The 129,526-nt window shown below is 42.4% G+C and overlaps 3 protein-coding genes across 5 annotated transcripts; 1 reads left to right on the top strand and 2 right to left on the bottom strand.

The window, feature by feature from the left end:
* The first annotated feature begins 20,112 nt into the window (after positions 1–20,112).
* On the top strand, positions 20,113–94,504 carry Ppp4r4 (protein phosphatase 4 regulatory subunit 4). 3 transcript variants are annotated; one of them, XM_048362548.1, is made up of 25 exons: positions 20,113–20,235; positions 21,413–21,486; positions 47,682–47,784; positions 59,511–59,658; positions 60,122–60,195; positions 62,008–62,114; positions 63,118–63,225; positions 66,458–66,579; positions 68,320–68,442; positions 69,812–69,981; positions 70,313–70,432; positions 73,008–73,085; positions 73,865–73,948; positions 74,932–75,114; positions 76,319–76,424; positions 78,503–78,650; positions 82,433–82,577; positions 85,035–85,076; positions 85,171–85,245; positions 86,490–86,559; positions 86,949–87,035; positions 87,775–87,868; positions 89,861–89,949; positions 91,998–92,142; positions 93,547–94,504. In XM_048362548.1, the coding sequence occupies exons 1-25, from the start codon at positions 20,113–20,115 to the stop codon at positions 93,569–93,571; spliced, it is 2,643 nt and encodes an 880-aa protein (XP_048218505.1). In that variant the 3' UTR covers positions 93,572–94,504. The 3 variants fall into 3 exon arrangements, 2 of the variants coding, with proteins under 2 accessions (XP_048218505.1, XP_048218506.1); XM_048362549.1 differs by having other exon boundaries at positions 89,879–89,949; XR_007213221.1 differs by lacking the exons at positions 59,511–59,658; positions 60,122–60,195; positions 62,008–62,114; ... (17 more) ...; positions 91,998–92,142; positions 93,547–94,504 and adding exons at positions 56,017–56,120; positions 56,206–56,326; positions 56,558–56,656.
* Positions 94,505–96,221: 1,717 nt separating this feature from the next.
* Positions 96,222–103,960, bottom strand: Serpina10 (serpin family A member 10). The gene is made up of 5 exons (XM_048362494.1): positions 103,930–103,960; positions 101,761–102,508; positions 99,857–100,130; positions 97,787–97,937; positions 96,222–96,697 (listed from the first exon to the last, which is right to left on the bottom strand). The coding sequence occupies exons 2-5, from the start codon at positions 102,455–102,457 to the stop codon at positions 96,506–96,508; spliced, it is 1,314 nt and encodes a 437-aa protein (XP_048218451.1). The 5' UTR covers positions 102,458–102,508; positions 103,930–103,960; the 3' UTR covers positions 96,222–96,505.
* Positions 103,961–107,893: 3,933 nt separating this feature from the next.
* On the bottom strand, positions 107,894–118,833 carry Serpina6 (serpin family A member 6). The gene is made up of 6 exons (XM_048362471.1): positions 118,753–118,833; positions 114,752–114,814; positions 113,842–114,453; positions 111,566–111,836; positions 110,103–110,250; positions 107,894–108,079 (listed from the first exon to the last, which is right to left on the bottom strand). Exons 3-6 carry the CDS (start codon positions 114,434–114,436, stop codon positions 107,894–107,896), a joined length of 1,200 nt encoding a protein of 399 aa, XP_048218428.1. The 5' UTR covers positions 114,437–114,453; positions 114,752–114,814; positions 118,753–118,833.
* Between the last annotated feature and the right edge of the window lie 10,693 nt (positions 118,834–129,526).

Genomic DNA, 129,526 nt, shown 5'->3' on the forward strand with positions numbered 1-129,526 from the left:
CTCTCCCATGAGGCAGAAATGTAAGATGACACTGGCCCAGTCTGTTCTTGAAGGAGAGGCCTCAAGAGGGATCTGTGATGTGGTGAGGGTAGAGAGGTCTGCAGCTGGCTTCGGCCTAGGCCTCAGGTAGAGACACTGCCGGACCGGGACACTGCCCAGGTGTTCGCCTAGTGAGCAACACTATAAATCCTCTGGGCTTGTCTCACTTTTGATAGAGACATGGGTATTGAGAAATGGCGTTTGACTCCATGATATAACGGCTGCAGAGCCTGGGAAGGGCTCGTGCATGCCCAGAGTGCTGTCTTGTGTTAAGGAAGGGGCACACAGAGGCATCTTGACGAGGTCTCTGACCAGTTCTCCCCTAAGGCGCCACCCACAAGCACAGCTTCCTCACTGGGGCCCCGCGCAGGGTTGGGTAGAAGCAGCCTGCACGCTGGCCGCAGGACCAGCTTGTTTCCAGAGCCTCCCTCCTGTTCCCCTTATCCCGTAGAACTGGGAGCACTCTAAGGGACAGTCTCTCACCACCCCACAAGGGGAATTATCAGACCTGTATCAGAGAGGAGTTCATTTATCCACTCCGCAAGGATTTTATCCAGACTTCCCTGCACACCAGCCAGGTTACAAGCAAGCAGCAGAGCAAGGGAAGAGAGCGTCAGGAGCCCCGCCCTGGGGAGTGTGGGATGTACGGGTACCAGCCGGATACCAGGTGACCTAGTGTCCCATTTGCCCATTAAAAAAATCTCCACGATGGAAAATGAGTTCCAGACCACGAGTGCTCACTTGCGTGGCATTAGGTCAGTTCCCCTTCCGTGTGCGTATGCACCTGCTGTGCTTTCCAGAGTCTGGCTAGCGGGGGTCCAGCCTGGGAGGGAGGGTGGGCCAAGCCCAGGTAGTTTGGAAATATCAGTGCATCCAGAACCCAAAGCAGGGCGCTGTGGAAGGAGTTGCCTGTTTTTCCTGTCCTAGATTCCCCCAACCCCCTCTGCTTCATATCCACCCTCCCCTTTTTGTGAGTCGTGGCACTCCAACTCAAGGCCTGGCTGCTGTCCCTGAGCTCTTTTGCTCAAAGCTAGCACTCTACTACTTGAGCTTACAACACCACTTCCGGTTTTCTAGTGGCTTATTGGAGATAGGAATCTCACACACTTTCTTGCCTCGGCTGGCTTTGAACCATGATCCTCAGATCTCAGCCTCCTGAGCAGCTAGGATGACAGGTGTGAAGCACCAGCACCCAGCTCCCGTTTCCTTTTGACGCATGGACCACATCATTGTGGTCAGGCAGGACAGGCTGCACAATAAGCGACGTCCAAACGCAATGGTATCGCTCAGTCTTTAAAAGTCTTTTGTGAGTCTGTTGGTCCGGGGTGGCAGTCAGCGCTGGAGAGCTTTGAGGTCATGGATGTGTGGGGGTCAGCTGAGGTGGCTCTATCACTGCCACCCTGGCAGACTCCTTCTGATGAGGAAGGCAGAGCCATATGAGGCCCTTAAGGCTCCCCTTGGCCCTGGTCACGTTCCATTACACACCATCGAGTCCCAAAGCCAAGGTGTGCAACTACACCATGAGGCAGCCGCTGCAAGGGTGCGTGCGTGCGTGCGTGTGTGTGTGCGGGGTGAGGTCTTAAGCCAAGTGGTTCCATCCACCATGCACCCAGACCATGCTCAGATCATCTGCTGGCTCCCTCTCCGTGCATCTTGCTTTGAAAGTGCTCCCGATCGGAGAGAGCGGCTTTCACTTGATTTCCCCAGGGGATGGGGTTCAACTATGGAAAGCACAGAGGGGTCAAGCTGCTGTTGGTACTTGTAAAGAACAGAAGAGCTTTTTGTTGCTGTTGTTGTTTTGTTTTGATTCTGTAAAGAAGATGCCAACCAAATGAGACAGGCACATAGGATCAGGACTGAAAGATGCATTAGCAAAGCCATTAGACAGTCGTTTCCAGAGAGAGAGAGAGAGAGAGAGGGAGAGAGAGAGAGAGAGAGAGAGAGAGAGAGAGAGAGAGAGAGAGAGAGAGAGAGAGAGAGAGAGAGAGAGAGGCTGGGGAAGTGGCCTCTGGGCCAGGGCAAAGCTTTTCAATCTTTCTGGAAGACAGCGGGGGAGGAAGAGACTAACCCCAAGTGGTGCCAGGAGGGGTCTGCACACCATCTCACTAACGCTCACCACAGACCCATAAAGTTGGTATTTTCAAGCCCATGAAATGGAGCACTTAAATCCCAGTGATTGGGACAATCTGGACAGTGCCTCGCGTCCCTGCGTGGAGCCATTTGTAGGCAGTGCTGGGGAATTTGGAGACACAGGTTAAAGCCCCTTGGCTTCCGGTCCCAACCAGGAGCTTGATGTGTGGAAAAGCCCACGCAGCGAACCCCTCACTTACCACAGGAGCAGGTCACATGTCTGGGAGACAGCCTACCAGGCCTGTTCTGTGCCCGGAAGTGGGGCTGCTCTGTAGTGTACCCCCGTTTGCGCACTGATCCCAGTCCTGGTCTCCAGGTACCACTCAGGGGACACTCCGCAGCCTCCCCTCTCTTGGTGCCATCTTGGAGATCTGAGAGCTGAGCGTTTGCTGTGCCTTTGGCCCACAGCTAGCTTCAGAGTCACTGCCAAGGGGCTTTGGTGACAGAAGGGGTTGGGTGGAGGCGAACGGGGCTGGTAGAAGGAAGCACCAACCTCCTCTCCCTCCTGCCCCCTCCCCTCATCTTATCTCCTTCTGTTTCCTACCTGGCCACAGTCCACTCTGGGCCCCTACTTTCCCTTCACCTCACTGGGAAAAGGCTCCCTGCCACTTACCTGTGTCCCCCGCCCCCCCCCCCCCCCAGTCCCACCCTGCCACTTGCTATCTCCTTTCCATTCCATATTCTCAGACCACAGCAGCCCCATCCACACTATTTCCTGATGGAGAAATCAGAAGCGCCAGCATCCTCCACCCCAGATCATGAGCGCCTTCTGTGGTGGAGCTGGATTCCGTCTAAGAACTCAAGGCTCAAACCACTCATTCTTGCCGCATACCCACTCCCATGCGAATACTACAGTGCTTCTTACATTACCTTGCTGGAGGTAGGGGTGGGGTCTGGTTAAAAAGCAGGTTCTGTGATGATGCAAGGTGGCACCGGAGGCCTGCTGAGGAGGATTGTAGTCTGAGCGCTGCAAAACAAACTGTAAGCAGGGTTGGGGTTGTGGCTCAAGGGCTAAGGCACTTGGCCTAGCAAGTACAGGGCCCTGAGTTCAGTCCCCAGTCTAGTCAAAGGGGAGAGAGCTCCACACTTGCCTTTAAATCAGGAGATCTGGGAACCTCCCGTGATTCTTCACCTCTAGCACGTTCCTCTACAATGCCAGTGCAATGACATGTACAGCAATCTCTGTAGCAAAAAAAAATTATGCTCTGTGTGTGTGTGTGTGTGTGTGTGTGTGTGTGTTCGTCTTGTCACAGTAAGGCTACCAGTGCAGAAGCAAATGCCTTTGTGCTATTTTTTTTTTTTTTGGCCAGTCCTGGGCCTTGGACTCAGGGCCTGAGCACTGTCCCTGGCTTCTTTTTGCTCAAGGCTAGCACTCTGCCACTTCAGCCACAGCGCCACTTCTGGCCATTTTCTGTATATGTGGTGCTGGGGAATTGAACCCTGGGCTTCATGTATTGGAGGCAAGCACTCTTGCCACTAGGCCATATTCCCAGCCCCATTTGTGCTTTTTGGGTGAACTGGCTGAAGTGCAGGGAATTACGGTGGTATTTATGAAGCCCCTGGGTAGAAGACAACATTCAGGAAACGGAGCCCAGGCTTCTAGTTAGGTGCCCTAAGTTTGGCCCTTCATGCTGCTCGCCTGCAAAGATGGAACTGTTGGAAGTGTGGGTCCCAGCCTACAGGGACAGCTCAGAAGCTACTGGAAACCATCTTGGGTGTCTAATAGCATTTGTACCCCTGCTTCTGAGAACAGCCTTGAAATTGTGGTGATGTCCTATTATTCTGAGGTTGCATTGTTCCTGGCTTAGTAAAGTAGAGAACTTTGGAAAAGTTGCCTGTGGCTGGCGGTGGAGAGCACACATCCCAGAAGGCCATGCGGCCGTCTCCTTGCACAGGATCAAGTGTGCTTTGTGGGCTGTCCTTGGCAATGAAAATGGGCCGTATAAATTATCCATTGAAATAATAGAAGCTGCTGCCATCTGCCAAGAGGTCTCTGATGGTACAGATGACGGACTTCTATACAGGAAAGCTGCGGGCTGTGCCAAGGGCACCAAGAGAACTGAAAAAAGGAGGGGACCTTGAGGCCATGTGCTCTACTTCTAGATTTCCAATCAGCCAGGACACATGCTTTTATCTGAGGTCAAAGCTGGCTGGCCTTTGGAAAAGCAACGTGTTCTGGGTGTCAGATCTTGGGCAGGAAAAGAAGAATAAAATTTGGCCCAACTCACAAGGGACTGTTTCCAGGTATCTGAGGAAAATGTAGGGGTGGAGGTGAACTGGTGAATTTCTCACCCAGCTCTCCTGCCCAACACCTGGGGAAGTGGAGGGCCCTTCCCTCAGGCTACTCAGTGTCACTGGACTTCTCTGTATACATACATGCATATATATGTATGTGTGTACCCACACATACATATATATGCCTTCTGCATGTAAATATGTGTATATATGTATATACATACATACATATGTACATACATACATACATACATACATACATACAGCTATATCTACCTTCTCATGGACCAAATCATTTTTCTACCCCTCCCCAATTACTCCCTCTCACCTCTACTCTCTCACTGGTCTCTGAGAACCAGACTGTGTCTAGCTTTTCTAAAAGAGCACAAGTTGGGATCTGAGTTTGAGATGGGAGGGCAGCATAGGGAAGCAAGCCATGGGAAGGAGGGCTCATTCAGTGGGTGTTACAGTCTTGTTCCTGAGTGTCCCTCCACAAAGACCATGAGTTACATGGTTGGTCTCCAGTCTGTGGCAATCCTGGGACGAGTTGGAGCCTAGTGGAAGGTAGTTAGGTCACGAGGGGAGGTGTGCCTGTGAAGGAGAGGTTGGGCTCTTGCTGCCTCTCTTTTGCACTGCCACCATGAGGTGAACCAGCTCCTCTGATGCACCCCTCTACCATGTATCACCACACGTCCAAAGCATGAAACCAAGGACCAAGTAAGCCTTTCCTCCCTTTAATACCATTGTCCTGGATATATTGTCAAAGTAAGAAAGTTGACTGATGCAAGGCTGTACACATGGCAAAAGACCAAATCTCTGACATCAGAGAAAGGCACATAACAGGTGGCCACCCACCCATTTTCATCTTTGTATGGGGCAGAATCTTTCCTGGACCACTGTTTTCTTGTTGTTGTTGTTGTTGGTCCTGGGGCTTGAACTCAGAGCCTGGGTGCTATCCCTAAGCTCTTTTTGCTCAAGGCTAGTGCTCTACCACTTTAAGCCACAGCACCACTTCTGATTTTCTGGTGGTTGGAGATAAGATTCTCATGGACTTTCCAGCCCAGGTTGGCTTTGAACTATGATCCTCCGATATCAGACTCCTGAGTAGTTAGGGTTACAGGTATGAGTCACCAGTGCCCATCTGGTCCTCTCTTCAGCTGCCATTTCTCCCTGCCTTGTGTTAGAGCTCCTTGCTTATTTTGTGGCTGTCAGTAAATGTTTGTTAATCAAATGAGGATCTGAAAGTGTCATTTTCCTTCCAGGTTCGTTTTCTTTTCCAACAAACTTGACTTAATATCTCTTCTCTGTCAGATGAGACCTGGGCTTAGCATTGATGATTTTTAATAATGGGGATAATTCCTTACTCTACACTTACTTATTGGTTTGGGGAATTGATCATTTTTTTTTAATTTGGAGATTTTCCTGTGGTTATACACCTCACATGTAACATTAGCCTCATGGCCATCTCTCCTGGGACCTCAAACAACAGTAACTGAAATGACATATGTTGTTGATTGTTCTCAGTTCTGCTCTGCGCAGCTTCAGGAGCCCGCATGGCCCTGTCCCCAGGATACCGCCTCCCTCTACATGATCTGAATTCTGCTTACTCTGAACTCCACTGGGGACAGAAGGCAAACACAGGTCCTCGAAATGCCACTGGCCTCCCACTGTCCAAGATGCTGGGAATCCAGTCTTCCCTTTCTGATAGCTGTTGTCTCCAGCCTTCCTTGGGAGACTGGAGGGGCAGTGGTGCGCAGCCATGGAGTTCCAGAACTGTGGGTTTTATTTTAAGTTCTTTTATTGTCAAAGTAATGTACAGAGGGGTTACAGTTACATACGTAAGGCAGTGAGTAGTTTCTTATCAAACTTGTTACATCCTCTTTTGTTTTTCTCCCACCTTCCCCCTTCCCCAGTTCCCTTCCTTATTTTATTTTTAAAAGTCAAATAAAATCTGGCCCGCAGCTGCTATTGGCCAAGGTCTGGGCTAAGCGGACTCGGTCATTCAGTGAGACGTCCTCCCAAACATCTATCCTCCTCTGCTATGCAGGACAAGGTGGGCTTGGGGATCACCCCAAATGCCACTCACTGCTTGGAAGAGGGCAGATTCTTCATTTTCTGAGAAGTGTTGAGGCTTTGCGGAAGGGACAGGAGAATTCCCCTCTCCTGGGGCCTGGCCACATAGATGTCTGCCCCCGGCCCTGGCCCAAGGCCACAGCCCCTGCAGTCTCCCCTTAGCCACCCCTCCCCCAGGGCCCTTGTCACCAGGGCAATTCATGGTCATAGGACTAACTTTTCCCTCTAGGTTTCAGGGCTCCCTAACTGATTTTCAGGGAGTCTTTAGGATGGATATTTACATTTGAACAGATATTGAACTTCATACTAAGAAAAACCTTGAAGAATTGATCTGTCTGGGTGCTGGTAGCTCATTATAATCCTAGCGACTCAGGAGGTTAAGATTTGAGGATCCAGGTTTGAAGCCAGCCATGGCAAGAAAGTCCATGAGACTCTTAATCTTCAATTAACCACAAAAAAGCTGGAAGTGGAGCTGTGGCTCATGTGGTAGAGTGTTTACCTTGAGTAAAGCTCAGGGATAGTGCCCAGGCCCTGAGTGCAAGAAAAAGAAAAAGCTACCAGTCCTAAGATAATCTTTAAAACAAAATTATATCCAAAAGAATCTCAGGAAACTGGGCTCAACTATGATTTTTGTTTTGTTTTGTTTTGTTTTGCCAGTCCTGCGTCTTGAACTCAGGGCCTGAGCACTGTTCCTGGCTTGAATTTTTTGCTCAAGGCTAGCACTCTACTACTTGAGTCACAGCACCACTTCTGGCTTTTTCTATATATGTGGTGCTGAGGAATCAAACCAGGGCTTCATGTATACAAGGCGAGTATTTTACCACTAGGCCATATTACCAGCCCTCACTTACGATTTTTTTTAACTAAACAAAACAGGTGTCTTGATCAAGATCCTGGCAAGAAAAGTTGACCCTGTCATCTTGAGAAATTACAGGACAATTAGAAGAATTGCGAGGTGAAGATGGATGGGGTGGGAGGAGCAGAAGGGAAGTGGAGGGGGCTAGGAGAGGATTTATTGCCAGGTTGTGGAAAGGGAGGGAACAGGTTGGGGGTGGGGGGAGTCCGAGGAAAATGTGGCTTCAGTGCTTAGCAGCTCACAGAGAAACCTGCCAGGAAAATGTATCCTCTTCCTTCTGTCCCTTGTCCTGTGGGTGATCCTCTTTCTTCATTGGCTGAGCCCAACAGGAACCCAGGGGGAAGCAGGCCTCCTAATTCAGGCCCCTGAAACCCACCCCCAAGGGGCAGGGCCCGGGGAAAGGTGTGTGGCATGGAAGATGGATGAGAAAGGAGGATGACAGAAAGAATTTCCAGTGTGCCTGCTCCACAGGAATTGCCCTGTGAGCCTCTCAGGTGTCACATAACTTCACTCCTATAAATCTGAGAGCACAGGTCCCACAGAGGGAGGCGCGTGTGCAGAGGAGTCCAGACAACTGACAGAATGGATGAAGGACAGAGAGCTCCCAGGGGGTGGAGGCTTGGAGCTGGACTGTGGGTGGAGTGGCTCTTACCTGAAATGCCCACAGAGGAGGGGGGTAGACAGCCTTCCAATATCTCAGGACACCTTGACCTCAAGAGTCAGCTTTAGTGAGCTGAATGGTATGTGCTTCCCCAGAAAGAGGAAGAAGGCAGGGGACAGGGGAGGGGAAGAAGGGAGGGAGGAAGGCAGGGCGCGGAGGCTGGAGGGCTTTGCATGTTCAGACAGAATTGGTTGCAGGAGGAAGCCTCTCTCTCTCCTCTGTCCTGGCCTTGACAAGCTAGCTGTGTTTACTCAGCTTCCTAGGACAAGGGCAGGAGGAGGAGGCCTTTCGGGTCCTGAGCACCCCAGGGGCTATGATCATCGAGCTCCTTATGCGCATGCACACATGCAGGGTTGGGGTGTGGGGGGGTACACAGTGTACATGCCCTGTAGGAACCGCCACACGCTTGCAAGGTATGGATTTTCTCTCTCTTTTCTGTCAGTGCTGGGGCTTGAACTCAGGGCCTTGCATTCTTGCTTAGCCTTTTTTTTTTTGATCATGGTACTCTGTCACTTGAGCCATACTTCCTCCATTTCCAGCTTTTTTAGCAGAAGAATGGTTACTTGGAGATGAATGTCTTGACCTCGTCTGCCTGGGCTAGCTAGCTTCAGTGATCCTCAGATCTCAGCTTTCCGAGTAGCTAGGATTACAGGTGTGAGCTCCCAACATTTGGCTTGTCTGTTTTCTTTTTAATTTTTTTCTTTTATGCTATTCCTACGACTTGAACTCAGGGCCTGGGCTCTACTACCACTTGAGCCACTTCCATTTCCAGCTTTTTTTTTTTTTTTTCGGTGTTGGTTAATTAGAGAAAAGAGTCTCACAGACTTTCCTACCCAGACTGGCTTGGAACTGTGATCCTTAGATCTCAACCTCCTGAGTAACTAGGATTAGCGTGAGTCACTGGTGCCCAGCTGCTGCTGCCGCTCCTTCTCTTCCTCCTCCTATTCTCTTCCTCCTCTTTCTCTTCCTCTTCCTTCTATTCTCCTCCTCCTCCTCTTCCTCCTTTTCCTCCCCCTCCCCCTCCTCCCCCTCCTCCTCCTCCTCCTATTCTCCTTCTCCTCTTCTTCTTCCTCCTCTTCCTCTTTCTCCTCTTCTCCTTCTCCTCCTCCTCTTCTCCCTTCTTCCTCCTTCTCTCTCCTCCTCCTCTTCCTCCTCCTCCTTTTTTAATATATGAAGAAACTGAGGCTCAGAGTGATTAAATAACTTGCCCAGGAACAGATAGCTAGGAAAACTGTCAAAAGGGGAGACTTAATTCCCATTCAACGATCTTCATATTCATCTGAAACAGAGACAGAAAATACAGGAAAGTATCTAAGTCCAGAGCAGACCATGTGCATGAATGGCGGAGGGGCCAGAGAGAGGAGGGTAGGGGAGATGGTTCCAGAAGGAAAGCAGATCCAGGTTGGTGGCAGCTGGTGGAGAGAAGGGGAAGGGCATTTTGGGAGGGAGAAGATCACAGCTGAAGACAGGGACAGGAATGAGCACTGTGGAGGAGATGATCCTGATTAGGTGGGGCAGCTACGCCAGGGTGGGATTTCACAATCTAAAGTACAGGGAAGAGGTTGGACTAGCTTCTTTAGGACTTACTTACCAGCTCAAGTTCTTGAACAAGTGACAGGATAGACATGGTGACCAAGGAAGATTAAAATCCAAGGTACACAGTTTGCCTCGCCAGAGAGGGCTCTGAGAATGCACGCGAAACCGTTGTCCAAGCTGCTCGTGGCAGTTGCGCTCCCACCGGAGCCATGCCTGCCAGTGCTTTTCTGATTTGGTTATTTTTGAGACAAGGAAGGGCTCACTTTTGTGCCTGGAGTGGCCGGGACTGCAATCCTCCTAGTTCTACTTCTGGCATGGCTGGGACGACAAGCATATGCCACCACGTCCAGCTTTTGATTTATTTGGATGGATTCGTGTACTTTTGCCCAGGCTGGCTTTGAACCACAGTTCCTCTGATGTCCTTCATAAGGAGGATTACAGGTGTGAGCTACTGCTCTTCAACAGTCATAGTCTGTTTTCCCTCAGTGCCAGGTATATATTGAAGCAAAGGGCTGTCCCTCAAAGTGCAGCTAACACAGAAGGAGATGGTTGTCTCTCCTCTTCTGGCTTCATGAGCTTATGGACACTTGTACGGCTCATCTGAAGAACTAGTGCCCACAACTGCAGCCTGTGAGTGTGTGTGTGTACCCCTGTGAGAAGAGCCCGGTCAGCTGGGCGGGGCCACTGAAGAGCAGTCCTGCCACTGGCTCTCTGCCTTGCCTCCCCTCCATAGGTGCTGAGAAGGAGGGCTTGGCCTGCTGAGCTGAATATGCGCTGTGTTATAGAATCAGCCAGGTAAACTGGTAATGATCTCCTCTACCAAGATGTAGGAAAAGCCAGAAAGATGGCTTTGATCTAGTTTCATAAAATTGTCAAATCAAGCTGGTGCTCCTGCCTGTAATCCTAGCTACTCAGGAGGCTGAGACATGAGAATTGAGGTTCAAAGCCAGCCTGAACAAGAAAGTCTCCATGAGACTCTTATCTCCAATTAACCACCAGAAAATCAGAAGTGAAGCTATGGGTCAAAGTGATTGAGCACTAGCTCTGAGCAAAAGCAATCAAGGACAGCACCCAGGCCCTGAGTTCAAGCCCCATGACTGACAAAACAAAAAGGCATTGATCCTTAGGACAGGGGATGTAGATCAGTAGTAGAGTGCTTAGTTAGCAATGCACAAGGCTCTGGGATCTATCCCAGTACCAGAAAACAAAAACAAAAAAAGAACATTCAATGAAACAGGTTCAGAGACTGCAAAACCAGCTGAGTGAATGAAAAGTTTGAGGTGGAATTGAAATAGATGAGAGGGTAGTTAATGGGGATTGGGGCAAAGGAAAGGGGGAGATATTAATCTGAGAGTACACACTTGGCATTCTCAGATAATCAGGCCTGGGAGACTGCAATACAGAGAATGTAATACAGAGGCTGTAGTGAAATAACAATATCCTTTGTACTTGACATCTTTCTAAGGGAATAGATTTGAAGTAAAACACACACACACACGTAACGAGGTGAGGTGATAAGTGATAATTAGCTTGATGGTGGTGATCCCTTCATCATGTATTTGAAGATGAAAACATAATGTGGCATCCTTTACAGATAAACAATTTTTATTTGTCAGTCACACCTCAAGAAAGCTGAGAAAAATAACTGAGTTATCTCAGGATCATTTGCTTCCCTCACAGAAGTGATTTTCAAAACACCTGCCAACAGCTTGAATAGAAATCATCTCCAGTCGGACTTTCTGGGTTTCAGGGACACTGTAGGATCTGAAGAGGCTGTGGTGGCCAACAGGCTTATGGACTCTAGATTCTAGGACAAAGCACACGGGGTGACAGAGCTACTAGGAGGAAAACTTTAGACCCTCTTGTTCTTGTGGGAGGAAGCTACCACCGTGTTAACAGGTTCTCTATGCCCCAAAGAGAGCAAGTGAAGAGTGGCTTTGTGTGACAATAACTATGGTTCGATTGCAAATCCCACTGCTCACTCTTCTGGTCTGTGTACAAGGCAGCATCAAGTCCTCGGTGTCGACGCTTGAGCAGAGGACTGCACAGCATCCGAAGGACAGACAGGACATCAGATGGGGGGCTATTTCAAGTGAAGCCACTGGAAGACCTGTGAATTATCATAGAAGAATCCTGTCTTCCTCTTCTATCCTGTCGGATGTCAGTTCTTCCTGGACTTCTCATGGACCCCACATCTGACTACCGTGTCTTGTCTGTGGGATTTCTAGGTTTCTGGTTTTAGACTTGATCTCTCCTCTGCGACCCCTCAAAGATGGTAGCCAGGGTGATTTTGGATAGCTGTTATGTGTTTTACCACCCAGCCCTACATGGCTATTTCTCTGGCAGGCCTCTCCTGTAGAACATAGGTTCTACTGTCTACATTATCGGTCCTGTCACTATCAGTACGTACTGGATGAATGAATGAGTGAATGAATAAATGATTCTAATTTCACTCAGAGCCACGTCTTCTGTTGCCCATGAAAACCAAAGCAGAACATAATGGTTTCTGTTACCCGATACTTAGGAGATTATTTTTCTGTAAATGACACTACTTTTGCCTGTTGCTAGAGAATTATAAGTTCTCATTGTTCAAATCATTGTTCCCGGTAATTATTGTGGTGACACAGGGAGAGGAACACGGCTGCCCCCTCTTATGAAACAGTGAGCTGGTGTGAGTCAGGAATGAGCCTTGGCGGTGTTGTGGTGAAGCACGTGGCAACGGACTGCCTCTGGCTCTGTTTGCCAAGACCAACACCATGACAGCTGAGCTCGCAGGATCTTTGCGGGGCCGGCTGAGAAACCGGAGAGGAGTTCAGACCCCAGCTCAGTCCGCTGCTTGCGGCATGGAAGCCAATCTGACATAATACTTGCTTCTGGGGTGCTTTGGAGGCTTTAGGGTGGCAGCAGCATCTATTTATAAGTTGTCTCCAAATATAAACGAACAAAAGCCTGGCTTCATTTCCCAGTTCTGCGCCCTCTGGATGCGTCCTTATGGCACATAGCCTGTCTCTCCGAGCAGTTCCCGGATGTGCTGGTGGGAGCACACCTCAGGCTAGGATCATAAGTCACTCTCTTTTTTTCTTCTATTTTTCCTTCCCTTTGTACTAAAGAGTCACATACATCTCACTAAGTGCCACCCCCCCCCCATGTAATGTATGTATACATAATCTATGCATCAGCTATATGAAAGAGCTCGCAGGACACAGCACCTTGGCCTCAGGGGTCACTGTTATTAAAGATTTACGGGCAAAGGAGGGGCCTTTCCTCTCAGCGATGCAAACAGCTCCATATTGATTATGACACATCATCACTGTACGTTAAAAAAAAAATCTTGCTTCCACTCCCTCGTGTCTGGGACCTCTCCCTTCCTCCTTTACCTCGGAATGGGAGAACTTCCTTGCGGCAACCTTGGGATGACCAGAGAGCCAGGGAATCAGTGACACTTCCTTCCCTTTTCCTCCAGGACAGCCTAATGGAAGAGTCACATGCTACAAAGATTTCATTTTCCCACGGATATAGCATCATATCCTCTCTCTCCTCCCTCCTCCCTTCCAGCCCCTGTCCTAGCCCCTCGGGAATAATTTCTCCGTGACTATAATAAATTCGGGGTTTATTGTAGGAAACTGTACTTTTTGGATTTTGGATGTTTTTTCTTTCTTCCTGCATGTGGAATATTTGCATATATATATATGTAAGGCATCTCAGGAATATGATGACAGTCTAACAAAAATTAATATTCCTATAAACATACACTGAGGGCAATATTTGTGCAGTATTTTAAATTATTTTGTTTGTGTGGTAAGGTTTCATGGTGTGGAATTTTTTTTTTTTTTTTTTTTTTTTTTTTTTTGGCCAGTCCTGGGCCTTGGACTCAGGGCCTGAGCACTGTCCCTGGCTTCTTCCCGCTCAAGGCTAGCACTCTGCCACTTGAGCCACAGTGCCGCTTCTGGCCGTTTTCTGCATATGTGGTGCTGGGGAATCGAACCTAGGGCCTCGTGTATCCGAGGCAGGCACTCTTGCCACTAGGCTATATCCCCAGCCCTCATGGTGTGGAATTTTTGACTTGGTTATGTGAGTGCCGAAGTCTCCGAGTTTGGAGCATCTCAAATTTTGTGGGATTAGGGATGCTCAGCTTGTAATTAGTAATAACGTGTAATGAATAATATTATGCAAGTAGCAACAACAATATTATTAACCTTCAGAATAGTTCTGCTAGAGGATCTTTATTTATTTATTTTTGGACGGCCGCATTCAATTTCCTGTGACTCTATGAATTAGACCTCCAGTCCTTCTCAGTTCCTTTAAAATGGTTGATTTGCCATCTGAGAACCATAGTTTGAAGCCATCCTGGGCTGGGAAGTCTGACTTTTCTCTCCATTTAACTACCAGAAAACTGAAGGTGGAGCTGTGACTGAAACTGGTAGCACCCTAGCCCTTGAGTAGAAAAGCTGGAAGCTTTTCTACTCAAGCACCCAGGAGTTACTGAGAGAGTGAAGAAGGATCGAAGACAAGATACATCCTTCTAGGACACATTCCCAGTGACCTATCCCCTCTAACTAGGCTCTTCCTCCCAGTTGCCACTACTTCCCAATAATGTCATCCAGTTATAGGCCCATTGGAAGTAAAGCTGTGGCTCAAGTGGTAGAGGGCCAGCCTTGAGCAAAAAAATGAACAGAGAGTCCCCGAGTCCAAGCCCCGTTACTAGTACAATTATAAATGGATTGATTCATTGGTTCATTCAGCACCCCATGATCTAATCACTATCCCTAAACTTTACCTGTACATATTGCACTAGGGACTAAGCTTATTGGGGGTGGGGATGGGGACTCTGTAGCCAAACCACATCAGAGTCTTACTTCTATTTTACCTTTTCCTAAATCCACATCATTGCCTAATAAAAGATTCAGGAGCAGAAGCTCTCTGCGAATCTATTCATGTGATCACTGTGCATCAAGTGCTTAGGGTTTGCCAGGTGCCATGTTAAAGCCTAGAACTTTGCAGGGGGACTCAGCTAAGTTTTTACACACAGGAGCTCACAGACTCTTCTGACATGAGACCTCAACTGGTGGGGAGTGGAGTGGGGTGGGGTGGGCGGGGAGCCCACTATCCCCTGGTACACTGTCGAATGACCATTTACATCCAGAGCCCTCTGATGCTGGAGGAGGTCTTTTACCCCACAGAGGTTGTTGTAGCTATGATCACCATGGTAACCGACTAAATGGAGCTGCAGCTCGGGTGTGCGGGCCCAGCTGTGAAGACGACCGCCTCTTCTATTTGCAAAGTGCAAAGCATTTCTGTGGATGTGAGATTTGGCTGGAGGAGAGCAAGCAGATGGGAAGATGAGCAGGACAGTTGAACCGCGCTGGGTTCAAAAGGAACGATAAACTAAAAACCTTGCGTTTATTGGACCTGCCCGGTATGCCAGGCACTGGGTTATGTTTGTGGCTTCATCTTGTCTGATCCTCATAATTATGGCTGTTCTTGCTCCTCTATTAGACAAGTGAGACTGGGGTTCATGTCAGCTGCATAAAATGTCTCCTCTTTGATTTCAAAGTCGGTGCCCTTGCTGCTTGATGACAATGGTTCTGAAGTGCAGGTACAGTGTATTCGAGTGAAAGCAGGTGGAATGGCTACAATGCAGATTCCAAGGCCTGGCGGAATCACAAATGTGTGTAGCTGGGGCTCTGGGAACCGTGCATGAAAGGTGCCAGTGAAGGGTACCTGAGCCCAGAGCGACCTACAGAGGGCAGTTGCCCTACCCCAAAACTACTAGTTACGACTGCTATGCCGGTTTAGTGCACTAGAGGGGCATGGCATTTTCATAGGGAACCAGGACAGGATATGGTGGGTCCAACTACGTAATGTCATCCTGCAGGGATAACAACCTTCCTCCACCTGGTGCTCCAACTGAGAGGAAAGAAAAATCTCTAACGAGTGCTTATTATGTGTGAGTGTGTGTGTATGTGTGTGTGTGTGTACACACACATATATATGTATATATATATATAATTTTTCCCCTAGCATTTCTGTCTGCAAGGCCAACCCACTTACTAGCCCAGTCACCAGGGCAACCGTCACCCCCACCTTGACAACTCCTTGCACCCACATCCAGGGCCCAGAGACCCAGCCCTATAATCAGCCTCCTGCTGCCTCTGCAGGCAGCCAGCAGAGACAGTCAGGGGCCCATCTCCCCTCCCTATTGTGCAGACACCCCCCCTCTCCACATTCACGCTCACACTCACAAACTGCAGTCTGCTTCCCAGGAGACAAATGCTCAATTTGCGCTCCAAGCTTCACATCATTTCTGGAGGAAACGATTTACCTTGAGGGGAGGTATAACCTGACCCAGGGCCCACACAGAAGAAAACACCCTCTCCCAGAGGTTGGTGGCAGGCAATGCCGCCCTCTCCCTTTACAGAGCCAGCTGAGGGAGTGGCTCCAGTTGGAGAAGAGTTTACAAAGTGACGAGCAGAGGGGAGGCTGGGCGGCCCCCAGAGAGGGGAAGGGGTATGTGAGGCTGGATGCCTACTGCCAGTGGCTAACGAAGCTGCTCCTTTTGCCAGCTGGGTCCTCAGGCTCCTTGCAGAGGAGAGCAGAGCCCCTACCATGGCCAAACCCACATGGAGTACAGACCTGGTGGGTAAATGGGTGAGCTCCCCCTTGAAGGTCCCTGCTTGAACAGTGTCTTGAGGTCAGGCTACTGGGGTCAGGTATTTCCTGTCATCCTAGCTACTCAGGAGGCGAGATCTGCGGATGGCAGGTTGAAGCCACTTTACAGATACAGATATGGGAGTTAGAAGTATTATTTATTTATTTATTTATTTATTGCTGGTCCTGGGGCTTGAACTCAGGGCCTGAGCACTATCCTTGAGCTTCTTTTTTTTTTTCCCTCAAGGGTAGTAATCCACCACTTGAGCTCCACTTTCAGCTTTTTTGGGCAATTAACTGGAGATAAGAGTCTCACAGACTTTCCTGCTGGGATGGCTTCAAACTGTGATCCTCAGAGCTCAGCTTCCTGAGTAGCTAGGATGACAGGCCTGAGCCACTGATGGCCAGCCATGACATTGGTTTTGCTGGGCTAAGATCAAGGTGTCAGTATGGCTCTACTCCCTTCTAAGGGAGAATTTTCAAACTCTGAAACTTCTTTTTCTAACTTTTATAGGCTGACAACTTGAAAGCTAGCTTTGGTCTTTACTCCTTTCTAAAAGTGGGATCAGAACACCAGATTTTACCTGTGGAGCTCAAGCCTACTTTTGCTTTGAACTTCAAAGGCAATATTGAAAGAAAAGAATGAAGAACAGAGGAGATCTACTATTAGATATTAGTACAAACATGCATCCTCCTTATCCACAGGAGATATTTCAAGCCTCCTTGAAACCTCAGACTATGTTTTTAGTTCAAATTATAAATTAGAAACCACAGGAGATCAACAATTAGTAATAAAATAGAGAATAACTATATTAAGTAGAATAAGAATAACGTTATGTAACGAAGCCATGATGGTGGCTCCCAGATGACCAGTGGGCGGGCACAATATATAGCACGTAGCCACGTACATGTAAACTGGGCATGGGGGAGATTCACATCCGGCCCCATGGGGGAACAGAACAGACGGCATGAGATATCATGACCAATGCACGCTTAGAGATGAATATTATTATTCTTATGTGTCAGTCCTGAGGCTTGAACTCAGGGCTTGAACAGGTCCTTGACCTGTTTTGCTCAAGGTTAGTACTCTACCCACTTGAGCCACAGCTCCACCTCTGGCTTTTTTTTCCCTTTTGTTAGTTAGTTGAGCTAAGAGTCTCATAGACTTTCCTGCCTACGCTGGCTTTGAACCACGGTCTTCAGATCTCAGCATCTTGAGTAGCTAGGATTACAGGCTTGACCCACCAGTGCCTGGCAGCAATAATTTATGTCTGGGACTTTTCATTTAGATTTTTGGTTTTAAGAATATGACTGTGGATAACTGGAACCACAGAATGTAAAAGTGCAGGTAAGAGAGGGCTTCTAAGTAACTAAGCCATAGTAATGCAATTAGCACAGAACTGGCACAAGAACAGTTACATCAATAAAGCAGCAATGAGAGCCCAGAAAGAGACATGTGTATCTACAAGGACTTGGCACATGCTAGAGATGCTATCACACATTGGTAGAGAAAAGATGGGTTGTTAGGTTGTTACTTCTGGAAAACGAACTATGTAGAGAAAACAACCTCATAGTTCTAGAATGAACTAGAAATGAACTCCAGATGACTTAAGACCTAACTATAAGAGGTGAGAATATAACTATGTAGAGAAAAATGTAGGTGACTATTTTGTGATGAGGTGGGTCAAGATTCCTAAATAGGACCCAGAAGAACACACTCCACAAGACCAAAATTTGGTGCATCTGGCTCTACTTGAATTTCTCATTCATTGTAGGAGAGCAAAGACTAAGCTATAAGGACACACAAAGTAGGAAGCAATACTTGTGATGTCTAAACCTAACAGGGGATTCATATTTAGAATGTATCAGAAATTCTTCCAATTCACTCTGGAAAAATAACCGGAAATCCAGCAGAAAAAGAGGCAAGGGATACAACTAAATAAATCACAAAGGAGAAAAAAATTCAGTGGCTTTGCATATGGAAAAACAATAAACAAACCAATCGTCAAGAGGATACAAATGAAAACTACAATGCGCTACTACTTTACTATCAAATTAGTATAAATTAGCATATCGGATAATATCAGACACAAGCATGTAAGTGGGGAACGCGGAATTTGCCCTCTTCATGTACCACTGATTGGAATGTAACCTGGCAGACATCATCCTGGCAGGTGGTGTGACTGAAAGCAAGCCCAGTAGAATGCATGACCCAACAGTTTCATTTCTTCTTTATGGTCTGAAGGACAGACCTAACAAATAATTGCACAGTGTGCACTTAAGTTCATTTTTTGAGGAATTGATCCATAAAATGTGTATTGCCAGGACTTAATGAAGCCTTGGTATATAGACAGCCATATGGTTAGCTAGATCTTTGTTATGGTTCACATAATTTTCCTCCCACATTTTTTTTACCATCATTTAGTTGTATTAAGGGGGTTTCATTTTGATATGCTCATATATGCAGACAATGTACCTTGATCATCTTGAAGGCCCGTGGTGCTATCTAGAAATGGCGGGACTTTAGGAGGCGGGGCTTCATGGGAGGACTTTAAGTAATTGGGAGTGTGCCCTTGAAGGAAGTACTGGGACCTTACCCCCTCTTCCTCTGCCCTCCTCTTTACTGTGACCATGGGGTGAAGTCTCCATCTGCCACAGTTCCCTCTGTCCTGACAGACGGTGTTTCCAAGGCCGAGAGCAACTGGCCCAAACGACCAAGGACTGAAACAGTGATCCCAAATAAAGATTTCTTCAAGTCGTTTCTTCCAGACATTTTGTCACAGCGACAGAAAGAGGATCTCTCGGGTATATTGAGGAAACAAGAAACAGAATGAATTCTTACCACCATGCCATTTACAATCATTTGCAATATGCTATTTACACGCAGAAAGACACATCAACCAAAGGCATCACTGTCTTTGGAGTCACGTACAGGCAACGTGACCTATCTTAACACATAAAAAAGAGGTACCTACGGGGGAGGGCCGAGGAATAGGAGCGTGGAGAGGGATTGAGTGGGAAACAAAACTCACAACACAACGCTTGTCCCTAAGGTCCAAAATTCGCTTCAGCCCCCCCCCCCCCTCCCAGAGCCTCCCATGGGTGACAGAACCTTGCCCCAGGGCAGGGCCCACCCTCTCCCCCACCTTGCCAGGCACGATTCCCCATTCCTAAGGGCTTCTCTGACTCACCCCAGCACGTCCAGGCTTCCACCTCGAAGGCTAAGGCCTCACATCGACACACATTCCCACATACCTGTCCCCCATTTCCTGGTCACACACCCCATCCTGATTGCTTGATTTGGGCCTGAGACCCCTACCCCAGAGCTAGAGCTGAGCCGAAGGGGGGGGGTGTCTGCGTCGTCAGCCCTGGAATGGGGGGGGTAGGGAAGGACTGGAAAGTTATCCCCAACAGTGAGGAAGACCCCCGACCCGCCCCCCTTTCTCCCGCTCCCCTCTCATTGGCTCAGGATCCTCACGCCCAGCTTCCGCCCACAGCACACCACGCCACGGGCTGTGCGCAAGCGCCCCACCGGGACCGTCCCCAGCCTCCCCCCCACCCCCGACCCCCAGCACGCGGCGGGGGCGGAGCTAGAACTGAGAGAGGCGGGGCGACGGCAGGTGGGGGCGGGCGCAGGGCGCGACGTTGCGCGGCAGTTGCGTCCCGCCGCGCGTGCGGCGCCCGGGAGGGGGCGTGGCCGAGGCGGTCGCGGCGGCGGCTCTCCGCCCTCGCCCCGCCCTCCGCCCCGCCCCCTGTGCCGGCCCCGCCCCCTCGGCGGGCGGCTCTCGATGCTCCCGCCGGCCGCAGCGGCTCGCTCGGCTCCCGCGGCCGGCCGAGAGCGGGAGCGGAGTCCTGCTGGTGGGCGGCGCGGGGCTGCGCGCGTCCGGCATCCCGGGGCCGCTCCGGCCCGGGCGGCTAGGGGGCCCGGCGGTCCATGCATCCGCCGCCGCCCGCCGCCGGCGTCGCGATGGATTTCGGTCAGAACAGCCTGTTCGGCTACATGGAGGACCTGCAGGAGCTCACCATCATCGAGAGGCCGGTCCGCCGGAGCCTCAAGGTGCGCCCGGGAGACGAAGTCCCCTCGGGGCGCCGGGGCCGCCGCCCCCCGCCCGCCGCCGTCCGCTCCGGCCGGTCCCTCGTCCTGCGCCGGTCGCCGGGCCCCCCCCGGAGCCGGCTACTCCCGGGGACCCCCCTCCTCGACGCGGCCGCCGCTCTCCCACTCGGAGCCCCGGCCTCCGGGGGCCCGGCCCTGTCCCCTGACGTGCCGGTGCGCCCGGCCGACCCCCGGGAACGGCCGGACCCCGTCCACGGGGCTAGCCCCCGCGTCCCTCCGGGCCGCCCGGCCCTCAGGGTGCCCCCCGCTCCGGCCCCTCGCCCCGTGGTGCCGCCCCGCCTTCGCGTCCCGGGCTCACCCGCAGTCCCCCTGAGGAGACGGTCCGGTCCTTCACCCCGGCGGGTCGAGATCGGGCCCCGGGTCCCCGGGCAGCGCGGCCTCCCTCCGCCTCCCGCCCAGGCCCCTGCCTCCGTGGTCCGGGACCCCGTCTGGAGCGCCGTCTCAGCCCCCTGACCCATCCCCGAGTCACCGAGCGTCCTTCCCTTCCAGCCCCTCGGGCAGGACGCGGGCCGGGACCCCATCTCGCACTCCTCCTCCTCCTCCGGGGCTCCCGGGGGCTCCGCGGCCGGCGAGCTTAGCCGAGGACCACCTCACCTCTCCCCCTTCTCCCAGCCCCTTGATGGTTCCCCCGGCGCGCCTCACTCCCACCTGCCGCAGTGTCTCCAATCCTTGATTTCCTTCCAACCCCGGAGTTCATTCCCTCCCCCCGCCCCCCCCCCCCCGCGCTAGATTGCAGTCTTCACCCCGCGTTCGGCGTTTCCTGAGGTAGAAAATGCTGGAGAGAGAGAGCGAGCGAGCGAGCCCGGGGGTATTAGAGATAAGAAGTGCGTGTATATGCATGCACGTATATAGCATATGCATGCATTCTCTATGCAGCTGAAGTTGATTTTAGCAGGGTTCTGAAGCCACGACGTGATTCCCCAAGCTGCAGGAAGCTACAAGAGTAAAAAAAAAAACAACGCCCCAGCCCCACACAACTCCCCCCAAAGTAGATCACCCAATTAGAGACCTCTGTGGTTGAGATAGCTGGAATCATCAGACCCTTGATTCGTTTCTATTGCTCAGATACTTTTTTGCTCTGTATTGACTGTGTGCCTAATTTGTATTTTATACTTGACAGACACCAGAAGAAATTGAAAGGTTGACGGTTGATGAAGACCTCAGTGATATTGAAAGGGCTGTTTATCTGCTCAGGTATTCCCTAGTCTTTCTGTGAAATTGCTGTTCTTTCGGTGTTGCGGAATAGGTGAATGTGAATGCGTCCTGAAATTTTATTAATATTCAGAAGATCGCACCCCTCGAACAGAGAGAGTACAGTTTGCACGCATGGCCTTTGACTTCATTATGAAGTGGGTTGGGTTTGGACTTTAGGAATTTGAGAGCTGAAGTCAATACATAACTAATTTATAGAATATTGTTAGGAGGAGGAAGAAGAGCAGAACAACCAGAGGTTTGAGATGAATCTCCTTCTGTTTCTTTTCTGGCTTTGATTTTTGCTTACATTTCTATTAGCATAGGTAAGATTAATTTAAAAAATTTGTAATAGAGTATGAACATTACATGTTCACCATACGGAAAAGAAACCTACAAAGACAGATTTTCTGCTCCAAACATCTTGATTATACTACTTTTCCTCTGTGAGCTTTGCAGGTTTGCCTGAGAATTAAAAAAAATTTTAATTGAGCTTACTGTTATTTGGGTTTCACATCACCTTGCCGGCTCTCTAGAATTGCTTAAGGCAAATGGCTTTGGAAAATATTTATACTGTTTTCTGAATCATTTAAAATTGTGTTGTAGGTTTAACTTCTTAAAAATGAATACTGGGACCATTAATATTGATAAAAATTCTAGCCTGGCACTGATGGCTCATGTCTATAATCTTAGTTACTCAGGAGGCTGAGATCTGAGGATCAAAGTTTCAATCCAGTGAGGCCTGCAAAGTCTGTTAGACCCTTATCTCCATTTAAAACCATTTAAAAACTGGAAGTGAGGCTATAGTTCCTTGAGCCCAAAAGCTCAGGGAAAGCACCCAGGCCCCGAGTTCAAGCTCCATGACAGACTGACAAAAAAAATAAAAAATAAAAAAGTAAAATTCTTCAGAAGTAGAAATTTTCCTAATGCCTTTCATGCATACTTTGCCATTTTTTTTCATTTGGACATCTTTTCCCTTTTGACAAATTACTCTTCACTTTGGTTTCTCAGAATGGAGTCTTGAAAGCTGGTGTTATTTATGTCCTGTCTCCTTTGCTTAGACCTAGTTAGGCAATTCCAGGTGCTGGCCAGTTTCTTGTTTTAGTTTTGCTTCTAGATCCTGTTTTCAGCCCCATGGTATTTACTGAGCAACTCTGTTAAAGAATTCCACTAGTAGGACTTCCATTTTCGTAATTGTTCTATAGCCTACTAGTGGCATCTTGAGTTTCAGCTCTTAGGTTGACAGTATCAGTAGGCCTACTAACCGATGATGCCATTCAACAATTCCATTCAACAATTCTGTTGTACACAGAGCTTCTGCTTTATCTTGATATCCCCTCTGCCCACCTTGGTCATGACCATCTATGACTATTTAAAAAGAAAAAATGATTCTTTTATCAATTAATAATATGTGGTTTTGGTTTTCACTTAGAGACTAATCTACCTTTTGACCAACTTTATGGTGTTCTATTTGAAAGGATTTTTCCTTCTTATAAACATATTTAGGACAGTGAACAATGGTTGTCAACATTTGCCTTTTCCATAGTTCTTTCACTGGGAGTAGATAGAGAGTTGATGAACATTTGAATAAGTTTAACAAATGGCACTTAATGATTGGAAATAAACCCTTAGTTATTCCTACTGAACCCTTTCCTTAAGTGTAAACATTGGATTACAATTGGAAACAGAGAGTATTGTTCTACTTACTGGTGATATAGACACCTTGTTCTAGATAGCATTGATAAGCCTTCTTTTTTTAGGAAAGCTTTTTGGTGTTCTAGTTTGCTTTTATTGTTGGTTACAGAATGAAGCTGCCTTCTAAGTTTTCTTTATTTTTTCAGACATAGAACATAAGTTTTACTTACTTAGATCTGGTACTTACAAAGCTTTTATACAGACATATTGGGCCCTCTGTTTTTAGAGAAGAGAGTTTTGGAAGAGATCAGATGTCTCCTTTGGTTTCTTATGGCTCACCTACCTTTCAGAAGGCTTGCAGAGTGCCTGGGCAGAGGAACACTAGTTTGGTTGTGTATGGGTTCTCCAGTCGAGTTCTGCTTTTGTATTTCTACCATCTCACCACCTCCTGGGAGGATGTGGGGTTTCACCTTTAGGCCAGCTTCTGGAGGGATCAGTTGCCTGAATGGTTCTTTCTTCTCTGGGATTCAGGAGAGGGGGGCTGATTGTCTCTTAGATGTGTTCTAATCTGCCTCTGTCAAAGCCTCCTGCTTTATCTGCTCGCTGCTCTGCACTGAATTTCTGTTTGAAATGTACTTTATCCCCTGCCCACTTCTAAAGTCTTCCCAGCACTATAGCACTTAATATTGACTCTTGTTACTCTTATCTGTTGGTGATTTTTCAGGTTTATTTTTTATTTTTGCCATCCCTGGGGCTTGAACTCAGGCCTGGGCACTGTCCCTGAGTTCTTTTGCTCAAGGCCAGCACTCTACCACTTGAGCCACAGTGCCCCTCCTGGCTTTTTCTGTTTATGTGGTACTGAGGAATTGAACCCTGGGCTTCATGCATACTAGGCAAGCACTCTACCAGTCAGCCATAGTCCCAGCTCTCAGGTTTAGTTTTGCATGCTTTACCTTTTCCTTGTATTGAATATTTAATATTCTTCTGCTTATATGTATTAGGTTTGTTTCTTTAGTTTTCTTATTTTGCATATTAAAACTCACTTGGAATACTCTGTTAAATTAGAATTTAGAGTCAAATGTGTAAGTACGTAGGAAATGCTTTATGTTACTGGAGGGCCTGATGGCACATAAATTGAATTCATAATCTTAAAAAAAGCATTATATACTGAGTACTGTCATCCAATGAAAAAGGAATTATGTTTATTATCTTAGCTTAAAGTATGACAGGTCAGTTATTAATGCAATTTTCACAGTAAGTTTAGAACATTATGATACTTGAAAATTTAACACAGATGAATTTCTGGTTTTTGCATAAATATGATGCTGATATACCCATCTGTGGCATTTAGCACTGAAGCAAAACAACTTTGCTAATAGTCACAGCTTGTGTCTTAGTCAAAGTCATATCACAGCGTCTTTTCTGTTCTCTCTCTTCTGTGCAATTTTGGCATGTATTTTAGGAATATACTCAAACTATGTGAATAATTATATTAGAAAAGAGTCCTAAGTATGTATACTCTTTGTTCACTACGTAAATCTTTACTCACGTGTTATGTAGCTCAGCAGGTAATTTTAGGCCCTTCCTCAGCCTTCGGGACAACCTGGGGCGACCTTAGCTGTGCAGTGTGATATCCCATTAGTCCCTTACTTTTTAAAATGGCTTTATTGAAATGTAATTCACATTCCAGACAGTTCACTCAAAGAACACAGGCTATAAGTGGTTATAAGTGTATCTGAGGAATTATATCACCATTATCACCACAATCAGTTTTAGGACATTTTCATCTTCCTAAAAATAAATCCTGTAATATTAGCAATCCCCAGCAGTCTCTCTTCCACATCTTTCCAGCCTCTGGGAACCAATCATGAGTTGTTGTTTTTTCAGTCTCCATAGACCTTCCTTTCTGGCCATTCCTGGAAATAGATTTGTAATATGTGGCCTTTGTGATTGACTGCTTTTACTTAGCACAGTGTTTTGTAGACCGTTCTGTAGTGTAGTATGCAGCAGTACTTCTTTTCCCCCTTTTTCTTGCAAAGTAATATTCCACTACATGTGTATTCAGCTATTTCCCCTTACCCTAAGGGGATATGTTTCAAGACTCCCTGTAGATGTGGAATCTGCAAATAGTACCAAGCCCTATAATTTAGTGCTTTGTCTGCCTTTGCTAAGCACTCACCATACACTGTGGCCATAATGTTTGCATTTTGAGGTGTGACACATAATAGCACACATTGTTTTGCCTTTCTTATCATTTCACAATAGAAGATTTTGTTTTTACCACATGTCTCAGCAACTTTAGTGTATGTTTTCTTCCCTTATTGCATTGAGAACTTTTTCTTTTTCACTTAAAGGAAGCACTTCACAGTGTCTCTTTGGCTTATGATATCTGAATTGCAGCATCACTTGTCTTGTGCTGTTGGCTATTACGTCGTAACGTAGGGATTGCCGTGCTTAGACACAAGCCTGGGGAAGCCTGGGGACACTGCTGGATGTTGTGGGATAATGAGACTCACCACAGTGGTGCACTGTTTAAAACTTAGGAATTCTTTCTGGAGTTTTCCATTCAATCTTGTCTAACCCCGGCTGGCCATGGATAACCTCAGAAAGCAAATCCCTGGGTGTGGTGGGTCTCCTATGCTACGTTTATCAGTGGATGGACATTTGGGCTGTTTCCCCTGGTTCTGGCCCGATTTGAAGCAGTTAGGCTGCTCTGTTCCCCGTACCAGATTCACTGTGATCTTTACCTCTGCCTTTCCTTGTCTGGAGGGTCCATTCTACCGGCCCAGCATTTACCATCCAGCATCTGTCCTGTGGCCTTCCCTAACTGCTGAGGCCACACAGGCAGCAGGCTTCTCCCAGCGTCACGGCATTTTCATGACCGCACCAATCCGGAGGTGATTAATCATTGCTTTATGTGCATAACTTAAGTGGATGTATGCATTTTCTTTAATAGATCCTAAACTCTTGGACAACAAGCTGTATTTTGTGTTGTTGTTTAGTTCTTTCTTGTTCTTTGATGTAATATAAAGACATACTTGTTCGTGGAATGAATGCTCATAAGAAGACAAAAATGCTGTTTTATATTGTGGGTAGTAGAATCAGATAGACTTAGGCTACATTATCTTTGTGACCATAGGAAAGTTAGCTGTGGTTTTTGAGTCCAGATTTTGTTCATCTGTAAAGTAGAAAAAATAATCCCTATTATGTGGCAGACAGTGGGGCACAATTAATGCTTATTCCCTTCTGTCCACGGAAGTACTCAGTGTACATCTCAGATTTTTAAAGAGGATAATATTTCTTTCTAATAATAAAGTAACAGACAAATAAAGTATATCATGTGAAGTATGTGATAGATACCTAGCAACTTCCTTTGCTAACAATAATGACCAGAAACTAGAATCTTCACAAGTTGTAATGAAGCCTTTTTAGCTGAATGATAATAAGCTCATCTTTCTTTACAGATCCCTCCCTCTCCCCCTCCCTCCCTCCCTCCCTCCCACCCACCCTTCCGTTCAGAACTGGGTTTGAACTCTTGGCTTTGCACTTGTTAGGCAGGTACTCTACACTTGAGCCACACCTCTAGCCTTTTTGTTTTAGGACTTTTTCAGATAGAGTCTGCCCTTTTTGCCTAGGGCTAGTCTTGGACTTGAATTTCTCCTACTCATGCTTCTTGCCTAGCTGGGATCACAGGTGTCTACTGTCATGCCTACATGGCTTCTCAGGTTGGCCTTAAACTGCAGTTTTCACCATCTCCACCTCCCAAGTAGGAAGGCCATGTGCCACTGTGCCTGGATTCAGATTTTTATTATCTTGCAAATGATCTCCTGTCTTAAGCAATATTTGTATTTATATTAAGCATGTGATATGTAGATTTGCTAGTAAACCTAGCCCATCTGTTTGTTTTTTTTTTAAGTTAATTGTGAGGCTGGGAAATGTGGCTTAGTGGTAGGTAGAGTGCTTGCCTAGCATTCATGGAGCCCTAGGTTCAATTCCTAAGTACCACATAAACAGAAAAAGCTGGAATTGGCACTGTGGCTCAAGTGATTGAGCACTGGTCTTGAGCTCAAAGAGGCTCAGGGACAGTGCCCAGGCCCTGAGTTCAAGCCCCATGACTGGCAAAAAAATCCCCAAGCCAAGGATATAGCCTAGTGGCAAGAGTGCCTGCCTCGGATACACGAGGCCCTAGGTTCGATTCCCCAGCACCACATATACAGAAAACGGCCAGAAGCGGCGCTGTGGCTCAAGTGGCAGAGTGCTAGCCTTGAGCGGGAAGAAGCCAGGGACAGTGCTCAGGCCCTGAGTCCAAGGCCCAGGACTGGCCAAAAAAAAAAATAAAAAAAAAAAATCCCCAAGCCAAAACAAAACAGAAAAACTCTCTCAATATCAAAAGTAAACATTTGTGTGTAAAACTTTGTATGCTTATGTTTAGATCATCTAGTCTCTCACATTTTGGATGCTACTTTTGAGTACTGTTTCAGTGAAATGTGGGGTTTGTGTGTGTGTGTGTAAAATGAAAGAGATATACAGTGAGAGAGAAAAACAGAGAGACACAGATATACACATAGAGGGGGGGAGGGAGAAGAGGAAGAGGTTGATCTTGAAAGACCCACATTGCCTGTTCAGTTTTCTTTACTGATGTTGTAGAAAGTCTTTAAATCCCTCATAAATTGAGATGGGGGAATCTGAAAAATGATGTAAGTGTTAACATTTCACTTTGGTAGAAAACATAAATTATTATTGTTTCACTAATTTTTTTGGTGGAGAGCCATGAGAGATCAGGCTTGTCTGAAGCTGAGTGAGAATTTACAGATGAAACTTGGTGAAGCAGGGAAGATACTGCTACGGGGGTTATGTGATTTTCTATTAGTCTTTTACAAGTTACATCGTTCTTCTGTACTGCTACAGAAATCTTTGACAATTTGTCTTCAGTGAGTTTTTCTAAAACTTTCAACTTCATTTTCATGAACTCTTTTTTGATTCCTATATTATTTATGTAATATTTAATTAAGTTAAGTAATTGTAAGATCAAGTGAATTTGAGATGAACTAGTTCAAGAATGAAACATCTTAGTCTTGGTAACCGGCCTAGTGCGAATGGACAAATGGGGCCTTCCCCAGAGTAGCCAACAGGCTATACACTGGTAAGGGTGTGGAGAGTGCAACTTCTCACTTTCACAGTGTTGGGGGGATCCTTCCCTGCACGCTCTGGGATCTCCTTTCCCCTCCTTGTATTCCTTCTTTGTTTCCCCACTGAATCTGGTCTCACGTTCTAGTATGTCCTTTCTTCCCCTTACAGTGAAGAGAATCTTATTTATTTTTTTCAAACAAGCCCTGGATATACATAGGAATGTGCACATACCACATATATAAACTTGTGGTATAAGTTATCATAAGTTATCATATCCCTGTGACCAGCAGCCAGATTCAGAAATGGAATATTAATGGGTTAGCACAATAGCCTTCCCTGTGGTGCTCTCCTAGCCCTCCTGGTTTGTGTGATTCTGAATTTTATAAAGTGGGAGTCATAGTATTTTCTTTCTTGTGCCTGGCTTCTTTTGCTCAAAATAAAAAAATATACTTATCCATAATACTGCATGAAGCAAGATATTATTTATTTTCATGGCACCATGAGATTCCATTATATAAATATATCAAAATTTATTCTGTTGTTGATGGAATTTAGCTTGCTTCTAGTTTGGGGTAAAAGGAATGCTATTGTAAACACATACAGTTTCTTTTAGTTATCCTCCTAGAAGTGCAATAATTGGCATATTCATATGTTCAATTTAAAAGATGCTACTAAACCATTTCTAAAGTGTGATTACCAATTCCTACTTTCACTAGTGATGCATATAAATGGCCTCAGTTAAAATGATAGTGAAGAACTTCCTAGTATGTAATTCTAACATGTCAATCACGAACTGCCTGGTTAACAGTCTTTGGAAGTTTCTTGGTGCATGATTTTCTTACATCAGCTAACTTCTTTTCTTTCCCTATAAGAAAGGGAGTTTCTGTACATCTTTACAGTTATGTTTACACTGCTGGGCACTTGGTTAGAAGACATGGTTATAATATTGTCTTTTAGGACATGAAACACTTTGTGTGTTTTTCTTTGAGAATGAGAAGCACAGTGGATGCCCAGTCTTTCCTTGTACTTCAATGATTCCAAGGAGTCCTACTTTTGCAAAGTTGTCTGGGTATCATCCTATGTGACAATGATGTCCAGATGACTTCACTTTCTCCCATAGAAGTTACAAGAACCCTCATTTTAATTTTTTTGGACAGAGGAACCAGTGTGTCAAGTATTAAGAGAAGCATATAAATGGATTTCAGCTGTGTGAATTCTGTTATCAAGTACTTGGCAAATCCTGAATTCCCTATTTTGGAAAATTCCTAGCTCTCTACCTATTAAGGATTTTCTTTTGCTTGTCGTTTGTGCTGCGAACAACCATGGGAGGCATCTGTTTCTTTTTTCAGTTTACTGGAGCTCTAAAGGCTCTCTGTGAATCAGTAGAAAGCAGGATGATCTCATGAGACCTGTAGGAAAATGGACAAATAAAAGGTAGACTATTTTCAGCAATGTAAGAGTGACCCATATAATGCCATCAAAGCCTGGAGCTTAATAATATGCTGCAATTGTGAAGGAGCTAGGTAATTTTTAACTAGATCTGTTTTATTACTTGTTCAACTTACTTGTAAATTCCTATAATAAGATAATATAATGTAAAAATGAGTGATTATATAGTTGAATGAAGTATATGATTACAATGTCTAAAAATAATACATTTATGTATATTATAAATATATGTAGATGTATTTTCCTGAACAATTCATTTATACCAACACTCTTAGGCTGAGATAGAGGAAGTTTATGCTTTATCCTAATTGTATCTTACTAGTTCTCAGTAGAAAGTTGAAGGTATATTGCTGGGCTTACAGCCTTAAGTTGAATTGTGACTTCTTAGTATTGACATAGAATTAATGTTAATTTTACTAAGCAGTTAAAAATTATAGCCATCTCAGAGTTGGGCTTATATGAAGGAAACTAAGCCACTGAATAAAGTTCAATGATCGTTTTATCTGTTTATCTTTCCACTGGGTGGTTTGATGATTTAAGTCACCTTTCGAGGATCATGTTGGCCATCGATGTAGGAGGCCTGAAGAAGACTCAGGCTTAGTTCTTCATAGTCTCCCCTGTTTTACCTGCATATGACACTAGCATATGGCAATCACTTCTGAAATAATTGTAAAATCTGTTATACCTTAGTGAATAATATACCTTATAATATGCTTTCCCTCCAGTTAGAGGGGAATTGTGTCTAGTAAAGGATAATTGCCACTATCTGTAAAAATTATCTGTTGGAAAAAAAACTTGTTTTACTTTGGCTATGGAGCTTTTTGCTGGTGTAAAGTTTTCTCTCCAGATGGATTTTTTTGTTTTAGATTGTTAAATCCAACCTGTTCCCTAATTTTCTGAAAATAACTTCATGGATAGATAGTTGAAATAAAATAACTGCACCATTGGTAAGCATTTACAAGTGGATATTCCCACATGATCAACATTCTAGTCAAAATATAAAACATTTATATCAACCCCCTCCCAAGCCTCTGGTGTCTTTTTGCAGTTAATACCCTGACCCAACACTAGGCAGCCACTGATTTGTTTTATGGTGCTGTTGATCAACTTTGCCTGTGCTAGATTGTAGAGAGATATTTTCATATCTCTTAGATATGTGCTTTAGAATGGAATGCAGTGAGTCATATGGCAAGTATATATTTTATTTCTAATAAGATATGCATATTTAAACAGTAAAATTTGATTGTTTACATATGTATCTGTCTGGAAAACTGTTATAATCAGATAAAACAAAATCATCACCCCTTAAAAGGTATACATCCCTTTGTCATCCTTCCTGTCCTTTTCTAATCCCCTTCTTGCTAATCTGCGTTCTATTACTGTAGATTTGCTTTCAATGTCTCAAATTTTATAGACATAAATAATGCAGTATTGTTCTTTTATCTAGCTTCTTTCAGCATAATTATTTTGGATTACCTCAAGTTTTCATGCACCAATAGTTTTATTCCTTTTTATTATTGATCATTGCTTCATTTTTTGGATATAACACATTTTGTTTATTTACTGATTGGATGGTGGACATTTGGGTAGTTTGGGGCCATTGAGTTTTTCTCCTTCACTGTTAAACATCCAGGAGTAGAATGCTGATCATAAGTATGCTAACAGTTACCCAGCAAATCCATTTCTCAAGTGATTGTGCCATTCTGCATTTGTTCTAGAAGTATAGGAAAGTCTATCCATCTGTTCAGTAATGTGTGTTTTGGTCAGTCTTTTAAGATACTTCAGTGAGGGAAGCATGAGATTTCTACCGATCAGGGATAATAACATTATGTGTGCTCACATGTGTGTATGAGGCAGTCATATGTCTGGTTTGGTGATGTGCCTGTTCTCATTGTGGGCCCATTGTTGGATATGCCTTGCTAATATTTTCTTTCAGTTGATAGCTATTCTTTTCATTCTCTCGAGTTATATCCATCTCACTTATATACATACATATATAGTTATTTTTGAGGAGTTTTACGAAAAGGTTACAATTTTATAAGTCAGGTTATGAGTGCAATGCTTCTTGGGCATTTTTAACCCTTCTTTCACTTTCCCCCATTTTCCCCCTCCCATCCCTAACCAAAAGTTACATAGGTCATTTTTTTTTTTTTTTTTTTTTTGGCCAGTCCTGGGCCTTGGACTCAGGGCCTGAGCACTGTCCCTGGCTTCTTCCCGCTCAAGGCTAGCACTCTGCCACTTGAGCCACAGCGCCGCTTCTGGCTGTTTTCTGTATATGTGGTGCTGGGGAATCGAACCTAGGGCCTCATGTATCCGAGGCAGGCACTCTTGCCACTAGGCTATATCCCCAGCCCTACATAGGTCATTTTTAACATAGTATATATTAAATACAGTGGTTGCATTTGCTCACCCTTCCTCCTTTTTAGTCCCTTGTTCATAATCTGCTCATGGTTGGCTAGTTTTAAGAGACTTTGAGATAAGATTAGCAGTATAACATAAGCAATCTCAAAACATACTCACACCCTCTGTTGTTTTCTTGAACAATTTGAGGTCTGTCTTCCATTTTGGAACAATTAGTTTAGATAAAAACCTTATATTTCAAAAATCCTACCTTATCCCAAAGCATTTCCTCTTTCCCTTTCTTGCTGATATTGTCTTAGAAGAATCGACAAAAGCCTAGCCACTTGCCCAAAGCCAGAACTTGTAAGCAACCCACATTGATAGAAAAGACAGCTTTTCTTACAAGAGTTCAAAAATCTTTTTTGGGCCATAGGCAACCAAGATATTTTCCTATATTCCTTTAAGGTTTTGAGATTTTTAGCTATGACATTTTATTAAATTTTGTCTATACTATAAGAGGGTTGAGGTTAAATCTGCACCCCCCCCCACATAGCTTTTGCTATTGTAAAAATAGTTTGCTATTGTAAAAATCAGGAAGTTTGGTTTCTATCTCTGTGAAGCATTGAGACACTCAAGTTCTTCAGGTGACATTTCTCATATTCCCTCGCTGGTGTGTCAAGTGATGGACTGTCCTGACAGGTTTCAAAATTTCATCTTGCTTCAGTGGAGTATCCTCAATGATGAGATTATGGTAAGGAAAAGAAGTTGGCAGTTTCTTGTTTTATCCAGTAGGTGGTACTAATAGAGATGCCTGTCAGGCAGAAACTGGAGAGATGAAGTTTCAGAGCCTTCAAAAAACATGTGAAGTAGATATTTATAACTGAGAAAGTGGCCATCTTTCATTAAGGATTGGTTGCACTAGTCGTGTAATCAAGCAAAAATATATTTTATCTTACTGAACTGAGAAAATTGGAGTCAGGTAATATTTCTTTAATAGTTTTAAATGCTTTCTTTTGGATAGAATGAGCTCTATGGATAGTATAAAAATGTTTATATGTTCAAGTATGAAAAATGAGACTAGATGGAGTTAGATATCACAGAAATTCTCTTGGTAACAAGTTACAAACTGAATTTGTTTGGTAATAACGTGGTAAGTTCTCTTGGTAATAGTTTTGAATGATATTTGCTTGGAAATAACAACCATGAACTATATTTACTAGAAAGTTGTGTGTGTGTGTGTGTGTATGTGTGTGTGTGCACGTGCGCATGTATGCTGTTACTGAAGCTTGAACTTAAAACCTCATGCTCTCTTGAGGAATTTTTGCTCAGCTACGACTCTACTACTTGAGCCAGGCCTCCAGTTTTGGCATTTTTGGTTAATTGGAGATAGAGTTTGAGGATTTGTCTAGTTGGCTGGCTTCAAATTGCCATCCTTAGACCTCAGCTTCCTGAGTAGCTAGGATTACAGGCGTGAGCCATCTTGACCTGGCTGAAAGTGGAGAGTTCAAATTGGGGAAAAAAGTCACAGAAAGGACAGCTTGGCCACGCAGTGGGTGAGCGCACTTTTATGGCTGGATGAAGGAAGGAAGTGATGTGCATGGATGGCTATATACTTTTTTTTTTATTTCTGTGACCTCCTCCTTCTCTGCTTTTTTCTGCCATTCCTTTTCCTCTTCCTGCCTACTCCAGTCATCCGTCTGTTACTTTTAAGTCCACCAAGCACATGGGACCTCATGCCTTTGAATTTGCCTTTCTCTGCTTCTCATATTTATTTCTCAGCTGTCTACATTTCTGGTACCAGCATTTCCTTCAGATCTTTAATGTGGGTGGCTTATTTAGCTCAGATAATAATGCTATTATCTACTTAATGTCACAGTTAAAACCTGGGAGTACCTGAAATTTTCTCTGTTCTCATCTCTGCTATTTAAGCAGATTTAGTGTTTTTAAACAAGTAGGAACAGTCACAAGACTTCTGTAGTTTCCTGATGTGCACATTAAAATACTTGATTATCAGAAACCTTCCAGGGGTGGTGCTCAAAATTCCAGTGTTTTTATTTTAGAAAACACTTGAATTTTTTTTTTTGGTACTTTTGCAGACCAATAGATATGATCTCTTGCTCTTTTGTTCCTTAGGAAAAATATTTCTAATGTTCACACATAGGATGTATTTTGTTATTTTACCTCTAGTGACTTCTTTACTATGTAAGGATATATTCATATAATTGGTCTTTAGACAAATCTTGTTTTTAAAAAATTATTAGGCATCAAGAGATATATAAGTAGTGGTTTTCTTTTAATCCTGTTGCAAAGACATGGAGCACAGCCACTAACCAGCAATTTGACCTTGGGGACATGATTTAGCTTCTCTGTACTCTGCCAATAAAATGAAGGAGATTTGCTAGCTAAGCTGTGTAGATTCTTTCTTGTTCTATGGCTGTAAACTACGTTTACAGTGTACCCAGTCATCAGCACTTTCCAAGGGGTTAGTATGTTCATTTCTCCACTATTTTCTTAAAAAAGTGTTTGCTATCTTTAGGTAGAAAAGCTCAAGAAATTCTAGTCAATTCTGATTCTTTTGACTAATGTTTTTGTAAAACAAACTTAAGGTTAATATTTTGCATATTTTAATATTTGCTACTTTGACTCTTTGTTTTGTTCAGTTGAACAGTATATACATAAGAATAGAATAAATTGTTATTTATCAACTCTTCCTTTGTAGTAAAAATCATTAACTGCTGTGATTTTAAAAATGTCATTATTTTTATATAAAATATTATTTTATTTATATCCACATAAATAGTATGTGGATTTTGTCTTGTGGACTACATATTAAAATCTTCACACACACACACACATAGTAGAGAGAGGGGAGGGATGAAGGGGGATTTGTATCTATAAATACCTTATCTGAATCATTCACACATTGAATTATATATGGTGTAATTAAAAGTTATATTTCCTTAGAGAAAGTATATACCTAAGTATTCCTTGGATACATTTAAAATCTGGTACAACAGTATATTTTAAGTACAGTCATATATCACAACAGCAGGGAAATATTCTGAGAAATAAATCATGAGAAGATTCCATCATTGTGCAAATATCATAGAGTTTCCTTATAGGAACTAAGGTGGTTGCCGTGATAGGTGGAGTAATCTTACGGGGACCACTGTCATACCTGTGGTCTATTAATGACAAAACATCCTTATGTATTACACCACTACATTCTCATTTAGGGACATTTATTTACAATCATTTTGTACTCATAATAGATGCAATTATAATTTGTTACTTTATGATAAAAAGGGCCCAAAATACATCACATTGTACACTTTGAATATGTATGATTTTTTGTTTCTGATCCTGAGGCTTGAACTCTGGGGCCTTGGCATTGTCCCTGAGCTCCCTTTGCTCAAGGCTAGCGCTCTCCTACTTGAGCCATAACACCACTTCTGGCTTTTTCTGTTTATGTGGTACTGAGGAATCAAACCCAGGGCTTCATGCATGCCAGACAAGCACTCCACCACTATGCCAGATTCCCAGTCCCGGATTTTTTTTTTCTTTTTGATAGAGGACTTGTAAAGAAAATGATAGGCATTTCTAGGGCTGGGAATATAGCCTAGTGGCAAGAGAGCTTGCCTTGTATACATGAAGCCCTGGGTTCGATTCCCCAGCACCACATATATAGAAAATGGCCAGAAGTGGCGCTGTGGCTCAAGTGGCAGAGTGCTAGCCTTGAGCAAAGAGAAGCCAGGGACAGTGCTCAGGCCCTGAGTCCAAGGCCCAGGACTGGCAAAAAAAAAATGATAGGCATTTCTAAAATATTTATTTAAATACAAGACACCAAGGAGAAGATTGACTGTATCTTACTATTAAGTAGTTATACAAAGGGGCTACAAGTTATGAGTACAATACTTATTGATCAGTGTCACTCTTTCCATCATTCTCCCCTATTTTTTTCCCTTCCATCTCTACACTTAACCTAGTTTATTTGTATTGACTATAATGACTGCAGACTTTCTCTGAAAAAATGTACATATGTGAAATTAATTTAGATGAATATTTGGGAACCCATGAAAGACTTTACAGGACCAATAGTGTTTTTCTAAAAATCAAATTCTTGCTTTGTGGAGATACTGTGACAGGAACCAGTTGGCTGAGCTTAAATGGGTTCCATAGTTTTCTTCTCCAGTGTGGCAACATGAAGGAGGTCTGTTGTATTAGCTCTCTAACTCCACCTGTTTTGTGCCTAGTGCTACAAATGGGTGTTTGAGGGTTGTCTTAACCTATTAGATGGAAATCATGAATGGGGAAGGATCAGCTCCTTTGAGGTTGACATACCTGAGACCTTTAGTACCAGAGGCTGATTGCTCTGAAAATTAAGAGGTTATGGCTCCAGTCACTTACAGCTCCAAGTATTCAGCTTATTGCTCTAGAGTTTTTGAAGGTCAGCTGCTGCTTGGTAGTTGCTCCTGAGTCAGTATTCTTAACTCTTGGTATCTGTTACTGAGCATCTTAACCCTTGACGGGTCCTCTGGAGCTCATCTAGCAACTAGGGCTGTCTCCACTTTTCAGTCCTGTGTTGTCTCAGCCCCATTTCTGTTTTGTTCACTCTACGTAATTATTTAGTCACCTCCTAATTGTTGAGTGAGTGGAGGACTTATGGCATAGGAATGGCAGGGGCTTAGGTACTGGCGTCATTCTTCAGAGGTCTTTCACCTGACCTGCCTGGGGCCTGGGTTTGGAAGTGCCAGGTTTCACTTGTTCTTGGTGTTTGCTACTCAGCTTAGCTTAATAAAGACCACAAGCCTCAGAAAATCTGGGGAAAACCTAGATTGGGGCCTAGTGCTGCAGACCTCTAGGACTAATCAGGAAAAAGTGAAAAAGAGCCAGGAGAAGGACAGTAGAAATGGCACAACCTTGCATATGAATGATCTAGTTCCACCAGTTACAAGCCTCCACAGACGCCATTCAGAAGCCTCTCATGAGACTCATCACCAGCCTTGTGCTGAGCCACTGGGAAGGTATTCCTTCATCCTAGTGTCAATTGCCACTGGGTCCAGATTTGGGGGAAGGTGGGAGGGTGGTTTTTCCTCTGGATTTACCTGGGCAAATGGCCAGTGCTAGCCTTTTGCCTGGTCATGACCAACTTTTGTTGGTAACCTTATGTTTCTAAAAGAGTTAGCCAGTACAATTAATCATGTAAGTTTTTGTTCTTCTTTCTAGTAGTGCTGCATAGCTGATGAGCAGGAATGGGATAGAAAAAGTGGGTGGATGGGTTTGATATTGGCTGGAAGCACAATTTGAAAGGGAAACCACACAGTGTCATGGTTGGTAGCATGGGTTTTGGAGTTTTATAGAGAGAGATAACTTGAGCAAGTATCTTTACATTTATAAGAAAAAATGGTAGCAATAATAGCATCTACCCATTTTTAAAGATTAATGTGAGAATTAAGCAATGACTAGGCACAATACTTAGCATATAGTGTATTGGGTAGTATTTTCACCTTGTTATTAGGAGGAGAATTGAAGAAATAAGATTATTGGTAAGTCTGAAATAATAGTGTGTTTAAGATTAGAGAAGAAGAAATTAAAAAGGGGAGAAGTGTGAGTTAGAAGTGTGATGAGGGTGAAAACTGGCCGTCTTTGACAATAGAAAACTGGAAAGATGAGCTCATGCCCAACAAGGGAGAGTACAAAGTTTTAAGATTTTAGACATAGAGTGTTTTCAGGTAATAAAACCCAGTCTTTGACAATACAGCAATTGCTAATGCAAAGTAGACACAAATCAGTAAGTATTTATGAAACTTTTATTGTGTGCTAGGAATGAGGATGTAAAATTTGAACAAAACAGCCTTGCATTAGAAGTAAATAAACTAGCTATTGGTTATTTACCTGAATGTTTACCATGATGCCAACAGAATTTGCAGTGACAAATACTTTCAGGTCTTATTATAGCAAAGCCTGAACACACTGATTTGTTTGCATTAGTTTAAAGCATTTCTATAAATAGCTCTGTAAAATAGGTGTGTCTCCCAATGAGAATTAAATAATTAGTAACATTAATTTAGAATTTAAAAGATAGCTGTCCTAAATCCATTTTACTTAACTACTCATAATTTGCCTCCTCTTCCGCTTTTAGCCACTATTGTACAACTTAGATGATTAACCTAGTTCTTTTCTATTTTGGAGGAGTGGTTTGCTGGGCGAATTTGTGTCCTTGCATTTCTGAGCATCCCACAAAAGGAGCACATCCCAGGGAGCAGTGCAGAGGGGACAAAAATATGCAGCTCAAGATACAGCCATGATGAATGTTCCTTGTGCCTGGTTTTCCAATTGATATTTGTAGGTTTTGAAGTCTTGGAAGCACAATTTGTTTCAAAAGCACAATGTTGATCAGACGTCTGTTTAGAAATTGATAAACCAGCCGGGCACTGGTGGCTCACGGCTGTACTCCTAGCTACTTGGGAGGCTGAGATCTGAGGATTGAGGTTCAAAGCCAGCCCAGCCTGGAAAGTCTGTGAGACGCTTATCTCCAGATAACCACCAGAAAACCAGAAGTGGCTCTATGGCTCAAAGTGGTAGACCACTAGCCTTTAGCTGAAGAGCTCAGGGACACAACGTCCAGGCCCCAAGTTCACGTCCCACAACTGACAAAAAAAATGCATATACCATAATCAAGCAGTAATAAAGTAAAATTTATACTTGCCTCCTTTATGTTAATCATAGTTAGGATCCCTCCATGTGGTTATGGACTAGATGTATACTTACCATGCACACTTGCGTTATTTGTGTTGTGACCAAAGTCAGTTGAGGTTACAGTGTGCTCACGGCCCTGAGAAACCCCCAGCGTGAGAGTTTGCTACTCTACTTTATTGCCAGGTCTACTCTTCTCAGTACTCCACTTCATTGCATGGGCATCCTCTACTCTTCTCAGTACTCCACTTCATTGCATGGGCATCCTCTACTCTTCTCAGTACTCCACTTCATTGCACAGCCTTCTCAGTGCTTCCTTTGTCCAGGTGGTAATTCCCTTCCAGGCATTTCATCACACTTTCCTCTAATGTGCATTAAGTAGACTACAGGCACTTCACCTTTCCTGCTATATGTATATTTTTTACTATCATTATTATGAAGAAGACCCCACAATCCAGTATCAAATGGCCTGCCTCACTTGAGTGGACTGCTACTGTGTGTCTGGCTCCTTATACTCATGAAATTTTTTTTTTTTTTTTTTGGCCAGTCCTGGGCCTTGGACTCAGGGCCTGAGCACTGTCCCTGGCTTCTTCACGCTCAAGGCTAGCACTCTGCCACCTGAGCCACAGCGCCCCTTCTGGCCGTTTTCCATATATGTGGTGCTGGGGAATAGAACCGAGAGCTTCATGTGTAGGAGGCAAGCACTCTTGCCACTAGGCCATATTCCCAGCCCACTCATGAAATTTTTTAAAAGTGATAATTTTATAGCCCCTCCTTCCTTCCTCTGATACTGTCTAGAGCTCAAGCTCATTTTAAAAGGCAGGAAAAGTATTGAAAACAGATTGTAGGTTTATTTGAAACTGAAAGGAGCAGTGAACAAAGTGATGATGAAAGGGACTTCTTTTACAAGCAGGGCTCCTGGAGCCAGGTGTCCACAGTGTCTCTCTGGTTCTGCCATATATAGGGTCCCTTGCCCCCTTCCCCTTTAGGGTGTGCTGGTGGTCTAATTGGTCCAGGGGGTGGGCATGTGTTGCAAAGAGTGTTGTGATTGGTTCTCTCATCTCACGCATGCTTTTTGTTGAGTCATTCCCTCTTTGCCCAGGATCCTTGCGTCTTGTTAAGTCATTCTCTTCATGTTGCAGCCAGACTGGTTGCCATCTTCTACCTAGTTGGGGAGGCCTAACTGCCCTTCTCTCCTCCCTTCCCTTTTTCTTTAATTAAAAAAAAATCTTTAAGCAGTTGTAAAGAAGGGTTACCATTCAGCAAGTGAGTTTGTAAGTACTCATTTGTTGACTGTCCATGTACTGCAGATCCCTAGACCAGCAGCCTCAACTATCACTTAGGCACTTGTAAGAAACCAGTCTCTCACACCTTAGCCTCTCTCAGACCTTTCCAGTGTATCTGGGATTGGCTCCGTTTAAAAAGAGCTCTGAGTGATTCTGATTAACATGTGACAGTTACATTTCCTTGATGTCACGGACAGTGTATTTCTGTGAAGCTTAATGCATAGGCTGAAAACATGAAGTTGCCTTTGCTGTATGTCATTTTCTAATGTTGCTATTTCATATGCTTCAACTAGTAGTTGCTTTGTTTCTTCAATGCTTTTTGTTGAGACACTGATATTCTTTGTCACGAGTATCTGTCCTATTATGCTGCAGTTGATTAAAGATTTCCCTGAATACTACCATTTGTGCCCTAGGAGGAGGTGGGGAGAAGGAGGAAAAGGAGGAGGAGGAGCTGTTTGTTCCTAACTGAAAACCACCAGTGGGCCTAGTTGTTTTCCCTTCTAATAATGCCACCGCATTTACCCAGAGCATAGCCATTTTTCTTTCTCTTTCTAGGCAAGAGAATGGCCTGATAGTAACTGATTATACTATTGTTGTAAGGCAAACTCAGAGAAACCACATTTTGAAGGATCCAATCTTGGAATCTTTTTCAGAATGCTAGCAGCCTGCAGACAGCTAACAAAGGCTGTTACAAAGGCCTGCAGCCCACAAATACCCTTAACACTGTTAGGAAACAGGTCAGAGAGGAAAGACAGAACAAAAACAAGACCAACAAACCAATTCAGCTACAATGGAGAGCTGAAGTGGGATGCCATGGTGACTGGAGATAAGCCAGGAGAACAGGACACAGTATACAAACATGGAGACCTGTGGCACCTGAGCTGAGCTGCGCCTAAAGGGAGGGTCAGGTCAGGGGGCAGGAAGCTCCCAGTCTCAGGCACTGGACTGACAGGTTCAGTAACCTATAGGCCAAGTGCTCACCCCAATCTCCAGGGATTCAGGCACACCCATCACCTGGGGGTAAGACTCCCCTTCCTCCACCATGAAGGCCAGATGCCAGATTCTACAATTCACCATGTGGCCAAGAAGGCACTGGCCAGACCTGACCTCCTCACTTTAGTATTGTAGTTTTGGTGTCTGTGAAGTCGCATGGACTTTCTTGCCCAGGCTGGCTTCCATCATCAAATCTCAGTCTTCTGAGTAGCTAAGATTACAGGTATGAGCCACCAGCACCTGACAGTATTTTTCTTTTAACTTAGAGAAAACTTTTCCTTTGATTTTCTTCTTTAGACTACTTATATAACTGTATTGGTCCTTTTCCTACCTTATATATTGCTTTCTTACAAATTGAAGCACTTTCAAATCCTTTAAATCTTTTATGTTTTAAAATTTCTTTTTATTTCTTTTGAGGCATCTGTTGTATTCATTGCCCTTTCTAGTTTAGTCATTTTCTAATTTTCTACTGAATTATCACCTCATGTTTAAGTTTTCATGCTTAAAGTTAGTTACTGGTTTTGTGTATGTCTGTCTTCCATAGTTATAAAAAATATTGGTCTGCTCTTATATTTTCCTTAAAAATAAGTATATGTGGAATTGGATCATGATCTTTAAACCCTAGAAGGAGGCATGTTCCAGGACAACTTTCTATTTATAGAGACCCTTCTTGGTTGTTTCTGTAGTGTTCAAAATAGGATGCCTTCCCCTCTGAAGTTCCTTGGTTCTGTTCTCCCACGCTTTGACTTGGGCCGTGTTTTTGGTTTTATTCTTATGCTAGATTCCCTTGCTGTAGTTCAGATTCAGTTTCCCAGAGCTTTTTTCCTCCATGTGAGACTTTGTTCTGGAAGTTTTGAGAGTTGGTACTCGTTGAACCCATCAACTGTGGGAGGATACAAAACTATGTGTAGTTTTGGCTATTCCCCATCCATGCATTTATTTATAGTTTGTGTGGGAAATCTTAGCAGTCCCAGTGTAGATGTTGTATGCGTATCTTTAATTCTTGTTTAACTCTCATTTCTCTGATTTTATGGAAGATTCAAGAAATTTCAAATATCTTATGTTCACTGCTGCCATTGATCTAGGTGCCCTTTGTTCTTTTGTATTGATACACTTTTCTTTTGAACAAACTTTTAAGGTATTGTTGATGTGCAGTGAACTTCATGTTTTTTAAAATTTTTAAAAAATTATTTCTTTATTGTCAAAGTGATGAACGTGTTTTAAAGATGCACAGCTTGTTGGCTTTTGAACTAAGCTTGTATATACATATGCGTGCATGTATGTCTACGCGTGTGTGCATTTATGTATATGTATATACGTGTGCATATATGTGTATATATGTTTGTGTGTTTAGTTTTTGTCTCCTGTGTGTATACACACAGACATATCCATATATGTGCCTTGGAAACCTTCACCATGATTCATGATCATAGACTGAAGTTTCCTCATGTCCCTTCCATAATTCAGCCTTCATTCTCCTTTCCTCATTGCTAAGCAACAAGTTGGCCACTATCTGCCACTATAGTTCAGTTCATAATTTTTGTAATTTTACACAAATGAGCCCTATGCTAGTGTATATTCTCTTGCTCTCGTTTCTGATTCTTGAATTTCAGGACCTTCTTGTGCTTGCTGGTCAGGAGCAATGCCTCCTGCTCCTTTTTTTTTTTCTTTTTGCCAGTCCTGGGCCTTGGACTCAGGGCCTGAGCACTGTTCCTGGCTTCTTTTTGCTCAAGGATAGCACTCTGCCACTTGAGCCACAGTGCCACTTCTGGCTGTTTTCTATATATGTAGTGCTGGGGAATCAAACCCTGGGCTTCATGTATTCAAGGCAAGCATTCTTGCCACTAGGCCATATTCCCAGCCCCCCTCCTGCCCTTTTTGATCTAAGTTACTTTTCAGGTAGGAGCTGTATTTTTTGTGGGTCTGGCTTCAAATCATGATCCTTCTACCTATATTCTTTATGCATATCTGGGTTTATAGGTGTATGTTACCACATCCAAATTATTTCTTGACCTTGAGAGGTTCACTAATTTCCCCCCCTCCTGAGGCTGGCTTCAAGCTGTGATCCTTTTGAGTTTTTTTTTTTTTTTATCTTTTTTTTTTTCTTCTTTATTGTCAAAATGAAGTACAGAGGGGTTACAGTTTCTTTCTTTTTTTCTTTCTGGCCAGTCCTGGGCCTTGGACTCTGGGCCTGAGCACTGTCCCTGGCTTCTTTTTGCTCAAGGCTAGCACTCTACCACTTGAGCCACAGTGCCACGTCTGGCCCTTTTCTGTATATGTGGTGCTGGGGAATTGAACCCAGGGATTCATGTATACGAGGCAAGCACTCTTGCCACTAGGCCATATCCCCAGCCCCGGGGCTACAGTTTCATATGTAAGGCAAGTATATTACTTATCCAACTTGTTACCTCCTCCCCAGTTCCCTCACCCCCCATAAGTTGTACAGTTGGGTTGGTTTACACCAATTGTTTTTTTCTTTATTGTCAAAGTGAATTACAGAGGGGTTACAGTTTCATATGTAAGGTAGTGAGTACATTTCTTGTTCAAATTGTTACCTCCTCTCTCCTTTTTCCCCTTTTCCCTTTTCCCCCATGAATTGTACAGTTGGTTTACACTAAATGGTTTTGTTAATATTATTTTTGGAATAGTTTGTCTTTTTATCCTTTGTATCTCAATTTTGGTATTCCCTTTCCTTTCCCTAGTTCTAATACACATATATACAGTATCCAGGGTACTAAGAGGAGATACAGTGATAGCAGTGGTGTGTGTGTGTGTGTGTGTGTGTATGTGTGTGTGTGGGTAAAACCACACAAGAGAAAATAAAAGGGTATGGTTTCACATGGCATGTTGAAAATAATTACAACAATGTTATAACACTTGTTTCCATAATGTGGAGTTCATTTCACTTAGCATCATCTTATGTGTTCATAAGGGCATAGCTATTGGGCTATTGTGATCTTCTGCTGTGACTTGCCTAAACATGTACTAATTATTCCCTATGAGGGAAACCATAGAGTCCTTGTTTCTTTGGGTCTGGCTCATTTCACTTAGTATAATTTTTTCCAAGTCCTTCCATTTCCTTACCAATGGGGCAATGTCATTCTTTCTGAGAGAGGGATAGAATTCCACTGTGTGTATGTATCACATTTTCCTGATCCACTTGTCTATTGAGGGGCATCTGGGTTGGTTCCATATTTTAGCAATGACAAATTGTGCTTCAATGAACATACTTGTGCTGGTAGCTTTAGTGTGGTCTTGCTTGTAATCTTTTGGGAAGATGTCCAAAAGTGGGGCTACTGGGTTGTAGGGGAGCTCTATGTTTATCCTTTTGAGGAACCTCCATACCACTTTCCAGAGTGGTTGGACAAGTTTACATTCCCACCAACAATGTAGTAGGGTTCCTTTTGGCCACATCCCCTCCAGCATTTGTTATTGTTAGCTTTCCTGATAATGGACATTCTTACTGGGGTGAGGTGGAATCTCAATGTTGTTTTGATTTGCATTTCTTTCCTTCTGAGTTTTATTTCCCAAGTAATATAACTTCTTTCACTCATCCTACTTGCTTTGAAATATGTCTGTGCTTTTGAGTGTATCACTGGTTCATTTTTAAAAATTGCTACTGATATTCCATTGTACGCATATATCACAATTTAATTTACTTGCTAATAAACATTTGTGTTCAGGTGTTTGGGTGAACATGTTTTTATTTTCCTTGTGTAAATGAGACTGGATATCTGGGCCATTTGATAAGTCTATGTGTAGCCATTTAGTACATTGTCAAAGTTTTCTGAGGTGGTTTGTATTACTGTCTACCAATAGTATTTGAGTTCCAGCTCTTCCTTTCCCCACAAACATTGTATGTTCAATTCTTAATTTAATCATCCTAATGGCTGTGAAACAACATCTTATTTGGCTGGGTTTGAATTCATCTAATTATTGGCTTTATTAACTTTTTGACCTTTTTAAAATTCAGCATAATTTTTTAAGATGTATTCAGGTTGTTACATGCATCACTGCTCTGTGCTGTGGATGTTTAACCATTCACTGATGAAAGGATATATTATATATATGTGTGTATCTCTCTCTCTCTCTCTCTAGTGTGTGTGTGTGTGTGTGTGTGTGTGTGTGTGTGTGTGTGTTATTAGAGCTATTGAATTGTTTCCCCAGAGTGGCTGTACTGGTTTCCATTCTTCCTTCCAGAAGTGGATTCGTGGTCCTGTTTCTTTGTATTTCACATTGTTATTACTTGTAGCTATTCTGAAAAGGGTACTGTAATAGCTCATTGTGGTGTTATGTTGTCTTTGCCTAATGGATCATTTTACTGAGCACTTTTTACTATTTTACTATTTTTACTATTTTACTGATTTTCAGTCTATAGCATCCTTGCCAAAGATGCAAGCCTATCTTTTTGTGTCTCTTGCTCATTTTATAGTCATATCATGTATTTTATTACTCACTGGGGTGAAGGGCCTCTGGATTGAAACCAAGGCCTTGCATATGCTGAGCAAGCACTTTATTGCTGAGCAAGCACTTTATCACTTAGCTACACTTCCAGCCTTATTACTGTTCATTTATAAGAGCTCTTTATATAGTAGATGCTAGTCCTTTGTCAATCATGTAGTTTGAAACTATTTTCTCTCAGCCTGTGAGTATTTTCAGTCTTTTCCAGGATATTTTATGGTACAAATGGTTTAAACTTTGATAAGGTTTAATTTATAGATTGTATCAGAATTGAACAACTCTTTCTCTAGCTCTAGAAAATTTTCTCCTGCTTTTTTTTCTAAAACTTTAAAAACATTTTACATTCAAGTCATCTCCTCTCCTTCTCTCTTCTTCCCTTCCCTCCAAAAAGCCGGAAGTAGAACTGTGGTAGAGTGCTAGCCCAGGCTGGTCTTGAACTTGTGATCCTGTTGCCTCATCCTTCTAATTGATTACTGATCTGAACTAAACATACAACTACCTTATGATCCAGTGATAATCACTCTTGAGGCATTTATCCAAAGGATTACAAGTCAGGACACTGTCAAGATACTTGTATACCATGTTTATTGCTGGACTATTCACCAATACCCAAGTTATGGAAACAACCCAGATATTCTACACTTGATGAGTGGATCAAAAATGCATCTGTCTATCTATCTAATTTATCTGTATCTCACTATCAAATGGAATTTTATTCATCTGTCAGGCACAATATTAAGTCATTTTCAGGGAAAAAGACCTGGAAAAATTAAGTTAAGTGAAGTAAATCAGGTTCAGAGAGACAAAGGACACATTTACTCTCATGTGCAAGTTAGATTAAAATTATAAACATATATGAAAACATATACATATAAACAAATAAATTACTAAAGCATGACATGCACATTGGAGAATCCCAATGGTATAACTCCTTTGAGCAACTTACTTATAGTTTAGCAAAATGAATACCAGGAAGCTGAAACAAGTTTTGTCAAAGTAGGAAAGTAAGGTCAAGGTGAGGAAGGAATAGGTGAATGGAGAAAGGAAGTGTGGGCAGATGTAGTAATAATATTCCATGTACATATGTGAAAATAGATCCCAGTAATGAGAGGAACAGTGGATGGGGCTGGGGGAAATGAAGAGAGAATGACAGAAAGGGTGACTGTGATCAATGTGCATTGTATTCATAAACTGATATATTGAATTGAAGCTAAGGATTACTTACAATTTTTTTTTTTAAAGAATAGGTGGAAGTTTCTGTGAGGTCATTTAATAGCATCCTTTTTGGTACACATTTTGAGTTACTTAGGTTATATTTCAAGAACAATTTTTGGTAGTTCATTATAGAAGTGGATTTTCAGAAGAATTGATAATTTTTCAAGTGTTTTGTTAAAGTATTTAGGCCATCCGATTACACAGATTTTATTTCGGTAACACCTTAGAGAATATATGTCAGAGAGGCATTATATATATGCCCTACTGATTTGTAGAGTATTGAGTGTATTTTTATGAAATTTCTGGCAACTCATGAAGCCAATCTAATATAATACGAAATTTCACTGTACTAATAAAGAACTTGTATGATTTGTCTAGTTGATTTTATTGCTATTCCTGTTGTCATTGCCTATTATTTTACCATAATAAAAGTTTACCATTTATCTGTAAAGTGTAGCAAAGTGACAGATCACAGGGGAAAATGAGGTAGAAATTATAAGTCTTTAAAAATAGTCTCAATGGGCTGGGGATATAGCCTAGTGGCAAGAGTGCCTGCCTCATATACACGAGGCCCTAGGTTCGATTCCCCAGCACCACATATACAGAAAACGGCCAGAAGCGGCGCTGTGGCTCAAGTGGCAGAGTGCTAGCCTTGAGCGGGAAGAAGCCAGGGACAGTGCTCAGGCCCTGAGTCCAAGGCCCAGGACTGGCCAAAAAAAAAAAAAAAAAAATAGTCTCAAGACTTTAAGATTGAGACATGCACATAAAGACTCATGTTAGCACAACCATAATTAATATCTTCTTGTATTTGTTTTAAAATTTATTCAATAAAATTTTATTCCTAGTTTTATTTTTATATCCCAGTGATAGGTCAAAAATTTATCAGGAAGTCATGAAAAGATGTTGTTTTGAAATTAATCCATTCTTTTTATAATCATAAACCAAGAATTCTGCCTATGGTTACAAATTTAAAATCTGTATTTTCTTTGCAAGTGCTGGTCAAGATATCCAAGGAACCAGTGTGATTGCAAATCTTCCAGTTTTGATGCGACAGAATCCCACTGAGACACTTCGGAGAGTCTTGCCAAAAGTCAGAGTAAGTTGGTATTAAATGGTTTCCCATTTCTTTCCAGTAGTATGTTGTCATTGTTGGAGAAAATTTGGAGCTTTGATGGCTAATCTTTCATGTCTAATAATTGATTTGGGGCAGAATTACTATATACATCTTGAGTTATGACAAATATTTAGAGAAATTAGTTGTAAAGATTTTTGTAGCTATTTTCTTAGTAGAGATGTTTTTAAACTACTAGTTCATCTTAATTATTCTTAAAAATCCAGAGAATATTACTTGATGTTCTGTTGACTAACATTCCTATGAATCCAATAATCTGTATTTATACCACACTAATAGTATACTTTAACTGATTCTCTTTATAAAGGTCCTATAGTGACTTCTGAAAAATCACAAATAAAGGTTTAAGTATACCCACCACAATTTTAGTTTCATATTTATTTTATAGCTTCCTAAATTATTCCAGAATTACTTTCCCTGTTTTCAATGTTTTATCTATTACCACATTCTCTCTTAACATTATTCTACTTAACATTGTTGATCAATAATATGTCATGTTAAATGTTTACTAATTCATATTATTTATTTGCACTTTTATGCATTGCTCACTCCATAAGAACTCAAACAAAACAGACACCTGTCTCTGTGTCCTCCAGGAGCTTATGTACTAATAGGGGTGAAGGAGGTTACATATTAATAGAGGTGGTACTTGCTAATAGTATTTACTAATTTTAGTAACTTTGCCTTGGCTTTCCATTTGGTAGTGTTGTTTCTGTCAACTTTTAATTATTTATACATGTGTTTAAGTACTGTAATTATTAATATGTCATTGAGTTATACTTTTGGGCTTATATAATATGCTTTTAGCTGTTATGATTTAGATTAGGCATACTATGACATTTTTTATAAGATGCTTACATTTCTGTGCAGGCAGTGTTCATTCTTAGTAGCTCCAGTGGTGATGATATTTATTTTGGCATTGCATGTGATTTAAGCCTTTTATATCTTACCTTTCCCAGAATTATGCCATAGTTTCAAAGAGAATAAGCCTACACAGACCAGCATTATTTTCACATTCAATTTCAACAATATTAGCTTACCTAAGCTTGTTAGTGTGACATCAAAGTGTCAGATTAACAGCAGTAGAAAGGAGCAGGTGTGTAGGTCTTTTTGGCTGTGGAGTTAATATAAGTAAGCATATTAAATTCAAGTGTTGTATATTGAATGTCAAAGTTGGGTAAAACCAAAATTAAAAAATGAAAGATAATAGTGATTGTCAAGAGAACTCTAATGTATCATTCTTTTTCTTACTTGTACTGGGACTGAACTCAGAGCCTCTTGCTTCACTTACTGGCTCAAGGCTGAAGCTCTACCACTTGAGCTAAGTTTCTACTTGGCTTTTTGCTGGTTAGAGATAAGCATCTGACAGACTTTTCTGTGCAGGGAGGCTTTGAATTGTGATCCTCAGATCCCGGCCTCCTGATTAGCTAGGATTATAGGCGTGAGCCACCAGCACCTGGCTAAGATAAGATAGAATGGAGAGGAACAGAGAGAGGCAGGTGTGGTCAGGATCTAGTCGGGCAGGTTAGGATGTGAGTTGAGAAGTTAGAGAAATGGTCAGCGATGGAACATGCAAGCCTTGGTTTTTATTCTGAGGAGAGAGGAAAGTTCTTCTCTGAAGACTAGCATAGGTTAGTGACTTACTCCCACCTATGTTTTATGGAGATCATTTTGGTTAGTGTGTGGAGAGTGGGCTGGAGTGGCACAGTTAGGACTTCTGTATCAGTCCTTCTGACAGTCGATGGCAGCCTGGATTAAGGTGATTAAGGAGAGTGATGGGCATTTCTCAGGTACAGCTGTTGAGGCACAGCGAATGGAACTCTGTATGGATTGGATTTGCCTCTGATTTCTGACTTGAGAACCCCATGTTTGCGCTTGTTTTTAGTATCTTTGCTGATGGTCTGTTGTATCCCTGGGTGAAATCATTTGAATACTTACAAAAACTGGTCATCTGCAAATGATTTACTTTGAAAGGATTTAGAGATATGAACTGTAAATATATCATCTACCAAGAAATTATTTCCAGTGGCTCATACTTCTCCTCATACTTGTAAGCGTTTTGGAGAGTTCACCCCACCCCCACACCTGTCATCCTATCACCCTAGAGATCCAGAGATGAAGTGATGTCAGAGATTCTGCTGACTTTACACATTACACATTTGACCACAGCTGGGTCTGTTTTATTGCATTTGTATTTCATAATTACTACAAGATACTAACTGTAGATGACTTTTTTTTTTTTTTTTGGCCAGTCCTGGGCCTTGGACTCAGGGCCTGAGCACTGTCCCTGGCTTCTTTTTGCTCAAGGCTAGCACTCTACCACTTGAGCCACAGCGCCACTTCTGGCCATTTTCTATATATGTTGTGCTGGGGTATCGAACCCAGGGCTTCATGTAAGCTTCATGAAGAGTGCTTCGAGGCAAGCACTCTTGCCACTAGGCCATATTCCCAGCCCTGTAGATGACTTTTAAAAAATAGGTGACTCCTTTTGCTGTTTTAGAGATGAAAGAATTTAAGATAAAAATCAAAATGGCAGACACAGAATGAGGATTAGAATTGAACAAATTCTATTTTATTTACATTATGTCCTTATGTACAAAGTGGACATTGACTGGTTGTACAATTAGATCATTCACCTCAAGGTTAAATTTAAGAATTTGGAAAGGAGCTCTTTTTGTGTGTGTGAGCAGTACTGGGTTTGAACTCAGGGCCTGATACTTGCTATTCAAGGACACTTAAACCATGTCTCCAGCCCCAGAAAGGAAATGTTTTGATCTACGATTTAAATTGTCTAAAATATAGTAATCATAATTCATATTATATGAGTTAACCCTAGGACACTTTTGAAAAAGATTTTTTTCCTGGGGTCCTTTTTTAGTCAAGTTTTCTTTCTTCACAATATATTAAATTGAAATATTAGATGTAGAGTTTAATATTTGGTTTGAACTTCTAATATGTAGATGTAAAAGAATTTGATTGGCAAGATATATTTCTAAGATAACATAGTGTTTTAAATTTAAAATGGTAATATTAATTACACCAGTAGCATAGGTGACCCCTTTATGGCCTTATATTGCAGTACAGAAAAAAGTTTCTACCTGTGGAGCTATTAAACCCAATTCATTGTTTCCCTTACTCAAAATATATGCCATAAAATTATATGGAGAAAATGTATAATGCCAGGCACACATAATAAAACGGTTGTAAATATTTATTGAGGTCTTACATGTGTCAGACAATACTCTTATCAACCAATTTTATACATTATTATGTCTGAGTCCTGACAGTGGCTCTCTAACAGACATTCCTAGAGGAGGAGACAACTTAAATAACTTGACAGGTCATCAGTCTAGCAAGTGATATAATTAGGCTCTACCAAGAATCCTGATTCCTGAGTAGTTTCCTCTGAACTCGTATTCAACTCCTTCACTATCTGTTCATGACTACAGCAGATCTCCAATGTATAATTTTATTTCTCAAACATTAGTCATTTGGTCTAGTTATTACAACAGCTGCACTCTGGACCAACTGCTTCTGTGTTGTCTCTTGGAGCATCTTTTAAAGTATTAGTTATAATTTAGCTGCATGCATGAAAATTATTCAAGTGGTAAGATAGGCAGAATAATGTTTTCTTCCCAGTCCTACTCCCACAGGCTTTGGTCCCTATAAATTACAAATATTACCTCATTTGGATCTTTTCAGAATGTGGTTAACTTTAGTGTCAGGTGATAAGGAGATTATCTTGGACTATATGGGTGGGACTTAAGTACTATCAGGTTTGCCCCTATAAAAAGATGTTGGATCCAAGACCTGCACAGATACAAAGCTGAGTTTATTGTCAGTGGGTGAGAGGAAGAAACAACCTTGCTGAAGACCTTCCCCTCTTCAGGATGAAATGCTATAGGATAGGGCCACTGAAAAAGGCTTGGTGGTCTTGCTTAAGGTGAAGTTGAATCAAGATAACCAAGATTTCCTTACTTCCACCCTTAGCCCTAGCATGTAGTAATGAGCAACAGTCCATTAGGGAGGTATGAATGTGGAAAGACCTTTCCTTGGAAGCTGAGTAGAGCAGGAACTGAAGAAAATCCTCTGACCTTTTTCAGGCTGCACAAAGTAATAGTTGCCCACTGGTGGAAGAATTTTAAACCTGTTTTCCCCTAAAGATTACCATACCAACAAAGAAACTCAAACTCAGCCAAATGACTGAGTTAGGCTTATTAAGCTCACTCTACAGCCATCCTCACAAAGAATACATGTCTTTTACAGAGCATAGCATTACATCCATCTTCATTGAACATCTAGCATTCAATAAACATTTTCTAGATAAATGTTTTGCATAAAGAAAGACAGATAAAATATCGGGACACAGGAAGTGTTGGATAATTTAAAATAACTGATTAATAAGTTAAAGGTCTGATGGGAGAATTGAAATGCACAGCCTAGGTCATTTAGGCTGAGAGCTGTCCTATAACCTAGGCAAATGGAAATTCTAGAAATAAGAAGGACAATAGTAGAGATAAAGCATTTATTTAATGGGTTATTAAAAGTTTGGACACATATGGGAGGATCGGTGGTCATGAAAAGAGAAATTATCTAAACCAAAACACAAAACTGAGTAGAAAAAGAGAAAATCCAGTGGTTTTGAGATAGTATAAAGTGATGGTTGTAATATCACTAGCAGAAAAAGTAAAATGGCACATGACTTCCAAGCTAACAGAAGATGGAAAAAGTTGAATGAAAGAACTTGAATCAAAAAGGAAATAATGAAAGAAAAATAACACAGAGTAGTGGTAAAAAAGAAAGGTTGAGCTGGGCACTGGCTGCTCATGCCTATAGTCCTAGCTACTCAAAGGAGACTAAGATTTGAGGATTGAGGTTTTGTTTGTTGTTGTTTTTTGCCAGTCCTGGGGCTTGAACTCAGGGCCTGAGCACTGTCCCTGGCTTCTTTTTGCTCGAGGCTAGCACTCTGCCACTTGAGCCACAGTGCCACTTCCGGCTTTTTCTATGTATGTGGTGCTGAGGAATTGAACTCATGGCTTCATGTATACGAGTTGAGCACTTTTACCACTAGGCCATATTCCCAGCCTCAGGATTGAGGTTTTGAAGCTAGCCTGGGCAGGAAAGTCTGTGAGACTCTTATCTCTGACTAATCACCAGAGAAATGGAAGTGGTGCTGTGACTCAAAGTGGTACAGCACTAACCTTGAGTGAAAAAGCACAGGACAGTGTTTAGGCTCTGAGTTCAAGCCTTATGACCAACAAAAAAGCAGGAAAAAAAAAGGAAAAGTTGATATAGTATTGTGGGTTTGTATTTGCAATAATGGTTGGTTACTCTTTTTTTTTTTTTGGTCTAATTTTCTCTGTAGGAAAATATCCATATGGATGCCTTTAACTGTCATCTGCGTGATCTCACTTAGAGACCTTTCCAAAGTATTGGAACTGTGTATCTAGTTTTCTACTTGTCATCTCTACTTACATGTCTCAAAGGGATCTCAGAGTTGACAGGTACAAAACTGAGTTCATAGGTACTTCCCCAACCCCCAAGCTTGCTTCAGTGTCATATCCTGATATACACTGCAAGCCAAGCCATGGTTGGGGGGCCACCTTTGATACCATTAATTCTTTTATTATTTATTCATTTATATAATATTGTTTGTTTTTTGTCTTAAGTATTTTTGAATCCACCTATTTCTCACTAACCACACTACCTCCATTCTAATCTTAAGTTGTTGTGAAGGTTGGTCAGGTAAATATAGCAGCCTTCTCAGGTATCCTAATCTGCTTTGCTTCCATCCTATCCTCCTTCCATTATTGTTCAGTTCCAACTTCATAGTTAGCATAGTATCGCTCAGGATTTAAAACTACAATTCATGACTTCTCTTGTTTAATGCATCTGAGGCTGTGCATAATTGGAACTGTGTATCTCACTCAGCAAACCCTCTCCCTACACTCCCTGGCACCATGCTTGCTTGATCTTCCAGTTCTCTGTCTGTGGGCCTCTCCTACTCAGTTCTAGGAATATTCTCTTTCTTCTGCTTCTTGCTTTCTTATCTCCTTCTTTGTCTACTTGTCTCTCCTCAGTAAAGCCTGGACACCTTTGAGATCAATTTCAGTTCTCTTACATTGTCTTACACCTTCCTTAGCTCTTTTCACAACTTCAGTGACAGAATTAGCAGTGTTAGAAAAGAAGGTTGCTGCTGGTCCTGCCTATTGATTGCCAAGTCCTCACACCTTGTATAGTGAGCACACTGAGCAAGTGAATATTTTTCTTAAGTGTTTGGATATACATGACCAGCAGAAATTACTCGAAGGTAAAGAACCATTTTTTGCTGATTTTCAAGAGTCTGTAGCATTATACTGGTGCTTAACAAGTAACTGTGAAAGAAATTAAAATTACATTATTTCAGAATTAGATGTTTAGTGGACTACTTGAGAGAGTTTGGAAGGCCAAAGTGTAATGACTGGCCAGAAAATCAGCCCTATTTTATACTTTATAGATTTTATATTGCTACTCTTATCTCTAGAAAATATATAGTTTAGATTTTTTTCCAGAAAATATTTAAGTAATTCAACATTGTATGGATCATTTGAAATGATTGGTTATAGCTATCACTTTCATCAAGTAGATAATTCTTTCATAAGCATGCACATTCTTTGTGAAGTTTTACATTTTAAATTTAAAACAACAAATGATGAATAAACAATAAATGCATACATATAAATAAATAATAAAGTTACCCATAATTCTAATTTTTTGAATGTAAAAATGACTTAGCCGAGTAATACTTTTGGAAGCACAGTTTCAAAACACTTGTGTTGAGGTTCATTTGTTTTGGTAACCTTGTGATTTTGCATAACAGGATATTAAATCACACATTTTCAGGAATGATATAATCGTTATTGGTGTTGGTATTTCCTTTGTGGAAAGGGCTCTTCTGTAAGACATTCCTCTGTGTACTTCCACATGAACCTTCCTTTAATCACTGAAATACTGATTTTATCCACATTCTTATTAGCATCAATGAATTTTATGAGGAGTTATTTTGACATACCCTTATGTATATAGTGTACCCTGTTGAGACTCATTCTATCATTCTCCCTCATCCTCTCTCCCGCCTTCCCAAACACTCAGAAAGCTTCATTGTTCTATTTTTATACATGTACATAAAGTATTTTAACTATATGCACACTTCTTCACCCTCTCCATTTGCCATTTCTGCTCCAGCTAGTAACCATACCCTGGATAGGACCTTAATCTTGTCACTGTTTTCTTGAGTGTTTTTTAATTGTCCAGAGTCATTTCACTGGGACATTTCAGTATATACAGACATAAATGTGAGACATTTCCTTCATTATTCCTATTCACTGCTCACATTGTGTTTCCTTCTCAACTTGATTTTCTCTGTTCACAGCTAATTCTCCCTATCTTTTGGTGTGGAATGTGTGAATCAGGGACAGAGAAGAGGATGACATGTCACAGTGAATTGTTAGAGGTGTCTTGGGGTTGACATCTTCTAATTACCCATCTTTAACTCGGTTTTAAAGTCTTACAAGTTTATAATTTTATAACAAAAAGAGCTGTCACTCTTACTGATAATTACTGAAAATTTTTACATTTGTTTTTCTTAATACCTCAGATATTTGAAGATCTTAGTTCTTCAATATTTTAATGTTTAAATTCCAGTTGTTTAGAAATAATTAGTGATGTTAAAATACACACACGTGCTTTGTAATTTTAGAGCTCCCTTACCTTTTACCAGCACTATTCACCAAAGGTGCTTTCTAGTTTTCTTCAGTAAGGTTAGTTGAAAGATGTGTGAATTCCAGGTGTTTGATTGGAATAGCCACCAGTTTATGTGATGCTTCTCTATAGTGTGTGTTGTAAAGGGAAACATCTCTTTGATGGGTATAATCAGGCTCACTGGAGACAGAGAGATTTCCCTCTGTGCTATTACATAGTCTACAACATGTTTTCTTGTATCAGTCATACTAACTGAAGAGTGAATTCTCAACACAGTTTATCTAGTTAGTTCTCCTTCCTTGAGTGGGTATAGTTTTCTCAATCTGGAAGTGTATCTCATTGATCAAAAGTCTCACTTCTGAGTTGAGGCTGGTGTGCTCACCATATGGTAGTATGTAAGAGGAATGATAACTGGCCTAAGCATGCACTGAGGCAATAGAGGAATTTAATTTTCAGTGTTTTCCGACGTCTAGGAGGATACACACATATTTATCCAGAGAGTATGGATCTCACATATGTTTGTCCAGAGAGTGTGGCTCTGTGGAAGAGAACACTCACTGGTAAGTATCAAGCTTACTATACTATGTTTCAGAAAATATATTTAGACATCAATTGATTTCTTAGTCTGTGCTGGTTTCTTAACAGTGGACTGTTCCAGATGTTGAAGTCAGCACAACAGGAGAAAAAATCCAAATCCCTATAAGACTTGAGGATTTCTTGAAAATTAAGCACAAAATAGTTGGGGCAGATGTTGCTGCGGGAGTCAATAATAAGTCATACAGTGGCTGGGAATATGGCCTAGTGGCAAGAGTGCTTGCCTCGTATACATGAAGCCCTGGGTTCAATTCCCCAGCACCACATATACAGAAAATGGCCAGAAGTGGCGCTGTGACTCAAGTGGCAGAGTGCTAGCCTTGAGCAAAAAGAAGCCAGGGACGGTGCTCAGGCTCTGGGTCCAAACCCCAGGACTGGCAAAAAAAAAAAAAAAAAAAAAAAAAGAATAAGTCATACAGCAAGAAGAATGAAGTGGAAGAGCTCTTCATGTTCTTCTTTGCATTCTGTTGCATATGTTCAAACCCAGCACTAATGACTGTAGGTGACAGAACACAGCTCTTGGAACTTAAACCAGCAGATATGTGTGAGCTGGAATATGAACTGTGGTCTCACAGTTATATATATTTCCAAAGACCTTTCTGTTTCTAAATAAAAGCTTCAATTTCTGAAACTTGTAAGTGATATATACTGTCCATATAAGATCTCTGAAAAGTGTTTTCCAAATTCCAAATTGTTAGTGTGGAACAAAGGTTTGTTCTGGAAACAGTAAAAGAAGGGATATGGGAAGATGGGTTTCAGAGACCAATTATTGCTTTATACCTCATCATTCCTTCTCATTTTCTCTCAGCCAAGAATTCTTGGATATGACAGTTGACTGTTGGTTGCAAAAATTGTAGAATAACATTTGTGCATATGATTCAAAAGCTCAGACCCAAACCAAACAAACACTGGCCACCCATTTATGTGACAGGCTCTCTGTAGCCATAGTCTTTAATATTTGCTACTGCAGCATCCACTGCCAGATTTCCCACAGTGCCCCATGAAGACTCAGGACTGGCTTCTGTCATGTCTTCATCGTGACAAATGGACATGAAAGGCTGGTGAGGAAGAAGTCAGTGTTTGACTCCTGAAAGGCAAAGGTTAAGGTGAAGAGTTAACAGTTGTTAGCGTACCGGCCTTTGGCAAAGTACTAAACTGCTCTTCTATAAAACTGGATATGTTGTCTTCCATATGATGACTGGCAGGGGTCTTTCTGTGCTGAAGGCAGGAATCTTGGTGTGGGATGCAAATTCATGGTAAGATGTTGGGGCAGGGCATGGAAAGAATAGCTCAGAAAGAAGATGGAGAATGCTTGCCTGTGAGATTCATTTGCTTTACTTCTTATTGCCAATCCCTAATCTTTAGGACTCACCTCAAAAATCTCTTGTTGCCACTTTTTAGGAAATATGGGAGTGTCAAGAGCAGACAGCTTAGGTGAAAGAGTAAAAGAGATTGGTCATTCAGAAATTACCAAATGCCTGTGACATGCCTGTGCTACAACAGTAAACTAACCGATAGTTCTCCCAGTCATGTTTATGTGTTCTGATAGATGGCAAACAAATAACTACTGTGTGTTGAATGATGGTGGTGTGTTAAGAGCTGGGCTAGGGGGTTGCTTTTAGTTTAAAATAAGGTCATGGGGTGGGGAAAGTCATTGAAAGCATGATACTTGTGTAGTGGCTTGAGAGAGTTCATGGAGCCATTATGGGCTAGGTAGAAAACAAGAACACACTCTTAAGGCACTAAAAGGACATTGACTTGAGTGAGAAGATAAGCCATTGGAGAATTTTGAGCAGAAATATGATCTGATCTGACTTTGATCTTAAGAGAATCTCTTACTTTGGAGGAGAATTGTTAGAATCAGAATAGGTAAAGGTTACTAAGTTCAGGAGGGAGATGATAGTGGCTAGGAAAAGAATAGTAGAGGTAGATGTGACATGTAGTCATATTCTAGATCCATGTCCCTGGTCAATCCTTTAGGTTCCTGGACTTCTGGTGGTGGGGCTTGAACTCTGGGCCTGGGCACTGTCCCTGAGCTCTTCAGCTCAAGACTAGCATTCTACCACTGAGCCACAGCACCACTTCCCGTCTTCTGGTGGTTAATTGGAGATAAGAGTCTCATAGACTCACTTGCCTGGGCTGGTTTGAACCACGATCCTCAGATCTCAGCCTTCTGAGTAGCTAGGACTGCAGGTATGAGCCACTGGCACCGGCTCAGTTCCTGGACTTTCGGTTAGGGCCAGTGAAGGATGACCCTAAAGTTTGGGGGTATGTGGCTGGAAGGGCAGATTTTAATTTACTACTTACCTCATGAGGAAGACCACAGGAGGAACAGATTAAGGGGAGAGATTAATTTAGGTGTGTATAAGGAGAGATTGCTACCAGATATTCAAAAGTAGCACAGAACAAGATCATTGGATGTAAAGTGGTCATTAATTAAATGTTTATTATGGACAGTAGGCCGGCAAGTCATATAAAAGCTGTTTAAATGGCTTAAATCTTTATAATTACAGTGATGGAATTCACATTTTACATGTAAGTAAATAATACAGACAGATTAATATTCCTGAGAGCATAGAAATGGAACTTCATGAGTATAAATATTATAATGTTCTAGTAACTGTTGTATTAGTTATAAAGTTGACAAGGAAAATTTCCATAATTGAACAAAACTTCTTTTTAGCTGCTTTTGCACACACATACATACACACTCTCTCTCTCACCAGCTGGTTTCTTTGATTATGCTTACAGATTTATTTTCTGGCTTCTTATGTATTCAAACTATTCTAATGTAGACTTTAAATTTGGATATGCATTTTAAAATTGATTAGATGGTGAATGGAAATGGTATGAATTAACTGTTTAAAAATATATTTAAATACTTAAATTGTTTTCAGCATGGTGATTGTGTCATCAGTTGTTTGAAGTGGAACTATATTTGCACTCTCTTGTTTCTTCCTCCTTATAGTAGAACATATAGTGTTTATTTATGAAGCAGAACTGTAGATATGCAACTGTCTTAAGCTTTTCCATTATTATTGTAACTGAGAGAACATCTGCATAGTACCAATAACAAACTAGAAGGGTTATATACACTGTTTATAATTTTCATTTGATTTTTATTTATTCCTAAGTGCTTAAACATTTAAGATTTCTGTGGCCTAATGTATTCCTAATTAGGAATAGATGAATATGATTCTCTTAAATAAATAACAAGCAAGTGCATCTCCTTAAAGGTCATATGTGGCAATTTGTGGAATGCGACTGTGGTTTCTGTATCCTGGGATTTTTGAAAATGCTGTCCTGACTTCTCATTCTGTGAGCAGCAACCTGTGTGTCTATTTCTGATTGTACAGGAGGTCCTGCATGTTGCCAGCGTGGAAATGCAGTTAACTGCTGCGGTGTCATTCCTGACCATCTTGCAGGAAGAATCAGTGCCAGTCCACACCTATGCCCACTCTTTCCTGCAAGTCATTCTCCTGCACCTGGAACACAGAGATACAGGTCAGGGCTGACTAATTATGGCTTTGTTTGTGGTTTCTTGTAAGTGGTCATTGTGCTGCTTGCATTATGGAGTCTGCTGAGGAAAACTCAGGTAGACCAGGCCAAAGGCTGAGCCGAGCCATGACTTAAAGTAGTCACGGCAGTCTCTCTACAAAGCCCACAAAATCCCCTTAGTTCAGCTTTTGATTTACCGTATACTTTTCTTGGACTCTTAATTCTACATTTGTGTATACATAGACTGATATAACAAAGCAGCATACATTGGGGTCAGAATATTGCCTTCAACTCATTGAGGTAAAAGTTTTCTAAATGTTGGCTAAGATGAAAACTAGAGAAACATAGAACTGTATAAAAATGCTGCTCTTATTTCATCATTGAGTGCTGCTGCACCTACTAGTGGATGAATTGAAATAGTATTTGCAATGAGATAGTTAATGTGGTATGTTGTATCTGTGTTTCTCAGGTGTCAGCAATGCATGGCTGGAAACCCTTCTGTCTGTGATAGAGGTGTTGCCTAAGGAAACTCTACGGCATGAGGTATATTTACTATACTTTCCTTTCATAAATGCTTTTCTATAAAAAGGAATACATTTCCCATTCTGAAAGCAAAATAGGAATATCATAGGGAATTCGAATTCTTCAGAAAATAGAAGAAAGAGGTGACAGTGTCCAAGAAGAAATGTACTCATTACCTGGCTTATGAAAAACTGTAACTCCTCTGTAAATTACCTTTATAAAAACAATAAAAAATTAAAAAATGGAAGGAAAAAAGTCATGATTCCACACTTGCTTCCTTTTCAATTATGATGTATTTCCTTTCAAATTTTCTTTTATATATGGTTGCTGTTTGCTACATTAGTGAATCTGTTTATTACATTATTTTTCTCTTTTCTTAATTTATCGGATAGTAACTATGTACTATTTTACTTGTTAATTATTTAAGGCTGCTTTTAAGCTTAAATTTTATTCTTACAAAACCTTAAGAACATCTCTATTGAACTTTTCCTTTTTTTCCAGACAATTTTTTAAACTATAGCTTCCAGAAAAGTGACTATTGCATTAGAGGGCAATAAAGGTTCTTAAACTCTTAAATAAGGGTGTAGGATAAGGCTGTTTTCTGGGACTTTTGTGAGGATTTGATGGGCTAAAAATAGAATTTCCTTTTAGAATTTTAAAACTGTACTGTTGAGTATTTTCAATGTATTACAGTAATATCAGATCTATATTTTTGGAATTATCTGGTCCTATCCTTTAACTTCTTTTTATACGTGCCATTGATCTGTTAAGGTTGTCCTCTCTTTTATTTTTTTCAATTATCTTTAACTTGTACAAAGAAATTTCATATGTCAGTTTATGAGAACAACTCATCTAAATCAATATCATTCCTTTCAGTCTTTTGTTACACTGGCAAGTATTGTTGCTAGGTATTATCCCCACTTTGTTCAACATTGTTCAGTGTATCTGTCCCATGATGACAGAATAGGAAAAAACATAAAGCACATTTATACAATAACGAAATGACACTGAACATCCTCTAGACAATTAGCATATTTAAATGCTCAACATAATGTAGATATTTGTTATTTGTATATTTTGAAAGGTGGTATGCAATATATTGTGGTTTAATTTTGGAATGGTAGTTTAAACATGAATTTTAAGATTTTTGAATATTTCAGACTTTTCACTTTAAATTACATTTATTTAGTCAGTCATTTTGGCTGAGATAAAATGAAACACGTGACCCATCTATGAGAGCTCATGGAATTATAGAACCTTAAACTGATATCCATGTTGAGCAGATGAAAAACCTGGGGTGAGAAATATCAAGGTTTCTTGGACAAGCTAAGGAGTGAGGACTAGAATCAGATTGATCATCATAGCTCTTGGCAGTCTGCTATGCCACTGGGCTTTTACAGTGCCATCTTTGAATAGTTGTTTTCAAGTGACAGAATTGCCTAAAGACAATTTGCTTTCTTTCCCATTCAAATAAATATTAAAATGAAGTTCAATATTGAAATATTAAAAGTGAAGTGCAAAGTAGCAAGTAATTAATTTGCTTTTTTCTGTTGAGAATGTTCAAATTATACTTTGTATGCATTCAAATCATTGCAGAATTTGCTGCTAGCTTTTCTTTAGTGCTGGTCTCCAGTTGTTGATTTGTCACTTATCATTGTCTTTACCTTAGCCTAGAAGAAACATAAAGCGATCACGTTATGAACAGCTATGTATCTCAGATTGCAGTTCAGAAGTTTTAAAATCATTTAGAACATTAACTCCTTGAAGAAAATAGCTGAGATCATTGATAACACATAAACGTTTGTAAATTTATTCTCTAATTTGCCCCTTCAGATTTTGAATCCACTTGTCTCCAAGGCACAGCTTTCCCAAACTATCCAGTCTCGTTTAGTTAGTTGCAAAATCTTAGGAAAGCTCACCAACAAATTTGATATCAATACGTGAGTATCCATATATAATACATTTTTGGTCTTCTTAACGTTAACATGTATAATGGCTATGTGGTTAACAATTAGATTTGTATTATTCCATACAACATGGGAGTTTAGCCATTTTAACCGTATAGAGTTCCCAGGCAGAAAGAAGTCTATAATTAAGATCATCACCCCTCTATCTCATGACTTTTCAGTATAAATAAGGTTATTTTTTACTTTTTATCTCTGTCTTCCTCATTCCATACCTACTTTACTTCTGAACATAAAATAGCATTGTTTTAGAACTTCTGATATTTGTAAACATGATAGAAAAAGAGAATTTCTACTTTATTTTGAATAATCTCATTATGGATCTTGTTGTAATTAATATACTCTCCGCTCAGATAATAAACACCAAAAAGAAATAATGGGATGTTATGTAATTAAAGTTTGAGAGAAAAGGTAAAGAATGTTTTGGCCGATGGTTGCTAGAATAAGATATTTTATCGCTGCAGCCTTTTGTGTTAAATGCAGATATTTAACTGCCAATATAAAATTAACTTTGTGTGTGTGTGTATGTGTGTGTGTGTGTGTGTGTGTGTGTGTGTGCGCGCCTATCCTGAGGCTGGAATTCAGAGCCTAGGCACTGTTCCTGAGGTTTTTTTTGCTAAGGTTAGTGCTACTACCACAGCTCTTTGGTTATTAGTTGGAGGTAAGAGTCCTATAGACTTTCCTGTTAGGGCTGCCTTCAAACCACAGTCCTCAGATTTCAGCCTTCTAAATAGTTAGGATTACTGGCATGAGCTACCAGTGCTCAGCTCAACCATTATTTTTAAAGATCTTGTTATACACATAATTTACAAGCAACTGATAGATCATCTAAATTTAATAACATATGCACTATAAACTATACAGCCTTAAAGTGTATTTTTAGTAGGATAATTTAAGGTTTTGATGATAATTGCTTAAAAATGTTAATTGCTATATAAAGCATTCACACATTTAGATGTTCTTTCCTCTCCTCCCTCAGTATTAAAAGAGAAATACTTCCCCTGGTAAAATCACTCTGTCAAGATGTAGAATATGAAGTTCGATCTTGTATGTGTCGGCAATTAGAAACCATAGCTCAAGGCATTGGGTAAGTGCACTTTCAGTTCCTTATGCCATAGTATTATTTCTGGGTTGGCAGACAGAATATCCTGGCCCTGTTTTCCATGAAAGCATGCTAATGAAAGCTGTTTTTTTATGCCATCTTCCAAAATGTTTGTAATAAGAACCTCTTGATTCAAAGAAATTCAAGGAGATAAAAGGCAATACACTTAGCATGGTGTTAAGATTAAATTCTTATTAGTGTCTTTCCTTCTTACCTCAGTTATTTGGTTATTGTACCAAAGAAAGGAAATGTTCCCCATATACACCATGCTTGGGATATAAGTCCCTGGTTCTTTGGCTGGTCATTCTCTGGCTGTGGAATTTGTTTCAGGTGAGATTATCCTCCTGGAATCCTTTCTGTGTCCTGGTACAACTCTAGGTTTCCACCCTCACTGTGACTATTCTTGTTCTTTGGGTGTGTAGAGTTCAGGTGGAGAGGTGCAGGCAGGCAATCTGTTCTCCTGTAAACCATACCTGTTATCAAGTTATAAGTATGATATTTAAGAACACCTTTTCTAAGACTCTAAATTGGTATAGGAAACATGGGAGCCTCTTCTTTTCAGTCAAAGTTCCACTGGTTTTATCTGGTTCTGTGTTCCACAAACTAGGACAGTGGACTTAATGTCCTTTTTTACTGTTACTAACTTTTTAAAACTTGGGATTGTATTTAAGGCTTTAGAAAACTTCAGCTGTCACAAACACATAAGCACAAAGCATAGTACTGTTCACTGCCCTGTATCTACTCTTAATAATCAGGATTTAAGTGTTAGAAGCATCAGAGTTTTAGACTTGTTTTGATCTCAGAACCACCTTTTTCCCATAGGTGTCCTAAGCCTTAATGATACTCTTTAGATCAGTGTGGAGCACTGTTAACCTTGCTCAAATCTGTGCTTACTGGTCAGGATCAGAACCTAGGAGAACATACTGTTACCTTCACCACCTTATCAAAATGTTCAGTATGCATTTATTTATTTTTGCCACTTGACATTTGTTACTGTCAAAAATAAGAGGGTTAAATGTGTTCACATTACTTTTCTGAAAATACATTTAGAATATATACATAATATATTAAGGATTAATTCATAAAAGTAAAATTTGGAAAAATCAGATAATCTTGTTACGTTAGAGTCCATTCAAGAAACCAATTTGCTTGATCATAGGCCCATTTATTTACTTTTGAATTCTTTTGTCCTATTAAGAGCATAACTACAGGACTTCATGATGTGATTATTGAAAACTACTCACACCTGATCGCTACCTGTGTGAGTCAGCTTTCCTACTGAAACAAATGCCTGAGACTACCAACTTGTAAAAAGAAAAGTTTTGGAGAATGTAGACTGTAGCTGGTCCTGCTGCTTTTGGGCTTTTGACGAGGCAGCCCATTGTGGTGGGGACACGTGGCAAGACCCCCACCTTTATGCCCTGAAATGAAAAAGAGGAGGAACAGGGTTAGGTCCACTGTAATGCCCCCGATGGCCTAATGATAGGCGCACATCACCTCGAATAATAATCAACAAGGCAAGCAACTAAACATGTACTCTAGTGGAGAAAATTAGTAAATGATTTATTTAAAAAAAATCTTCTCTTGGTGGTACCAGAATTTGAACTCAGGCCATTATGATACCTGTCCTCTACAACTTGAACCATGTCTATAGTCCCTTTTGCTTGCAGTTATTATTATTATTATTTTTTTTAGATAAGGCCCAGCCTTATCCTGAATCCACATGGGACCATAGTCCCCCTACCCATGCCTCTATTGTAGCTGGTATTACATGATTAGCTTTTTTGAGCATCACTAGCTTTTTACCCAGGATGTTCTTGAACTGTGAACCTCCCAATGTTTGTCTCCTGAGTTGTTGGGAGTTACAAGCAGGAGCTGTTGTGACCAGTCTCAAAAAATTCTTTGAGGGCTGGGAATATGGCCTAGTGGCAAGAGCGCTTGCCTCCTACACATGAAGCTCTCGGTTCAATTCCCCAGCACCACATATATGGAAAACGGCCAGAAGGGGCGCTGTGGCTCAGGTGGCAGAGTGCTAGCCTTGAACGGGAAGAAGCCAGGGACAGTGCTCAGGCCCTGAGTCCAAGGCCCAGGACTGCCCCCCCCCCAAAAAAAAAAAATTCTTTGAAATCTCCTTGATAGAAAATGCAATTAAGAATTTTGTAATGATATATAATAAAATGACAAAGCTGCTAAGAGGAAAAATTTAAATCTATTTTAAATTAAGACATACTTTCTTAAAAATTAAAAATGGAATGGAAAAATTCAAAAGAACATAGTAGACGGGAACTGGTTGGGAATGGCATGCAATCATTAATATAGAAGATGCACTGGCCCTCTCAGAATTGAGAAGAAAAAGATAATTGCTTGAAATTGCTTTTAGAGATAGCTATTAAGTGTGTAAGAATGGAAGAATGGACTGTCATGGGGACAGACTTATGATGAAGGATCATGTCATGTAACAGAGCATTGCCACAAAACTCCTTCAGAACTGGAGTCCGAAGACTGAAGAAATAATCTGCTCCTGACTTCCTTGGACACTGCATATGTCTATGTCAATCAGTCTTGCATCTTGTTTCCAAGAAAACTTCATGTCTTAGACCTCCTGTTTATGTTCTGGGAAATGAACAAAAAAAGTGTTGAATAAGAACCATTCGTGACTATATTGTAAATCTTATGTTATTTCCTAAAAGCAGTTATGTTTCCATTTGTTAGGTAAAACATCTCGTGTGAAATATCATTCTTCTATATAGAAATTATTGTAATGTCATGTCCTAGGTGAATGGAAAGATAACATAGACACTGAAATTTAGACCAGAAAGCTTTGAGTTTCTACAATTACTGATAAATGTTTCTGATTAGCCATTTCTTGAAGTTTTTTTTCTGAGTAGTTATTTCTTGAAGTTGCATAAAGTAGAATGATATTGAAATTTATAGAGTTTAATATGAACTCTCTAAAGGCACCTAAAATATCTGTAGGTAACAACATTATGGTAGGGGAAGTAGAACTGATTTCATCATTATGAAGTTACTATTAGTGTTTCTTACATTTGTATCATCTTCCCAACTACTCTGCAAGCTTCTGGAGTATAAAGATATCATAATGCTTTCTTGTGTTTTTGGTTTTTTTTCCCAGCACCTAGCTGGGTCACGTATTTTTAATTTCTTATACAGGTTTGTTGATTTGATTTGTGTTTTTTTCCTCTTACTTATTGTGCAGGGCAGAACTTACAAAAAGTGTGGTGCTCCCTGAACTAATAGAGCTGTCTAGGGATGAAGGCAGCAGTGTACGACTTGCAGCTTTTGAAACTTTGGTTAATCTGCTTGACATATTTGATACAGGTACATCTTCATGAAAGAATATTTTCCATATGCTTGTGTCATTAGCATGGAAGAAGGTAGATTTAATTCAGTGATAAGTGTTGAGCCTCTCTAACTTTCCTTTGATGAGCCTTCCTCTTTTGCCATTTGATCTGACCCTTGTGGCATCTAATTTTGCCACATTTCATACTTGTGTCCTATGACATATGAGTGTTATGCAAATCAAGTTACAAAAATAACTAACTGCTCTACTGAATGTACCTAGACTCTAGGCAATTATTTTATTAGTAAACATTTAATCATCTTGGTAGGGTGAAATTTGGGGGCATAAATATCAAGACTCAATTGTATAAGTTGTCAGATTACATTCACAGGTTATTACTAACATTTTATTTGAATTAGGAGAGTCTTTAAAGGTTATTCCAATGTGGATTTTAATTACGAATAATCATTTAAATACTATGATGAACCAAAGGAGTAAAAACTGTAATGCATGATGTATGATTGAGTGAATCTCTTTACTTACTGGGGACATCCCAGTCTCCACACTAAACAGACAGCTTGGCATTACCTTTGACCCCCTCACTTTCACTGCCCTAGGCTGTTACCACAGCCCTGGGCAGGCTTTCCTTCCTCGCATTCTTTCCCATTCTTCCTGTGTCTATGCTCTGACATTGCAATTATCACCTATGATGTTCCCATTCCTCTATTTTCACCTTAGCAAACTTCTCTTCTTCCTGTTGTGTTCAATTCAAATACTGTTTCCTCCCTGACACCTTTCCAGGAGTTGGCAAATTACTACCACAAGTGCTGGACAGGCCTGTCTTCTGCATCTGTAATGTTGATTGGAACACATAATGCTCTTTTTGTTTGTTGCATGTGGTTATTTTGGTGCTATAGTGAGTGTTGAGTAGTTTGGACAAATAGTCTGCAAAAGTTGTCCGATTTCTGCCCTGGCCAGCCATTAAATGGTCATCATATTGTCTTACTTTAAAAAAGTTTTTAATGTTTGTTTTCTTTACTGGTTTGTTTTTCAAGTTCTAGAACCATTTATTATTATTTGCCTTTCTATTTCCGTTGCTTAGTTTTGCTTTTTCTACAAGTCAGTAAATGTTGGATGAGTGTCATTTAATGAAACAGAAGCTAAGAACCTGAAATGTAATGATAATAGAAATGAACAGTAATAAGTGTAATAATCATTTCTGAAAGTTTGAGCAAATCATGGGAAATTTACAGAGGATTTGGAAGTGAGAAATATGGCTACTCAGTCAGGAAATATTACCTTAGCAGATATGTTCAGATTTGGTCTGCTTTGTAAAGAACTATCTAAGAAGTAAAAGTGATAGAATTCAATATACAGATTCTATTACAAGCTTGTTTTCAATTTAAAAAATTATCCAGTGAATGTAAGCTGTACCATGCTAAAAGATGATATAAGGAAGTGTCAGAAAGTTCCTGGGACCTGGTTAGACTCAGAACTTGGTCTTGATTTTTTTTTCGTGCTACTGGGGATCACAGTCAGAGTTGTGAGCTTGCTAGGCAGGAGCTTTGCTACTTGAGCCATGCCTAGCAGATTTTGATACTATCTTCCCCCATGCCTTCCTCCTCCTTCACTGGTTATCTGACCTGCATCATCACTATTTTCAAATGTTTTCCATTACTTTGAGGCTAACATACAAATGTCTGTGTGTGAACTAGTTTTCATTTGTATAGAGCAGCCAAATGGAGCTAAAGTATGTATCATTTTGTTTTGTTTTTCAGATGACAGAAGTCAAACTATACTTCCCTTAGTGAAATCATTTTGTGAAAAATCTTTCAAAGCGGATGAATCCATTCTTATTTCTTTATCTTTCTACTTAGGAAAACTGTGCCATGGACTGTATGGTATGATATATGCTTAGAAATTAAAAGACAATCAATAACTTAAAAAAATTAGCTACTGTACTTCAACCCTTCACTTATAAAGCCTGTCTGCTAATATGTTAGTCTCAGGAAATCTTAGAATTTTGAAAATGTAATTTAGCGTACACCGAGAAATGACTTTGTCACTGAGAGAATTCATTGGAAAGACAATGGCAGCACGACAGGAAGTGTGGCCCTTTAAATTTGTGTCTATTCTGTATGTGCCAGCATGTGAGTAGGGGTACAGTAATAGAAGATTGGTGCATGTGGGTGCATAGTAAACATGCCCTTCCTCAGCACCACTTGTTAAGACCACAAGAGCCATCCATTACCCCCGAGTTCTGGCATTTTGAACATACTATTTAGTTTGTAGCTAACTATAATCATGTGAGTAACACACTTTCATTTATGTACATTTCCAGTAGTCAGTGGTTGAAAAATATTTTTTAGTATTTTATGAATCCCTAACCTCTAAATATGGTTGATGATTGTGGTACCATTCTCATGCCTGTAATCCTAGCTACTCAGGAGACAGAGATCTGAAGGTCACAGTTCCAAGCCAGCATGGAGAAGAAAGTCGGTGCGACTCTTATCTCTAGTTCACTAACCAAAAGCCAGAAGTGGAGATGTGGTACAAGTGCTAAAGTGCTAGCCTTGAGCACAAAAGATCAGGGATAGCACCCACACCCTCAGTTCAAGCTCCAGGACTGGTGCATGCAGACAAAAATTAAAATTCATTTTTTCATCTTTCAGGTTCAACCCTTAAACCACTCTGTGGATTCATATTCATAAATATTTTCTGCATGAAACTTAGAATATTTCCTACAACTAAATAAACAAATAAATAGCCATAGTTTTATTATTGTAGTGACTTGTTTTCTACAAGCTGTAGAATTGATCAAGAATACTTTCTAGGGCTGGGGATATGGCCTAGTGGCAAGAGTGCCTGACTCATATACATGAGGCCCTGGGTTCGATTCTCCAGCACCACATATACAGAAAATGGCCAGAAGTGGCGCTGTGGCTCAAGTGGCAGAGTGCTAGCCTTGAGCAAAAAGAAGCCAGGGACAGTGCTCAGGCCCAGAGTCCAAGCCCCAGGACTGGCCAAAAAAAAAAAAAAGAATACTTTCTATTTGTAGTTGACATTAAAATATTATCAAAATGAACATAAGGTGAGACAATATGACCTAATTTCTCCATTATATCTCTTCTCTTTTTACTGCTTTTATTTATGAACTGTCTGTAGCCATTTATTTAAATGGTTGGTTCCAAACACATTTTTGTTGTCCTTTGATTTTCTCTTATTTATCTTCAATTGAAATGTTCAATACAGATTTCACATTTGTTTTAGGAACTTTTACTCCAGATCAACACCTGAGATTTTTGGAGTTTTATAAGAAACTTTGTACATTGGGTTTGCAACAAGAAAATGGACACAATGAAAGCCAAATTCCACCCCAAATCCTAGAGCAGGAGAAGAAGTACACTTCAGTACGAAAGAACTGTGCCTATAACTTACCGGTAATAAATTACATATTTATGTTTACTGAGCTTTTTGGTTATAGCTTTAAGATCTGTGACAAATCTAGCTACATTAAAAATTGCCATATGTGATAATTGGTGTTTACTTAACTTTATATCTGGTATATATATCAGAGATGTATTGTGGAATTTATGGTTCTGTCTATGAAGGAATCAGAAACATATGCATGCACTTAGATCTGCCAAAATGATTTCTGATGATATTATTATTAGAAGATATGATTTCAGTGAAAGTGAAATGACTATAATACTAGGCATTGATGCATGTTTTTCTCTCCTCCATTCATCTCCTCCCTCCCATCTTCACCAGGCCATGATTGTTTTTGTTGATCCTAAAAACTTCCACATGGAACTCTATTCTACATTCTTCTGCCTTTGTCATGACCCTGAAGTACCAGTCAGATACACTATTGCTATTTGCTTTTATGAAGTAAGTCTGAAGAACTGATACTGCTGTGCATTTGCCTAATTCTCTGTGTACTGGATGCTTTTTTAAAAAATATTTTGTTTCCTTAGTTTACAGATGTGTTATAGGATATAGATTTCATATCTCTTTCATGTTTGAGTCCTAAAACTTACTTCAGAATTACCATAACTTTCTCCTTTTTAGTATGTTTATAGAATCCATTTGCATAAATACATTGTGTTCATTTTTCATTTATTAACTTATTTGTTCAGCAGATCTAAAATAAGTGCTTACTTTAAGCCAGATATTGTGCTAGATATGGGAGAATAATCAGTTTTATTTATGGTGGTACTGGAGTTTGAACTCAAGGTCTCACACTTGCTGGGCCAGCACTCTGGTGGGTAAGCTGTGCCCTAGCCCTTATTTAATTATTTCTCAGATAGGGTTTCAAATGTTTGTCTAGAGCTGGTCTCAAACAGTGACCCTTTTACTTATGCCTCTCTCAGGGATAGGATAACAGGTGTGAGCCCCCATGGCCTGGCTCTTAAAAGACTTTTTTTTTTAAATATGTTTTGTAGGATTTATACTACCTAGATGTCAGCTTTGGAACAAATAAAACATGTAAAGACAGATTGTTTGCATTTACTACTTTTTTTTACTGCAAATGAACAATGTTTCATGAGCATAGCTTTTAGATTCAGCTGTTAGAACTCTCCATAAATTTTGTTTAAAAGTAAATTTAAACTTTTATTTTGCCAGTCCTGGGGCTTGGGACGCAGGGCCTGAGCACTGTCCCTGGCTTCCCTTTGCTCAAGGCTAGCACTCTACCTCTTGAGCCACAGCTCCACTTCAGCCTTTTCTGTTTATGTGGTGCTGAGGAATCGAACCCAGGGTTTCATGCATGCCAGGCAAGCACTCTACCGCTAAGCCACATTCCTAGCCCCAAAAGTAAATTTATGATGGATGTTACTAATGTTTTCACCACTGAAGTTGAAATGTGGGGGTCCATTTCTTGGGTGATAACAGAGAGGCACACAGGTACTGTACTTACAGCAAACACTATCACTTGAAACTTGACAATTTCGAGACATTCACTTAAAAATCTCTTCATAATTGGTGTAATAAAATATTTCCTTTCTTTAAGTAGTACAGCAAATTCTTGTTCTCAGTGAGAATATTTCCTTCTCCTTGTACTGTGTTCCCATGTCACAGCACTTTTGGATTAGCTGGAAGCACCAAGACCTTCACAACACCATTATATAAATGACACATATGGTTCTTTTGGCTGTTGAGTAATAGTCTTTGCTCCTTCAAAATACCACTTTTTCTTAAATGGATAAAATATTTGTGCACTGTACAGCATCTATAAAAAATTTCCCTCAAATGGTCCAGTTACTTAAAATAGTCTCAGTGGTACATACTTATATCACCTTTGTAAATATACCTACAAAAATCTGCTTCTGTAGGAAGTGAAAGGGCAGCTGTAGAGTACTGCCTAGCAGTCTCTAAGATAAGTGTCATTTAGGCTGCTTGTGATGTACACATGTATTTGTTAGTCGCACAAGAATGCAGTATTTAGACAACTAGACTTTATGTTGATTTCTGTCACATTCCTTTAATTTGTTTTTATTTGTGTTTTATAGTGGACATCATATAACACCATGTAAATGGACATATATGAATATATAAATATATGAAACATAAGTCGGGCACTGGTAGCTTATGACTATAATCCTTGCTCTATAGGAGTCCGAGATGTGGAGAATTATAGTTTGAGGCCAGCCCAAACAGAAAAGTCTGTGAGACTCCATCCCCAAAATAACCAGCAGAAACTGGTGAATTCCACTAGTGTAGGCTCTAAGTTTGCCTGGAGGGGAAAAAGCACCAATCTCAAATGACAGCTACGTTACCCTGGTCTCTCTCAACTCCTCTCATGCTGCTTAGAGGCAACAGGAAGGAGGATGTTGTTTTTTGCTTCCTTGAGAGTTGTCATCACTCTGACATCTCTATAGGCCTTCTGTAGAAGTTGCCTTGTTTGGGAAACTGTGAACTGGAATAAATACTTGTGTACTGGGGTGTCCTCAGACTTTTAAATGTGAACTTGGGACATCCATGGGCATTTTCCCCCTTCTTGTTGTAGGTTGTGGGGCTTGAACTCAAGGCCTGGGTGCTGTCCCTGAGCTCTTCTTTGGTCAAGGCTAGTGCTCTACCACTTTGAGCCACAGCTGTACTTCCATTTCTTGAGTGGTTAATTGGAGATATACGTCTCCAGGAGACTTTTCTGCCGCGGCTGACTTTGAACCATAGTCCTCAGATCTCAGCCTCCTGAGTAGCTAGGGTTAGAAGTGTGCGCCTCCAGCACCTGGCTTTTTATTGCTTATGATAGAGTACTTATGACTTCAATAATCTGTTTTCCATGTCTCCTGTCCACACACTCCAGCATGCTATGAAACAGATGAACAAAACTGGCTATTCATGCAGTTCAGTTGGCTAGAAATACAAGTATATGTTCATGTTATTTTTATTTTAGAAATATCTGACAAAGTTAATTTTAAAGCTGAAGTCTCAGAATTGAGAGATTTTTATTGCTGTATTTTAGGTGTCTAAACTTTTGAATTCTGGAGTATATCTAATACACAAAGAACTGATAACATTATTACAGGATGAATCACTGGAGGTAATATCTTCTTGCCTTTCTTTAGTTTATAACTTAAGCAAAAATTTCTTGTGAGTTACACAGACATTTTGAGCTGATTTACACTGAAGCTTCAAATCAACATACCATTATATCATAAATTGGGAATATCGTTAAAAACTAGGATTGAAAATATATTCAGCTCTAAAAAGGAAATAGATATTTGTTTTTTAAGGAAAATTTACAAAGTGCTAAAAAATAAGATGAGTGTATTTTTAATTCCATTCACTGTTACTATTCTGTTACATTTTTTTTTATTCTTCTACTGAATGTTAGATTTTTTTATATAAGGATTCTTATTTCATCCAGTTGTAATTATGTGTTATGTTTTCATCTTTCCTCTTAGCACTGTTTGGAGAGTATTTCACCTCTTAGTATATACTTGTGGAGATGTTGAAACCTTTTGTTTTGATGCTAGGTTTAGTACATCCCCTTCTTCTGTGTGAGTTCTAGCTTGTCAGAGCTTGACCCACAGTGCTATGATACCACGGAGGGTGCCTTATGCCCCTTTCCAAAGCTAATTAGCTAGGTAGATCGCTGGCTCCAGTTTACACCAAATTAGACCAATAGGCAGGCACATCAATCTTTTTCACTGTAGACTGATCAAAGCAAAATCTTTTAAGACTTTATAGTAAGAAGATAGTAGCATAAGAAATTGTCCTGTAAGTAATACTATTTCTATGTAGAAACTGATTGATGTGTGGAGTTAACTCATTTAGAAAAACAGTAATCACTATAAGAGTTAATATCTCTATTAAAAGGTACTAGATGCTCTTATAGATCATCTTCCAGAAATCTTGGAGCTCATGTCCACTGGTGGAGAAAGCAGTGTTCAAGAGAATAAGGTAAATCCCATCTCCCCCCAAAGATTTTGAACTTCCTAAGCGTTTCCTATCCAGCAGGGTATTGTGATGAGTCAGTGGAAGAATGTTTAGGAAACATTTAAAATAGTGCTTGCCTGGGATTGGTGAGCATCCACTCTGCTTGTGCCCCCAGCTGCCTGTGAGCCTTACTTGGGAGTCACAATGGTGTGTTGATGATTGTTTGAAACATTGTAAGCTCCCTTGTTGAATTCCTTTCCGGTCCCCAAGGAATCAGAAAGACAAGAAGTCATAGGCATCTCCCACCCAAATATCCCAGAAGGAAGGAAGGACTGAAACCTTCTGGTCAGAGCAAGGGACCGGAGGCTCTGGCCTCCACTCTGTGGACTGGACTGTGCAGAAAGCCAAACACTTCTGTTTTCTCATTTCCAATGTTTCTGATGTATGCATGAACAATAATGAAGTGTGCAAATTATTTTTAAATCCCAGAAAGTAATTTTCAAGTGCAGTATTTTAAAACTGATATATGTTGTATTCTTACAATAAACAATGGGTAGATGGTAAATACATGGTGATTACTGCACAATATGAGTTTGCAGAAGCATTGGAAGAACTTAGATTCTTCTATAATTCCTACATTAATCGTTCTTATGCGACTAGTTCTTATTTATTTCTTTGGAATTTGTACTTATGTTTCAGCATTAATGATAATCCTAAGACTAATATATAGGACAAAAAGGTAGGAATTTAGGCAAAACTTGACCGTACAATATATAACAAATTTAGTTAAAACAATTGCTGTGGCAATCAACCTATAGGAAGAATGATGAGTCCAGTCTCTAAAAACCTGATTCTAAGCATCTTGAAAGTTTACTTAGAAATTTTAAGAAAACATTTGATTTCACAAGACAACTTGTCCTGATAACTGACATTCCTTTTAGCCTCTGAAATCCCTCCTACAGCTGATTTACTTAGTCACCGTTGGTCCTTTCAATGTTTTGTTGCAGTTGACCTCTCTTCCTGACCTGATTCCAGCTCTCACTGCCGCTGAACAGCGGGCTGCAGCCTCTCTGAAGTGGCGAACACACGAGAAACTGCTGCAGAAGTATGCCTGTCTGCCACAGGTCATATCGAGTGATCAAATCTATTACCGATTCCTACAAAGAATGCTCACCATCATGATGACGAATGTGAGCTGAGCCCCACCCCTTTCACCTGATTCTTTCAAACTTGTAGTTGGATTTGACATGATCACATTCTTCACAGTTTCAAAATAGCGTGACAAACTACTTTGCTTCCACTCTGTCTGAGAGAATGTCTTCTCAGGTTCCTGAGGAGGGGATGAGGCGTCTTCCTTTGCTTTTCTGGTCTTCCCTTTGGCCATCCTCCACTGCTGCAGGGAGATGTGAACAGGCACAACTTTGCTTGCCCCTTGTGTCTTCATTGCCAGGGGGAGTGTGGGCAGATCTCAAACTTGGCGCAGCTCTTCTGCTTTTCTCCAGAGGAAGGGTGACACAGGACTTAGTCATCTCAGCTGCCACAGGTCTGCTGTAAGGTCCTTACCTGGTGTGTCACCTTAGAGCAGCCATTCTCCCCTGGCCTGCCCTGCCCACCTGCCCATAGTGCATCGTAGTGGCAATGGCTTAGGTACATTGGAGAGAATGTGGTCACTGCTGTGTTCACACTGTACACTGTAACACTGTATTGCAAGTGTTTGCACTCTAAGTCTGCGTCTTCAGCAGTATACCTAGTTGAGAGTTTCTGTTTTCTCTCAATTTGAATCCCAACCAGTAGAAACAACTGAATTCATTTAGAATTGAGATTTTTCCCAGTGGCATGACTGGAATGCGAAAGCAAAAAGGAGTTATAATATTGGTAAAAGTGAATCTTTCAGATTTCTAAGTTTCCTGTATCACTCATGGACCAGTGATCTCAGTGATGGGCATTGAAGAGCCAAATGAAGGTAGAAGACGGGAAGAGTGCCCTTGGTCATGTGATCTCTGTATATGTTTTAGAAGTGGCACATTTTTGGTGATGTAACTATCAAATGGCATGCTCTAGCAGATGGATGGTATTAAATAAATGAGTGACCGCATCCCCGGGAATGGCTACAAGAAAGTGTGGCATTGGCCTGTTTGAGGAGAATGTTACTTTAAGATGTCATGGTGAGGAAATGAACCAAATCTGGATGACAGTGCCATGTTAAATTAGTTTTGTAATGATGTCTGGTAGGATTTATGTTACGTTAAGGACTCACATCCAAGAAAGCACCAAGTGCTGGGACAGGGAAGGCAGCTATATTCCTCCTTTAGTCAGTATTTTAAAACTAACCATAACAAGTCATTGAGTATATATTAGACTAGTGTAATTGTCTTTATTATTTATTTCTTTAAGAATGTCTTACCTGTCCAGAAAGCAGCTTCACGGACCCTATGCATTTTTCTACGATATAATCGTAAACAAGATCAGAGACATGAAGTTATTCAAAAATTAATTGAACGTAAGTAATCATTGTCTTATTTTGAAAAAGAGAAAGCAACTAATCCAGCTGGGCTTAATTATACCTAATTGTATTTTTAGCACTTTGCTGGGAGTCCCTAGACTGTTGTCACTAAATGTCTAGTGTGTCCTTTTATTTGAGTTTTGTGGTATGAATGAAAGCAGTAATTACACAGAACCTTCTTTTGAGAATTCCAACACTCGAGAAATTACAAGATGTAAATTTTATTGAAAGCCTAGTTTCCACCTTGACCATTTGGGACTAAAACATGAATCTAATGTATTTGAATTTGATTACTAATTTTATGGTTCTGTTTTCAGTATTAGTAGAATTAACTAAATGTGGATTGTGTTTTTTCTTTCTGGTACGTGGGGTGTGAACTTGATGAGCCCTGGTGGTTTTCAAGCCTTGGGTTAAGGGGAAGAGGGCAAGTGAATGAAGAGAGGAAGGATGGGTGCGTGTAGAGATAGTTCTCAATGTACATAAGTGAGAATGGAATGGGGAAACTTGAGGGGATGGGTGGGGTTGGGAGAGATGTGGAGGGGAATGAGGGAAGGAGTGACAGGGGTCAAGATGTATGCGGAACTGAAACCCCTTGGTACAACCATTGGAAGATAATTTAAAAATGACCGAAAAAAGAAAGAAGGAAATAGGAACATAAACAGAATAAAAGAAGTGAAGTAAGTTGACAAGTGCAGATTTTAAGGCCAACGTGCAGGCCCCAACCGTTAAGATGTCAGCTCTAGAACTAAAGCCATGGCCCTGTATCTGCTTAGTAAGTGTGGCAGCCACTGCACGGGTGCTGTGCCCAGCATGGGCAGCAGTGGACTCGGATTATTGGAGCATGGATCAAAAAAAAAAAGTCAGAGTCTCTTTCTAAACTTATATTTAAAAAATTATGCTCGAGGGCTGGGAATATGGCGGAGTGGCAAGATTGCTTGCCTCGTATATATGAAGCCCTGGGTTCAATTCCCCAGCACCACATATACAGAAAACGGCCAGAAGCGGCGCTGTGGCTCAAGTGGCAGAGTGCTAGCCTTGAGCAAAAAGAAGCCAGGGACAGTGCTCAGGCCCTGAGTTCAAAGCCCAGGACTGGGGGAAAAAAAAATTATGCTCGAACTATTTTCATCTTTTTGTTGTTTCTTTTAATGAGTTTTTTTTCTATTTGTAGACTTCACATTTGGAATACATTTTATTTTGAAAGGAGAAAATTATCCTTTAAATATTGATTTACCATCAGTAGCTATGCTTAGATATGACTTTATCTCCTTTTTTTCTTTTATGGTGGTACTGGCATTCTAAGCTCAGGGTCTTGAACTTGGTAGGTAAGCATTCCATCGTTTCAGCCAAGTTTGATTTATTTTTCTGTTACTATTTTGGATAAGATCTCATCCTTTTTTTTTTTTTTATCAGACCAGTATTCTGGCCTCAGACCAGAGTCCTCCTCTTTATGTCTCTGTTGTAGTTGGAATTACCTATGCTGTGTCATCATATCTGATTTGTTTGTTGAGGTCGTGTATCATTAACCTTTTTCTTGAGCTGACAGCGGAAAAACAGATCCTTCAGATCTTTCCCCCAAGTAGGTGGGGTCACTCGTGTGTGCCATTGCATCATCTGACCTAAAAGTATTCTTAAGAAAACAAGAGTAAGAAAACAGTTTGGTTGATTTTTTTTTCAACAAGATTTTGAAATTATATAGATACGAATTTGAATTCTATCTGATTTTGACCTCTGAGTCTTAGTTTTCTTACCTTTTAGAAGGGATAGGTACATTGTATTGTTTTTAGGTTTAAATGAGTTATTATGTATATAGTATGTAATAGATTGGTAAAAATAGTAGCTCTAATCATTCAATAACTAATCAATGCTGTTGAAATTTAATGCAGTGTTAGTGTTTTTGAAGCACCAATTGTTTTGGAGCTTGCAAGTTCAGGATATATACCTTAATTTTTTTTAAGGTCTTTGATTTGCTAAACAAATTGTGGACATGAGGCAATATGTCACAGATTTTGTGTGTTTAATCTTGTCATATGTAATTTTATGTAGGAAAATTTAACTTTCATTTTTTTTCTTTCTAGAATTGGGCCAAGGAAGAAGTTATTGGAATAGACTCCGATTTTTGGATACCTGTGAATTTATCATAGAAATATTTTCCAAGTCATTTTTCTGTAAATATTTTTTTCTACCTGCTATTGAACTGACACACGATCCCGTAGCAAATGTGAGGTATGTTGCCATTCCCATAAAATATTTGATAACATTGTATTTGAATATCTCTTTGTGTGTGTGTGTGTGTGTGTGTGTGTGTGTGTGTGTGTGTGTATTGTGGTTTTAACTCAGAGCCTCTTGCTTTCTAGGCAGACAGTCTCCCACTTGAGCCACACACACCACTGGCTCTTTATGCTGTAGTTATTTTTAGGATAGGGTGTCACATTTGTGCCCTGGACTATAATCCTACCAGTAATACTTCCTGTATAGCTGGGATGGCAAGTGCATGCCATCATGCCCAGTTACTGATTGAGATGGGGTCTGATGAACTGTTTGTCCATGCCAGCCCTGAACCTCAGTCCTACTGATCTTTGTCTCCCAAGCAGCTGGGATTACAGGTACGAGTCACTGAAGTCTAGTTATCTATTACAATGAATACATGTTAAAAAAAAGTCTTTATCTTAATCCATTGAAAAATAAAGTGAGGAATTTATACTTGTTTTCATATCTTTTTTTTTTTTTTGCCATTCCTGGGACTTGAACTCAGGGTCTGAATACTGTCCCTGAAGCTTCTTTTGCTCAAGGCTCTACCTCTATCACTTTACCCACAGTTCTACGTCTCTTTTGGGTTTGTTTTGTTTTGTTTGGATGGTTATTGGGAAATAAGAGTATCATTAATTTTTTTTCCCAGGCTGGCTTGGAACAGTGATCCTCAGATCTCTTCCTCCTGAGTAGGTCGGATTATAGGCATGAGTCAGCACCCAACTTGTTTTCAAGTTCTTAAATATGCTTTATCTAGTAACTGGTATTCTCCTTTGTTGCTAGATACCAACTTTTAATCTTCCACACGTGACCATGTCCTTCTGTGCTTGGCTATTTTACATATTTACATTATGTCTCTTTGTTCCATCCATGTTCCTGCAGAAGTTCTCTCTCTCTCTCTCTCTCTCTCTCTCTCTCTCTGTGTTATGCAAGTACTGGGTCTTGAACTCGTAGTCTTCCCATCTTCACTCAACATTTTCACTGGCACTCTATCGCTGGTGCCACCTCTCTAATTCTGGCTTTTTGCTGGTTAATTGGAGGTATAGTCTCTCAGATTCGTTTGTTGGGATGACTTTGTACTGTGATCCTCAGCTCTCAGCCTCCTGAGTAGCTAGGATTACAGGTATGAGCTGCTGGCACCCAGCAGTACTGAATAGTAATTAATTATGTGCATATGCAATGCTGTCTTTATCTTGTGGTTTGTTGGTGGAGGCCTCAGTTGACTCTTCTCCTGACTATGTAAATAGTGCAGCAGTAAGACCCCCACTTGTCCTTTAAAAAAAGTTTTGCATAGCTATACGGGGGGTGGGGGGAGGTGTTACGATTCAACATGTCAGTTTAGAAGTATAATACATCTTGATTACAGTTTATAATACATCTTGATATCTCCTTTCATCCTTCACTTGTCTTAATTGATGAGTAACAATAGGACTTGGAAGCATAAGCCTTCAGTGCTATCTTGGATCCTTTGTCTTGTTGGGTTGAAAGAGCGGAAGCCAGCTTGGCAGGTTCTGGACACATATTAGCATCCGGAGAAGGTGGAGTTGACATTATTAATGTGATCATCTGGAGAGTCTAGCTGACCAGAAAGCTATTGTCCCTAAGCTCAAGAACTTTGTGACCTTCTGGGCTCAGTAAGTCCATGCTTTTTATCACTTCTGAGGAATATATATATATATACATATTTATATATATTCCTTCTATATATAGAAGTGTCTATAGACTAGTAATGTTTTTGTTCTTCTATGAGTGAGAGTTTAAAATTTAAATTCACTGAGTTTAGGCACTGTTAAGGCTAGAAATACCCTCATGGTGTTCAGAGAAGCCTTCTCCTCAGTGGGCAGAAATGAGATGATTTCTTTTTAGGGGAGCTGGGGTCCTAATGGAGAAAGTATCACAAGTATCTGTGGTGAGTGCTGGGAGAAGCTGAGGCCTTTGTTGCGGTACAGTGCTGAAAATTGCAGAGGAGAAATTTCTTCACTCTTTTGGATGGATAAAGTCACATGCTGTCTTTGCAAAACTCAGCTGAAGGCTTTGCTGAAATAGCATCCTGGAAATTCTCAGAATGGGACTTAACTGCCTCAAGTTTTGTGTGTGTGTGTGTGTGTGTGTGTGTGTGTGTGTGTGTGTGTCTGTGTGTGTGACAGAGAATATAATATGGAGGAAACATGGTGAATGAACACAGCAGCATAAGACAGACAAACACTTAACACCCTTCCCTAAACTAGCCTGCAAAGAAGACAGATCCAAGCTTAGCAAAAGTAGAATGTCCCTTGCATGGCCCGTGCTCCTGGGAAGGTTTTCCCTCTTCCTGCATTCTGCCTCATGTAGACCACAGGGGATGCCTTAGACCATCCTCTTCTCTTGTGGCACTGCTTCCTTGGCCATCTCTACAGTCTCTTGCCTTAGACATCACATACATGCTAGAGACAGCTTCCTCACCTACCAGGACAGCTACCAGGGCACAGATTCACAAGTCAGCTGCCACTTAACATTGCCATTCAATATCTCATTGACACTTCAGACTTTATCCATGCACAGTTCAATCTGAACCTTTCTAATCTGCATTCATTTCTTCCACATTCTTCTTCAGATCAGTAAGTAACCAGTTCATTCTCCAATTTGTTCAGGTCAAAACCTTTACTTCGTAATATAATTCTACCTCTAACCACAAGCACATCCTGATGCTTGCAAGAAAGAAGCAGAATCCAGACTCTTCTCGAACCTCTACTCAGCTCTTGCTTGGGGTTTTCCTGTTGTCTCTCTTCTTCAGTCCTTGACCACCTACAGCAGACAGATAATGCTTTTAAAAGTTAAAATGGCAGTGTTTTGGTGGCTTATGCTTGCAATCCTAACTACTCAGAAGTCTGAGATCTGAGGATCATGGTTCAAAGCTAGCCCAGTCAGAAAAAGCCTGAAGTGGAGCTTTATCTCAAGTGGTAGAGTACTAGCCTTGAGCAAAAGAAGCTCAGGAATAGCACTCTGAGTTCAAGCTCCAGGACCAGAGCGCGCGCACGTGCACGTGTGCACATGCGTATGTACACACACACACACACACACACACACACACACACACACAACAGGATCACTTCACTCACCTGCTCAGAACTCTCCAGTGCTTCTCATTGCACTCAAAATAGAAGCCACTTTCCTTACAGTGCCCTGCAGGGCTTTGCATAAGCTTTTTTTTTTTTTTTTTTTTTTTACCACTACCCTGAGGTGTCCAGCTAATAGCATCGCCATTTTGCCATAACAGCTAACTGCTAATGCAGACCAGTTTGTTAATGAGGGACAATTGGGCAAGCTCCCCTGGGCAAGCTCCCCGCCACCCTGAGTGCTTTCTCCAGACACCAGCACACTCTCTTCCTTTTTAGGTCTTCACTTAAAAGTCATATTTTCAGTGAAACCATCACCGACCTTTCTCTGATTACCTGCTTTAAGGTTGATTCACCCCTTCTTGTATATTTCATCTTTCCCTGTGATTTTCTCCACAGCACTTACCACTGTTGACAGAAATTTGCTTGTTCCTCTCTCTTCACTAACCTGTGCTGGAATGTAAAGTCCCTCAGAGCAGATGATTTTGTAGACTGGATTCACTTCTGTGTCTCAGTATCTAGAATAATGAATGCTTAACCTATTCCTAGGCACTACCTAAGTATTTTTGCATAACAAATGAAGTCCCAGGCTGTCTGACACTAGAATGGTTTGCAGTTTCATGCTACGATTATTCTTGGTTATTAAATTCACTCTAAATACAGAATGAAACTTTGCTACCTGTTGCCCAAAGTGAAATCAACTCTGAAGATTCCTGCAGACAAGCATCTCCTCCAGCAGTTAGAAATGTGTGTAAGAAAACTCCTGTGTCAAGAAAAAGATAAAGACGTTCTGGCCATCGTAAAAAGAGTAAGTACTCCTTTTGCTTGGCACGATGTGGTTTGCATAAGGATAGCGTTATCTGTAGCTTTACTGCTTTAACAGTAAAATGCTGTCATGCTGTTAAAATATTTACTTTTACAGTTTTGGGTCGGTAGAGTGACTCAAGTGGTAGAGCACCTACCTAGCAAACTCAAGGTCTGAGTTCATCCCCTAGGTCTCCGCCTCCCCCCAAAAAGCATTTATTTCTTTAAAGAGAAGTTACAATTAGTTAATGATTTGAGGTTATGAGTGCTGCAGCTGGATATGAAGCTAATTTTCAGAAGCTTTTTATTACTAACACGTAATTGGCACATGCTGTACACTCACAAACATGACTCCATGGATCACTCTCCTGCTGATTTTATTTGTGTGATGGCCACCCGCTAAACTTGGCTGGTAAAGTTGGGGAAGTCAAAACAGTCTTGGAAGAGCCCTAGAGTTATTGCAGTCGTCTGTTTGACTTCACAAAAGTGTGAGATCCCACGTGTTAGCTCAGCGTGGAATTAGGAAGTGACAGAGCCAGAACTAGATAGGTCAGATACCTACTCCTAGACGCGGGACTAGACAGAGATGCAGTCCCTACCCCTGGACACTTCTCTCTCCAGACACTAACATTTTCCTTTATGATTTTCTTTTCTTTTCCTTTGCCATGAGATTTTATTAGAGGGATTATTTAGGAATATTAACTAAAATGGTAAAATTAGTAAAGTTAATGAGATCAAACCTTGAAATACTCAGAGTTAAAAAAAAACTGTGCTTAGTATTAACTAATATTGTTGTAAGATCAAGTCAAATTTAAGGGATCACTTTTATAAATCTGGGTATGAACTTTAAAATGCAGTTTTTGAGCATTTATTTATAATTAGAGAGTAAAGCCATAAGTAAATTAGCATGAATGGTGAAGAAAAAAAAAGAGACTCTGAATTTCTTTTGTATTTTTTTTTCCTAGAGACCATTATGTGATAGCAGTTTATGAGAAAGGAACCTTTTGATAAAGTGATTTGATAGCATATTATTAAGTTGGATAATTTTGTTTTACTAAAATGGGTATTCTCCTTTTGTTAATAGAAATAACTAGAAATCTGAGCACAACCCACAACATAACACACATGCATATATGTACATATATGCACATACACACTCACATACAAACACATACACATCTTATCTGACAGTTCTATATTTACTGTTTAAATACAGATGTCTAGACAACTATTTTAACTTTCTAAAATAATAAATATAAGGGGATTAATTATTCTTCCAAAAGAAGGCTATCTCCATAAAAAGTTATACTAATGACATGATTAAGCAATGGATTAGTAGTCCACAGTGGAGTATTCTGGAGTATAGCTCTTACTTTAAATCCATTTCATATGATGTCAGTAAGTCCATGAACATTTTGTAGTTTCCTGTTGATAAACTGAGGTATTTGTGTGAGACTCCTGAGGAGATTACACAAAGCTTGGTGATAAAAATGCAATAACTTGCTCTAACTGGCCTTTTAATTTAAGAAGTAGTTTTAATTTAAAAAGGTACTTGGCATAAATTCTATTTGTGTGTGTGTGTGTGTGTGTGTGTGTGTGTACATGCACGCACATGTGTCTTGAGGTTTGAGCTCAGTGTCTGGGCCCTGTCCCTGAGCATTTATGCTCAAGGTTAGTGCACTACTACTTGAACCACAGCTCCATTTCCAGTTTATTTTGCTGTAATGGAGATAAGAGTCTCCTGGACTTTTTTGCCTATGCTGGCTTTGAACTGCAATCCTCATGAGTAGTTAGGATTACAGGCATTAGCCACTGGCAATTCTAAGTTTCTAATACATGTCAAAATAGAAACAAAGCTTCAGATAAATCTGTTTATGCTAGACAGCTTTGAGCATATGAATTTATAAAAGTACTTTATTTTGATCATAGGAGTTGACCTTGTGGAGTGAATTTTAGAAGTTGTCATACAACTTTGAATTTGATTAGCCATAGTGGACAGATCAGTGTATTAGTTTAGATCAGTGTATTCTGAAAGAAAATATTATTGAGAGCATGCCATCATAGCAAAGCCTTCTCTGCTGGCTAGAGGGCCACAGTGGTAAATAATTTCTGTGGAAGCTAAACTAAGGATTTTAAGTAAATTGATAGTTTGTTTCATATATTCTTAGGAAACTTGTTAAAACTTCAAAAACTACATTGTATTTAAAACGGACACTGGGAGTTATTAGTTATTTGGTACCTAAAATCTACCTCTAGACTTGCTCTTGTTAAGGTTAAAAACACCTGAAAATTAAAATGGATTATGACATTAATATGAAGTTGATTATAAGTTTGTATAGAACTGGGTATAATATTAAAGTTTTCTTTAATTAACTCTCCCAGTTAGCCCTTTCTTTGAACCCCTCTGGGAAAGGAATTTCTTTGGGAAACTGTCTGAGTAATTATAAAACCTTTCTTTTAGACTGTATTAGAGTTGGACAGAATGGAGATGTCTATGGATGCTGTAAGTATACTCTCTTTATCTTATATTGAAAGTTATCTTTCAGAATCAACAGGGAGTCTTCATGTTTGACAATGTCTTTTTCAACTTTGAACAGTTTCAGAAAAAATTTTATGAAAAAGATTTGTTGGATCAAGAGAAAGAAAGAGAAGAGCTACTTCTTGTGGAGATGGTATGCTATTTTCAGGTGCACACACACATACACTTTTCCAATCCATGCTACCCAAGCTTTGTTACCAAACTCAGAAATAACTTCTTTCAGTGTCACACTATCTTCTTTCTTAACTGGCTAATTCTAGAATAATCTTAGTTTTTTGAAATCTGTCCTTTTATAATAGGAACAAAAATTACATTTGCGAGCCTTACACAAACACTATTGAGCAACATGATCACACTGACTGACTAATGTATGGTATAGATGGCGCGAGAGCCCATGGATAATTAACAGTTTAGTAACAGGAAGATTAAACCTGTGAGGAGGGACCTCCAGTGCAGTTAAAGATCTACAGTTGAGTAAAAGTGGTCTAAGTGGGCATCTTATGCCTTAATGATCATAGAGAGAGGCAGGAGATTCTCCTCATAAGCTACGAGGGTGTCAGCCGGTGTCACATAGATGCCCTTTGTCAGATGGTGGACGTTCCTTCCCAGTTTGCTCAGACCTTTCATGAATCATTGTTAAATTTTGTCAAAACTTTTCTCCTGCATAGCTAGAAGTGATAGTTGGCTTTCTATTTATTCATCAATTCAGTGAGGTACACAGAATTTTAGGAAACCAATCTTGTATTTAGTTCATAAACCTACCAGATGATGATGTGTTTGTTTTCTCAATTGTTGGATTTTTGGCTAATGTTTGTGTAAAAGAGTTTTCAAAGACTCATAGTGAAATTAATTTATAATTCTGTTTTTATCACTTATTGTGCCTCATAAGACACAAATATGTTGTAGTGGTAATGTTCTCCCTCTCTGTTCTGATGAGGTTTCTAAACTAGCTTTATTTCTTAAGTGTTTGATAGGATTCACAAAATTTATATTATATAATAATAGCATTTAGAATATACCCAGTAGACTATTTCTTTTAAAAGAAAAATATTATTTTGCCATTTATCAATTTAGAAATTAAATAAATGATATAAGTGCTATACTGTTGAGAACCCATAAAAACAATCTAAAAACATAAAGCCTCATTATATAGCAGTACCAAAAAGGGCATACCACAAATCCAAATCCTGAGCCCTGAATTGTTTAGACACAAGTATGGCGGACCCCACTTTTTACAGAGTTTTTTTTTTTTAACTATGTTTGTATCTCTAAAGCTTAGAAATTCCTCATAAAAACAACTTCCCAGATCTATTGAAATGTGTAATTATAATATGGAAATATGAAAATTGTAATATGAAAACCCTGTTTTCATCGCAGGAGCAGTTAGAGAAGGAGAAACAACAGAATGACGGGAGGTCCCCTAATGATAAAATCTTTGAGAAGAAACGTAAGTGATTCTCCTGGGTCTTCAGCACTTAGCTACAGAACCAACATTGTGTCCTTGTATTCTGAAAGACCATGCTGGGTTTGTAATTTGGTGGAGAAAATTGCTTCACTTCCTTTCATTTTTCAAAAGTTGCTTTTGAAAATTGTCTGCTTACTAGGGCATAGATGACAGGAATCAATGGTGGGGCTCAGATCTTTGAGAAGGAAAGCTTGATGTCCTCTATCAGACTGCAGAACCGTTCACTAAATAAAACTGAAATATAGAAATTACAAAGAAGAACTATTTGAAATAGAGTGCTGTGTAACTAGAGAGTGGGATTCATATATTTCTGGGTTTTGTATTTATGGACTCAGAGGAAATTATACAACTTAAAACATAGTTTGTTTTAGGCAGAGACACTAAGACACAAAGTCTGCCCAAGGGCCTCCCTGTTTCTGTTCCTGTTCCTGGACCATCTTCTAACACCCCATCGACAAGTAAGAAGTGGCTTCTTTTCATGTCTGTTTTATGATTTGTTATCCTTCTTAAAAAGTGATTTCAAGGGGCTGGGAATATGGCCTAGTGGCAAGAGTGCTTGCCTCATATACATGAAGCCCTGGGTTCGATTCCCCAGCACCACATATATAGAAAATGGCCAGAAGTGGTGCTGTGGCTCAAATGGCAGAGTGCTAGCCTTGAGCAAAAAGAATCCAGGGACAGTGCTCAGGCCCTGAGTCCAAGGCCCAGGACTGGCCAAAAAAAAAGTGATTTCAAGGCTGAGCGCCAGTGACTCATGCCTTGTAGTCTCCAAACTCCTCAGGAGGCTGAGATCTGATTGTCACAGTTTGAAGCCAGCCCAGGTTGAAAAGTCTATGAGACTCTTATCTCCAATAAACTACAAACAAGCTAGAAGTGGTGCTGTGGCTCAAGTGGTAGAGTTCTAGCCTTGAGCACAAAGAGGCTCAGGGACAGTGCCCAGGCCCTGAGTTGAAGCCCCAGGGAAATTGACCCTGTTAAGTGTCAAGTGAGATACGTTATTCTAGAGTATCTTTAGCCTTTTTCCCTGAGTTGTTTCAGTAGTTGGGGTAAGAGTGTGGGTAAGAGATACTTCAGTCAGCTCAGGCCATTGGTGTTTATTGGGAATGGCTTGGGGGAGGGGAGGAGAAGAAAGGAGAGGCTGGAAGCTAAGCATCAACTGAACACTTGCGTTTTCCTTCTTTCTGCTTATTACTCTAGGCAAAGAAATCAAGAAATCCAAATTGATTCGAAGCCAGTCTTTCAATAATCAAGGCTTTCACGCAAAATATGGCAACTTAGAGAAGTGTGTTAAGTATGATCTGTCAGCAGTTTGCTTTTTGTTTTTTTATTTTATAGATATATGTTTTCTTTTAATGAAATACTTACATTATTTTAAAACCAGACTTAATCTTGCATTTTTATGGACCAATAATTTGTTTTTTATGTAAAGGTTGTTAGATTAAAGAATGAAAAGTCTGGGCTGGGAATGTGGCTTAGAGGTAGATAAATAATATAGGTATTATAGATATATAATATAGGTAAATAATATACAGTGTGCTTGCCTGGCATGCATGAAACCTCGGGTTCGATTCCTCAGTATCACATAAACAGAAAAATCCAGAAGTGGCGCTGTGGCTCAAGTGGTAGAGTGTTAGTCTTGAGCAAAAGAAGCTCAGGGGCAGTGTCCAGGCCCTGAGTTGAGTTCAAGCCCCAGGACTGGCAACAACAACAAAAAAAAAGAACTAAGTCCACCATTTTTGTAAACATAGATAGCCTGGTATTCTAGGAAGAACATTGCCATGATGTTGTATAAGCTGTGATAAAAATGCACACAACATTTATAAAGAAGTAGGCCATCATATGTGCCATTTAACTTCTAAATGGCAGTGAATGTAACATCCACTTTCACTTATATTAGTCAGTGAAAAAGCCACAGCATGTTTCTAGACACACATAATGGTATGAGGCATAACCGTGTGAGTCCTTACTATGGAACATATTATACCTAGCAATCAATGAATGAATCAATGAATGTCTGGCTTCCTTTTTTTTTTTTTTTTTTGTGCCAGCCCTGGGGCTTGAACCCAGAGCCTAAGGGCTTTCCTTGAACTTGTTTTGCTCAAGACTAATGTTCTACCGATTGAGCCCAAAGCTCCATTTCTGGCTCTGTGTGTGTGTGTGTGTGTGTGTGTGTGTGTGTGTGTGTGTGTGTGTGTGTGTGTGTGTGTAATTAGAGATAAAGAGTCTCATGGACTTCCCTGCTTGAGCTGGCTTCCAGCTAAGATCCTTAGATTTCAGCTGCCTGAGTAAGGAGGATTACAAGCCTGAGCCTTCAGTGCCTAAATGGCTTCTTTTTTGGCCTAAGAAACAATATGTATTTAAGATTGTGAGAAACAGCTTAAATTACCGTGGTTTGTTATATGTGTTGTATAAATATGATATTTAACAGCTGCATGTCAATGGACAAGCAAAATAATTTTGAGAAAACATGAATGTCTTTGAAAGTGTTCATCTTCCCCAAAGCTAAACATGTTACAAAAAACCACATTTCCTATATTAATGACAACTTACTCTAGATTTTTTAAAAATTACCTAGTTCATCTGGAGTTTCTAGCTTATAGATCCCGGGAGGAACAAAGGGGATTATAACTTCTTAGGAGAGGAACACAGAGGTGCAGTGCCCGTGTGCCTCTGATCATATAAAATAATGCTTATCGAAATGAACTCCGGGAAATGGAAATGAGGGTTTTTTGGGTGGTTGTTGTTTTCTTTTCATCTTGTCTGTTCGTTTATCTGTCTTTGGGGGGCAAGGGGGCACAGAAATAGAGGGACAAAGGGTGAGGAAATGCAGCAGTGGTACTCACTAGACACTACGTTGAAAATTAAGTATACAACTTAGGGGTGGGATGAGAGGAAGACAACGGGGAGACAGTGAAGGAAAGGGTGATGTCTAAAAAGAAATGTACTCATTACCTGACTTGTGAAACTTAACCCCTCTGTATTTCAGCTTTATAATATAATAGTATAAAAAATGTAAAGGGATTATAACTACAGATAAGTGATTTCCAGGAAAATGTTTACCCATTTTACAGGCTTGGTTGCATAACAAAAGCAAAACGGTAATTCTGATTAAACAAAGCTTCAGGCAGTGCTTTTGAAGCATCAAGTATTTCGAAGTATAACAAAAGGAAAAAAAAGCAGCAAGCATGTTTTATAAGTAGAGGGAAGTATGAGCCAAAAATGATTGTAACAGCTGCAGTATAAGGTGACGAATTGAAGGAAGTGTATTCTTGTATTTTTAAAGGAAGTCATTGTTTTCTAGTAAAAGCTCCCCAGCAGCTTATGTCCCTTCTGTCTCTGGGCTGCCGAAGACCTCTGCGATCTCACTACCTGGTAAGTAGCAATCTCCGCTCTTCCAAAAGTTACTATATTTAAAAAAAAGGTTATTTGCTTTAAATGACTTTTTTTTCTAGGCATGGTATTTTTCTAAATGTATATCCTTACCAAATGCTTTAAAAAATTAAGCGTTTCTTTAGCAACAAGGGTAAATCCTTGGCTATTCTATTTTATTTCCCCTCTGTCAATACTCAGAGCTTAATACTTACAAAAGATAAAAGATGGCCAAAGCTAGGTAGTAGGTGGTTTTGCCATAATCTGTGGGCCAGATGAGGCACAGACAGATTTTTTTCAATAATTTTTAAGGAAGTAAAAACAGTAGGAATTCACAATATATCACTTACAGCTAACTATTTACCATCTACCTTATATACTTGAAAATTGGTTCCATGGGTCAGAGCTTCTGTAAAGGGCTGCATTGTAAACATTGTAGCCTCTAGTCAAATTCCTACCACAGTTATTCTACTCTGCCATTACAGTGTGAAAAAGCCATGCTCAACAATAAGTAAATAAAAATAAGCTAGCAAGCCCTAAACGCACATGGACAAACCTGAAATGCATGTTACTAAATGAAAGAGGCTAATCTGAAAAATGTTCATACTGTGTGACCCACTTAGAAACCAGTTGTGAGAGGATCAGTGCTTGGCAGAGCCTGGGGAAAGAGAGAATAGTAGAGCTTGGAGGACTTTTAGGACAGTGAAAATATTATATTGTTATAATTAGACTCCAAAAAGCCAGAAGTGGAGCTTTGACCCAACAGAATGCCAGCCTTGAGCAGGAAAGCTCAAGGACAGGTGCATACACACATACACGCACACACTCATACTCATACACACAGCAACTAATTTTAAAATGGGCAAAACTTTTAGCTTGAACTTTGCAATGAGATTTATACACACATAAGTGTGTAAAAGTGTATAAAAAGCTGTTTAACATCAGTGATTGTTAGGGATGTTGAAATTTAAGGTCAATAAAGGACAATTTGAGAATGTGAACACTACATCAGTGCACTCTGCCAGGTCAATGGGAAGATGCGGAACACTCCACAAGGTCAAAGGGAGGATATGGAACATTCTATAAGGTCAATAGGAAAACATAGAGCACTTTACAAGGTCAATGAGATGATGTAGAACACTGTCCACAAGGTCAATGGGAGAATGGGGAGCATTGTCTACAAGGTCAATGGGAAGATGTGGAGCTCTGCAAGGTCAAGGAGAAGATGTGGAACACTGTCTGGAATGTCAGTGGGAGAATGAGGAGCACTCTACGAGGTCAGTGGGAGGATGTGGAACATTACCTGCAAGGTCAATGGGAGGCTATGGAACACTGTGTACAAGGTCAATGGGAGGATGTGGAGCCCTTTCCAAGGTCATTGGGGGGTTGTGGAGTTCTCTAATATTGCCATACATTGCTGCCAGAGTTGAGAAAGGCAATTTGAAGGAAGAAGAGGGAAGGAGAGAGAAAGAAAGAAATGTGAACAGCACTTTGGCCATCTTTTCTGAAGATAACTGTGTAGTTAATGATGCAGCAATTCTACTTTGAGGCACTTGCCGAAGAACATTAGAACAGATCCACATACCGGCTTAGACATGAATATTCTTATCAGCTTGGTGTACAATAGTAAAAAACTAGAAAAATCCAAATGTCTGCCAAACTATATTATAGATAAACTTAGCATATCCATACAATACTTAGTAATAAATAAGGAGGAATGAAGTTCTGATATACCCAATCTGAATAAATATCAATTATGCTGATAATATAAAAGAAGCCAGATGAAAAATTCTATTATTCTCTTTATATAAAATTTTAGAAAATTCCATCTGCTGTGACTAGTGGTTTTGGGAGGGAGGGGGAGGCGGGGTTCATAGTGACGTCCCACGGGTAGCAGTAGCCTCATGGGAATATATACTTGCCCAAACCTGACTTGGAGTCATTTACTATATAAAACAACTGTTTTAAAAGAGATGATGTCAGCGGTCCTTAGCCTTCCCTTCTATTTGGTACCCTTGGTGTGCTTGATTCTCTACGTGCATTCTTTCCAGATGACTCCTTCCGGCCTCGAAATGCCAGTAGTGTTCCACCTTCCTTCTCTCCCAATTCCCAATTGCCGAGTACCTCGCGGGGGACAGGTAGCACGGATACCAAGAGCGGTGGAAGTAAGGACGCACCGCCTCGGAAGGCCACCTTGTAAGTACCTGTGTGCTGCCAAGTGCCCGCTGCTCTGCCTGCTCAGTGCCATGGCTTCCCTCTCATGGGCCGCCCCGAGAGTAGAAGAGAGCTGAGCCGGGGGCCCTTGTCGCGGGAGGCTCTGTGAGGGAGTGTGGCACACACTGCAGTGTCCCTTGCAGTGACGCCATAAAGCTTTCTATTCTCTTTGCCCATGGTTCTTTTCTGTATTATACGTATTGTTTGAGTTATTGAAGTCTTTGTTTCTTGTAAACATTTCTAAGGATAGTATCATAAGCATCACCATAAACTATTGCAAAGCATACAAATGATTTGGTCAAAATGCTCAACCTCCAGTTACAGGTCTGCTCTTTTCATGGAGTTCCTGAACCTCCACCTGATCAGAATCAGAGATTATGAATTCTGGCGTATTTGCAAACATATCTAACTAAATTCATAGACATTCTTTTGTCTTTCCGTCCACCTCTCTCCCCCACCCACTTGTTGTTTTGAGTCTAGGTCTTGTTGTGCAGCCCAAGCTGACCTCAGACTTGCTATGTAGCCCAGGCTGGGCTGGAATACTCAATCTTCTTGCCTCAGCCTCCTGGGTGCTGGGATTACAGGCATGTACTACCATCTCCAGCTCCTAGCAGATAACTTAAACAAAACAACCTAGGAATTGCTGGACATTGATGGCTCACACTTGTAATCCTAACTACTCAGGAAGCTGAGATCTGACGATTGTGGTTTGAAGCCAGCCAAGGTAGGAAAGTCCATGAGATTCTTATCTCCAGTTAAACACCCCAAAAGCCAGAAGCAGAGCTGTGGCTAGCCTTGTAGAGTGGTAGAGAGCTAGCCTTGAGCAGAAAAGCTTAGGGACATGTTCAGTCCCTAAGTTCAGGCCCAAGACCAGCACCAAAAACCAAACCAAAGCAACATTTCCCCTCCCCCAAATGTTTATAATTATTTTCAGGAAAAATAAATAAGCCAGAATGACACATGTTGCATTTGGAAGCGGTAGAGAAATACAGGTGTATATCTTACATTTTCTAAAGCCAGGTGATTGCTATATGTATAATTAGACCTGCACAATTTCCACTGTGTTTAGACAGAATGAAAAATGCAGAAAAGGCTTATGATAATTAAATATTATGTCATGGGCAGATATATTTTTGTCATTTAAAGATAATTCTGAGTATCTTTAATGTGTAATTCTTTTTTCTCTTACCAGGATTCTCATATATGAAGTGTATTCAAAGTAGCTTGTCTATATATTTATTTACTTTAAACATTATATTGATAAAAATTTTCATGTCTTTTTTTTCCCTTCCTCCGTCCTTTCTGCGTGCCCACCTGCCTCCCTTCCTCTTTCTCGTCTTCCCTTCTTCCCTTTTTCTGTCTCTCTTACTTTCTTCTCTCCTTCAGAAAGTCCAGGAAATCCAACCCTTAACTCAACTTCTTGATGAAGGAGGCACAATCCTTGGAGATGATATGATTGATGGACAAAGCCAAAGCAATGGCTGGACTTTCTTAAAGTTTTTTTTTCTTTTTTTCTTTTTTTTTTTTAAAAAAGAATGGGAAAAGAGACATAATGGCAGCCGATATTAAACTTACCATATTTGGAATTAGATTCCCTAGCAGGTATGATATATGTTTCTTAATAATGTGGTAACAGAATTCCAGTGTTAAGGTGCAGTGTAACAGAAAACAGCTTTGGGGGCATGAGTGGACACAGAACAAGCTGTTTTGCTGTTCTAGGGTTGAGCATTTAGAGATGGCACGAGAGTCTAAATCAGCTGAAATTGCCCTCACCGGGCACGGGGGAGGTAAGGAAGATCCTGCCTTTCTCACGGCTCCTGGAGCCCAGTGGGATGGTCACACTGAACGGCTTCTGCGGTCTTCTCACTGGTGTGATTGTGGTGACAGTGTGACACGGGAACATCCCACATTTCGATTTGGCAGTGAAAATTCTGCAAAGAGTTCCAAGAACTTTGAGCTACAAATACCTAAAAATAATAGATGGATGATTTTCTTTATTTCCCACAAGAATTTCTTTTATAAATACTCCGTTTACATTTTAGGTTGTATTTGTCCTTATTAAAATAAAAATGATGAATCTAGTTTGAATCAGCTGTTATTGCAAGCTATCATGCTTAAGCCATGTGGACAGCATTTGTACTGATGCTACTTTTTCCATCAAAATTTGCCTGTGGAACAAATACAGTTGTCAATTCAAAATGTCAGTTCTTGAGATACAGTGTATGAAGCTATTGTCAGCTTCTCTACTTCAAAATGCAATCAGCATATAATATATGGATATTAGGAAATATTTGTTTTTTAAATATATTGATGTATGATAAAGATGATCTGACTTGTGAATGCATACGTGTGTGTGGTTACTTTTTATAATGTGAAATGGACACTGAATTTACACAAAATGAACATAGGTTCATGAGATATCCGGGTTTGTAAAAAAGGTTTAAAATACTCTCCTGCATTTTATTCTGTAATTAGAAAACCAGGCCTCTCCTTTTATGTCAGCGTACAATCATTCAGAGAATAGTTACTTAGGGATACTTTCCAAAGCCATTTTCTTCCCCTTGGCCTCTCTGGAACCATGCTTGTCATTCACAGTGTCCTTGTTAAGACGACAAACAGGTAAGTTGCTATAGATCCCATAGGCGGGAGAAACTTAACCATCATGCTTAAAGAAATTCCGTGTGTGTCTGGATTTTAACTATTAGTGATGTGAAATTGAATGTATTTATGGGCGGGGGATTCTATGGTGCACAGTAGCACACCAGAGCTGCATTTCTTTCTAGTCAGCATTGACTGGTTCTTTTAAATAAAGCAATTTCAGTTTGCAGAGTTACAAGTTTTATATTCCTCCTATGCATGTGGGAAAGAGGAGAGTGATTTGATAGAGAATAATCACCATGAATTATAAAGTTCAGCAGTGTAGAACAGGCAGTTGCTTAGTTATTAAATTCTCAATTACAGCAGTTAATCAAAATTTTTCTCGTTCTCCCCCACAAACATGGTAACTTCTAAAATGAAAAAAAATAGTTAAAATCCTGCTTGTAAGGACAGATAAAAAAACAGAAAATAACTTGGTGACACATATATCTCTACTTACAGCAGAAATTGAATGCATTCATTTAGTGCTGCATTAATCTGAAGATAGCTCACGCTCGCTGGACACAGGGCGAGCTCTTCCCCCACAACCCAGGGCCAACACTGGGGTCCAGCACCGCCTGTTGCACAGAGCTTGTGAACATCTGAGTTACAGGAATGTTGGGTTCACCACCTTGCCCAGAAACTTTGGGTATGTTTATACATTTAGATAGCAATGGACAAAAATGCAGTTAGACATTTAGCCAATCCAGTGGACTTTTATTTAAGAATCAATGAACTCCTAAACAGTTCTTGTTTCTGGAACAGAAGATGACCAACTCCTAAGAGTACCCAGGGAGGAAGGGGAGGGGCATGTTACTATTTCCCTTTTATCTTAGACCAAGTTCTCTTGGTCTGTTTAACCATGGGGGGGGCTGTTTTTATTAGCATATATTAGTTGTGCACTGAAATTCACTGTGATGTCTCTATATATGCTTACAACGTTCCCTGATCAAATCCATCCTCCCTATCAAATGCTCCTTCCTTTTCCCTCCCACCCCTCTTTTTGTAACAATTCCAATAGGTTTCTTCATTTTCCTTATCCATTTGTAAAATATTCACCCCCTATGCCCGGGGACTGGATGCTCCATGGGTATCATTGAGCCAGACACCTTAATCAGGACTGATTATGGCAATTTTCTCCCAGTCCTGATCAGCAAGATGTAATTCCATAATAGACTGAAGTAAAACACAGGCTGTAATTCCATAATATACTGAAGTAAAACACAAGATGTGATTCTATAATAGACTGAAGTAAAACACAAGATGTAATTCCATAATAGACTGAAGTAAAACACAAGATGTAATTCCATAATAGACTGAAGTAAAACGCAAGATGTAATTCCGTAATAGACTGAGTTTAAACACTTAGTTGCACCGGGGGTGGGGGGGGAGCATGACTCAGTGAGAATGTTCATATCTCCCCCAAAGGCTTTATCCTGAAATATTCTGGCTGGCAGTTCTTGTAGTCCAAGTGTGTGTGCAGCAGAGAAAGGCAGAGGTTCCCCCCAGCTAGGCTTCAGTGAGCAAAGGCTCCTAGGAACAAGCCTAAGTTGCTGGACAGACTGTACCCATATCTAAAAATACTTACCAATGTAATGCTAGCCCAAATGGACACAGGCTGGGAGTTCTCCCTTCACAACCCAGTGCCAACACCTGCCTTGCGGGGGTCAGCCCCTCCCGCCACACTGAGCACTCAAGCAGATCTAAGCTACAGGAGAGTCGGGTTCACCACCCTGCCCAGAAACAGGAGCATCCTAGAGGTCTCCTCATAGATCATGAAATGAAACGGCCGGTCCACCTTGATGATGGGAGGCATGGAGTATGCCATGATTTCTGACAGTGTTCCTACCACTGCCTCTGTGCCGTTCTCATCCACCTCAATCACAGATTGCTGTAAGACCTAGGAAAGGAGACAACGGGAAGATCATTTGTGTGGCAATGGAAAGAGGGGATTGACGATGCTCCCCAGTGGCCCCACCTGCCTGGCCATGCTCCTAGGTTTTAGGCGCGCAGCCCATCTGTTGAGAGTGTGCCAGGGACTGCCTCAAAATCTAAGCCCTCGGAGGCTGGGGGGACCCAGTGGGAAATGGGGTTTGTGAAGTACATCGGCCTGGAGCCAGAACTCTGGCTGGCAGAGTTCTAATACATATGTATTGAGCATACACTTTGTGCTGTGCTCAGTAAGTAAGTGGTCTGGGCCCCCTCGGAGGTGGATGGTGCTGCCTTGATCTGAGTCCTTTGAGTTTTCTCTCAGGCAGGGACAGGCAGTGAGTGGTTTGTCTTTCAAGGCAGCCAGCCTGCCCTAGTACTGCCCCAAGGCCTGCCCCGGTGCCAGCGCCCTGACTCTGCTTGTCACACAGAGTCCTGTTGTCTGTTTGGGAGGTACTTCTGTGCAGGAATCTAAGGTGATATGGATGATGTACCTCTGATTAGTCTGAGAGACGATGAAAATAGCAGCATAATGATACCTGGGAGGCAAGCACTCTTGCCACCAGGCCATATTCACAGCCCTGACACCTGGGAATTCTCTGTTTCCTGGGGTACGGCTTTATTCCCCAGCGCTATCATTGTGTTTTAAAGGTAGCCACGTGGCTTGGGCTGCATTCCACAGAAGCTGGTGGGCGTTGGGGACAGAGACTCTGAAGCCAGGGGGCTCTCCTGCAGGGGTGTTGGGGAAAGGAGGTCTGGAAGGGTTGGGGTATGAGTCAGGAAAGGCTGTGCGGCTTCATGATGATGAACCGGTAAGCCAGTCCATTTCAGGGGTAAACTTTTTGGGCATAGGTGGAGAAGAGGGAGAGACTACACTGAAGAGTGGTGGAGAAACATGGCTGGAAATTCTCAAAACACCCAACGTGGGTGCTATTTCAGATGGTTGGGATTTAATGACTACAGCTGGACATCTTAGGAAAATTAAGTGATTCGCAAAATGTCTGTTGGTGTCGGTGGCATTTGCGCTTAGGACCGGGCCCCGGCGCAGACCCTGGCTTGCCTTGGACACTTGAAGATTTCTGGCTGTCGCCGAGAGTTCGCCGAGGTCAGCTGAGGACGAGAAGATTCTTCTGACTCCCATCTGCTTAAGCAGCTCATGCATCTCATACTTCTGGTCCAGCTTGAACTTGGGAAAGAAAACCTCCATTTTCCTGGGGTTCAAGGACAGAGGATGTGAAATGTAGGCAAAGCCACAGTCCCTCATCACTGAAAAGGACACATTTTCCTTCCTTCCTTCCTTCCTTCCTTCCTTCCTTCCTTCCTTCCTTCCTTCCTTCCTTCCTTCCTTCCTTCCTTCCTTCCTCTGAGGTGATTTCCATTCTGGAGTGTCTAGTTGGCTGGGCACCGTTTCCCACCTCCATCTCATAGGAAATACTTGCGGCTTTAGAAAGCATTCTTACGTCAGCCTCTGTGACCCAACTCCAGTCTCACCCCATGGCTTGTAGACTTTGGAGCTAGGAAGGCCACTCTATTTTCTCCTTGTTTTAAGAACCAACCCAGTAGCTGCTCCCTGCATCCCTGCAGACTCCTGGAGGACGCCCTTCCCAGCCCCAGTGCCTGCATGCTCTTCCCCAGGAGAAGCCTAGGACTCCAGGGAGGGACAGGCACGGGGCGCCATGGGACTTGCGCCCCTGTCATCTGTAACCAGCAAGGCTCTGAGGTCACCTATTTTCTACATTGAAGTTCTCTCAAAATATGGTGTTTGGAAGGATGAGTTCTGTGTCTTAAGAATAAAACATGAAAACTAATTGATACCAAATGAATCTTTAAGAAGTCCCAATTTCCTGTTCTGTGAAATGTAGCCAAAGACAGCGGTAGCCATTACCCAGAGTGCTTCAGAAGAGCAATGCGCATATGCTACGTTCATAGAACAAAGTCTGGCGTGCAGTCCGCCCTTCACAAATACGAATTCACTCCCCCCTAGTCATGGGAATCTCTTTATTTATTGTCTCATTGCATGGTTGGGCCGGGCAGTCAGAATGTCCTGACGATGAACTCATTCATGAAGCAAACGGTGCCTCATGCCGGGCACTTGCGCCTGCTCTCGTGGTTCTAACCCCCAGATTCATAGCTCCAGCCTGGACCATGGCTCTTCTTGGCATGTCTACTGGGATGGAGATATTTCTGATACCGATTTTAAGACTGAACTATTCAACCTACACCCCAGACCTGTTCTTTCCTACATTCTTCCCCCAAATGGCAAATCCATCCTTCCTATTGAGGCCAACATTTTATAACCATCTTTGGCAAGGACTGCATGGTCTGTCTCTCTCTTTCCACACCCCTCACCTCAGGCATGCCGTCCATGAGCAAAGCCTGCCAGCCTCTCCCCCAGATACCCACATCCACTTCTCCCCCTGTGTCATGCTCTACGCAGTGGTATTGCTTCCTAGCAGCTCCCTGACCTCCACCTAATGGGCCTCCTTGCTGTCCCTCGCCTCCTCCCATGTCTGTTCTCAACACAGGAACTTGGGGGGCCTTTTGGTCAGATCCTGGCACACCTCTCAGAGCCTTCCAGCAGAGCTCCAGTCTTTCCTGGCTGGTGAAGGGTGTGCCGGGGGTGGGGGTGGGGTGGAGCCCAGCCTCCTCTCTGGCCTCCTCTCCAATAGCTGTGGCCACACTGGCCACCTTGCTCCTCACTCAGGCCCAGAACCTTCCCACCTCTGCCTCTAAACCCCTCTCCCAGACAGGCAGATGACTCGTCCTGAAGATGTTCCTGACTTCCTCTTAGTGAGCCCCCCTGACTGCTTGCGCCCCGTTCTCTCTCCCTGGCCTCATCTTGGTTGTCTGCCTTCATGGAAAGAAGGCAGCAGGTGCACTGCGGCATGCCTTGCCTAGCCTAGCGTGTGTGGATGTGGCTGGGGGAGTCAGTACTTGCTCAGTGAATGCATGAACGAGCCAGGTGCCGTGACTGATGCTGGAGATGGAGTGGAGACCGCACCAGTGCTGTCTCTGCCCCTGGGGGCTCAGAGCTCACTGAGACGGAGGGAGACGGCACAGGAGGGAGCTGTGGAGAGCTTTCAGAGTGCCAGCCCGAGTCTGTGTCAGCGTGGGCAAGCCTCCTGCATACCTGGTTCTCATGTCCTGGAGCCATGTCTCTACCAGGTCTGAGCTTAGGTAGTCCTCCAGTGCCAGGTGGTCCCCTGTTTTCTCCATGAGGATGACCAGCATGGTGGCGTTTCCTCGGTAGGGCAGCTTGAGAACGTGACAGCGAAAATTCTTATCAAAGGTGGAGGCAAACTCGCCCGCTTGGTACATCATGGGCACCTTAATAGCCTTGTACTTGTCCAGGTGGAAAGCGTCATTGTCAGTGAAGGCAGGATCGAACGGGGCCAGCCACTTCCCTGAACAAGCCAGAAAAGGGAAAGGGAGTACCAAAATCGAGAGACAAAGGATAAAAAGACGAACCGATGCAACAGCAATGCTTACAAAACTACATGGGGTAAACCAACTGTACAACTCATGGGTGGAGAGGGAAATGGGGGGGGGAGGCGGGGGAAAATGAGGGAGAGGTAACAAGTTGGATAAGAAATGTACTCACTGCCTTACATATGAAGCTGTAACCCCCTCTGTATATCACTTTGACAATAAAGAAATGAAAAAAAAAAAAAAAAAGAAAAGAGCCTACATGGAAAACAGCCTGGTCCTGCTCCAGCCACAGGGCGCTGAGCTCTGTTTCCCTCTGCGCCCCTCTCCCGCCCTCGACCCCAGAAAGGCACGTTGGCTTGGACCCTAGCTCAGGCCAAAGGAATTCCCCCAAATACCAAAATTCAGGTCTACCCTTAACCCTTGTGGGGATCGCACACCAGCACACGTGCCCTGATTCGCCACCATCTACACCTGAACAAGTCCCTCCCATTTCCTGGTGGCGGACTCAGGCCTGGAGGAGAGGGCCCCACCTACGTGAGGGTCCCTGGTGAGCCCTTGTGCAAACATACACATCCCGCAGGGAAGGGGTTCTGGCCCATTGCTTTGTGTGGCTCTGGAATAGTCCACCACCACCTTCACCAGCACACTGGGGAAGCCCCCAGGGTGTTGGGGGGCAGATGACCCACACAGCCTATTGCCCTCAATGTCTGCAAAGTGACTCCCCACCCCAAGCTTTGGGCATCTCCCAGTGCCAGCTCTCTGCTCGTGCCCTGTTAGAGCTGGAACCCAGAGGCCCAGGATGGGCATTGGATTGTACCAGGGGATTGTACCATTCACATTGTGACCCTGATTACACTCACACCCTCCACCCCACCCATCTTTCACAGTAGCCCGTGCTCTACCTGCTGTGCTGGTGATCAAGAAAATCAATTGTGCACATGGATGTGGTGTCTCGCACATGCCAAGGGCGGACAAGCACTTACATTCATTAGATCACAAGGCCTTATAACTACAGCAAGCACCTGTACTTTCTGTATTAAAAATCCAAGGAGATTTCTGTTCGTTGCTCCAGGTCACAGAGACTGAAGAAGCAAAATTGCAATCCTCAATCTCTTAGATAATATTCTTTAAAAAAAAAAAAATATATATATATAGTCCCATATAGGCCCTGGTGGCTCACACTTGTAATCCTAGCATATCAGGAAGCTGAGATCTGAGATCATGATTCGAAGCTATCCTGGGCAGAAAAGTCCATGAGACTCTTATCTCCAATTAGCAACCAAAAAGGCTGGAAGTAGAGCTGTGGCTCAAGCGGTAAAGCACCAGCCTTAAGTGAAAAACCTAAGGGAGAGTGCCCAGACTCTGAGTTCAAGTCCCACACCTGGTACACCTCCCTCTCTCTCATTTACACAAACAATCCCACACTATCTCCACTCCCAAATATCAGAAGACAACTGGGTGGGGATGGTGTGGCAATTCTAAGGAGCACAGGCATGTAGGGGGAGGAGGGCTGGGGTCTCCGAGGACGCTGGACAGAGGAAGGAGAAAGGAAGAGACAGCAATAGGACTGTAGGGCTTTGGGGAAACAGAACCGTATTGAAGTACCTTGGAATAAGATGTAATCCACAAGAATTAATTTTGTTTCGGGATTAATCTGGTCAAAGAGCTTGGGGATTTTCCCCTGCGTCTGTTTGTTGACGTGGCGGTTCATCAGTCCCCTGGCCTGGGACGCATTTCGGAAATCCGTAGGCACACACTCTGTGTTGAAGTACGCCTTGGATAGGTTGAGGAAGGCCTCTTTGACCTCGAAATCCTTGTGAATGAAGGCCAAGCTCCCTTGGGTGAGGCCCAGCTCCTGGTTGCTGGACAGGGTTTCCTGGAGCCTCTTAAAGAGGGTGGGCAGGGTGAGGGACCCCATCGGGCTCAGGGCCTGCAGGCGGAGTCCTCGCTCCACCTGGGCTCTGGTCTCCCCTTGGGCCCCCAGCATCAAGCCGGCCAGAGCCATGGCCACCCCGAAAGGGGAGAAGATGACGTTGCCGTCGTGCCTCAGGGAAAGCTTCCGCAACAGGCCGAACCCAAGGTCTGTGGCGGCTTTGGAGAGTCGCTGCTGGCTGGCCCTCAGCCAGGCTTCCTCGCCGTCCTCAGGGCCTCCGAGGGGGGCTGGCACATCCCCCCATGTCTGGTTCCGAGGAGCCTCCAGCCCCGCCTGGTCCTCTGGCCCATGGGGGCTGAGGGCCAAGCTGGGCGCCAGCCACACCCCTGCCACGAGGATAGGGAGCAGAAGGCCTGAAACGCCCTGCATGCGGTCAGCTCTGGAGACCAAGCACTGCTTCTCTCTGCGGGGCGAGTCTTCCTGGGCAGAAGAGACACCAGAGCTGGCATCGTGTCACCCTCATACGGTGGGACACATTCCCCTAGGGCCCAGCCTCCTTCCTGAGGGGACCCCAGGAGTTCACGTCAGGCTGTGCAGGTCAGCCCTGCCCAGGAGAATCTGGACAGAAACTCTCCAGAGCCAAATTTCCTTCTGTTCCCATCCCCTGCTCAGCGCTCCTTTTCCTAGTCAGTCTGCTGCCTCTCTACACAGCCTTCTTCTCTGGGGACAGGAGGCCGTGTGTGTGTGTGTGTGTGTGTGTGTGTGTGTGTGTGTGTGTGTGTGTGTGTGTGTAGGGTGGCAAAGCAAGGCCAGAGGTGACTCAGGGGCCTCCCAAACCACTCACTATCTGCTTCAGGCATTGCCTTCGGTTGGCCATAAAACAGTCCCTCTGTGTTGGGCCACCGGATGGTGGGTGACACATTTGGCGGGGGATTTGCAGGATCCAAGGAGCAAGCAAACGAGAAAAAAGGAAAGCTTTTCTTCTTCATTGTCGTCGTCATCGTCGTCATCATCATCATCATCATCATCATCATCATCACCAATCATTTTGTGCCAGTCCTGGGACTTGAACTCAGGGCCTGGCTTGTTTGCTTAAGTAGAAATCCCCATTAATGACATGGAGTGACTACCTCTGTCCTAGGATTCCTACGTGGAAGTTGTCACCTCCAAAGCAGTGGTCTTAGGAGTGGGGACTTTAGGAGGTGCTCGGGTTTGGGTGAGGTCACGAGGGCGGGACCTTCATGAAGGACAGCGAGCGAGGCTCACCCCACCCCAACCGCGCTGGTCCCTGACGCGGGATCTCTGGAACCCTGAGAGACCCGTGTGCATGCCTGAAGCCTCTGGTGTCATGTTTGTGTCACCGCAGCCCGAGGACACTCGCGTGGCCATATTGAGCTCTCCTTTGTAAACTGAGCCCTTAGTAGCAGACTCTTGAGTTCAGAGCTACGTTTCTCTGCCACAGAAATCCCGTCTGCACACCGGCTCAACCTCCCCCTTGCCATCCTTAGAAAGCTCCACCGGTAGTGTGCCGAGCGGAAGCGCTGTCACGCCCTGCGGTCTCTGCCCTTGCCGACTGAGCGACTCCCCTGGTCCTTCGGGCCTCTGCCCGTGAGCTGAGCGGTCCGGTGGAGAGCACACGCAGGGCCCTGGCCGGGACGCAGGTGCCTTCCCTCGGGGCCCCAGGTGGGCGCACCGGGCTCGTCGGCCTCTGGGCTCTGGGCTGAGAGCGGAGGGGAACTGAATGCGCAGTCTGGCCTGCCACCCCCTCCTCAGCCCCAGCTGAGGACTTGTCTGTCTGGTGACCCACTTTCCCCCCACGTGGGAGCCCCGCCCGGACATGTCTCCCATCCCTCCTGGTCAGACAGGACCGTGTCGCTGCCACCACCACCACCACCTCTTACCGGCTGGTGACTCTAGGGCGGTGAAGATCATTCAGACCAGAGACACAAGTGCGAGCTCCGGAGCCCAAAGCCTCCAGCAAATATTTGCTATTCCAAAGTGTGAGCCCCTCCACACAGTTACTGATTAACACTCCGCAGGGAGAGAGGATGGCGCTTCTGGAAAATCAGACACAGGGAAGGAGGCCAGCGATCCTTTAAGACACAAATTTCTTCTTCATAGAGCATAATACACATTTAGTGTATATTTATTACGTAAGAGGGGCTGTTCTAAACATGAACATGTATTAAGTCATTTAATAGTAGGACTCTATGAAGTAGGTTTTTTTTTTTTTTTATCATTCCAGTGTTTAGCATAAAACTCAGAGTCACTTGTTGACATCACGTGGCTAAGAAGTGATAGATCTGGGTTTGTATCTGGACAAGGAAATCCCAAACCCAGCATACGGAAAATACCTGTGTTTTAGGAGGAACATAGAGGCAAGCGTATGGGTGCCCTTTTAATTAAAAACAAACACACAAACGTATTCAGCAAGTGTTTATCAGGAACCCGTTATTTCAAAGCAAAGAAAGGGAATACAAAGGGAGCAGGACATTCCTGGCAATGGGAAGGGTACACACAAAGACGCGAGATCTTAGGAGAGCAAGACTGTTCTCAGAATAGTTGAAAAGGAGTCTCAGAGGTGAGACCCAATGTTTCAGACCAGTTAGATTCTCTCTCACTTGCTATCTCTCTCTCTCTCTCTGTATTAGGAATGTATAAATATACATATTAGAAAAGTATTTATTCTTCCACTGTTTTTCATGTGTATGCTATTATCTATCTATCTATCTATCTATCTATCTATCTATCTATCTATCTATCTATCTATATCTGTCTATCTACCTACCTTTCTACCAATTTACCTATCCACCTACCTACCTATCATCTATCTATTTACCTACCTACTATCTATCATCTAATGACATGATCTAGCATTTTTGTGTCTTTATTTGGCCTGAACAGGAAGGTAAACTTTTTCTCCTGTGATGCCTCTCTTGCACCCTCTAACGACAAAGCCCTGACATTCCCGAACTGTGAAGCCAACACATTTATTTGATAAGCGCCTCCCCCCTCCCCATGTTTTGCAGCGTCACAAGGAGGAGAGGGTTCAGAGCTGAGTTGCTGTAAATGGATTGCCAAATGTGTTGTTATTATTTTTAGTTTGATCTGCTGCTTCTTTTCTGTAGATATCTTTGAACTTCTATATATTTATTTAATGCAGGTGATTCATTTTTCTCAGCTTTTATTTGTCTTGGGACTTCATTTTTTAAGAACTGATTTTCTGCCATTTCCCTTTATTTTTGAAAGACGCACAAACTCTAGGGGATAATACCATGCTGAAGCCTTAGGTCACATGGAGTTTGCCCCCTATTGCTGTTGATTTCATAGTACATCTGGAAGATGCTCACGAAATTCATATTGGATCAGGTACCAGCACCCAGGGACCAACCAGAAATCCATCTGAGTCTTCAAGACGAATAATGGACTTATAGGAGAAATTGGTGCTTTTAGTCTTTTCTGTCAGTCATTTACTTTTGTAATTCAACGAAGTTGCTTTATGTAGTTTAAAGGCTCTAGATTCTTAAGCATTCTTCAATAAACTTTCTCATTATGAGATAGTTTTAAAAACACTCATATGAAAGCCACCCTCAATCAGAAAAAAACCAAGACAGCACCCAGGCCCCTAGTTCAAGCACCAAGACATACACACAAAATTAGTGGGGGAAGCCAGATTGTGTTAAAAGATTTATTTAAAGTCTTTGAGGACATTTGTCCTGTAGGCAGTTGAAGGACAGAGTTGAAATCATTCTTATTGTTAAATCTGAATCTGTCCAGATGGCTCAAAGACTTAAATATAAAAACTGAAATAATAAATAGCAGGAATGGAATATGAGTGGTTTTGCTTTTTGGTCTGTTTTTTTTTCTTTTCTTTTTGGTACCAGTACTGAGCCTAAGCACTGCCCCTGAGCTTTTGTGCACAAGGCTGGTGTTCTACTACTTGAGTCACAGCTCCATTTCCAGGTTTTTTTGGTGGTTAATTAGAGATAAGGATCTCATAAATTTTCCTGCCTGGCTTTGAACCACAATCCTCAGATCTCAGCTTCCTGAGTAGCAAGGAGCCTGAGCCACTGGCTTCCTCACTAATTTTAAGTGGCACTTTTGACTTATTCTAATTTCCCATGAATAAAAAAGCAGACTGAGGTTATAGTTATATACCATATACATATATGGTGTGTATTGAATGGGTTGGGATTAAGGGAAAGGAAATTTATAAAAGCTGTTTACCTTATTAACCAAAAAGGAGGAGAATAGCACAACTCTAACAATCAAAAAGAAAAAATCTCGAACCACACAAATGCAATCAATCCCCTGCAGAGCAGAAACCTCGTTCTGTGAGCCACGAGGGGGGATTGTCCTGGGCGAGGGGTGGGGAGACGGCCTCAAGATGGCCGCCAGCACCTCCACCTGGGTCTACTCCACTGTGCAGTGTGCCTGTGGATCGGATGGAACACAGCCAGGTGCCAGCGGCTCACCGGTAATCCTCAGGAGGTGGAGACCTGGAGGACTGAGAAGTGAAGGTGGCCGGGGAAAGGCAAGTCCATGAGGCGTCATCTCCAGCAGAATGCTGGGCTAGAGGCATGGCTTCCGTGGTGGAGCATCAGGTACGTGAATGTGAGGCCCTGACTTCATGTCCTAGTATTGACAGAGCAAACACGAAGAGCAAAGCAAAGCAAAACAGAAATGATGTTTCAGAACTGACCTCACACATCGAAACCACCTCAGAGTTGAGAAACGGGCGGAGGCACGGTCAAAGGTGACAAAGGAGTCTTTCTTAGCTGGCCAGTGACTGCCCTGTGCTGGACTAGGGTGTCTCCGGACTGAGAGCAGCAGCGACCTCCGGTGGGGCAGGGTGGAGGAAGGCAGGGCCACACCCAGCTGGTGGTTTTGTTAAGCAAGCTGATGGACAGAAGCTACGTCAGAGCGTCAGGGGCGGGGAGAGTCTTCAGCGGCTGGACATTAAGGCTCGTCACGGGGAGGGGCAAGTCAGCAGTTGTGGTCAGGACCCGGCGGACAGCATTCTCCCATGCAGCTGGAGGCCAGAGACACGTGCAGTTTGGGGACTGGGCGTGGGGGTCACAAGAAATGGAAAACTGGGTTCTCACAACATCTGCTCAGGTACCTTCTGTCTTTCAGGAGTCAGGCTTCACTCCCCCCCTGCCCCTGCACACACACACACACACACACACACACACACACACACACACACAGGTCTCATGCAGCAACTCTGCTAGCAGTTCTGGAGGAGTTCCCTCTTCCCTCAGCTTGAAGTGGGAAACACAGAACTTCAGCATCTGGCTTCTTAGTGACTGGGCTGGGGTCTGTCTCGGGCTATTCCAATGGGAAGCTTTGTTCTTTCCCACGGTTCTCTCCTTCCCAAACACCTCCAGCTTCCCACTGAACCCGTAGACCCATAGCAGACCCAAGACACCACGTCTGCCTGTGCCTGTCAGGGGAGGGGCACGTGAGGGCCGGCTGGAGGAGTCACTTCTCCCAAGTGTATGGACTGAATGTCTCTTGGGTTTCCTTTGAAATCTAATGACCACGTGATGGCAATCAGGAGGCGGGGCCTCTGGGGGAGGTGTTCATGAGGGTGGGGCTCCCAGGCGTGTGATTCGTGCCCTGATTCAGCCCCTGATCACTTGACCTCCTCCGTCTCCCACTTCCAGCCCCCCAACAGACCAAGACACCAGAGCTGGAGCAATGAGATTCGAACTGTTATTTATTACAAGATACATAAGGTAGGGATGACTCTGGTTGGATGGGGGAGACCCTGGAGGAGCTGGGGGGGGGGGGACAGGCTCCCACTCTCCCAAAGTCAGACAGCCCGTGGGGGGCCAGGGGGCGGGGGGTGGGGGCAGACTGTCAGATGGGGTTCACGACTTTGCCCAGGAATAGGCTGCTCCACGTGAAATCATCAAAGACCAGGATGAGGAAGGGCCGGTTGAGGATGAAGGTGGGAATCTTAGAGGCTGTGTTTTTAGTGACCTTCCTGGGATCGAGAGGCTTCCGTCCTTTCTCCTTGAGGTGCAGCATGGCCTTGTGGACGATCTGTTAGAACACACCGGATGCAGGAGGTGAGTCTGGGCGACTCATCAGGCACTGTTTGCCTGAGAGACACTGAAGGTCTCTCGCAGGCTTCCCATCCGCTGGCAGCCCCAAGGTGATGGCCGGGGTCTGCCCTGAGGCCTCCTGGAGTTGGCAGGGTCAGTCGGTCGTGTCCCCTCCCCCCCCCCCCCCCCCCCCCGGAGATCAGTGTGATGAGCGACACCATCCTTCCTGGGAACTTCTTCCCACATCCCAGTCTGGGAGAGGCGGGCCCCTCTGGCCACTGTGCTCGGGAAATACACGGGTGGCATCCTCTAAAAGGGCCTGTGCCAGCTGGGTACCTGTGGCTCCTGCCTCTAATCTTAGCTACTCAGGAGGCTGAGATCTGGAGGATCAAAGTTTGAAGCTCAGGCAGAAAAGTAAAAGAACCCATCTTTTAAAATAATCAGGAGAGGGGAAAAAAAAGAGGTTTGTTGTAAGTGGTAGACCACTAGCCAAGCAAGCAGGCTGAGTAAGCACAAAGGCCCTGAGTTCAAATCCTGGTACTAGCAAAAGAAAAAAAGAAAAGAAAAACCCTAGTGCATGGGCTTCCTATCTGGACAAGCTGAGGCAGAAGTGAAAATGCAAATCTTTGGCCGTTGGACATTCCCCTTGTGATAGAAGTCAGAGGGAACCCTGGGTTCACTAGCTTGTAGGAGTGGAATGAAGGAGGCGGCAATACTGTTCTGCTTATGTGGTCAGGAAGATCCCCAGCTTGGCTTTACAGCACGGGCTCTGAGGCTCTTAGCAGCTCCCAGGCTGAGCTGGGTTTGGGACTCCCAGCAGTAGGTGTTGAAGAAAACGAAGTGGTAAGTCCATAGACCTAAGGTCGAATGTAAGTGCTGTACTGTTCTCTCCTAGGTGGTGAGCATGGGGTAGCACTTCGCAGAGTTAAAGATCCCTTCAAGAAAATGGGGAATAAAACCACCATCTAACAAAGCAGCTGCTCTTGGTTTCCCTGAGATTCCAATGGTTGCACAGAATATATCCCTTTCTTGCTTTTCAAAGAAAAAAGTAGAACAAAAGAAAATAAAAGAAGGCAATTATGCCTCAGTCCGTTCAATTCTCATGTCATCCATTTTACCAGGCAGGCACCAACATGGCCAAAAAAGTCAGTGGCTGTATCTGAGTGGCATCTAGTATGCATTCTTACTTCTTACCTTTTTTTTTCTTTTGCCAGTCCTGGGCCTTGAACTCAGGGCCTGAGCACTGTCCCTGGCTTCTTTTTGCTCAAGGCTAGCACTCTACCACTTGAGCCACAGCGCCACTTCCTGCTTTTTCTATATATGTGGTGCTGAGGAATCGAACCCAGGGCTTCATGTATAACAGGCGGGCACTCTACCACTAGGCCACATTCCCAGCCCTTATTATTTTTTTTTAACTGTATGTTCCAGGGCTTGAACTCGGGGTTTTGCTCTCTCTACAGCTGGTGCTGAACCCTGCCTCCAGCCTTTTCGCTAGTTAGTTGGAGATGGAGTCTCACTGATTTTTTTGTCCCGCCTGGCTTTGAGCTGTTACCTTCTGGACCTCAGTCTTCTGGGAAGCTGGGATCGCAGGCAGGAGCAACAGAGCCCAGCTCATAAACCTTTTCCAAATGAGTGTCTAAGGGAAACGGGGACTGAAGCATAAGGAAAGCACTGAGCCCGAGGCTCAGCGGGATTGCGGAGGAACGCCTGCCACGCCCCAGTTTCTTTTCTGCCCGGGGCAGCTCACAGTTTGGCTGTTCCACCCTCATTTTCCAGTGCCCGCTTGGCGTGGCCTGGCAGGATAGGTAGGCACCGTGGTTGTGGCCTTCCCTTGGCCCCAGCTTCGTGGGTGAGATGGTTTCCTTGCTAAACCTCTGTTTGCCCCACCACAGTGGTGGGGCTCGGACTGGGCTTGGGCATCTTAGCCTAGGACCTGGACCTGTTCACCGAGGGCTCGATGCTGTTCATTGTTACTATTGGTACCGTGGACTTCAGAGACTACAATGCAAAAGGTGGGTTACCTTTGACCTCTCCAGCGGGGTCGCCTGAGTGATCTCGGAGAAATTCCCGTGGCCAGGAGACATGTCCGTGATGCCCATTTCCGCCAGCACGCCCCCCAGGTCGTAGGTGCCAGAGATGGACATCTTTGGGATGATTATGCTCATGAGACTGCTCGGGGGAGAGGGGAAAGGAGAGGAGGTTAGGCAATCCAAAGCTAGGCCCGACATGTAAGAGCTGAGGCCTCCTAGCAAGACCCCCACTCCCTTGTGTGGTTCCTCCAGAGTTGGCTCACGCAGCCCCACCTGCTCATTGGGGACAGAAGGGACAGGGTAGGAGGCAGGACCTGCTTCCTCCTCCAACACAATGGCCTTGGATCACACATTCTTTTTGTCCAGGTGATTCCTTTGAGCTTCTCCATCTGAAATACAGCTGGAGCACTGAGCACTGATGACAGTGGCTAGTAACCAAGTCCCTTTGGTCCTGAGGACCCCTCTGCTAGAAGCAAAGAGTAGAGGAGCACCCAGCTGGGAGCAGCCATCTTGGTGCCAGCTGGGGTCCTGCTCCCTCCTGCTTGTACCCTCAGCATACAATGCTGAGCCCATTTGTGTCTTGTTGAGGGCCAAGTGGGACTGGAGTCCCAGGACTTGGATGTAGGAGCTTGATGAGTCAGCTAGCATTTAGAAATGTTAGTGAATCCACATCAGGATGGGGTAGGTGAGGAAAACATGCAAGGCTGGGCATAGGCCCACTTTTTAAATTTTCTACATCAACACCTCCTTTAATTTGTCCATCTCTCCCCTTTCCCTTTCCTTTCATCCAGAGTGACAGATGTCTGAAATCCTGACATTAAAGATGTAAGAAAAGGCACCTGAGTCCTCTAGTGCTTGGGATTACTCATAGTCCCGAGCGGATGGCTATAGCAAAAGCAGCCCGCAGCCCTAGCTGAGCCAAGCCACACTGCCCAAAAGGAGTCAGATGAGGGAGCCATGCGACGGATGCTGTAGGAAAAGGTTATTGGTAGGATGTGAAGTCCTCCCTGAGAAAGCTCAAGTGTGCAAGGCTCAGCCTCTAGCTGGTGGTGCTGATGGGCTCAATGATAAAGCTATTGATGAGTTCACAGCTGACTGGCTGTTAAGAGTGGGGCCTGGTTGGAAAAAGTGAGTCACAATGGGAGAGGCTCTCCTTCTTCTTCCTCTCCTCCTCCTCTCTCTCTGCTCCCTCCATTGCTAACACATCTTCAGCCACCTTTCTCTGAGTGTGAACTCTGTACTAAGCCCACTGGTGACCCCCAGTCTATCAGCACAGACACTTTCCTCCGTGTCTGGGGACCTCCGTGTTGACTGACAGGTGTAACTCTGAGGGAGGTCTGGGGATCTTACAGCTCGGGTGGACATGGCAGACAAGAGGACAGTGAATGCCGGCAGGAAGCCAGGTGCGTCTGGGTTTTGCCTGACCCGCTTCCCGAGAGCACCCGAGGGCTTACCGAGGGCTCAGGGAACTGGCCCATCTCTCAATTGTGCTCCGTTTCAGCCCGGCGATGACTGTGTCTATGCGCCCCGGCTCCGGAAGGATGAAGAAGACAGTCCCGTTGCCCACGTAGTCCATCTGCACCAGCTGACAGGGGAGCTCAGTGTCGTGAAGGTATTTGACGGTGCTTAACTGGAACATCATGGGAACCCTCACCGTGACCTTCTCGCTCACATGGAAGTCCATATCCCTGATGTTTTCTGGGCCAAAGGCGTATGCCCATATGCCTGGGGGGGGGGGGGGGGAAGAAGGCAGGAGTCAGCACTGGAGGACTGGCAAGAGAGCACAGCTTGGATGGCCGCCCTGGTGGACGGGCTGTGAACTGAGCTAACTGGCAGTCTTGGGCACCTTTGGATCCCCAGAAATTTCCAGAAAGCAGTCACCATTCCACAGGCTTAAGACCCCATTCCATCCTCCACTTTGTGGATGGGTTGAGGATGAGCTCTTCTTCTGAGCTTGGCTTCAAACACAGAAGAGGGGAGCCACGGTGCTAGGCCTGGTGTTGGGGGCACGGCTCCCCCATGGGTGTTGGCTCCCGGTGTCAGTGTGCTGGAAGAAGTGGTGGACCTCAAGCCTGGACCCCAAGGTCCCTGGTCAAGAGAGAAAAGGACTCTTGGGGGCACTGGTTTATCTCTTCCATCTCCACCCCGCATCTCTACCAGCCCCTGGAGGAGCCTGCGGACCCCTTGCCATGGAACGAGGGCATTCGGGCCCCATGGCCTGGGTGGAGAGCCAGGAGGAGGGGGGTTCACCAGGGCCACAGACTCCCCAGCTCTCACCCCGAGGGCCACAGACTTATGGCTGCCGTGAGTGTGTGTGTGTGTGTGTGTGTGTGTGTGTGTGTGTGTGTCGGCCTCAGGACTCTGCAGCCCTGTTGCGTTCTGACAGGAAGGAAATTGCTCTCACACTGAGCCAGAGCTCGTCTAATGGCAATGTCTCCTGCTGAGCCTTGTCTGTCCTTCTGAGCTTGTTCCAGGGTGACCCCCTGGGGACTTTCCACCTCTAGAAATGCCGGGTAATAAATGTGTGCAGCTGTCAAGTCTGCAATAATCTGTTCCAGTGATAGTAGGAGGCGCTGCAGGCTGCCGTAGAGGCGGAGGAGGGAGGGGAATTTGATGTGTTTGGAGTAGATGTGTGTGTATACATGTGCATGTACAGGCAGGCATGTCCCATGTGCACGAATGTACATGTGTGTATATATGCATGCAGTGTGTAACATGTATACGTGTGTGTATGTGTATATGTATGTGTACGTGTGTGTGTTTGTGTGTATCTGTTGGGAGCTTTGAGAAAGGGAACAACATTGAGACAGGAGAGTAGGGAAGACAGAAGAAGAGGATTCCAGACCACAGTTTCCTGCCCTTGGTACAATGATCACTTGGGGGTCATGCTCACTGAGGGGCACTGTCCTGTGCTTGTGCATAGGGTATGTACCAGCTTGTCTGGCCCCTGCTCAGTGAATACCAGCAGCATACTGCCCCCCATCCTTGGCTATGGCAATCCAAAATGCCCCCAGACACAGTGCCATGGCCCCTGGGAGTGTGTGTGTGTGTGTGTCCCTCAGTGAGACTCACTGTGGTAGAGGAGGAAGTTCAGTGGAATAAGGTACCTCCAAATTGCCTGCTCATAATCATGACGCGACGGTGAGGGAGGATGCCTAGGAAAATGGCCAATGCTAGGGGAGTTCTGAGGGTGGTTTTCCTCCCTAGGTCTGTCAGGGGCTCTGGATTGGGGAACTTGGACAAGTTTTCCTTGACATGTTTCTGAATCACATTTTCGAATACCCATGACCAAGTGATGCTAGCTGATCCCAGAGGGCCCTGGCCAGAGCTGGCTGGGAACTCTAAAGTCAGGGGTGTGTAAATTTCCTCTGGGGGTGTCGGGGAGGTTACCAGGGTGGGGCACTCTGAACTAGATGAAGCCGGGTTGGTAGCCTCTGGGTCTGAGCTTGCTTTGCCATCGGTGCTTGGCCAGGCTGCTCATGGTAACCATAGGGAGCCTCTGACCGGCCTCTTAGAATGCAAGCCGTTTGCTCAGCTCTCAGGGATGTCCTAATGAATTTGGTCAAATGTTATCATGGTATTTTCCCAGAAGTACTATGGTGAAGACGGAACCTCCCACAGCTGAGTGTGCTTTGCGCCCCAAAGTGTGCCCTGGATTGGGATGGCGATGGTGAGAAGGGCCTTGTCAGCCTGGGGTGGGGACCATGGGGGGAGGGCGGGAGAGAGTTACCTTTGAAGAAGACATAGTCAACCAGGATGAGCTTGGTTGGGCTACCCGGGTCTGACAACACATCCTTAATTCTTCCCTTGGTCTTATTCTCCACATAGTCATTGATCTGTCTGCTGGCTCCAGCCCAGTCTTTGAAGTCTGTGGCCAGGGCCTCTGACTCATAGTAGTGTTTGATGTCAGCTGAGAACGATTCCAGTAGTCTCAGGGTCTGATCAAGGAACAACGCACGGCCCATGGTTATGTCCAACCCGGTGTTTGCCTCTCCCAGAAGGTGATGGAGGTGCTGGAAGCCCTGATGAATCTCAGATTCTGTGGTCTGGGTGAGGTTGAAGCCCAGACCTTGCAGAAGCTGGGTCTGTGTGTGGCCAGATGCTCCCAGGGATAGCATAGCCAATGCCATGGAGATGCTCACAGGAGAGATGAAGACATTTTTATCAGGAGCTGAGGCCACTAGGTGCTGATACAGGTTGAAGGCAAAGTCAAGATTGGTTGGAGCTAGGCCCCGGTGAGGGCCAATGGTGCTCACAGTGGCACTGAGGTCCTGAGCCTGGATGGTTGAGAGCCAGAGGAGACAGGTACACAGGATGAATGGCATTGTGGTAAGACCAGGCCCTGCCAAAATCAAGAAGGCTAGTTAGGTAATGTGGTGGTTCTTGAATCATCAGGATATGATGCCAAGGAAGGCAGTCAGAAAACCCATCGGGGCCTCAGTTCCCTCCTCCACACTCGCTCTGTGGCCTGGGACAAGTCACAGCAAGGCCCTGGGCTTTCGTGTTCTTGTTGGAAGATGTGAGCTATGCTCACAGTGAATGATCAAACGCCTTCTAAATACCCAGTGCGGATCTGTTATTTTACTTATATTTTCTCATCTATCCAGCACCAAAGTATTCATGAAATAAGTCATATTCACCTGATTTTAGCAGCCAGAAAGTTGGAAAAGTTAAGTGTCTACCTAATGGAAACAATCCAAGTTCTGAAAGAAAAACAAACCACTGTCAATCAAGAATCCTAGACTCAACCAAAAATGTACTTTGAAAAGAAGGAAGAGCCAGATGCTGGTGGCTCACGCTTGTAATCCTAGCCACTCAGGAGGCCGAGATCCAAGGATCCTCGTTCAAAGGCAGCCTGGGCAGGAAAGTCCAAGAGACTCTCTTATCTCCAATTAGCCACCAGAAAACCAGAAGTGGTGATGTGGCTCAAAGTGGTAGTGCACTAGCGTTGAGCAAGAAAGAGCTTAGGGACAATGCCCAGACCCCAAGTTCAAACCCCACAACTGAACCTAAAAAAAAAAAAAAAAAGAGGAAGAAATCAAGACATTCCTCGATAAAAGCAGGAGAATTTGTTACCACACACTGCCCCTGGAAGAAATGAAAAGGGTTTCATTTTACACAGAAACTAAAAGACACAGGACATTAACTGAACACTGGATGAGGAAATAAAGCTAGCTGGTTAGAAACCAGCATGACATGTAGCAACCACCAAAGCTGGTATTCTTGTTGTCTCAGGTTATAATTCCACCTTGTGCATTCTCTATGACAAAAGGCTGATAGCTAAACATACCCATTAGTCTATGTTTGGGGGCAAACAAATAAAGGTCTAATTTGTGATACCAGTAACAGAAAGGGAACAGGGTCACAGCTCTGTGGAAGCAGAGTTTTTATACGTGATTGAAATCAATCTGGTAAAAATTCAGATGGAGCTTCTAACCCTTAGGCTATGAACTGTAATTCCTGTGGCATCCACAAGCAAAAAAATGGTGTACAAGTGAGAATTTAATAGTCTCACTACAAAATCAATACACATGGAGACCATTGTAGAGGAAATGAAGCACAAAGGGCAATGAGGCACATAGACATGTCAGAAGTAAGTCCCTCCTTATCAGTCATTACTTTAAATATAAACAGATCAAGTACTACAATCAAAGGACAGTGATTGGCAGAATGGATATGGTGGTTAATGTTATGTGTCAGCTTTACTGGCTTAAGGGATGCCAGGAGCTGGTGTCTTAGTCCATTTAGGCTGCTAGAGTTTGTAAGCAGGTCCGTAGACTGGGTCATTTCTGAGCAGGAGGAAATGTATTGCTCCCAGATGGAGAGGCTAGAAATCCAAGATCAAGGCACTAGCAGATTTGGTAGCAGATGGGGGCTGGTTATTGTACCACCAAAGTGGCTGTTCTTCTGTATACTTGCTTGGTGGGAAGAGGGAACAAGCTCCATCAGACCCTTCTAATAAGGGCCCTGGGGTGAATATTGGGAGGACCAAAGCAGTTGGCTAAACATTATTCCTGGGTATATCTATGAGTGTTTCTCCAAGAAATAGTAGCATTTGAGCTAGAAGATAAGCTAAAGAAGACCCAATGCAATGTATGCAGATGACATATATATATGTACACATACATATATATTCATGTACATATATATATATATCATATATAACTTTTGGTAACATTGAGACAAATAGATGTATCATCCTTGAATGTTTGGTAGAATTCACCAATAAAGTCATCAAGCTTAGAGCTTTTTTTTTTTGGCATTTTAAAATTTCTATTTGACCTCCCTACTAATTATTGGGGTATAGGTACCCCCAGTCTCCCTAGAACATGCAGAAGGCCCTATCCTGGCATCTTCCCTTCATCCAAGCTTCAGGAGAGGTGGGTGCAGGTATTCCGTGTCAGTCTCCGGCCACTTCTGCTGCTCCTGTGCATCTCCCTTCACCTCTGTCATTCCCGTGTCTCTCCTGGTCTCTTCAAAGCAAGGAAACAACCCACTGGCTCCTCTGAACTGTTTTCTTCTCTACTCTAATTGCCGATGCAGTTGGAGCCTGCTCCAACACCTCCCCACCCCCACCCCTACCCCCAGGACCCCAGCTGCCTTCATGGATTCTCCCCAGCTCTGGTTTCTGACTTGCATTTCTGGGTCCTTGGGACATTTTGTTTTCCTGGATTTTGAGGCAGAAAAAGCTGGGTTCGGATCCCAGCACTGTAATTTATGAGCTAGATGAGACGGGGCAGGCGATTGAAGCTCTGCCTCCATCTGATAATCCTGGCTTCTAATCCTGGCTTCTCTCCTGAAATTTAGCGGTCACCCACACTGGCTCCCTGCTTCCTACGTCATCCACCCTGCATCTGTGCTTCCTTTTCGGCTTCCTCCAATCTCTTCTCTGCAGCCTGTTTCCAACGTTCCTGCTAAATAGCTTGTAGTAGCTCCCAAGTCCCAGACTAGGCCTGATCCCCACTATGTGACCCCAAGAAACTCCCAGGATAGTCCCTGATGACAGTTCTGAGCCAACCTTGGAGTCTCAGGTGCAGCAGCGCTGTCAGAGGTTTCTCTTGTCACAGTATGGACTTTCACCTTACTGCAAGGCAGTTACTTTAGGTCAGGGCAGGTCAGGGCAGAGCAGAGCAGAGCAGGGCAGGGCAGGGCAAGGAAGGGCAAATTACTATAGTTCCCCAGTGTTGAGCCCTGTTGTTCCAGGGTGAGCTGAGATCTGGAGAGAGACCGCTTTTCAGTGGCCCTGCCTCGTGTGGCTTCTTCTGTTGATTGAATACTTCCTTCTTAGCCTGGCTTATAACCTCTTGGTCTTTGAGACTCCAGGGCTAGCCATTGCCTCCAGAAGACTTTCTTCTGTCCTCTCTGTCTCTGCTTGTGTCATAACCAGGATCAGCTTTTCAGCACTGGTCACTGCCACACCTGTCTGTAATTCTCTCTTAAGCAAGGACCTCAAGTGACATAAGGCCAAGACCAGGTTGGGCCTCAATTTCCTTCTGTCTCTCAGGAGACCAGGTGCCCGATCCCAGCTTCCTCCCGTGTTATCCTCCAAGGCAGGAATCAAATCCCTCTGCCGCACATGACTGCTGTGAATACTGGGCACTGCTGCCTCTGGGCTTGTGGCTTTACTTCGCTGGTTATCCAAGATCCATTGTACTGATGAGAAGCAGACCCCCAGCAAGGCGGAGCAACCCAGGCCAGACATAGTTTTGCTTGAGTAGAACAGCTCTAAGATTTCCCAGCCAAATGCAAAGGCCGAGTCTCAATATTATTCATGTACTTCATTTCAGGAATGTCCTCCAGGTCCCTCCTTTTTGAGGTGTGACTGTGTGTTTATTCTCTCTCTCTCTTTCTCTCTCTCTCTCTCTCTCTCTCTCTCTCTCTCTCTCTCTCTCTCTCTCTCTCTCTCTCCAGTCCTGGGGCTTCCTGGGCACTATTCTTGAGTTTCTTTTTGCCCAAGGCTAGCGCTCTACCACTTGAGCCACAGCTCCACGTCTGGCTTTTTCTGTTATGTGGCACAGAGGAATCGAACCCAGGGCGTCAGGCATGCTAGGCAAGCACTCTACCACTAAGCCTCATTCCCAGCCCCGTGCTGACTCTTTGTAACCCATGGGTTTGTACAGTGCTCTAGGCCTCAGGACATGCGGACATGTGATAGGATGTACACAGAGTGCATTCTATCTGCATCGTCCTCATCCCAGGTCACCCCAGAAGCTGTGGTAGAGGGGTATGTGGGTCCCCTGGCCTGTGCCAGTTATGCATCCCTTGTCCTCATCCCAGCTGGCCTCTGGGTGCTTCCCGGTCAAAGTCATCTCAGCTCTCAGCCTCCCGTGCTATGGCCTGGCAGAGCGTAGGAGCTTCAGCCTTGCAAGGCATGGGGCTGGAATTCAGCTCCAGCCCTCAGTCCCAGCCCTCTGCAGTGCAGGAGACCGGGGGGAATCAACACTCCAGCCAGCGCCCCGCAGATCCCAGCAGCTGGGAAAGCTCTTATCCCTGCTGGCTGTCCTAATGTGCATACCCCATTGGAAAAAGCAAACAAGTCAGCCCGTGGCGGTCGGAGCTTTGTTCCCAAGGGCAGGCAGGGCAGGTACAGGGGCAGGTGCAGGGGGCATGGGGCACAGAGGGCTGTCTAGGAGTCGCTCACCGCTCTCAGTGGACGGCGGTTCTTCTCACTGGCTTGGTCCTGCTGCTTGGGATCCTGGCCTGTGTACAGTAAGCAGGCTGGGATGCTTCTGATAAATCTTGTTTGCCGCTTCCTTGCTGGTTAATGGTTACAAGGGGACAGTGGCCTCCATCATTCAGTGGTCCTCACCCCCAATCATTAACCAATGGGAGGTTTTTTATTCCAGAAATGTGAGTACACACAGCAAATTAACTTTCCTCTGAGTTTCTCAGTTTCACTAGTTCTGTCCAGCCAGATATATGAGGTATTATTTTTTAAATAAAAATTGTGCTTGTGGTTTCCCCTTGCTAGCTGGCAGAGAAGTCACAGATGCCTTTGACATACATACATACATACATACATACGTGTGTGTATATATGTATGCATTTATGTATATGTGTGTATGTATGTATATTCACCAAATCCTTATCTCTAGATGGGGACAGTGCAGGCTAGGTCCTGTCTTCAGGGTTGGGCTCAGTCTGGTAGGAGAGACAGACATGGAGTTATACTAGCCAAGAGCTTCCCACAAGTCTATTAATGGACTGTTACCATCACTCTTCTCTAGGTAAGGAAACCTCGGTGTGTTAACTGAACCAATCTTCAGGGCCAAAAGCCGAAACCGTCCAACTCCAAATGTAACACGCTGCCCCGTCCCCACAATTTATTCATTGCTAATGTTGCTGGAGATAGACATCAAACTCAAGGTCTTCTAAAGCAAAAATAAATGTTTATTGGGTTTCTTGAAGGAGAATTCCAAAATGTAAAAAGAGCTGCAGACCTGGCTTGTTTCAGGGCTATCAAATTAGTTACCAGACTGCTCCCTTTCTTTCATTTCTTTTCTCAGTTAATTCTGTTTTCTTTATTTTGTCTATTTAGGGTACAAAGGTACCCACAGAAACTTCAGGGTATTTGACTGTAAGTGGTTGCTGTATTCCCCCTCCCGCCCCCGCCGTAGTCCAATCTTTTGCCTTGAAGGACTCTGGGTGTGATTGTCCACTGATGGAATGATCACAGAACCCAGAGTCCAGTACTGGACTGGGTTGGCAGCACCCCCATTCTCATCCGTGACGAGAGCTGTTTCCACGGGAAGAGGTGAAGCAAGACTCGCAGCTGCACTGGGAACACTTCCTGCTCTTTTCAAGTTTTCTAGGGTTTTTTTCCCCCAAGGTTTAAGCTGATTTTGGAGTTCATGGTTAATGATTTATTTAATATAGATTTTCAGATTAAATGCTGAAGAAGTATCTATACTGCTCTTCATTATAACATCTCAATTATTTATATCAATGAGTTTCCTCCCTTTATTTCTATATCTTATTTGCCTATTTTCTTTCTTCCTCTGATATTCTATTTTGTTGATCAGTTGTAATCTTTTCAAAGACCCAGCTTATAGTTTTATTATTACTTTTTACAGACTATATTTCATACATTTTTAAATTTTATTTTTCTATCATTCTTGGGTGCTCCTTTTCTGCTCTTGAGATAACTGTTTGTCTTATATTTATTTTAAAAATCCAATGAAAATATTTCATCTAGCAGGTGGCCTTTAACTCATTCCTGTAATCCTAGCTACTCAGGAAGCTCAGATCTAAGGATCGTAGTTCAAAGCCAGCCCAGGCAGGAAAGTCCATGAGACTCTTATCTCCAGTTAACCACTAAACCACCAAAAGTAGAGCTGCGGCTCAAATAGATTGCTAGCCTTAAGCATAAAAGCCCAGGGACAGCACACAGGCCCTGAGTTCAAGACCCCAGACTAGCACTCACATACAAAAAAATCAGGGGATAGTCCCTGTTTAATATGTATATGTTGGTACTCACGTGTACATATGTATAGTAACCTGAGATTATTTTATTTAATTCTTCATGCCTACATTATTTACTTGAAATGTTACTTTTTCAATAAGGAATATTAAAAATATAACCATAATTATTAATTTATTCCTTCCTCCATCAGTGGTTGGTTGATTTTCTTTTGAGACTTACGCATATAAACTTGGATCATTTTTACTTTTGTGGTCTCTTTATTTCTCTTATATTTTTGTTTCACATGGCACACTTTAGTCTTGAAGTATATTTTATCTGAGAATGAAATTGTTTTCCTTGTTATTTTTGTTTACCTTTACTACCTTTTATTTCTAAGCTATCTGAGCCTTTTTGTTTGAAGAGTATGTTACATAATATTTTGTTGCATTTAGCCTTATTATACATGAATGAAGGTCTTTGTGTTTTAATTGAGAGTTAACCAATTTACATTTGTTGTAATTATTGTCTTACTAGAATTTGCACACCACTTTATTACACATTTTCCACTTTGTATATGCTCTTTCTGTCTCTTCTCCATTCTCATAAACATTTGTTGTTTGTTCTTTTGATGGCTGTTATTCTGACTAGGGTGAGATGGAATCTCATTTCTATGTGGCTAAAGATGTTGAACACTTCTTCGTGTTTTTATTCACTATTTTTATTTCTCCTTATGAGAATTGATATTTGCAGTTTAACTTATTGAGTTCTTCATATGTTCTGGACAATAACACTTTCTGTTAAATAGCTGGTGATAATTTTCTCCCTTTCTGTGGGTTGTTTTTGGGTTCTGGTGACTGCTTCTTTTGTTGTGCAGAAATTACTTTCTTTAAGATTTTATAGTTATTATTGTATAGGTATTTGATAGAGTCTGCAGGAACACTTAAGTTCAGGATCACGTCAACAGCAAATAAGGGTAATTCTATTTCCTTTTTCCCTATTTCAATCCCTTTAATTTATTTCTCCTACCTTATTACTTTGGCTAACAATTCTAATACTATATTGAAGAAGAGCAAGGAGAATGGGCATTTTTGTCTTGTTACTGATTTTAAGAGGAATGACTTCAATTTTTTCTCATTTATTATTATGTTAGCTATCAATGTAGTTAGGTACATCCATTCTATTCCTAGTTTTTTCAGATATTTTATCCTAAAAGGATGTTGAATTGTGTCAGAAGCCTTTTTTTTTATTATTGAGGTAGTCACTTGGTCTTCATTCTTGGTTCTGTTTATGTGATATATTACATTTATTGCTTTGTGTACGTAGAACCACTCTTGCATTCCTGGGATGAAATTGACTTAATCAGTGTAGGATCTATTTGACATATTACTGGATTCTGTTTGTAAGGATTTTATTAGGAAATTTTGCATGCATGTTTATCACTTATAATTGGTTTATAATTCTCTTTTTAGTTACATCTCTGTCTGGTTTTGGAATGAGTTAATACTGCCTTCATTGAATGAGTTTGGTAGCATTCTTTTTTTTCCATTTCATTAAAGAGTATTTATGTCAGTTCTTTGAAGCTTTGGTAGAATTCAGTCATAAGTCTATTTGACCTAGAAATTTTCTTTGTTGGGATATTCTTTTTTTTTTTTGGCCAGTCCTGGGCCTTGAACTCAGGGCCTGAGCACTGTCCCTGGCTTCTTCCTGCTCAAGGCCAGCACTCTGCCACTTGAGCCACAGCGCCTCTTCTGGCCGTTTTCTGTATATGTGGTGCTGGGGAATCGAACCTAGGGCCTCGTGTATCCGAGGCAGGCACTCTTGCCACTAGGCTATATCCCCAGCCCCTGTTGGGATATTCTTATTGCTTCAGTTTTTTATTTGTTACAGCTTTAAGTGGTTTTTGTTTTCTTGGTTCAATTTTGGTGGGCCAATTGTACCTAAAAATTGATCCTTCTCTTGTTTTCTTCTCTACTGAGTGTAGGTTTTCAAAATATTTCCCCATTAGACATTAGACATTGCATTTCTTTCTTATATGCTGTGATGGCTCCTTTTTCACCTCTAAATCTTTTAGGAGTTTCTTTTCTCCTATAATTTTTGTCAAATTAGCTAAAGGCTTATTAATCTTATTTACTTTTGCAGAGAACTCACTTTTTGTCATATTTATTCTTTGCATTGCTTTTTAGTCTCCAATTCATTAATGTTTTCCCTAAGTTTCACTGTTTCTCCCCATCTACTAGTTTAGAGTTCAGTTTGCTCCTGCTTTTCCAGAAGTTTGAGTTGTTTTATTAGGCTATTTAAATGCTTTGCTTTTTTAATAAGATGGTAGGATGTGCACTCACTTTTCTTACTTTCTAGAACATTTTTGATTTCTTCCTTTATTTTGTTAGTGACTAACATGCCATTCAACAGTGTATTATTCAGTCTTCATGTGTTTGAATGTTTCCTGTAGCATCTTGTGCTGCCGAGCCCTATTTCCATTATGGTCTGAAAGAATACAGAGTTATTTAAGTTTGCACATATTTTCTCAGACTTGCTGTATGTCCTAGGCTATATATTTTAGAAAAAGTTCCATGGGCTACTGAGAAAAATGTGTATGCTTTAGCTACGCAGTGAAATCGTTGTTAAATACACGTTGTCAACGTGATCACTTAATTCTGATGTTTCTTTATTGATTTTTTTGTTTGGGTAATGTTTATGGATAAGAATGGGACATTAATATCTTCCACTCTTATTGTGTTAGGGTCTATCAGAGCTTGTAAGTTCAAAAGTGTTTGTTTAATGAACAATGTTGTCCTGCTATTTGGTGAATATATATTAATGACTGTAATTTTATTTCCTTAGGTCATTCCATTTATTAATATGATGCGACCTTCTTTGCCTTTTCTGATGGATTTTAGCTTGCAGTTCATTTCATCAGCTATAAGTATATCTATTCCTGCCTGTTTTCAGCATCTATTTGCTTGGGAGGTGTTTCTTTTTTCCTCCAGAGATGTGTTTCTTGCACGCAGCAAGGGACTGGATCTTGACCCAAGTTGTAATTCTGCACCATTTGATTGGAGAAATAAGACCATTCACATTCAGTGGTAATATTGAGAGTTTGTTGTATTTTCTGTCTTTTTTTGAGTGTGAGGCTTGCTTCTTCATCTTGCTTTGTGAAGCTAGTCTAGAGGTTATCTTTGCTGTATTTTTCTGGTTTTGATTTTCTTCTTCTGTGGGTAGGATTTCCTTAAATATGCTTTTCATTGCTGGTTTAGAAGTCATGAGAGAAGGTTTTATTTCTCCATCAGTTGTGATAGATAGTTTCATTTGGTAAAGTAATCTAGGTTGTCGATTGTCTTTCAAGGCTTATGTCTCCTTGTTCACTCTTTGTATTTAGTCTCTGTATTGAGAAGTCTACTGTTATTCTAATGGGCTTGCCATTGTAAGTTATTTGTCTTCTCTTTTTGGAAGCTTTTTAATATTCTCTATATTTAGTGTTTTCACTATGATGCATCTAGAGGTGTTTCTTCTCTGATCTTTCCTGTTTGGACTTCTATGAGTCTCTGTCACACAGATAACACTCTTGAAGAAGTTGGAGAAGTTTTCTGATAAATTTTTGTTTTTGTTGAATTGGCTCTCAGTGCCTTTAGTTTTTATTTCTTTTTCCTCATCTATCCCCATAATTCAGAAGTTTGCACTTTTGACAGTCTGAGAGGTCTTGTAAGTTGTTAGTATAAGTGTTGTTGTTGTTTTTTAATCTCTCTGAGTGTTTGATCTAATTTCTTTTTATTCTATATATGATACCTTGTTTTCAACTTTTTCTATTCTACTACATAGATTTTGATTGAGTTCCTTCCTTCCTGCCTTCCTTCCTTTCTTTTCTTTTTTTATTTGCAATTGAGCCCTTCATTTCCAGGATTTCAATTAGTCTCTTTTCTTTCTCAAGGTTTCCAGCTCTTTACTGAGTTTCTCTCTCATAACCCCTGTTGCCTTTTAGAGTTATTTAGGGATTATTTTTGCCCTTATTCATTGTTTTCTATTACTTTTTGAATCTTACTTGAATTTGTCCAGTTTTATAAACCATCTGCTCCTTTAGTTTATTACACTTCTTATGACTGTTTTATTGATCTCATTATTTAGACTTTTTCCCCTTCACATACATTTGCTTTTGGTGTTTTTTAAAGGAAGGCATGCATCCTTGTTTTACCCATAAATGCTGTGATCTTTCACTGAGATTTACCCATCTGGGTCCAGGAGTTGAGAGTTCAATCTCCTGTACACTTCTAGTTGATGATTTCTTACAGTTTCATTAAGATGGGATGGTGACATGGTGGTGATGTAAGGATTGGAAGGGCAGTTTCCACTGACGAATAGTTGATTTCAGTCCTCAAGAGATTATGCATGTGTTTCTTCTATGAATCTGGTTACTTTTGTATTGCTGGATTCTTCTCATTTGTAGAGTAAAATTCATGCTACTTTTCATCCATCTCCTTGCTCCTCTTCCCATCTATTTCTTCTTTCCCTCTAAGAATATACTGAGGCCCTCAATAGGAAATGGAAACCATTCCTCTTCTCCCTATGAATCTTGTCACGTCCTAGTGACATTCCCAACAAAAAGATTGTAGCAGAAGTGATGGTCTAGGACTTATTTATTTATGTATATATTTTTGCCAGTTCTGGGGCTTGAACTCAGAACCTAGGCTCTGTTCTTGAGCCTCTCTGTGCTCAAAGATAGCTCTCTACCACTTGAACCACAGCACAACGTCCAGATTTGTCTGAGTAGTTTATTGGCGATAAGAATCTTCTGGACTTACCTTCCAGGGCTGGCTTCAAACCATAATCCTCAGATTTCAGCCTCTTGAGTAGCTAGGATTACAGGCATAAGCCACTGGCACCTGGCAGGTCTAGGACTTCTAAGACTACTTCATAAGACATTGTCTCTCTTCATTTCCTTTCTTGTGGCTCATGTAAGATGCTCAACTACTCTGCTAAAAAGACAATGTAGAGAAACTATGAGAGAGCATGTGGAGAGAGGGGCACAGCTGAGACTGTTTTCCACCAGGGCACCTCATGTGAGTGAAGCCATCTTGCTTCTTCCAGACTACATCAGCCATCCACTGAATATTTCTGAATGACTTGTTTGGTACCATATGGCGCCAGACTTATTATGCCTGACCTGAAAATTGTGCTCTGTAATGAAATTGTTTTCCTCTTAAGCATTTTAAGTTGGAACTATTGTTCTATAGCAACAGATAGCAATCACTGAGTTATATACTTACTTTCAGCACATATTGTTTTCCATAGTTATTGAACAAATTCATAGTCCTAATGATAGTACATGAAGGATATGTTGTTTTGCAGCCTTTCTGATAATTAATGCTGCCAATCACTTTTTATTTTGGCCATTCTCATGAGTGTGTGTAATTATATCACATGACAATTTCAGGTTGCATTCTTTGATGGCTACTGAAATTTTAAATTAAACAATATGTTTTTTACTCTTTGGATATCATCATTTGATCTTATCAATATGCAGGTACGGCCTCCAGGTGAATGAGACTTGCATTGAGATACCCTCAAAGCCCGGTAGTCTCTCAAGGGTTGGGATTCACCTTTCAGGCTTCCCTCGCCACTGGGCCAGATCCTGCTACATGTGGGTCTCACTTGGGATCTGACACCCTAGCCTGTAAGGGCCCACCCTCGCACCTGTCAAGAGCTTATAGATGAAGCCATCCACAAATGATCATTCTTCTTCTGAAGAGAACCAATGAGAGACATACTCCTCTGAGTCCCACTGTTGCATACCTGTCAGTGACAAAATTGGACCTAGGGATAGCTTAGGGCCTCGGGACTTATCCAGCTGTAGACAAAACTGTGCTCTTTGGAATTTCATCTCCAGTAAAACAGGGCCTACACCTGGCCTGGCATGAGACAGGTCATGTTAAGCTAGATTTTCCAGAAAAAAATCCCTTGGCTGGCCTTTCTGAGCCCTACCTAGCTGTTGACTTAAAGGATCAAGAGCTGTGTTGACTAAGAGGATGCCAGCCAGTACTGGTGGCCAACATGGGGGTGGCATGGTTTGGCAGGGTGTAGTTCAGTGCTGCAAATACTCTTTTGAATCCTGGGTTTCTTTGGCCAGACTCAAGTGGATTCTCGCTGAAACTGCAGCTTGTCTTTTGGCTGTTGTGATTCAAGAGAACCACATGGATCCCTCTTCTATTGATCATTGCCTCTGAGACTATCTGGCCTACCCTCAAACTCAGGCTTTGAGAAGCTCTAGAACCAGGCAATTTCCCAGCCCTCCCTCAGTCCTCATTCTCTCAGATAGGCAGAAACATATAGCATGGAGGTACTGTTAATTTGGCCTTAGTTCCTACAACTTCGTTGATTAAGTGTCAACCTGGGCAGAATGACCCCTTTTTATCTCCCTTCTCCCTGTCTTCTTCCTGCCTTCAGTACCTCCTGTCCTCTGGCCTTCCACCGTTATGTAAAGCACTGAGCACAGAGCCACTGCCTGGGGAAAGGAACTGTGGTTGAGCTGTTGTCAGGTGCCAGTTCTGGTGTTAGGTGTATTGACCTATTCAATCCTCATAAGAACCCCATGAAACAGTCAGGAGCAAGAGCAATAGACTCAAAGCCAGATCTCTCTTCTTTTGAGGAATGTTTATTGGGGTCCTTTGCACATTTTAAAATTAGGTTATTTACTTTCTTGCCTTTTAGTGTTTGTAATTATTTATATGTTGTGGGTCTGAACCTATTATTGTATGTGTGGTTAATAAATACATTTTCTCAATTTATAGGTTGTCTTTTTTACTTTGCTTCATAGAAGCCTTTTAATTTAAATCCATATCATTTTTCTGTTTTTGCTTTGTTGCCTGTGCTCTTTGGGAAAAACAAAAACAACAAAAATCCATTGCTAAGACTATAAAAATAGTTTTTACAGTCTCTGGCCTTACATTTAACTTTCTAATCCTTTTGATATTCTTGTGTATAATGAAAGGTAAGGGGCTGATTCATCTTTATGTAGGTAAATAGTTTTCCCAATAGTTGTGTGTCCTTGATACTTTGGTTGAAAATCAATTGGACAAAGATGTCTGGGTTTGTTCCATTGGTATTAGTACCTGTATTTACGCCCACATCATGCTATTTTTTGCTACTGAGAATTTGTGATATACTTTGAAGACAGAAAATGTGTTGTTTCCAGCTTTGTTCTCTTTGCTCAGATTTGCTTTGGCTATTCCATTCTTCCATATCATTCTAGTTGATATGCGTTTCTTTTTCTAACTTCTTAAGATGGTGATTATCTCATAAACATTTTAACCTTTGTATGCTAATATGTAAATTAAAAGCAATGAAATTTCTTCCTATACATATTAGTCTCCAAAACTTTTAATTGCTTCATTGAAATAAAAACTACAAATTTTACAATGCATAATTCAATAGCTTTTAATTATAGAACTGTGCCAACATCTCCACAACCTAATTCCCAATTTTAGTATGCAAGTTCATATCCCTTGACCTTCTTGTCAAAAAACTAAAAATCCCATGTTCTACGATCCTTTTATTCCCAAGCAAACTGAAATGGCTGGTTACCCCAACTTGGAGAGTTTTCAAGCAATGGTATGTTAGCTGGAAGAGGAAATGATTGTCTATCTATCTATCTATCTATCTATCTATCTATCTATCTATCTATCTATCTATCTATCTCCTATTCTCTGGGTAGGCAGGGATTGCCTGTATTTTGCCTGTGAAAGAAGTAGTAAGGTCAGGTCAGAAGCTAAAGTGATTTGGGACCAAGAAAGTGGGAGGCAAAGGCATAAAGGCAATGGATGAAGTACTTGTTTAGGATGGAGAGCTACTGCCTGTCAGGACCAAGGATCTATTTGAGGTTAGTGATCTTGTTTAAAACGATCCTCGTCAATGTGAGTGTGCCTGTCTCTAGTTACACTTAGCAATCTTGCCCAGCAACCCTGACAAAAGTCAGAAAAGAGCAAAGGATCTGGGAGTGTGATTGATCATGGAAGGTAAGCTTAGCAAGGAGGAATTGATGACTGGAATGACAGAGGGAAGTGGAAAACCAGAAGAATCAATGGATTGTGCATGCTAGTGGGATCGAAAGATTGCTGGAGTTGGGTGCAAAAGGAATCATCTGGAAAGACAGGAGGCAGTTGTATGGCAGGCAAGCACTCTACCACTACATTACCCTCCAGCTGAAGAATGGAGTACTTGAGGTGGTGGGTGGCTGTTGCGGCAGCAGTGTCTGTGGAGAAACTGCTGGGGCAGAGCAAGTTCCCACGAGTTGCTGTCAGTTTGCAGCCTGTCTCTGGCACTGGCTTAGAGTGAGGCTGTCAGGTTGTGTCAGTGCTGGGCTGCTTGCCCATTCAGTTTAAATCTCCACCAGAAGCCAGGTGCCCATGTTTCATGCCTATAATCCTGGCTTCTCAGGAGGCTGATAGCTGAGAATCGAGGTTTGAAGCCATCCCAGGTAGACAAATCAATGAAACTCTTGTCTCCAGCAAAAAATTGGAAGTGGAGCTGTGCCTCAAGGGGTAGAGCACCAGCCATGAGTTGAGCAAGAGCCAGAGGCTTGAAGTTCAAGTCTCAGTCCTGGCACAAAAAGAAACCCCAGCAAACAAACAATGTCCACACACCTATTTGATGAGAGCTCGAGGATGTAGCCAATGTCCTCCATCTCTGCATCCTTCCCACCACGTGTTGGTGTCATACATGTCGTCTGAACTCGATGGGGGCTAACTCAAGTTCATTATGGAGGCTGGAAGGCTGGATGGAGACCAGTGACAAAGTGCATGCCAGCTCTGCAGTTTCTGGCAGAAGAGGATGGAGCAGTTTACCTAGCCAGCCCATTTTGTACTGGGTCATCTCTTATGGGATCAACTAGAGCATGCAAGTGGCCTTCAAAGATGACAAAATATCGAGTAACCTCTTTCATCAAAGACACCCAGAAGCAATTCTCTGCAGGCCCTCTCTCCGAGCTGCCCGTGGAAGAGACTGAGACTCGTGACACTCTGTAAAC

This window comes from Perognathus longimembris, chromosome 14, assembly GCF_023159225.1.
Source record: "Perognathus longimembris pacificus isolate PPM17 chromosome 14, ASM2315922v1, whole genome shotgun sequence".
Taxonomy (NCBI): Eukaryota; Metazoa; Chordata; class Mammalia; order Rodentia; family Heteromyidae; genus Perognathus; species Perognathus longimembris.

Bases quoted from the DNA above. Each gene is read 5' to 3' on its own strand.
- Ppp4r4 (XM_048362548.1), top strand. From the start codon at position 20,113: ATGCATCCGCCGCCGCCCGCCGCCGGCGTCGCGATGGATTTCGGTCAG. The intron at 60,196-62,007 runs GTATATTTACTA...TTGCCCCTTCAG, and splicing joins AGGAAACTCTACGGCATGAG to ATTTTGAATCCACTTGTCTC. The intron at 70,433-73,007 runs GTAAGTCTGAAG...GCTGTATTTTAG, and splicing joins TTGCTATTTGCTTTTATGAA to GTGTCTAAACTTTTGAATTC.
- Serpina10 (XM_048362494.1), bottom strand. From the start codon at position 102,457: ATGCAGGGCGTTTCAGGCCTTCTGCTCCCTATCCTCGTGGCAGGGGTG. The intron at 97,938-99,856 runs GTATGCAGGAGG...CTTGAACCCCAG, and splicing joins CTCCAGGACATGAGAACCAG to GAAAATGGAGGTTTTCTTTC. The intron at 96,698-97,786 runs GCAAGCCAGGGT...CTCCTTTCCTAG, and splicing joins GAAATCTTCAAGTGTCCAAG to GTCTTACAGCAATCTGTGAT.
- Serpina6 (XM_048362471.1), bottom strand. From the start codon at position 114,436: ATGCCATTCATCCTGTGTACCTGTCTCCTCTGGCTCTCAACCATCCAG. The intron at 111,837-113,841 runs GTAACTCTCTCC...CCCCCCCCCCAG, and splicing joins TGACTATGTCTTCTTCAAAG to GCATATGGGCATACGCCTTT. The intron at 110,251-111,565 runs GTAAGCCCTCGG...TCCCCCGAGCAG, and splicing joins GCCAGTTCCCTGAGCCCTCG to TCTCATGAGCATAATCATCC.